Source organism: Ranitomeya imitator, chromosome 2, assembly GCF_032444005.1.
Source record: "Ranitomeya imitator isolate aRanImi1 chromosome 2, aRanImi1.pri, whole genome shotgun sequence".
Lineage (NCBI taxonomy): Eukaryota > Metazoa > Chordata > Amphibia > Anura > Dendrobatidae > Ranitomeya > Ranitomeya imitator.
Genome location: NC_091283.1, coordinates 21,174,321 through 21,318,499, shown reverse-complemented (window position 1 = coordinate 21,318,499; position 144,179 = coordinate 21,174,321). Strand labels below are relative to the sequence as shown.

General features: G+C 46.0%; 1 protein-coding gene across 1 annotated transcript; it reads right to left on the bottom strand.

Annotated features, from left to right (window-relative positions):
* Positions 1–82,983: 82,983 nt before the first annotated feature.
* On the bottom strand, positions 82,984–143,899 carry HDX (highly divergent homeobox). Its single transcript, XM_069746118.1, has 11 exons — positions 143,645–143,899; positions 142,880–142,989; positions 139,316–139,462; positions 135,808–136,914; positions 134,493–134,546; positions 125,858–126,004; positions 120,723–120,921; positions 106,954–107,036; positions 105,931–106,014; positions 84,916–85,038; positions 82,984–83,415 (listed from the first exon to the last, which is right to left on the bottom strand). Exons 2-11 carry the CDS (start codon positions 142,946–142,948, stop codon positions 83,290–83,292), a joined length of 2,139 nt encoding a protein of 712 aa, XP_069602219.1. The 5' UTR covers positions 142,949–142,989; positions 143,645–143,899; the 3' UTR covers positions 82,984–83,289.
* Positions 143,900–144,179: the final 280 nt, after the last annotated feature.

Sequence of the window (144,179 nt, the reverse complement as noted above, 5' to 3'; positions counted from 1 at the left end):
TCTACCTCTCTGGCCCAGATGTCACTTCTCTGCTCTCCAGAATTCCAGAGTGTCTATCAGTTATATCCTCTCGCTTCCTCAAACTCAATGTGGACAAAACCAAACTAATTATCTTTCCTCCATCTCACACACCTTCCCTGCCTGATCTATCTATCACAATAAATGAATTCAAACTTTTCCTCGTCCCGGTAATCCGCTGCCTCAGAGTACTCCTTGTCTCTGCCCTGTCCTTTAAACTGCACATCCAAGCTCTCGCCACCTCCTGTCGCCTCCAGCTCAAAAATATTTCCAGAATCCGTCCTTTCCTCAACCTTCACTCTACCAAAATTCTTGTGCATGTCCTAATCATCTGCCTCGACTATTGCAACATCCTCCTTTGTGGCCTACCCTCTTACACTCTTGCACCCCTCCAGTCCATCCTTAACTCTGCTGCCCGACTAATTAGTCTCTCCTCGCTACACTCCTGCTTCCCCTGTTTGCAAATCCCTTCACTGGCTCCCAATTTCCCAGCGTATCCAGTTTAAACTACTAACACTGACCGATATTTCCGAACTAATCTCTCAAAATCTTCCCTCAAGTAATCTCCGGTCCTCCCAAGACCTCCTCTCCACGCTTTTTCGCTCCTCACCCAATCGCCTCCAAGACTTCTTCTGAATATCCCCCATCATCTGGAATTCTGTGCCCCAAAATGTCCGGTTATCCACCACACTTGGATCCTTCAAATGGAACCTGAAAACCCATCTCTTCAAAGAAGCTTACAACCTGTATTGACTGTTATGACCTGTTGGTTAGGAGCACCCGGAATGACCTGATAATTAAACCTCATACAGGACGAGCTCTGGGATGTGGGAGCTCTGCTGACCGCAAGCCCTAATCCTATCACACACTAGAAATAGCCGTTGAGCGCTCCTGACCAGACCTAGGCGCCTCGTCACAGCCTAAGAACTATCTAGCCCTAGAGATAGAAAATAAAGCCTACCTTGCCTCAGAGAAATTCCCCAAAGGTAAAGGAAGCCCCCCACATATATTGACTGTGAGTAAAGATGAAAGTCACAAACGCAGAAATGAAACAGGTTTCAGCAAAGGGAGGCCAGACTTACTAAATAGACAGAGGATAAGAAAGGTAACTTTGCGATCAGCACAAAAACCTACAAAAGACCACGCAGAGTGTGCAAAAAAGACCTCCGCACCGACTCACGGTGCGGAGGGGCCACTCTGCATCCCAGAGCTTCCAGCTAGCAAGACAAAATCATGAAAACCAGCTGGACAAGAAAACAGTGAACAAATAAAGACTATCAGGCACTTAGCTTCTGCAGAAGAAGGTAGGTCACCAGAGAGATCCAGGAGCGAACTGAACAAATGCAAAAACATTGACAGCTGGCATGGAGTAACGATCAGAGAGGAGTTAAATAGAGCAGCCAACCAAAGGATAAACCACGTCACCTGTGCAAGGAACCTCAGAAGCAGCAGCTTCACTCATAGCCACCAGAGGGAGCCCATAGACAGAACTCGCCGAAGTACCATTCACGACCACAGGAGGGGTCACCGAACCCTCACCAGAGCCCCCAGGCCGATCAGGATGAGCCAAATGAAAGGCACGAACCAGATCGGCAGCATGAACATCAGAGGCAAAAACCCAGGAATTATCTTCCTGACCATAACCCTTCCACTTGACCAGGTACTGGAGTTTCCGTCTCGAAACACGAGAATCCAAAATCTTCTCCACCACATACTCCAACTCCCCCTCGACCAACACCGGGGCAGGAGGATCAACGGAGGGAACCATAGGCGTCACGTATCTCTGCAACAACGACCTATGGAACACATTATGGATGGCAAAAGAAGCTGGAAGGTCCAAACGAAATGACACAGGATTAAGAACTTCAGAAATCTTGTATGGCCCAATGAAAAGAGGCTTAAACTTAGGAGAGGAAACCTTCATAGGAACGTGACGAGATGACAACCAAACCAAATCCCCAACACGAAGTCGGGGACCAACACAACGCCGGCGGTTAGCGAAATGTTGAGCCTTCTCCTGGGACAATGTCAAATTGTCCACCACATGAGTCCAAATCTTCTGCAACCTGTCCACCACCGCATCCACACCAGGACAGTCCGAAGGCTCAACCTGCCCTGAAGAGAAACGAGGATGGAAACCAGAATTACAGAAAAAAGGAGAAACTAAAGTAGCCAAGCTGGCCCAATTATTAAGGGCGAATTCAGCCAAAGGCAAGAAGGACACCCAATCATCCTGATCAGCAGAAACAAAGCATCTCAGATATGTCTCCAAAGTCTGATTAGTTCGTTCGGTTTGGCCATTAGTCTGAGGATGGAAAGCCGAAGAAAAAGACAAATCAATGCCCATCTTAGCGCAAAAGGACCGCCAAAACCTCAAAACAAACTGGGAACCTCTGTCCGAGACGATGTTCTCCGGAATGCCATGCAAACGAACCACATGCTGGAAAAACAATGGCACCAAATCAGAGGAGGAAGGCAATTTAGACAAGGGTACCAAATGGACCATCTTAGAGAAGCGATCACAAACCACCCAAATGACCGACATCTTTTGAGAAACAGGGAGATCAGAAATAAAATCCATGGAAATATGCGTCCAGGGCCTCTTCGGGATCGGCAAGGGCAAAAGCAACCCACTGGCACGAGAACAGCAGGGTTTAGCCCGAGCACAAGTCCCACAGGACTGCACAAAAGAACGCACATCCCGTGACAAAGAAGGCCACCTAAAGGATCTAGCCACCAAATCTCTGGTACCAAAGATTCCAGGATGACCAGCCAACACTGAACAATGAATCTCAGAGATAACTCTACTAGTCCATCTATCAGGGACAAACAGTTTCTCCGTAGGACAACGGTCAGGTCTATCAGCCTGAAGCTTTTGCAGCACACGCCGCAAATCGGGGGAAATGGCAGACAAAATTACCCCTTTAAGAATACCCGCCGGCTCCGGAACACCCGGAGAGTCAGGCACAAAACTCCCTGACAGGGCGTCAGCCTTCACATTCTTAGATCCCGGAAGGTATGAAACCACAAAATCAAAACGGGAGAAAAAGAGCGACCATCGAGCCTGTCTAGGATTCAACCGTTTGGCAGACTCGAGATAAGTCAAATTCTTGTGATCCGTCAAGACCACCACACGATGTTTAGCTCCTTCAAGCCAATGTCGCCACTCCTCGAATGCCCACTTCATGGCCAAGAACTCCCGATTGCCCACATCATAATTGCGCTCAGCAGGCAAGAGTTTTCTAGAAAAGAAGGCACAGGGTTTCATCACCGAGCCATCAGAACTTCTTTGCGACAAAACAGCCCCTGCTCCAATTTCAGAAGCATCAACCTCAACCTGAAAAGGGAGCGAAACATCTGGCTGGCACTACATGGGCAGAAGCAAAACGACGCTTCAACTCCTGAAAAGCCTCTACAGCCGCAGAGGACCAATTGACCACATCAGCACCTTTCTTGGTCAAATCAGTCAACGGTTTAGCAATACTGGAAAAATTAGCGATGAAGCGATGATAAAAATTAGCAAAGCCCAGGAACTTCTGTAAGCTCTTCACAGATGTCGGCTGAGTCCAATCGTAAATGGCCTGAACTTTAACAGGGTCCATCTCGATAGTAGAAGGGGAAAAAATGAAACCTTCTGAACTCCAAAGAGACACTTTGACCCCTTCACAAACAAGGAATTCACACGAAGGACCTGGAACACCATTCTGACCTGCTTCACATGAGACTCCCAATCATCCGAAAAGACCAAAATGTCATCCAAATATACAATCATGAATCTATCCAGGTACTCTCGGAAGATGTCATGCATAAAGGACTGAAACACAGATGGAGCATTAGAAAGCCCAAATGGCATAACCAGGTACTCAAAATGGCCCTCGGGCGTATTAAATGCCGTTTTCCATTCATCACCCTGTTTAATTTGCACAAGATTATACGCACCACGAAGATCTATCTTGGTGAACCAACTAGCCCCCTTAATCCGAGCAAATAAATCAGACAGCAGCGGCAAAGGATACTGAAATTTGACTGTGATCTTATTAAGAAGGCGGTAATCAATACAAGGTCTCAAAGAGCCATCCTTCTTGGCCACAAAAAAGAACCCTGCTCCCAATGGTGACGACGACGGACGAATATGACCCTTCTCCAAGGATTCCTTTATATAACTCCGCATAGCGGCGTGCTCTGGCACAGATAAATTAAACAAACGGCCCTTAGGAAACTTACTACCAGGAATCAAATTAATAGCACAGTCGCAATCCCTATGAGGAGGTAGGGCACCAGATTTGGGCTCTTCAAATACATCCCGGTAATCTGATAAAAACTCAGGGACTTCAGAAGGAGTGGATGGCGAAATTGACAGCAATGGAACATCACCATGTACCCCCTGACAACCCCAGCTGGACACACATAGATTTCCAATCCAACACTGGATTATGGACCTGTAGCCATGGCAACCCCAAAATGACCACATCATGCAGATTATGCAACACCAAAAAGCGAATATCCTCCTGATGTGCAGGAGCCATGCACATGGTCAATTGAGTCCAGCACTGAGGCTTATTCTTGGCCAAAGGCGTAGCAACAATTCCCTATCTGTATGTCTTTGGAATGTGGGAGGAAACCGGAGTGCCCGGAGGAGGCCAGCTGTACTGTTATGACCTGGTGGTTAGGAGCAACAGGAATGACATGATAATTAAACCTCATACAGGACGAGCTCTGGGATGTGGGAGCTCTGCTGACCGCAAGCCCTAATCCTATCACACACACTAGAAATAGCCGTGGAGCGCTCCTGACCAGACCTAGGCGCCTCGTCACAGCCCAAGAACTATCTAGCCCTAGAGATAGAAAATAAAGCCTACCTTGCCTCAGAGAAATTCCCCAAAGGTAAAGGAAGCCCCCCACATATATTGACTGTGAGTAAAGATGAAAGTCACAAACGCAGAAATGAAACAGGTTTCAGCAAAGGGAGGCCAGACTTACTAAATAGACAGAGGATAAGAAAGGTAACTTTGCGATCAGCACAAAAACCTACAAAAGACCACGCAGAGTGTGCAAAAAACGGTGCGGAGGGGCCACTCTGCATCCCAGAGCTTCCAGTTAGCAAGACAAAATCATGAAAACCAGCTGGACAAGAAAACAGAGAACAAAATAAGACTATAAGGAACTTAGCTTCTGCAGGAGAAGGCAGGTCACCAGAGAGATCCAGGAGCGAACTGAACGAATGCAAAAACATTGACAGCTAGCATGGAGTAACGATCAGAGAGGAGTTAAATAGAGCAGCCAACCAAAGGATAAACCACGTCACCTGTGCAAGGAACCTCAAAAGCAGCAGCTTCACTCATAGCCACCAGAGGGAGCCCATAGACAGAACTCGCCGAAGTACCATTCACGACCACAGGAGGGAGTTCGACAACAGAATTCACAACAATTGACCACACGACCACCTCAACACCATTGGAGCTACTGCAACCCCCGACCTACTGTCTCCTTCCCCACAATCCTGTAGAATGTAACCTGCCCTTGCAGGGTCCTCTCCCCTCTATCAGTCTGTCATTGTTAGTTTTGTTTACTGTAAGTGATATTTGCATTTTGATGTAACCCCTTCTCATGTACAGCACCATGGATTTAATGGTGCTATATAAAAAAAATAATTTGTCACGAAAAATCACTGGGATTTGTTGAAGCGTTCCAGAGTTAATACCACGTAAAGTGAAACTGGTCAGCTTTCAAAAATTTGGCTCTGTCACTAAGGGGTTAAGATTAAGACGTCTGGCAGATTCTAGGTATAACAGATTTTTATCAGTAGTGACAGGGTGGACGGCATCCTCCAAAAAGTGACGCCACTCCTCAAATTATAACTTGATGGCCAAAAACTCTATTGCCTACATTATAGTTCCTGTTGGCCAATGATAATTTTTTAGAGAAGGAGGCACATGCATGCCACTTACCAGGGGAAAACCCTTAAGACAACACAGCCCCAACCCCCACCTCAGATGCATCAACCTCAACAATAAGTGGTTGGAAAACGTGTTGAATGAGTACAAGAGCATTGAAAAGGCATTTATTCAAAGAAGAATGACGGGTGCAGTTGGACCACCTCGAGAGGTCCGTACCTTTCTTTGTCATGTTAGGGAGGGGTTTGACAAAGAAGTTTTTGATACACTTTCGATAGTAGTTAGTAGACCACAAAAAGCATTGCAATGCTTTCAGATTTTCTCACAGATCAGCACAGACCTTATCAGGGTCCATCCGAAAACCTGCCACAGACATTAGAAAACCAATGAACCAAACCTCATGTTTTTGGCGAATGCACCTTTTTCTAATTTGGCATAAAGTTTTATCCTGCAAAACCTGTAACACCTGCTGGATGTGTACCTGATGTGACTTCAGATCAGGTGAGTACCAAAATTTTCGGACAATAAGACGCACCGGACCATAAGACGCACCCCAAATTTTGGTTTGGAAAATAGAAAAAAGATTTTTATAAGATGGGAGTCTGTCTTATTGTCTGAATTTAAGGTATCTCATCTGAGGGCCAGCGGTGGTAGAGCGGGATCACAGGAGGCATGGTCCCTTCCTATGGAAGCCGGCGGTGGCAGAATTGGGGCAATGCTGCAGTCACGGGGTATCCCAGCGTTGCGATGCTGCGGGGACGATGTCAGCGGTAAGGCAGAGCATGGAGCAGGGTCCCTTCCTCAGGATGCCGGAGGCAGAAATGTGGCGACGCTGTGGCCGGTGTCCAAAGCGAGCAGAGCCGAGTGCATCACCGGTTTCTCGGTGCCCATCTTCCCAAGACTGCGCATGCGCAGATTGAGATCTCAGTGGCCCTCAGCTTCAGAAAAATGGCCACCTTGATCTCAATCTGCGCATGTGGAGCCTCCAGCGGCCATTTTCCTGAAGCCGAGGGTCGCCGAGAGCTCAAGCCCACAGACTCAGGAAAAATGGAGCGCAAGAGGTCAGCCAAGATCTCAATCCACTCATGCGCCGCCTCCGGCGGCCCATGGCTTCAGGAAGATGGCTGCAGGGAAACCAACGGTGCACTCCGCACCGCCAACACCGAGACTGAGCATCGCCACACCTCTGCCGCCACCGGTTCCCCGAGGAAGGGATGCTGGTATGCCGCTGCCCCCCGTTAAGCCTGCGTTCCGACTATAAGATGTACCCCCCATTTTCCTCCCAATTTTTGGGGGATAAAAGTGCATCTTGTCCAAAAAATATGGTATATAAATATATCTCACGATACCATGACAAATCTACCTACAAGTTGATGGGAAATGTCAGTGACAAAATTATGGAAATCGGCGGAGGCATTAGTCAAACCAAACGTAATGACAAGTTTTTCATATTTCCCTTCAGGAGTGTTAAAGGCCGTCTTTCACTCATTCCCTTCCTTAATCCTAATCAGATTGTAGGCTCCTCTGAGGTCCATCTGAGGCTCCTCTGAGTACCATTTTTCTCCAGCAATCTGATTAAATAAGTCAAAAATGAGTGGGAGGCGATACCGGTCTCGGTTGATAATCCGATTTAACTTGTGAAAATCTAAACAGGGACACAGACCCATCTTTCTTTTTAACAAAGAACCCCCGCCACTAAGGGCAAAGTTGAGGATCTAATATGCCTCTTAGCAAGATTCTCAGAGATGTAATCCTTCATGATCTGCCTTTCAGAACCAGACAGATTGTATAATCTGGTCTTGGGTAATTTCTGAGAATACATCTACAAAAATCAGACCTAAGAGAGGGTATGGTTTTAGTGGAAACAGTAGAAATGATGGAACACAAGCAATTATTTTTGCAGAAATCTCTCCATTTGATTATTTCTCTATTGCCAGTCAACCAGATTATGCACAGTTAACCAGGGAAGGCCTAGCAAAATAGGAGTAGGGTGACCTTCCAAGATATAACAAGAAAGGAGCTCCCTGTGAAGAGCCCCTTCACATTATGCACTACCTGCATTAAATTTCGCTGACCGAAGAGTCAATTGCAAGTATGGGGACAGGCTTCCCCAGAGTACTACAGAGAAGATCTAGGTTCCGTACGACTCAAGCATCCACCATATTGGCTCCCGCCCAACTATCCAAGAGGATGGATATTTTCTCAGTTTTCATGCCAAAAACACTTCTGCGAGTAATAAAAACTGATACAAATGGGGAGGAGATATATACACCCAGGTTGATATCCTCCATACAATCTGGAGTTAGAAGTTTTCCGACGGCTTTTAATGTTTTGGTAGGACAAACCCCAATCAAATGCCCCTTTTGACCATAGAAAACAACCCCATTTTGCGGCAAACTACCAGAAACTCGTACTGAGAGGAGGCCACTCCTAATTGCATTGGTTCATCAGAGCACACAGGGAGTACCAGGGGAGCGGAATCACAACAGGTCTATCCCTGAGGTGTCTATCAATGCGTATGGCCAGAGCCATGGCGACCTCCAATGACTCCGGAGTTTCATAAAGTGCTAGTATGTCTTTTAGTCTTTCTGAGAGGCTCTAACAAATGTGACTCCTAAGAGTAGGATTGTTCCATCGGGTGAGCAAAATTCCCCTGCTGGCCGGTCTCCCTGCTGGAGCGTATGTAGCTTAGACTCAGCAAGGGAGATACAGTCCGGATCATCATACTCGAGGCCTAGAGTCTCAAAAGAACCATCAACCGACCGGAGACACAGTGAGTCTAACAGAAGTGATAAGGCCCAGGATTGAGGATTGCCTTGTAGGAGAGAAATAACAATCCCAACCCGTTTCTCCTCCCAGATGAATGGGGATGAAGCCTAAAATAAAGCTGCAGGATTCAGGGAGCACTACAAATTTATCCCATCCTCAGAAAACCTATCCAGGAGGGCCACCTTAGGTTCTGGTTTAGTCTAATTGCCCGCCAGACCAACAGTCTGCTCCTGTGAGACCACAGACTGCAGGTCTGACAGTTCAAGAGACAGACCCTGCAAGTGTTTCACAATAACTGCGACAGGATCCATAGCAAGATCCAAAAAGTGTGAGGCCGGTGAAAATGTCATGCTGTGACTGTGTTCAGTATAGAAGAGGGACCTTAAACTGGAGCTGGGACCCTAACTATCCCTGTCCCAGGGGTACTCTTACAGGTAGAGAGGCCTGAGTCTCCGACTTTACTATGCTCCTTTAAAAACCCAAATCTGTCCCCACTCCATGAGGCATGGGACCGAGATGAAAGATAAACCAGACACAAAGACAACATAGGAATATCAAAAAAATTTCATACAAAAGCACTATCCAACAATAGGGTGGAGGACAGAGACAGGGAGGAATAAACTAAATGGGAAAAGGGAACAGGAGATAAACACATGTACTACAGCAAACTACAGAACACCACAACTCCAAACTTCAAGTACTTAGTTTTAGCACACAGCACAGGAAGAGGAATCTTTCAAAGGCAGGGACTAAATGCCCAGAACCTGTATATATTAAGGAAGTAAAGGTTAAGTGATTACAGCTGAGAGTAAGCAAGCTGAATGTTCTCAGTCAGCATGGAAAGAGTCCTTAACCCGCTCAGCACCGAAGGAAAGGGAAATCCATTTAAATTAGGACTTGAATCACACCATCTCTAAAGAGGACTGCGATTCTTTACCCGAAGTGATGTCTAACTCCAAGTCTTCCAGGGGGACGTGACCCCATTGTGACGCCTCCTGGTTCTGTGTTACAGTGCTAACTACTGATGTCAGTCTGATGTCCTGCATAGCCTGCTGTCCAGATCCTTACTATTCCACATGCCTTACTGCCTATAGTGCTAACCCTCGGGGTCCTTGTGTCCACCCAGACATTTAACTACATGAATCTATCTTACCGGATGTACCTAGTACTGTTCACTAATGGAAATGCAGCCTTGATCAGAGAATATCAGCAATAAGATGATAAGTGGTGCAGCATGTGTGGGGGGTCACAGGGACTCTTCAATGGGCACCAAAATTTATGTTGGTGCAAAATTTTTCGCTGTCAGATAATCCAGCGGTAAGCATTGTTTCTTCTTGGAGCGACTGTCTGCCTGGTGGCCAGCAAGCTAAATGAGTAAGGCATCCAGCTGCTGCTTTGTCATCTCCAGCACTGCTTCCAGTACCTATGCAGAGCACGGCAGTCAAGATGAATTTGTCATCGTCTGCTGATTTCTAAAAAGGCAGTGACCCAGATTACAGAGGCTGAGTAAAATGGGATTGAGTCATGTGCATTGCACATTCTGCACTGTGCTCTCCCATGGATTCCTGCCTCTCCTCTCACTTGTAATTGTGTAAGATGAGAGCTGTCCGAATAAAAAAAAAAACAATCCTAACCATAAAAGCATCTGCATGTAAAAATAAATAAATAAAACACTAACATAATAATAAATTCTCTTTTTACAAAGCTTTTCCAGCCCTAAATTGGGCTAGAGTTAGGATTGTGTCTAGGGATGTTGTGACTATGGTTAGAGCTAGTGTAATTAAATAGCTCTTAAAAATAATACACTGCTCAAAAAATAAAGGGAACATTTAAACAACAGCATCTAACACCAAGTAAGGCTGCCGTCACACAAGCAGTATTTGTTCAGTATTTTACATCAGTATTTGTAAGCCAAAACCAGGAGAGGAAAAATATAATAGAAACATATGCACCACTTCTGCATTTATCACCCACTCCTGGGTTTGGCTTACAAATACTGATGTAAAATACTGACCAAATACTGCTAGTGTGACGGCAGCCTAAATCAAACTTCTGTGAAATCAAACTGTCCACTTAGGAAGCAAAACTGTTTGACAATCAATTTCACATGCTGTTGTGCAAATGGAATAGACAAAAGTTGGAAATTATTGGCAATTATCAAGACACCCTCAATAAAGGAGTGGTTCTGCAGGTGGGGACCACAGACCACATCTCAGTACCAATGCTTTCTGGCTGATGTTTTGGTTACTTTTGAATGTTGGTTGTGCTTTCACACTTGTGGTAGCATGAAACAGAATATAACCCACACAAGTGGATCAGGTAGAGCAGCTCATCCAGGATGGCACATCAATGTGAGCTGTGGCAAGAAGGTTTGCTGTGTGTAAGCGTAGTGTCCAGAGGCTGGAGGCGCTACCAGGAGACAGGCCAGTACACCAGGAGATGTGGAGGGGGCTGTAGGAGGGCAACAACCCAGCAGCAGGACCGCTATCTCAGCCTTTTTGCAAGGAGGAACAGGAGCAGCACTACCAGAGCCATGCAAAATGACGTCCAGCAGGCCACAAATGTGCATGTGTCTGCACAAATGGTTAGAAACCGACTCCATGAGGATGGTCTGAGTGCCGACATCTACAGATGGGGGTTGTGCTCACAGCCCAACACCATGCAGGATGCTTGGCATTTGCAACTGAACACCAGGATTGGCAAATTCGCCACTGGCGCCCTGTGCTCTTCACAGAAGAAAGCAGGTTCACACTGAGCACATGTGACAGAGTCTGGAGACGCCGTGGAGAGCGATCTGCCTGCAGCATCCTTCAGCATGATTGGTTTGTCAGTGGGGTTGGCCCTGGGTTCCTCCTAATGCAGGACAATGCCAGACCTCATGTGGCTGGAGTGTGTCAGCAGTTCCCGCAAGATGAAGGCATTGAAGCTATGGACTGGCCTGCCCGTTCCCCAGGCCTGAATCCGATTGAACACATCTGGGATATCATGTCTCGCTCCATCCACCAATGTCACGTTGCACCACAGACTGTCCAGGAGTTGGCGGATGCTTTAGTCCAGGTCTGGGAGGGGATCTCTCAGGAGACCATCCGCTGCCTCATCAGGCGCATGCCCAGGCGTTGTAGAGAGGTCATACAGGCACGTGGAGGCCACACACAACACAACATCATTTCTTTGTCTCGAGGCATTTCCACTGAAGTTGGATCAGCCTGTAATTTGATTTTCCACTTTGATTTTGAGTATCATTCCAAATCCAGACCTCCATGGGATATTAATTTTCATTTACATTGATCATTTTTATGTATTATTGTTCTCAACACAATGAATGAATAAAGATTTGCAACTGAACTATTTCAGTGATTTCTAGGATGTGGTATTTTAGTGTTCCCTTTATTTTTTTGAGCAGTGTATATTTACACATATTTGATACACATGTGTATATTTATACAACAATGTATATCTTTTTTATTTCCAAAATTTTAAATCAGATTTCAGAAAATAGGAAATACTTAGATGGTCAATAGGCAAACTAAAATTGAAAATTAGAATGACTCCCTAATATATTCACTCAGGGAATGAAGTGATGATACTGCACTTCGGCTTCTTAGAGATAATTCCACTTTTTTTCTTCCTTCTAGAAGGCATACATTTTTTTATTTTATGTCGACACAGCCATATAAAGGATTGTTCATTGCGGGGCAAGATGTACTTTTATATGACACCAATCATTTTACCATACAATGTACTGAAAAACGTGAAAGCAATTCAAAGTGGAGAGGAATTGGAAAAAAAAATGCAATTTCAGATTTGATTTTCAGATTTCAACATTCATTTTGCAGTAGAATTGTCATTTATTTCTATGGGTCAATACAGGTATGTTGATACCAAATTTCTAAATGTTTTTTTTTTATGTTTCACTTCTTAAAAGAAAAAATAAGTCCCCAGTTTTCTTTTATTCGGTTAATAAAGTTCTATGATGACTTGTTTTTTGTGAGAAGAGCAGCTGTTTTTATCATTAACATTTTGGAATCCATTTAACCCCTTCACAACCTTGGGAGTTTCCATTTTTGCGATTTCATTTTTTGCTCCCCTTCTTCCCAGGGACATACCTTTTTTATTTTTTCCCTCAATTTGGCCATGTGAGGGCTTGTTTTTTTTGTGGGACGAGTTGTGAATGACACCATTTATTTTGTCATATAGTGTATTGTAAAGTGGGGAAAAAATTCCAAGTGTGGTGAAATTGCAAAAAATAAAAGAAAAAAGTGCAATTTCACAATTTTTTTTAACCATTTTCACTAAATGCTAAAACAGACCTGCCACTATGATTCTTCGTGTCATTATGAGTTCACAGATGCCAAACATGTATAGGTTTTTTGTTTTTTTATTTAAGTGGTGAAAAAAAAAAAAGTTTGTAAAAAATAAAATGTTGCCATTTTCCGAGACCCCTATCCTCTCCATTTATTGGATTCTTGGGCTGGGTGAGGGCTTATTTTTTGCTTGCTGAGCTGACATTTTTATTGATACCCTTTTGGGGTAGATACAATGTTTTTATTACCTGTTATTGCATTTTATTTTAGTGTTGCAGTGACCCCCCAAAAAAACGTAAATCTGGTGTTTTTATTTTTTTTCTCGGTATGCTGTTTACCGATCTGATTAATTCTTTTTATATTTTGATAGATTGGGCATTTCTGAACTCGGCGAGACAAAATATATTTTTTTTTATTATTGTTTAATTTTAACCCCTTAATGACCGCCAATACGCCTTTTAACTGACCTTACATATAAGAGAATAGCCTCCCCATACAGGTGACAATCCAGCATCTGTCGGTTGTGCACTATAGCTGACAACTTTCTGCATCAGCCACGATCAGTGTTTGCACCGTCCAAATCTGTTTAACCCCTTAGATGCTGCTGTCAATAGTGACTACATCATTATAAATGGTTAACAGAGTGTGAGGGCTCCCTCTTTATCCCAATTGGTGCCCTCAGATCATGATTTTGTGGTCCTGATGTTTGCCATGGCAATTCATGACCAAATAGCGGCCTTACAATCTGCCGGCTGTTGTAACCTGTTCAGAAGTTAGCGGCATTTAGGTGGTAAAAATACACATTTTCATTTCTGTCATACCACTTTGCATTAATTCCTGTAAAGCACCTGAAGGGTTAATAAACTACCTGACAGCAGTTTTTGATGTGTCAGAGGGGGCTGTTTTTAAAATGGTATCACGTTTGGGGGTTTCCCAATATGAGACCCCTAAAGTCACTTCAAACATGGATAAGTCCCTAAAAAAATAAATTTAGTAAATTTCCTTGAAAAAATGAAAAATTGCTGCTACATTTTTAAACCTCCTAAAATGCTAACAAAATAAAATAACATTTTACAAATGGTGCTGATGTAAAGCCGACATGTGGGAAATGTTATTTATTAATGGTTTGCTGTGGTATGACCATCTGGATTAAAGGGATAATCATTCAAATTTTGAAAATTGCTAATTTTATAACATTTTTCTCAAATTTTTGATATTTTTTATAAATAAACACAAAACATATTGACCTAAATTTACCATTATCATAAAGTATAATGTGTCACGAAAAAACAATCTCAAAATCACTGGGATTTGTTGAAGCATTGCAGAGTTATTACCACATAAAGTGACACTGGTCAGATTTCAAAAATTTGGCTCCGTCACTAAGGGGTTAAATGGGGGTGATTTGAACTTTTATATTTTTTTTAATTCTAATATTTTTAAAAGAATTTTTTTTGCTTTTCATTTGCTTTAGTAGTGTCCCTAGAAGACTTGAAGCTGCGATCTTCTGATTGCTTGTGCTACATATAGCAGGGTTTCAGCCCTGCTGTATAGCAAAAATTGTCATCTATGAAACCTGGGGGGGGGAGGTGGCGCTCATAGCAGATCAACAATGACAACCACAGGGGTCTCCTAAAATCCTAAAAGGTTGGGCTACAAAAAAAACTTACAAGGAAAGAGAAGTAAGAACTAAGCCAAAAGAATAAAAATTGTACATATTTATTGGTATAATTAATTCAAAACAAATACATAAACACATAAAAAGTGAGGATAGTAAATAAAGAAAACTGCATCATATATACCCTGGTGAAGATATATGTAAATGTCGTATAGACTAGGGCTACTGATAAAGTGCTACTGCAGAGAAAAATATACTGTATATATCAAATATGCACACAAAATACTTCTGTTTGGCTTATCCAAATAAAAGAGAAGGAATGTATATTAGAAAATATTGTGAAACAATAAAAAGAAAGAACCTTGTACCATAAGGATGAGCAAAATGTAGTAAAAAAAAAAAAAGGAATAAAGTGCAGTGCATTCAATAGCCAGTACATTATATACTGATGAATACCGATAAATATAAAACATGATTCACAATATGAAATACTGATAAAGAGCTACTGCAGAAAAAAATATGATATAAATGTGTGCACAATGTGCCTACTTTCATCCTGTCTAGGTAGTATTAATAAATAATATCAAGTGATGGTTGGTTTATGTAGACTTCGCAAGGGCTGTGTATAGAAGATAAAGTGCAGTGCAAACAATGTTAAACACATTATATCTTGATGGTAAATAAATAAAAAGTAAACTGCAGTGAAATCAGTAGCAGGCGTATTTCCTCATGAGTAATGCTAATGAGTAGTGTTGAGCGATACCTTCCGATATCCAGAAGTATCGGTATTGGATTGGATCGGCCGATATCCAAAAAATATCGGATATCGCTGATACCGATACTCGATACCAATGCAAGTCAATGGGACCAAAATATCGGAATTAAAATAAACCCTTTCTTTCCTTGTAGGTTAATTATACATGAAGGAAAACAACTAAGAATAATGTAGGATGTATTGGGGGAGGTGGAGGAGACATTAACCCCTTTCTGTCATTGGACATACTATTCCATCCATGTGGGGTGGGCCCTAATTCCCAAGGACGGAATAGTATGTCCAGCGCACTCGCAGCTGACATCTGGCACCATGTGCCAGGAGCGGTCACGGACCGCCCCCGGCACATTAACCCCCGGCACACCGCGATCAAACATGATTGCGGTGTTCCGGCGGTATAGGGAAGCATCGCGCAGGGAGGGGGCTCCCTGCGGGCTTCCCTGAGACTCCCGGAGCCACGCAATGTAATCGTGTTGCTCCGAGGGTCTCTTACCTCCTCCCTGCAGCATGCCCTGATCCAAGATGGCCGCGGCATCCGGGTCCTGCAGGGAGGTGGCTTCACTGCTCAGAGCAGGCGCCGGGAAGCCAGGAGAAGTGCATGTCAGATCGCTGATCTGACACAGTGCATAGCAAAGTGTCAGATCAGCGATCTTACACTATAACATGATGTTAGTGTAAAAAATATATATATATTCACGTGTAAAAAAAATTCCCCCCCCCAAAAAAATATATTGTTCCTATAAATACATTTCTTTATCTAAATAATAAAAAACAATAAAAGTAAACATATTTAGTATCGCCACGTCCGTAACGACCCCACCTATAAAACTATCACTAGTTAACCCCTTCAGTGAACACCATAAAAAAAGAGGCAAAAAACAACGCTTTATTCTCATACCGCCAAACAAAAAGTGGAATAACACGCGATCAAAAAGACTGATATAAATAACCATGGTACCGCTGAAAACGTCATCTTGTTCCGCAAAAAACAAGCTGCCATACCGCATCATCAGCGAAAAAATAAAAAAGTTATAGTCCTCAGAATAAAGCGATGCAAAAATAATTATTTTTTCTATCGCTGTAATCGTACTGACCCGAAGAATAAAACTGCTTTATCAATTTTACCAAACGCGGAACGGCATAAACGCCTCCCCCAAAAGAAATTCATGAATAGCTGGTTTTTGGTCATTCTGCCTCACAAAAATCGGAATAAAAAGCGATAAAAAAATGTCACGTGCCCGAAAATGTTACCAATAAAAACGTCAACTTGTCCCGCAAAAAACAAGACCTCACAAGATTCTGTGGACTCAAATATGGAAAAATTATAGCTCTCAAAATGTGATAATGCAAAAAATATTTTTTGCAATAAAAAGCGTCTTTCAGTTTGTGACGGCTGCCAATCATAAAAATCTGCTAAAAAACCCGCTATAAAAGTAAATCAAACCCCCATTCATCATTAGTTAGGAAAAAATTTAAAAAATGTATTTATTTCCATTTTCTCATTAGGGTTAGGGCTAGGGTTAAGGCTACAGTTAGGGTTGGGGCTAAAGTTGGGGTTGGGGCTAAAGTTAGGGTTAGGGTTTGGATTACATTTATGGTTGGGAATAGGATTGGGATTAGGGTTAGGGGTGTGTCAGGGTTAGGGTTACCGTTGAGATTAGGGTTAGGGGTGTGTTTGGATTAGGGCTTCAGTTATAATTGGGGGTTTCCACTGTTTAGGCACATCAGGGCTCTCCGAACGCGACATGGCGTCCGATCTCAATTCCAGCCAATTCTACGTTGAAAAAGTAAAACAGTGCTCCTTCCCTTCCGAGCTCTCCCGTGTGCCCAAACAGGAGTTTACCCCAACATATGGGGTATCAGCGTACTCAGGACAAATAGGACAACAACTTTTGGGGTCCAATTTCTCCTGTTACCCTTGGGAAAATACAAAACTGGGGGCTAAAAAATAATTTTTGTGGGAAAAAAAAGATTCACAAATAAACGCAGGTAATATCAAAGAAATTTTTCCAATATCATGAAGTACAATATGTCACGAGAAAACAATGTCAGAATCACCGGGATCCGTTGAAGCTTTTAAGAGTTATAACCTCATAAAGGGACAGTGGTCAGAATTGTAAAAATTGGCCTGGTCATTAACGTGCAAACCACCCTTGGGGGTAAAGGGGTTAAAGGCATAGAGGTTTAGCCCAATCAAATGGAATAGCAGGAATTATTTTTTTTTTAAGACGTTCGGAGTTACAAAGATATTGACTATGTTAAGATTTTTGATATTTTGTCAGATATTTATTTTTCACTACTTCATGCTGTTCACCTTCCTTTTAACTTCTCCCACACTTTCTTTTTCATCATCTTCAGCAGCATCATCTTTTCCATCCACTTCTCATTCACCTTATTCATCTTCTTTGCCTTCTTCGTATGTTTTTTACATTCTTCATATTCTTTTTATTCAACTTATTATTCTTCATAATCAACTTCTTCATCTTCATATTCTTCTTCATCATATTCTTATTTGTGACAGCCAGGCCTTCCTGTAGTTGTTATCTATAAAAGTTTGAAGATTACACCTTCTGTTCTGCCTGTCACAAAAGATTTAAAACAGGATTTGTCCGCGTTCAGTTTGGCCTGCAGCAGCAGGTTTTTTCCAGGGGCACCACGAGGAGGAACAGACTCACCCCCATACACTGCTTAGTCTTCTGCTTATGAGTTATAATTTAGATAATATCTTTTGCTCTGATTTTTAGTCTTATGCTTAATGTTCTTCTGTTTTTTTGTTCTTTAGCTTCTTGTTCTTCTGCTTCTCGGTCTTCAGGGTTGTCATCTTTAGGGTCTTGAACTTGGAAATGTAGCAGAAGGTACAAGAGCAAAAGACCCTGCCGAGAACCAGCTGACGGTACTGGAACCCGGATGGCTAGCCGAAGGTACAAGAGCCAATGGAACAACCGAGGACCAGCTGACGTTACTGGAACCCGGTTACTAAGCAGGAGGTACCCGTGCTAGAAAGCACTACCAAGGACCACCTGATGTTGGTGGAACTCGGATACCCAGAAGGAGGCAACCAAGCCAAAGACTCTGCCCGGAACCAACTGATGGTACTGGAACCAGGATGGGGAGCAGAAAGTACAAGAGCAAAAGAAGAAACGGGGGAGATCCAGCTCCAGGAAAGAGAAATAGTCTCTGATAAAATCAAAAATAGCTTTATTGTCATGAAAAAAATTTTTAAAATGTGGACTCCAATGGCAAGTGGTATAACAAAGGAATCACATGGCAGCTCTCACTGCACTGAACGCGTTTTGAACACAGCTGTGTTCTTAGTCCTCAGTATGACTCCACTTGAAGACCAGCTGACGGTACTGGAACCAGGATGGGGAGCAGAAGGTACAAGTGCCAAAGACACTTCTGAGCAGCAACTGGCGGTGTTGGAGCCCAGGGACAGCAGGAGGAGCAGAGTGTAGGCCGAAGCCTGCACTCGAGGCAGTTTAATATCTGATGTGTCAGCATGGCGGTCGCAGGACACATTGCCGGATACTACACAGCTGGGGATCAGCAGACGTTACTGAAACCTAATAGCACGGCAGCTAGTGTTGACTGTGCAGACAGCACTTCCAGGCAGCAACTGGCGGTGTTAGAGCCCAGGGACAGCAGGAGGAGCAGAGTGTAGGCCAAAGTCTGCACTCGAGGCAGTTTAATAACTGATGTTGTGTCAGTGTGGCGGTCGCAGGACACATTGCCGGATACACAGCTGGGGATCAGCTGACGTTACTGAAACCCAATAACATGGCAGCTAGTGTTGACTGTGCAGACAGCACTTCCAGGCAGCAACTGGCGGTGTTGGAGCCCAGGTACAGAAGGAGCAGCAGAGTAGGCCGAAGCCTGCATGGGAGGCAGTTTAATGTCTGTTGGTGTGCCAGCGTGGAGGTTGCTGGACACGTTGCCGGATACACAGCAGGGGAGCAGCTGGCATTACTGAACCCCACTGACACATGAGCAAGTGTTTTTCTCTGCAGCCAGCACTTCCAGGCACCAATTGGCGGTGTTTGTGCCCAGGGAATCGAGGAGGAGCAGAGTGTAGGCCGAGGGCTGCACGGGAGGCAGTTTAATGTCTGTTGGTGTGCCAGCGTGGCGGTCGCTGGACACGTTACCGGATACACAGCAGGGGAGCAGCTGGCATTACTGAACTCCACTGACATGAGCGAGTGTTTTTCTCTGCAGCCAGCACTTCTGGGCACTGTAAGACTCATGTCGGTGTGGTAGTTGGGGGCAGGTATATCTCGCCCAGGTATTTGTCCTATGTGAATTAGGCCACTCAGTATCTTCAGGATGCTAATGGGTTAACAAGTGCAGGAATAAAGGATGACCAGCTGGGGGTTTCCAGCGTCAGCCTGGGGCACACAGATTGCCTGTCTGTGTGAGACAAACGTGAGTGAGAGCTGTGCTCAAGAATTGTGTGATGTTAGCTGGGTGGGAGAAGCCCCCCAGTTGTTGAGATAGCAACGTGTTGGTTTAGTTAGCGCCGGACAGGCTAGGATTTATTTTTATGTTTTGTTTTATCTATGTTGCTTTCACGTTAATAAATCTGACCTGAGGTCAGCCTGCTCAGAAAACCTGCTGTACGCCTCAGATTCAATGCACAAACCACGTGACCTTTGACCCCAGCAAAGGCGATCCCGGAGTGTTGTGTCACATTGTGGTGGAGATTGCGGGCATACCGTGGCACAGGTGACAGCATGGAAGACGTGGTGAAAGCCCTAGTACAGTCCACTGCCGTACAGCAGCAGGCCACTGCCGCACAGCACGAAGCTAATCGCTTGATGGCCGCACAGCTGAAGGAGTTAGTGGACATGACGGTTGCAGACCGCCAACTGCTCCAACAGGTGGCGCAGCGCCTGGTGAGCATGCCTGACGCTGACCCGGAAGCAGAGTCCAGAAGGATCCATGTGAGTCGATACTGGCAAAAGCTGACTGCAGAAGATGACGTCGAGGCATACCTGACAACGTTTGAGCGGACGGCATTGAGAGAGAAGTGGCCGAAGGCACGATGGGCCGATTTGATTGCCCCGTTTCTCTCCGGCGAGGCCCAAAAAGCTTACCATGATTTGGACCCGGAGGTCGCTCAGGACTTTGAGAAGCTGAAAGCTGAGATCCTGGCCCGGCTGGGTGTGACGACGGCTGTCCGGGCACAGAGGGTACATCAGTGGACATACCAGCAAGATAAACCGGCGCAGTCTCAGATGTTCGACCTGATCTACTTGACAAAGAAATGGCTGCAACCCGAGGTACTGACAATACCCGAAATAATCCAGCGGGTTGTCCTGGACAAGTACCTGAGAGTACTACCACCAGCGCTGAAAAGGTGGGTAAACCAAGGAAATCCCATGACAGCGGATCAACTTGTGGAGTTGGTCGAGCGTTATTCAGTGGCAGAAGGACTTCCCGACGACACCGCCAGCCCCCGGTCTGTGCCTCATCCTCGTGGAACCGGTAAGACTGTTCCAGGGACCACGGGTGAAGGAAAATCGCTTAAAACTGTGGTGGTGGAACCCGGGACTGCTCGCACTCCGAGAGTATTGGACGGTGGTCTCAGTAGGGGACCTGTTAGGTGTTTCCGCTGCCATGAGAAGGGCCATGTTTCTGCGAACTGTCCTGTTACCGCTGAACCCATGCAGTGCGACGTTATAGACTCTAAAAAACGCATGTCTTTGGTTACACGGCTAGTGAGTGTGAATGCGGGTCAAAATGATACAGCGAAACACCTGTGTGAATTATCTGTTGATGGGAAAAATGTTGTGGCATTACTAGACTCTGGAAGTGTGGTGACTGGTGAAAGCTAGTCTGGTGGCACTTCCATCTGGTCCGTCTGACAAGTTTCCTGTAACGTGTGTGCATGGTGACACCTGCTCGTACTTAACAGCGGTCATATGGATTTCCACTCCCTATGGGTCAGTGCAGCACAAAGTGGGACTCGTTCCCGCATTGTTACAGGATGTAATCCTGGGCAGGGATTTTCCCTATTTCTGGCAGTTGTGGGAGAATCAGTTGCTCCTTCACGGTAGCTGTACCCGTGAATCTTCTCCCATGCCATCTGGAGGTCCCGAGTCCCTAGAGGAGACCCCACAGGAAGATGTTGCTGGGGATGTTAGTGAATCTAACCTTCAGTACCCCTTCTCCGTCATGGCGGGGGAAACTGAGGAACCTCAGCGAGAGGCGGAGGCAGACAGCCATCCGGCACCCTGCCTGCCAGATCTGGGAGTCCAGTTGGATGACTTCCACAGCGAGCAAATGAAAGATCCTACCCTGACTCCAGCTAGGAAAAATGTAAAAATGATAGATGGGGTACCCGTAGAACCTGACACTAAGCTAGTGTACCCGTATATGGTTCTTGAAAATGATTTGCTCTACCAGGTAGAAAAAAAAGGGGAAGACACAGTGCAACGGTTAGTGGTACCCAAAACTTATCGGCGGAAGGTACTGGACTTGGCCCACGGACATATAATGGGGGGACATCTGGGGGTACAGAAAACCACAGAAAGGATATCGCATTGTTTTGTGTGGCCTGGAATACATAATGATGTGCGTAACTATTGGGAGTCCTGTCCAGAGTGCCAAATCTCGGCACCTAAAACTCAGTTCCGTAGCCCTTTGGTACCCCTTCCTATCATTGGAGTCCCTTTTGAGAAAATTGGAATGGATTTGGTTGGGCCCCTTCCCCGATCCGCACGTGGGCACCAACATATCCTCGTCATCGTGGACTATGCCACTCGTTACCCGGAACCATCCCTTTGCGTAACACAGCTACCAAGACGATCACCAAGGAATTGGTACAAGTGTTTAGTCGGGTGGGAATTCCAAAACAGATACTCACCGACCAGGGGACTCCCTTTATGTCGAGGGTAATGAAGGAGCTCTGCAGACTCTTACAAATAGACCCGTTGCGTACGTCTGTCTATCACCCTCAAACAGATGGCCTTGTTGAGTGGTTCAACAATACCTTAAAACAGATGCTCCGGAAGGCGATAGACAAAGATGGGAAGAACTGGGATTACTTGTTACCCTATTTGCTGTTTGCTATTAGGGAAGTTCCCCAGTCTTCCACAGGGTTTTCGCCTTTCGAACTGTTGTACGCCCGTCGTCCCCGGGGACTGTTGGACGTCGCAAAAGAAACCTGGGAAGGTCAAGTCACTCCCTTTAAAACGGTGATCGACCATGTAACACAAATTCAGGACCGTATTGCCGCTGTCATGCCCATTGTTAGGGACCATATGTTACAGGCCCAGGGAGCCCAGAGGCAAAGTTATGATAGAGGCGCTAAGGTCCGTACATTTGCATCCGGGGATAGGGTGTTGGTCCTAATCCCTACGGTGGATAGTAAATTTCTGGCGAAATGGCAGGGCCCATTTGAGGTCCTGGAAAGAGTTGGTGAAGTGAACTATAAAGTGTACCAGCCTGGTAAGAGAAAACCAGAACAGATTTATCATGTGAATCTGATAAAACCCTGGAAAGACCGCTCTGCCCTAATGGCGGATCTGCCCCGTCCGGTTTGTTCACCTACCGTATCGGTTGCCGAGACTCTCTCGGAACGACAAAAATCTGAGGTTAAGCAGTTTTTGTTACAGAACCGACAGTTTTTCTCGGGAAAACCTGGCCGGACTAAGCTAGTGAAACATGAGATTGTCACAGAGCCTGGTGTCACAGTTCATGTGAAGCCCTACCGGATTCCGGAAGCACGCCGTGAAGCCGTCTCCCGGGAAGTGATGGCAATGTTGGACTTAGGAGTCATTGAGGAGTCGCACAGCGCCTGGCCCAGTCCAATCGTGTTGATACCTAAACCGGATGGCTCCATACGGTTTTGTAATGACTTTAGGAAACAATGCGGTTTCTAAATTTGTTGCGTACCCTATGCCCTGGGTCGATGAGTTGATCGACCGGCTTGGTAAAGCCCGATACATTACGACCCTGGATTTAACAAAGGGGTACTGGCAGATCCCTCTGGCCGAGGCGGCCAGAGAGAAGACGGCATTTGCTACACCGGAAGGTCTGTTCCAGTATGTCTACATGCCGTTTGGACTTCACGGAGCTCCCGCAACGTACCAGAGATTGATGGATCGAGTCTTGAGGCCCCACAGACAGTACGCTTCTGCCTACCTGGATGACATCGTAATTTACAGCATGGACTGGGAAACTCACCTCCGGAAGGTACAAGCGGTGATTGATGACCTGCGAGTTGCAGGCTTAACGGCAAACCCCAAGAAATGTCACATCGGGCTTGAAGAAGCCCGATACTTGGGCTACGTGATTGGCAGAGGAGTGGTTAAACCCCAGATCGACAAAATACAGGCAATCCAGGGCTGGCCACAACCAGTGAACAAAAAACAAGTACAAGCTTTCCTGGGGATTGCCGGCTATTATCGCCGGTTCATACCCAATTTTGCAGCCATGGCTACCCCCTTGACGGATCTTACCAAAGGGAGGGGTTCCGTCATGGTAAAATGGACCTCAGCTGCTGAAGAGGCCTTCCACAGCCTGAAACGGGCTTTGTGCTCTCAGCCCGTACTAGTGACTCCTGATTTCAGCAGCGAGTTTGTGGTACAAACTGATGCCTCTGATACTGGTGTCGGAGCTGTACTTTCCCAGGTGAGGGACGGAGTCGAACACCTGGTCCTCTACCTCAGCCGGAAACTGAATGTACATGAGCAGAGGTATACAGTGGTTGAAAAAGAGTGCCTTGCCATTAAATGGGCTCTTGACTCCCTCAAGTATTACCTAGCCGGTAGGAAGTTTAGGCTGGTCACGGACCATGCCCCTCTCAAGTGGATGCACCGCCACAAGGACCGTAATAGTCGGGTAACCCAGTGGTTCCTTGCCCTGCAGGCTTACTATTTTACGGTGGAGCACCGACCTGGGGTGCAGATGGGGAACGCCGATGCCCTGTCCCGAGTGCACTGTTTCAAGAGTGTTCTTGCTCGACCGGAGTGGTCTGAGCAAGGGGGGGGGATATGTAAGACTCATGTCAGTGTGGTAGTTGGGGGCAGGTATATCTCGCCCAGGTATTTGTCCTATGTGAATTAGGCCACTCAGTATCTTTAGGATGCTAATGGGTTAACAAGTGCAGGAATAAAGGATGACCAGCTGGGGGTTTCCAGCGTCAGCCTGGGGCACACAGATTGCCTGTCTGTGTGAGACAAACGTGAGTGAGAGCTGTGCTCAAGAATTGTGTGATGTTAGCTGGGTGGGAGAAGCCCCCCAGTTGTTGAGATAGCAACGTGTTGGTTTAGTTAGCGCCGGACAGGCTAGGATTTATTTTTATGTTTTGTTTTATCTATGTTGCTTTCACGTTAATAAATCTGACCTGAGGTCAGCCTGCTCAGAAAACCTGCTGTACGCCTCAGATTCAATGCACAAACCACGTGACCTTTGACCCCAGCAAAGGCGATCCCGGAGTGTTGTGTCACAGCACCAACTGGTGGTGTTTGTGCCTAGGGAATCCAGGAGGAGCAGAGTGTAGGCCGAGGCCTGCACGGGAGGCAGTTTAATGTCTGTTGATGTGCCAGCGTGGCGGTCGCTGGACACGTTGCCGGATACACAGCAGGGGAGCAGCTGGTGTTACTGAACACCACTGACACATGAGCGAGTGTTTTTCTCTGTGAAGCCAGCACTTCCAGGCACCGACTGGCGGTGTTTGTGCCCAGGGAATCCAGGAGGAGCAGAGTGTAGGCCGAGGGCTGCACGGGAGGCAGTTTAATGTCTGTTGGTGTGCCGGCGTGGCGGTCGCTGGACACGTTACCTGATACACAGCAGGGGAGCAGCTGGCGTTACTGAACTCCACTGACATGAGCGAGTGTTTTTCTCTGCAGCCAGCACTTCCGGGCACCAACTGGTGGTGTTTGTGCCTAGGGAATCCAGGAGGAGCAGAGTGTAGGCCGAGGCCTGCACGGGAGGCAGTTTAATATCTGTTGGTGTGCAGACAGCATTTCCGGGCACCAACTGGCGGTGTTTGTGCCCAGGGAAAGCAGGAGGAGCAGACTTTAGTTATTGCCGCACGCACAGCAGGGAAACAGCTGACGTTACTGAACCCCAATCACAGGAGCGACTGTTGACTGTGCAGACAGCACTTCCGGGCACCAACTGGCGATGTTTGTGCCCAGGGAAAACAGAAGGAGCAGACTTTAGTTATTGCCGCACACACAGCAGGGGAACAGCTGACGTTACTGAACCCCAATAACAGGAGCAACTGTTGACTGTGCAGACAGCACTTCCGGGCACCAACTGGAGGTGTTTGTGCCCAGGGAAAGCAGGAGGAGCAGACTTTAGTTATTGCCGCACACACAGCAGGGGAGCAGCTGACGTTGCTGAACCCCACTAACACAGGAGCTAATGTTTTTCTCTCTGCAGACAGCACTTCCGAGCACCAACTGGCGGTGTTGGAGCCCAGGGTCAATCAGGGTGTAGGCCGAGGCCTAATTGGAGCAAGTTTAATATCTGAAGTAGTGTGAGTGTGGACGGAGCAGGAGAAATTGCCAGATACACAACAGGGGATCAGCTGACGTTACTGAAACCCAATAACACGGCACTGGATCATGTGTTGACTGCAGACTGCACTTCTGAGCAGCAACTGGCGGTGTTGGAGCCCAGGGATTACAGTTCAGGTGGTAGAAACATGAACACAATAGGAGACCTGGATACTGTTGCCAACCAAGTATTTAATCTGGAAGAGGAGTGGCAAACTCCTGCGAGATCCAGGCCTTGTTCATTTTCAGAAAAGTAAGCTGGTCAACATTATCGGAGGATAGTCGCATGCGACGGTCTGTTAGTACACCACCTGCGGCACTAAAGACGCGTTCCGATAATACACTAGCAGCAGGGCAAGCCAGCACCTCCAATGCATACTAGCTAAGCTCTGGCCATGTATCCAGCTTAGAGACCCAAAACTTGAAGGGGGAAGAGTCGTCTGGGAGTACACTGAGAGGGCAAGCCATGTAGTCTGTCACCATCTGACGGAAATTCTGCCTCCTGCTGACTGGAGCCGTCTGTGATGGTGTAGACATTTGTGGCGGGCACACAAAACTTTGCCACTGTTGGGCCACACTGGTCTTGTCTTGCCTTGTGCTGAGGCACTGGTTCTGCTCCCTCTTTGTGCAGAGCTTCCTCTACTGCCTTGACGCACAGAGCTGCTTTGTAAAGCACTAGCAGAACTCCTCTTTATTTTACTGAGAGAAGATGATGGACTGCACCAGTGTGTCTTGGTACTCCCGCATTTTACGCTCCCGGTTCAACGGTGTTATGAGGCTTTGAAAGTTGTCCCGGTAGCGAGGATCTAGGAGGGTGTACACCCAATAATCAGCCATGTTGAGAATGTGGGCGATGCGGCAGTCGTTTCTCAGGCACTGCAGCATGAAATCAACCATGTGCGGCAGACTGCCAACTGGCCAAGAAACACTGTCCCCTGCTTGAGGCGTGACCTCTGCCTGCTCAGCATCACCCCACCCTCGCACACTGACTACTGGAGAATTGTGTAACTCCCTCCTCTGGAGAGATGTCTTCCTCCTCCATTGACTCCTCCTCATCCTCCTCACAAAGTGTCCCCTGCCCAGGCCTTTGTGAAGAACCACGTCACGCAGACTGTCCAGAAGCAGATGGCATTTGTGACTCCTCATCCTCCACCTCTTCCACAACATCATCCCTTAGCGCTTGCAGTGTTCTTTCAATCAGGCAGATAAGGGGGACAGTCATGCTGACTAGTGCATCATCTGCACTCGCCATCCGTGTGGAATCATCAAAGGCACGCAAAACCTGGCAGGTGTCCTTCATAGTGGCCCACTCAGTGGTTGTGAAGTCTGAACGGCGCGCAGTGTGACTTCTTTGCGCCTGATGGAGCTGGTACTCCATTACTGCTGGCTGCTGCTCACACAGCCGCTCCAACATATGTAATGTTGAATTCCACCTGGTGGGTAGGTCACATACAGTATGATGCGATGTACCGGAAGGCGGAATCGGCGCTGCAGAGCTGCAGTGCGCGATCTTGCCATGCTAGAACGCCGCAAGTGAGCATACTCTAGGCGGACCTTGTGCAGTAGTGCATCAAGATCCGGATAGTCCCTCAAAAAACTCTGCACGACCAAGTTGAGCATATGTGCCAGACATGGGATGTGAGTGAGGTTGCCTAGGGCCAGAGCTGCCACCAGATTTCGGCCATTGTCACACACTACCATGCCTGGCTGGAGATTCGCTGGCACAAACCACACATTGCTCTCCTGCTTGATGGCATTCCAGAGCTCCTGCGCTGTGTGGCTTCGATTCCCCAAAGAAATTAATTTCAGTATGGCCTGTTGACATTTGGCCACGGCTGTGCTCATATTGGTCGTAACAGGTAAGCGTTCAAAGGTCAAGGTGAAGGTAGACCGTGACGGCTCCTGCAGCGATGATTCTGAGGAACTGGAGTATGAGGAGGAGGCAATGTGTACAGACTGGATTCCTGCACTCCTTGGAGTTGGCAGAACACGTACAGCGCCACTCACAAGATCTGTACCCGGCTCCACAACATTGACCCAATGGGCAGTGAGGGACAGGTATCGTCCCTGTCCATGGTGACTGGTCCACGCATCGGTGGTGAGGTGGACCTTGCTACTGACGGCGTCTAGTAGCGCATGTTTAATGTTTCCCTCCACATGCTTTTGCAGGGCAGGGACGGCTTGCCTGCTGAAATAAAAGCGGCTGGGCACGTTGTATTGTGGGACTGCCAATGCCATCAAGTTACGGAAGGTGTCAGTCTCCACCAGCCTGAATGACAGCATTTCAAGGGACAGCAGTTTTGCAATGCCAGCATTCAGAGCCTGTGCTCAGGGGTGGTTTGCCGAGAATGGCCGCCTTTTCTCCCATGCCTGTGCTACCAATGGCTGTAGAGTGGGCTGGGAGTGTGAGGATGACGGAACGTGGTGCTATGGGTGGAATTACACTGGGTCTCTGGACAACAGTGCCAGAGGTTCTTCCATGGCGATCCTGGGAGGAAGCTGAACCAGCTGTGTGTGAGCTGGAGGAAGAGGCAACAACACGAGCTGAAGAGGTGGTAGGTGCCGCTGTTGGTTGGCCCAGGCCTTCAGTGTGTTTTTGTAACTCCACCACGTGCTTGGTCCGCACATGTTTCCACATATTTGTGGTATTGAGATTGCTGACATTTTTCCCTCTTTCGACTTTCTGATGACACACCTTGCATTTGACTAAGCAAATGTCATCTGCAACTGTGTCAAAAAAGGACCAGGCAATGCAAGTCTTGGGAGCGCCCGTTTTGGCTTTTGGAAGAGGCATGCTCCTAATGGGTACCGAAGTGGAGGCTACAGGCACCACAGTCTTCCCTCTCCCTCTTTGGGCCGTTTGGAGAATCTCTTCCTCAGAGCTGCTCCCACTACCTTCCTGTACCTCACGCCATGATAGGTCAAGGACCTCATCATCCACACTACCCTCTTCCACCAACTGCTTCTCCTGGGTAGTCTCGGCAGCAAAGTACACACCTGAAAGTGGCACCTGAGTCTCATCAGATGCGTAGTGAGGTGTGCTGACCAGAGGCACTGACCCACCCGCCTCTTCAGATTCAGAGAGACAAAGCTGTTGGGCATCACTGCATACTGCCTCTTCAATTTCTCCAATGCTGCTTGGCTAGCCCCCTCTTTCCAAGCCAAGAGATTCAGAGAACAGAAGTAGAGATGGCTCCTGTCCTGGGCTCTCTGACTGCCTGGGCAATTTGGCAGGTGGTGAAGAGACAGATGGGTGCTCTCCAGTGCTCTGTGCCTGAGAGGATGTGGTACTAATTGAAGTTGATGCGTTAGCTGCCATCCATCCTACAACGGCTTCAATTTGTTCTTCCCGCAGCAGCGGGGTACGGCGATCTACAAAGCTGTGCATGAAGGACTGTTCCCTGCTGAGACTGGGTGATGATGAGTCACGGGTGCCCACAGCAGGCACAGAATCCCCACGTCCTCTCCCTGCTCCACGCCCACGTGCCTTACTCCCTGCCTTCTTCATCTTGGTAGACTGATAAAGATAGGCAGAAAAGTACTAAGGGCTTAGTGTGCTTATTCCTGAACAGCTCTTAACAGGTATAAGAAACACTAATTTTCAAAAGTGTGGACTAGACTTCTATATGAGCTAATGTGGCCTGCACAACTGTAAAGTGGTGTGTTTGGTGAACTGTATTAATTTTTTTTTTTTGCAGAACAGACTACAGAGTGAGCTGCACTCACACACAGACCGTGCAGACAGCCGTGAACGGCGCTGCAAGGCCAAAAAAAGCTCCTCTATGTACTCCTATATAGTGTTTTTCCACAATCTAGCAGGATACACATGGAAAGCCACTAATAGGATAAATTGGAACAAATGTGCAGCAGGCTGCACTAATTGAGAAACAGACAATGGAACGGTATGAGGCAGTGACGCACCCTGAGCTGACTACCACCAGCGGTGGCTGCAGACCAGACTACAGAGTGAGCTGCTCTCACACAGACACCTTGCAGACACCTGTGAACAGCGCTGCAAGGCAAAAACAAGGTTCTCACACAGCGGTTGCTAAATTAGCCTGGGTAAAGCACAATGAAGCAGATCGCTATCTCTAAACTGGCCATCAGTCAGAACACAGTATCCTGTCCCTAACTGAATTCACAGTCGAGTGAACCTAAAATGGCAGCAGCGACTTTTATAGTGCATCATGACATCATTTCAGCAGCCAATCATAGCCATGCCAGTAGTTACATGCCTAACATGCAGAACAGGATGTGCCCACACTTCTAATCATTCCTCATTGGCTGAATTCTGGCTGTTTGAATTATGGGAACTTCCGATTCTGGTATCCGATATACTGAAAGTATCGGAACTCGGTATCGGAATTCCGATACCGCAAATATCGGCTGATACCCGATACTTGCGGCATCGGAATGCTCACCACTACTAATGAGTATAGAGAGATGATTCTAATAAAGTCAAAATTAGTATTGGCGCAGCTGCAAGGGCATTTCACATTTTTGCTTCTTCAAATGGTGGAAGTAAGTCCGGGGTCTCCTGCAGAGAGCACAGCAGCAGCTGCATCATGATTCCTGTCCTGTGGATCAGATCAGTTGTCATGTGCCTGAAAACATGCAGGCTCAATGCCGGAGCCTGCATGAAACGCCAGGACATAATCTATGGTGTACCTATGCGTCATAGGTTGTGAAGAGATCAATATTTAGCTTTTGATAAATACTTTTTAGATACAAAAGTGGGTGCTGGTGCATTTATGCTGAATCATTTTATTTGTACTTTTTTATTGTTGTTTTCTAGTAGCCTTAATTTTTTTTTTTTAGATTTTCATTGGCTTATCCATATGGAGGCTTGTTTTTTTTGGGGGGGGGGGGAGGGATGAATTGTATTTATCAGAGGCACGATTTTTTTGATTTATCAACATTGAAATTGCTACACCAAGAAGGAAAAGTCATGGAATTTGAAAATCACAGGATGTATGACTTGTTATTGATCTGCAAATACTGATTTGTTCAGTCCGGAATATGAGCCATGTGCAGAAATCCCGGCACTTACAGTTTTTGCTGTTATCAATGAGATTGTTAATGGTCATATGAGGAAGGTTCAGCTGCTGAATACACATGGGCAACAAATAATCGAGTTCCGCTGCTTTCGGCTCTTTTGCAATTGGCAACCAATGACTTCCCAGATGTGCTTGAAGGGAGACATGTCCGGAGACGATGCAGCCATGGTAGCACATTTAGGCCACAAAAGCTGCTCACAGTGGCCTGATTTTGGCTTTCTAAAAACTGGCCACTGCAACGCGTTGGAGAAATTGCTGAACCACCAAATCATTGTATTTCCGACTAGAGGATCCGACTACTATGCAATTTCATCAGATCAGAATGGCACATTCTTCTAATCCAAATGGAAAAAAAAGCCACATTCCAAGCCAAAGGCATCAAATAGTGTTTACTCAAACCATCAGATGGCATTTGGCAGTAGGCTGCGAGACAGATATCCACCTACAAATGTCCTCATCTCTTGCCACCGCTCTTAAAGGCTATCATGGTGTGGAGCAAAACAGCAATGGCCCCTGGAATGAAGGTCGGTCCTCTTCAACGATGAGATCCTCTTTTGTATTGTGTGAAGTGATACCCAGAGATTAGTCTGAAGACCACGAGAGCGACGCCATGAAGTAGCCTTCACGAGAGAATGAGAAAGCCTCCCAAGAGCTGTTTATCAACACGACAGTCCCAGTATTGTAATCCTAACCCTAAATGTTCTATAATCGTCCGCAGTGTCTCCAGACTTGTCTCCCATGGAGCACATCTGGGACATCACTGATTGCAATACAGAAACACAAATTGAAAGACCAACAGCCATTTCGTGTGAGTACACACCGCCCCTATTAACCCCTTTCTGACCTCGGACGGGATAGTACGTCCGAGGTCTGAACCCCCGCTTTTATGCGGTTTCCATCGGTGAGCCCGCATCAAAGCCGGGACATGTCAGCTGTTTGAATCGCGATCCACCCGCCGCTATTAACTAGTTAAATGCCGCTGTCAAACCCTGACAGCGGCATTTAACTAGCGCTTCTGGCCATCGGGCCGGAAATGCGTGCATTGCTGACCCCCATCACGTGATCAGGGGGTCAGCGATGCGTCAGCATGACAACCAGAGGTCTATTGTTGATGCCAGATTGCTGTGAGCGCCACCCTGTAGTCGGCGCTCGTAGCAATGCAGTAATTCGGCTACATAGGAGCAATCTATGCATCGCTCCTATGTAGCAGAGCCGATCGAGTTGCGCCAGCTTCTAGCCTCCGCTGGAGGCTATTGACGCATGGCAAAAGTTAAAAAAAATGTTTTAAAAAATATGAAAAAAAATATGTAAAAGTTTAAATCACCTCCCCTTTGCCCCATTCAAAATAAAACAATAAAAAAATCAAACATACACATATTTGGTATCGCCGCATTCAGAATCTCCCCATCTATCAGTAAAAGAAAAGGATTAACCGGATCACCAAACGGCATAGCGAGAAAAAAATTCGAAATGCCAGAATTACGTTTTATTTGGTCGCCGCGACATTGCATTAAAATGCAATAACGGGCGATTAAAAGAACGTATGCACCAAAATGTTATTAAAAACGCCAGCTTGGCATGCAAAAATTAAGCACTGACCCGACCTGAGATCACGAAAAATGGAGACACTATGGGTATCGGAAAATGGCACAATTTTTTTTTTTTAGCAAAGTTTGGAATTTTTTTTACCACTTAAATAAAAAATAACCTAGACATGTTTGGTGTCTATGAACTCGTAATGACCTGGAGAATCAAGTGTGGGATTGCACTTTTTTTTGCAATTTCACCACACTAGAATTTTTTTTCCCGTTTTCTAGTACATGACATGCTAAAACAAATGATGTCGTTCAAAAGTACAACTTGTCCCACAAAAAAATAAGCCCTCACATGGCCATATTGACGGAAAAAAAAAAGATATGGCTCTGGGAAGGAGAGGAGCGAAAACGGAAAACTGAAAAAAAGCTGGGGTCATGAAGGGGTTAAAGAATAAAGATATGTTAAAAAAAAAAAAAGCACATAATTTGAATTACCCACTTTTCCTCATTAAAATAGAAATAGAAAAATAGTTCAGCAAATATTCAGTATTGCCACATTTGAAAAATTCTGCTCTATCAAAATATTAAATTATTTAATCCTAGAGTAAATGCTCTCATGAAAAAAAATATTGAAACCCCAAAGTCAACATTTTTTTTTAGGTCTCTTCAACATAGCAAAAAGCGCAATACAAAGCGATCAACACATCGCTGGTAAAAACTGGTGCCGATGAAAACTACAGATCAGCATGTAAAAAACCAAAGCACCACCAAGCTCAATCTACCACATAAAGTTAGGAATCACATAAAATGGTGACACAAACCAAATTTTTTTTTAATAAATTTGGATTTTTTTTCAGCACGTAAATAAAGAAAAAGGCCAAGTTTAGCTACTCCATAATTGTGCAGACCTGAAGAATCATGTTTACCAGGTCATTTTTACTGCTTGAAGAACACCATAAAAACAAAAAGCCATACAATGGCAGAGTTGCATTTTATTTTTCATGATTTCACCCAACTTGGAGTTCTTTCCTAATTTTTTTAGTACATTATGTAGGTAGATGAACGGTGTCAATCAAAATTATAGCTTATTCCACACACAAAAAAAACAAGTCCTCCTGAATATGTAGGTGAAAAAAGAGTTATTTGGAAGAAGACAAAAAAAAATAAAAAGCAAAAATGAAAATTTGCTAGGTCGAGAATGGATTAAACATGCAAAAATATCAAATATGTCATTTTTATTATTATTATCTAGATTATCCTATTTGCGTTGTGAGAAAAGAGGTGTGATTTGAACTTTTATATGTTTGTTTTTTTAATATTTTCTAAAAATATTTTTAACTGTGTTTTTTCTTTTTTTTTTTTTACATCTTTTCTTAGTCTCCCTTGGGAACTTGAACCTGCAATCACAGGGCATGGAAATGAGACTGCAATAAGAAGTCATCTGAATGCAGTCCGAAATTTCTACGGACTCGTTGATTTGCATGGCCGAGTGTGCCCGATCAAACTCAGTCATGCAGTGAATTTTTCCTCGGATAGACTATGGTCAAAAAGTCAGACATATGCAAGGTCCCATAGACCACCTTTTTTCCTAGTCACTGACTGCGATCCGATGTTTTGTGGGCTTGCACTCAGGCCAATAATACGGCCGTCTGCAGGAGACCATAGTCACAGCAAAGTAAAAGAAGTTTCAAAACTGATCGCACAATAAACAAACTACTTGTATCAAACCAAGGAAAAGGAGACAGCCGGAGAAGTCAAGCTTGTTGTGTCCTTAATCCAGCCAGAATGGATTGATTGATGTCCCTGAGGAAAGGTACCAACCTTCTGACATCCGGCCCTGTTGTCAGCTTCCGGTACATGCACGCAGTTTGCCAGTGAAGGCGAGAAAGGTTTGAGATGCCGTACTAGACCTGCAAGGACTTAAGTCAAACTTGATTTCTATGCAGGGTCAGACTAGCGTAGCAGGGTATCGGGAAAATCCCCAGTGGGCCCTCGCTGTGGACGAGAGAGATCAAGGAAAGACAAAGAAGAAAAGCAGCGTTTTTTAGGGGCACTGGCCCTTTAAAAGTGCAGGCAGAGTATGTGCAGGGGAGGACACACGCAGAGTTCATTATCATGATGAATGCTGATGTTGGGGCATACAACGTCACTGTCATGCGCCACCTGAGATAGGCGCACTCACGTCAGCCGCCGGCCTCTGCTAGGTTTCTGGCGATTTTAATGGACATTTGGGGGCCAGGATGGAAACATGGGGGCAAGAATGGATATAAGGAGGCAAGGTTGGACATATGGGGGCCAGGATGGATATTGAGGCCAGAATGGACAACAGACATATAGGAGCCAGGATGGACAAGGGACATATGGGGGCCAGGATGGACAAGGGACAAATGGGGCCAGGATGGACAAGGTCCATAGGGGGGCCAGGCTGGACATGGAACATAATGAGGCCAGACTGGATATGGAACATATGGAGGCCAGGCTGGGCAAGGTACATGTAGGGGCCAGGATGGACTAGGGACCCAAGATGGGGCAACATAGGGGCCCCGAATGAGGCACAATATTAAATATAGGGGGCCAGGATGAGGGACTTAACTACAGTGGCTTGCAAAAGTATTCGGCCCCCTGGAACTTTTCAGCCTTTTCCCACATATCATGCTTCAAACATAAAGATGCCAAATGTAATTTTTTTGGTGAAGAATCAACAACAAGTGGAACACAATTGTGAAGTTGAATGAAATTTATTAGTTATTAATTTTTGTGGAAATTCAAAAACTGAAAAGTGAGGAGTGCAATATTATTCAGCCCCTGTAACTTAATACTTTGTTGCGCCACCTTTTGCTGCGATTACAAGTCGCTTGGGGTATGTCTCTATCAGTTTTGTACATCGAGAGGCTCAAATTCTCGCCCATTCTACCTTGGCAAACAGCTCGAGCTCAGGGAGGTTTGATGGAGATCGTTTGTGAACAGCAGTTTTCAGCTCTTTCCACAGATTCTCGATTATTGAGGTCTGGACTCTGACTTGGCCATTCTAACACCTGGATACGTTTATTTGTGAACCATTCCATTGTAGATTTTGCTTTATGTTTGGGATCATTGTCTTGTTGGAAGACAAATCTCCATCCCAGTCTCAGGTCTTTTGCAGACTCCAACAGGTTTTCTTCAAGAATGGTCCTGTATTTGGCTCCATCCATCTTCCCATCAGTTTTAACCATCTTCCCTGTCCCGGCTGAAGAAAAGCAGGCCCAAAACATGATGCTGCCACCACCATGTTTGACGGTGGGGATGGTGTGTTAAGGGTGATGAGCTCCTTTATGCCAAACATATCGTTTGGCATTGTTGCCAAAAAGTTCGATTTTGGTTTTATGTGACCAGAGCACCTTCTTCCACATGGTGTGGTGTGTCTCCCAGGTGTCTTGTTGCAAAGTTTAAACAACACTTTTTTGTGGATATCTTTGAGAAATGGCTTTCTTCTTGCCACTCTTCCATAAAGGCCAGATTTGTGCAGTGTAGGACTGTGTTGTGAATTCTGTTGTTGGGCTCCCTCCTGTGGTCATGAATGGTACTTCGGCTGGTTCTGTCCATGGACTTTCTCTGGTGGCTGTGGGTGTTTCTGAGTTTCCTTCCTCAGGTGACGAGGTTAATTCGTTAGCTGGCTGCTCTATTTAACTCCACTTAGATCTTTGCTCCATGCCACCTGTCAATGTTCCAGTATTGGTCTAGTTCACTCCTGGATCGTTCTTGTGACCTGTCTTCCCAGCAGAAGCTAAGTGACTGCTTGTTTTTCTCTGGTTTGCTATTTTTCTGTCCAGCTTGCTATTTTGATTGTTGTCTTGCTTGCTGGAAGCTCTGGGACGCAGAGGGAGCGCCTCCGCACCGTGAGTCGGTGCAGAGGGTCTTTTTGCGCCCTCTGCGTGGTCTTTTTGTAGGTTTTTGTGCTGACCGCAAAGCTACCTTTCCTGTTGTGAATTCTGTGGCTGAGTTCACTTCTGTGGTCACAAGTGGTATTGCAGTCTCTGGGCTTCCTCCCTCAGGTGTTTTGGTGAGCTCGTTGGCTGCCTTGCTATTTAGCTCCACCTGAGTCTGTCTTCCTTGCTCCTTGTCAATGTTCCAGTGTTGGATCTGAGCTACTGCATCTTTCCTTGGGCCTGCTGCTCTGCTAGATAAGTGCTTCTAGTTTGTTTTCTGTTTTTTTCTGTCCAGCTTGCTATTGTCTTTTGCTGGAAGCTCTGAGAAGCAGAGGGGTGCACCGCCGTGCTGTTAGTTCGGCACGGTGGGTCTTTTTGCCCCTTTGCGTGGTTTTCGTTTTAGGGTTTTTTGTAGACTGCATAGTTCTCTTTGCTATCCTCGCTCTGTCTAGAATATCGGGCCTCACTTTGCTGAATCTATTTCATTCCTACGTTTGTCTTTTCATCTTGCTAACAGTCATTATATGTGGGGGGCTGCCTATTCCTTTGGGGTATTTCTCTGAGGTAAGTCAGGCTTGTATTTCTATCTTCAGGCTAGTCAGCTCCTCAGGCAGTGCCGAGTTGCATAGGTAGTTGTTAGGCGCAATCCACTGCTGCTTATAGTTGTGTGAGGATAGATCAGGTACTGCAGTCTACAGAGATTCCACGTCTCAGAGCTCGTCCTATTGTTTTTGGTTATTGCCAGATCTCTGTATGTGCGCTGATTACTGCACGCTGTGTTGCCTGATTGCCAGCCATAACAGTACAAGGAGCCGACCCAATGATTCCCAATAGAGGGAAAAAAGAAATCCTGACATCATTTTTTTTTCTTAGCTCTGTCTTCAGTCTTTTTTTTCCCCTAGACATTAGAGTGCTTCAGGACACAGCTGTGGACATGGATATTCAGGCTCTGTGCTCCTCAATGGATAATCTCGTTGTAAATGTACAAAAGATTCAAGATACTATTGATCAGAAATCGATGCTAGAACCAAGAATTCCGATTCCTGATTTGTTTTTTGGTGACAGAACTAAGTTCCTGAGCTTCAGAAATAATTGTAAGCTATTTTTGGCCTTGAAACCTCATTCTTCTGGTAATCCTATTCAACAGGTTTTGATTATTATTTCTTTTTTGCGCGGCGACCCACAGGACTGGGCGTTTTCTCTTGCACCAGGAGATTCTGCATTGAGTAATGTTGATGCATTTTTCCTGGCGCTCGGATTGCTTTACGATGAGCCTAATTCAGTGGATCAGGCTGAGAAAAATCTGCTGGCTTTATGCCAGGGTCAGGATGATGTAGAAGTATATTGTCAGAAATTTAGGAAATGGTCAGTACTTACTCTGTGGAATGAATCTGCACTAGCGGCTTTGTTCAGAAAGGGTCTCTCTGAAGCTCTTAAGGATGTAATGGTGGGATTTCCTATGCCTGCTGGTTTGAATGAGTCTATGTCCTTGGCCATTCAGATCGGTCGTCGCTTGCGCGAGCGTAAATCTGTGCACCATCTGGCGGTACTGCCTGAGAGTAAACCTGAGCCTATGCAGTGCGACAGGACTATGACTAAAGTAGAACGGCAAGAACACAGACGTCTGAACAGACTGTGTTTCTATTGTGGTGATTCTACTCATGCTATTTCTAATTGTCCTAAACGCACTAGGTGGTTCGATAGCTCTGCCGTTATTGGTACTGTACAGTCCAAATTCCTTTTGTCCATTACCTTAATGTGCTCTTTGTCATCGTATTCTGTCATGGCGTTTGTGGATTCAGGCGCTGCCCTGAATCTGATGGATTTGGATTATGCTAAACATTGTGGATTTTTCTTGGAGCCTTTGCGGTGTCCTATTCCGTTGAGAGGAATTGATGCTACACCTTTGGCCAAGAATAAGCCTCAGTACTGGGCCCAGCTGACCATGTGCATGGCTCCTGCACATCAGGAAGTTATTCGCTTTCTGGTACTGCATAATTTGCATGATGTGGTCGTGTTGGGGTTGCCATGGCTACAAACCCATAATCCAGTATTGGATTGGAACTCTATGTCGGTAACCAGCTGGGGTTGTCAGGGAGTACATGGTGATGTTCCATTTTTGTCTATTTCGTCATCTATTCCTTCTGACATCCCAGAGTTCTTGTCGGACTTTCAGGATGTATTTGAAGAGTCCAAGTCTGATGCCCTACCTCCGCATAGGAATTGTGATTGTGCTATCGATTTGATTCCTGGTAGTAAATTCCCTAAGGGTCGTTTATTTAATTTGTCCGTACCTGAACACACCGCTATGCGCAGTTATGTGAAGGAGTCCCTGGAGAAGGGACATATTCGCCCATCGTCGTCACCATTGGGAGCAGGGTTCTTTTTTGTAGCCAAGAAGGATGGTTCGCTAAGACCGTGTATTGATTACCGCCTTCTTAATAAGATCACTGTTAAGTTTCAGTATCCCTTGCCATTGATTTCTGACTTGTTTGCTCGGATTAAGGGGGCTAGTTGGTTTACTAAGATTGATCTTCGTGGTGCGTATAATCTGGTGAGAATCAGGCAGGGAGATGAATGGAAAACGGCATTTAATACGCCCGAGGGTCATTTTGAGTATCTGGTGATGCCGTTCGGACTTGCCAATGCTCCATCTGTTTTTCAGTCTTTTATGCATGACATTTTCCGTGAGTATCTGGATAAATTCTTGATTGTTTACTTGGATGACATTTTGATCTTCTCAGATGATTGGGAGTCTCATGTGAAGCAAGTCAGAATGGTTTTCCAGGTACTGCGTGCTAATTCCTTGTTCGTGAAGGGATCAAAGTGTCTCTTCGGTGTGCAGAAAGTTTCATTTTTGGGGTTCATCTTTTCCCCTTCTACTATCAAGATGGATCCGGTTAAGGTTCAGGCCATCCAGGATTGGACTCAGCCGACATCTCTAAAAAGTCTGCAGAAATTCCTGGGCTTTGCTAATTTTTATCGTCGCTTCATCTGTAATTTTTCTAGCATTGCCAGACCATTGACCGATTTGACCAAGAAGGGTGCTGATTTGGTTAATTGGTCTTCTGCTGCCGTGGAAGCTTTTCAGGAGTTGAAGCGTCGTTTTTGCTGTGCCCCTGTGTTGTGTCAACCTGATGTTTCTCTTCCGTTCCAGGTCGAGGTTGATGCTTCTGAGATTGGTGCAGGGGCGGTTTTGTCACAGAGAGGTTCTGGTTGCTCAGTGTTCAAACCATGTGCTTTCTTTTCCAGGAAATTTTCTGCTGCTGAGCGTAATTATGATGTGGGCAACCGAGAGTTGCTGGCCATGAAGTGGGCATTCGAGGAGTGGCGTCATTGGCTTGAGGGTGCTAAGCATCGCGTGGTGGTATTGACTGATCATAAGAACTTGACTTATCTCGAGTCTGCCAAGCGCTTGAATCCTAGACAGGCCCGTTGGTCGTTATTTTTTGCTCGTTTTGATTTTGTGATTTCATACCTTCCGGGCTCTAAAAATGTGAAGGCGGATGCTCTGTCTAGGAGTTTTGTGCCCGACTCTCCGGGGTTATCTGAGCCGGCGAGTATCCTCAAGGAAGGAGTCATTGTGTCTGCCATCTCCCCTGATTTGCGGAGAGTGTTGCAGAAATTTCAGGCTAATAAACCTGATCGTTGTCCGGCCGAGAAACTGTTCGTCCCTGATAGGTGGACTAGTAAAGTTATCTCTGAACTTCATTGTTCGGTGCTGGCCGGTCATCCAGGAATCTTTGGTACCAGGGAGTTGGTTGCTAGATCCTTCTGGTGGCCATCTCTGTCACGGGATGTGCGTGCTTTTGTGCAGTCCTGTGGAATTTGTGCTAGGGCTAAGCCCTGCTGTTCACGTGCCAGTGGGTTGCTTTTGCCCTTGCCGGTCCCGAAGAGGCCTTGGCACATATTTCGATGGATTTCATTTCTGACCTTCCCGTTTCTCAAAAAATGTCGGTCATTTGGGTGGTCTGTGATCGCTTTTCTAAAATGGTCCATCTGGTGCCCTTGGTTAAATTGCCTTCCTCCTCTGATTTGGTGCCTTTGTTCTTCCAGCATGTGGTTCGTTTACATGGCATTCCTGAGAATATTGTTTCTGACAGAGGTTCCCAGTTTGTTTCGAGGTTCTGGCGAGCCTTTTGTGGTAGGATGGGCATTGACCTATCTTTCTCCTCGGCCTTCCATCCTCAGACTAATGGCCAGACCGAACGAACCAATCAGACCTTGGAAACATATCTGAGATGTTTTGTTTCCGCTGACCAGGATGATTGGGTGTCATTTTTGCCGTTGGCTGAGTTCGCCCTTAATAATCGGGCCAGCTCGGCTACCTTGGTCTCTCCATTTTTCTGCAATTCTGGGTTCCATCCTCGTTTCTCTTCAGGACAGGTTGAGTCTTCGGACTGTCCTGGTGTGGATTCTGTGGTGGACAGGTTGCAGCAGATCTGGACTCAGGTAGTGGACAATTTGACCTTGTCCCAGGAGAAGGCTCAGCTTTTCGCTAATCGCAGACGCCGTGTGGGACCCCGACTTCGTGTTGGGGATTTGGTTTGGTTATCTTCTCGTCATATTCCTATGAAGGTTTCCTCTCCTAAATTTAAACCTCGTTTTATTGGTCCGTATAGGATTTCTGAGATTCTCAATCCGGTGTCTTTTCGTTTGACCCTCCCAGACTCCTTTTCCATACATAATGTATTCCATAGGTCGTTGTTGAGGAGATACGTGGCACCTATGGTTCCATCTGTGGAGCCTCCTGCCCCTGTTTTGGTGGAGGGGGAATTGGAGTATATTGTGGAGAAGATTTTGGATTCTCGTGTCTCTAGACGGAAACTCCAGTATCTGGTCAAATGGAAGGGTTATGCTCAGGAAGATAATTCCTGGGTTTTTGCCTCTGATGTCCATGCCCCAGATCTTGTTCGTGCCTTTCATGTGGCTCATCCTGGTCGGCCTGGGGGTTCTGGTGAGGGTTCGGTGACCCCTCCTCAAGGGGGGGGTACTGTTGTGAATTCTGTGGCTGAGTTCACTTCTGTGGTCACAAGTGGTATTGCAGTCTCTGGGCTTCCTCCCTCAGGTGTTTTGGTGAGCTCGTTGGCTGCCTTGCTATTTAGCTCCACCTGAGTCTGTCTTCCTTGCTCCTTGTCAATGTTCCAGTGTTGGATCTGAGCTACTGCATCTTTCCTTGGGCCTGCTGCTCTGCTAGATAAGTGCTTCTAGTTTGTTTTCTGTTTTTTTCTGTCCAGCTTGCTATTGTCTTTTGCTGGAAGCTCTGAGAAGCAGAGGGGTGCACCGCCGTGCTGTTAGTTCGGCACGGTGGGTCTTTTTGCCCCTTTGCGTGGTTTTCGTTTTAGGGTTTTTTGTAGACTGCATAGTTCTCTTTGCTATCCTCGCTCTGTCTAGAATATCGGGCCTCGCTTTGCTGAATCTATTTCATTCCTACGTTTGTCTTTTCATCTTGCTAACAGTCATTATATGTGGGGGGCTGCCTATTCCTTTGGGGTATTTCTCTGAGGTAAGTCAGGCTTGTATTTCTATCTTCAGGCTAGTCAGCTCCTCAGGCAGTGCCGAGTTGCATAGGTAGTTGTTAGGCGCAATCCACTGCTGCTTATAGTTGTGTGAGGATAGATCAGGTACTGCAGTCTACAGAGATTCCACGTCTCAGAGCTCGTCCTATTGTTTTTGGTTATTGCCAGATCTCTGTATGTGCGCTGATTACTGCACGCTGTGTTGCCTGATTGCCAGCCATAACACTTTCCTATCCTCAGTCTGTTCAGTAAGTCGGGCCTCACTTTGCTAAATCTATTTCATCTCTGTGTTTGTATTTTCATCTTTACTCACAGTCATTATATGTGGGGGGCTGCCTTTTCCTTTGGGGAATTTCTCTGAGGCAAGGTAGGCTTTATTTTCTATCTCTAGGGCTAGCTAGTTCCTTAGGCTGTGCCGAGTTGCATAGGGAGCGTTAGGAGCAATCCACGGCTGTTTCTAGTGTGGTTGATAGGATTAGGGATTGCGGTCAGCAGAGTTCCCACGTCCCAGAGCTCGTCCTTTATTATCAGTAACTATCAGGTCATTCCGTGTGCTCTTAACCACCAGGTCCATTATTGTCCTGACCACCAGGTCATAACAGGACTGATTGTTGTCCTATGGACAGACTGTCCCACCTCAGCTGTAGATCTCCGCAGTTCATCCAGAGTGATCATGAGCCTCTTGGCTGCATCTCTGATCCGTCTTCTCCTTGTTTGAGATGAAAGTTTAGAGGGACGGCCGGGTCTTGGTAGATTTGCAGTGGTATGATACTCCTTCCATTCAATATGATCGCTTGCACAGTGCTCTTTGGGATGTTTAAAGTTTTGGAAATCATTTTGTATCCAAATCCAGCTTTAAACTTCTCCACAACAGTATCACGGACTGGCCTGTTGTGTTTCTTGGTCTTCATGATGTTCTCTGTGCTTCAAACAGAACCCTGAGACTATCACAGAGCAGGTGCATTTATACAGAGACTTGATTACACACAGGTGGATTATATTTATCATCATTAGGCATTTGGGACAACATTGGATCATTCAGAGATCCACAATGAACTTCTGGAGTCAGTTTGCTGCACTGAAAGTAAAGGGGCTGAATAATATTGCACGCCCCACTTTTCAGTTTTTGAATTTCCACACAAATTTAAAAGAACCAATAAATTTCGTTCAACTTCACAATTGTGTCCCACTTGTTGATTCTTCACCATAAATTTACATTTGGTATCTTTATGTTTGAAGCATGATATATGGGAAAAGGTTGAAAAGTTCCAGGGAGCCGAATACTTTCGCAAGGCACTGTACTGTATGGGGCCAGAATGAGGAACATTCTATATTAGTCTATGGTGCCAAGTGGACGGACAAAATTACTGTAGGGGCTAATTAGAGACATTATTACTGCTGCAATATAATTTACTTTTTTAGGAAACCATTTTCCATGGGGGAAACAAAAGGGGGTCCTGTTACTGCCCAGGGCAGCACTGTGTCGCCGGTTTTCTTCATGTGGCGTAGTGTATAATTCAGGAAATAAGTGGAGAATGTGTTCTAGAAGCGATCCGCTATTGATGACTGTGTGTTGTATTCTGCAGAGATGAGTCCTGGCTGGGAGAAGTGATGGCAGTCTCTGCTGGACGTCATCAGCCGGACTTGGGGTTGGGGCGCTCGTCGTGCACTGGATGGCGGTTGCCAGAAGCTGCATCTGCTGCCGTTGCTCCTGCTGGTTCTGCTGTAACAACTACCTGTTGGTCTCTTGCTGCTGCGACTGGACCAGGTGTTTCAGCAGGTCCTCCGTTTTGTCTGGCAATGCTTGCTGGCTTGCTACAGACTTAACCCTGGACATTCAGTCCTTCCTGTAGCAGTCGCACGTGTCTGCTGGGGGTGCTGCCCGCACGTCTAGCACCAGTTGTAGGGGTTGTACTCACTCGGCTACCATGGGAGGAAAACAGGAGGCACGTTCCTTTAAAAGTTCATGTGGGGTTTATTCTTTCATAAACCCCAGAAGCAAAAACAGAAAAACAAACAGCTTTTAGATTAGGCAAAGAAAAAATACAAAATTATTATTATTATTTATTGTTATAGCGCCATTTATTCCATGACGCTTTACATAATAAAAACAAGTACAATAATCTTAAACAATACAAGTCCCGCCTGGTACAGGAGGAGAGAGGACCCTGCCCGCGAAGGCTCACAATCTACAAGGGATGGGTGAGAATACAGTAGGTGAGGGTAGAGCTGGTCATGCAGCGGTTTGGTCGATCGGTGGTTACTGCAGGTTGTAGGCTTGTCGGAAGAGGTGGGTCTTCAGGTTCTTTTTGAAGGTTTCGATGGTAGGCGAGAGTCTGATGTGTTGTGGTAGAGGGTTCCAAAGTAGGGGTGATACGCGAGAGAAATCTTGTATACGATTGTGAGAAGAGGAGATAAGAGGGGAGTAGAGATGGAGATCTTGTGAGGATCGGAGGTTGCGGGTAGGTAAGTACCGGGAGACGAGGTCACAGATGTATGGAGGACACAGGTTGTGGATGGCTTTGTACGTCATGGTTAGGGTTTTGTAGTGGAGTCTCTGGGCAATGGGGAGCCAGTGAAGGGATTGACAGAGGGGAGAGGCCGGGGAATAGCGGGGGGATAGGTGGATTAGTCGGGCAGCAGAGTTTAGAATAGATTGGAGGGGTGCGAGAGTGTTAGAGGGGAGGCCACAGAGCAGGAGGTTGCAGTAGTCAAGGCGAGAGATGATGAGGGCATGGACTAGGGTTTTTGCAGATTCTTGGTTGAGGAATGAACGGATTCGTGAAATATTTTTGAGTTGAAAGCGGCAGGAAGTGCAAAGGGCTTGGATATGTGGTTTGAAGGAGAGATCAGCGTCAAGGATTACCCCGAGGCAGCGAGCTTGTGGGACTGGGGAGAGTGGGCAGCCATTTACTGTAATGGATAGGTTCGTTGGGGGGGTCGCGTGAGATGGGGGAAAGATGATGAATTCTGTTTTGTCCATGTTAAGTTTTAGAAATCTAGCGGAGAAGAAGGATGAAATAGCAGACAGACATTGAGGGATTCTGGTTAGAAGGGAGGTGATATCTGGTCCAGAGATGTAGATCTGTGTGTCATCAGCATAGAGGTGATACTGAAAACCGTGAGATTCTATGAGCTGTCCCGGGCCAAAGGTGTAAATGGAGAAGAGCAAGGGCCCAAGAACTGAACCTTGTGGGACTCCGACAGATAAGGGGCGAGGTGAGGAGGTGGTGTGTGAGTGGGAGACGCTGAATGTCCTGTCTGTTAGGTATGATGAGATCCAGGATAGGGCCAAGTCTGTGATGCCAAGGGATGAGAGGGTCTGTAATAATAGGGAATGGTCCACTGTGTCAAAGGCAGCCGACAGGTCGAGGAGGAGGAGGATAGAGTAGTGTCGCTTGCTCTTCGCGGTTAAGAGGTCATTGGTGACTTTAGTTAGGGCAGTTTCGGTGGAATGGTGTGACCGGAAGCCAGATTGTAGGTGGTCAAAGAGGGAGCAAGAAGAGAGATGGGTGGACAGTTCAAGGTAAATGTGTTGTTCCAGTAGTTTTGAGGCATAGGGGAGAAGTGATATAGGGCAATAGGTAGATACAGAGGATGGGTCAAGAGAGGGCTTTTTGAGGATAGGTGTGATGGAGGCATGCTTAAAGCTTGAGGGGAAAACACCAGTTGTTAGTGATAGGTTGAAGAGATGGGTTAGGGTTGGGATGAAGACTGTGGTGAGGTTTGGGATGAGGTGGGATGGGAGTGGGTCAAGTGCACAGGTGGTGAGATGCGATCTTGAGAGTAGAGTGGAAAATGTCCACAGCAGGGCTCTGCTCCGTCAGGCCTGTGGGCACACAGGCTGGGGTACGGTCCAATATTCATGTTCGGTCTGGAGCCACACACACCGGAGGCCTTCTCTCTCCCAACACATAGACCATGTGCCAAACAACAGCCCCCATTATATAGGCTGTAACTACACCTGGAGGTGAGGAATGTGGGTAGCCAGACCCGCCCATCACTCATAGCTACCTGCAACCCGGTCCCAGGTGCAACAAACGAACCTCTCAGTGCTTTCATGCACTAGAGAAAATACTCCGGGTTACATCACAGAGAGCAGCCATCTCTGGGACACATACCTCCCATCGACTACTCGGCCATTAGCCTCTTTACAATAGTGATTCAAATATATTGTGCCAAGTGCTGCTCATATAGGAGGGTAGTGGCCCACTCTTGCACAGGGGCCCACCAGAGGATTCTCCTGCGGGCCAGTCCAAGTCTGACTGTGAGACAGAATCTTAAAAAAAAATCCAGAAAATCACATTCTAGGATTTTTACATAATTATTTTGTACTAGCTGAAGAGCTCGGCGTTGCCCGGGCATAGTAACTAACTGTGCTTAGTTATAACAAATTATAATGATTATCCTCCATCCCATAGTCCCATGCCCATATACCCATCATACATATCTTCCATCTCATAGTCCCATGCCCATATACCCATCATACATAACCTCCATCCCATAGTCATGTGCCCATATATGCATCATACACATCTTCCATCTCATAGTCCCATGCCCATATACCCATCATACATATCCTCCATTCCATAGTCCCATGCCCATATACCCATCATACATATCCTCCATCCCATAGTCCCATGCCCATATACCCATCATACTTATCCTCCATCTCATAGTCCCATGCCCATATACCCATCATACTTATCTTCAATCTCAGTCCCGTGCCCATATACTCATCATACATATCCTCCATCCCATAGTCCTGTGCCCATATACCCATCATACATATCTTCCATCCCATAGTCCCATGCCCACATACCCATCATACATATCTCCCATCCCATGCCCATATACCCATCATACACATCCTCCATCCCATAGTCCCATGCCTATATACCCATCATATACATCTTCCATCCCATAGTCCCATGCCTATATACCCATCATACACATCCTCCATCCCATAGTCCCATGCCCATATTCCCATCATACATATCCTCCATCCCATAGTCCCGTGCCCATATACCCATCACACATCCTCCATCCTATAGTCCTGTGCCCATATACCCATCACACATCCTCCATCCCATATTCCCGTGGCCATATTCCCATCATACATATCCTCCATTTCATAGTCCCGTGCCAATATTCCCTTCATACATATCCTCCATCCCATAGTCCTGTGCCCATATACCCATCACACATCCTCCATCCCATAGTCCTGTGCCCATATACCCATCACACATCATCCCATAGTTCCGTGCCCATGTACCCATTATGACATCATCTTTGCCATGGCAACTATTCTGACATAGTCGCCATGGAAACCTATGACATCATCGTCACCATGGCAACCATTATGACATAACCGTCACCATTGCAACCTATTATGACATTATCGTTGCCATTGCAACCATCTATATATATAATTGTCTAAGGGTTTTTCCGTCTGTCTGTCTGTCCTGGAAATCCCGCGTCTCTGATTAGTCGAGGCTGCCAGGCCTCGACCAATCAGAGACCGGCACAGCATCGACGTAGAAATCCCGCGTCTCTGATTGGTCGAGGCCTGGCGGCCTCGACCAATCAGCAACGGGCACAGCGACGATGATGTCATAAAGGACGTAGACATCTCACGTTTCTGATTCAGCGACGGGCACAGTATCGACGTAGATGTCATAATGGTTGCCATGGCGACGATGATGTCATAAAGGTTGCCTCAACCAATCAGTGACGGGCACAGTCTGCCGCGAATTCTGGAATCATCATTGTCCATATACTACGGGGACATGCATATTCTAGAATACCCGATGCGTTAGAATCCGGCCACAATCTAGTCTATATATATAATTGTCTAAGGGTTTTTCCGTCTGTCTGTCCTGGAAATCCCGCGTCTCTGATTGGTCGAGGCCGCCAGGCCTCGACCAATCAGAGACCAGCACAGCATCGACGTAGAAATCCCGCGTCTCTGATTGGTCAAGGCCGCTAGGCCTCGACCAATCAGCAATGGGCACAGCGACGATGATGTCATAAAGAACGTAGACATCCCGCATCTCTGATTGGTCGAGGCCGCTAGGCCTCGACCAATCAGCAACGGGCACAGCGACGATGATGTCATAAAGAACGTAGACATCCCGCGTCTCTGATTCAGCAACGGGCACAGCGATGATGATGTCATAATGGTTGCCATGGCGACGATGATGTCATAAAGGTTGCCTCGACCAATCAGCGACGGGCACAGTCTGCCGCGAATTCTGGAATCATCATTGTCCATATACTACGGGGACATGCATATTCTAGAATACCCGATGCGTTAGAATCGGGCCACAATCTAGTTATGACATAATCATCACCATTGCAACCTATTTTGACATCATTGTCGTCATGACAACCATTATGACATCATCGTCACCATGGCAACCATTATGACATCATCGTCGATACACACATACATACACACATACACTTGTTTTTATATATATATATAGAAGATTTTATTACATGAAATAAGTATTTGATACAATAGGAAAACAGATCTTAATATTTGTGCAGAAACCTTTGTTTGCACTTACAGAGGTCAGACGTTTCCTGTAGCTCTTGACCAGGTTTGGACACACTGCAGCAGGGATTTTGGCCCCCTCCTCCTTACAGATCTTTTAGGTTTCGGGGCTGTCACTGGGCAACATTAATAATAATAATAATCTTTATTTTTATATAGCGCTAACATATTCCGCAGCGCTTTACAGTTTGCACACATTATCATCACTGTCCCCGTTTGGGCTCACAATCTAGAATTCCTATCAGTATGTCTTTGGAATGTGGGAGGAAACCGGAGTGCCCGGAGGAAACCCACGCAAACACGGAGAGAACATACAAACTCTTTGTAGATGTTGTCCTGGGTGGGATTAGAACCCAGGACCCGAGCGCTGCAAGGCTGCTGTGCTAACCACTGCGCCACCGTGCTGCCCACATTGAGTTTCAGCTCCCTCCAAAGATTTTCTATTGGGTTCAGGTCTGAAGACCGGCTAGGCCACCCCAGGACTGTGAAATGCTTCTTACTGAGCCACTCCTTAGATGCCCTGGCTGTGTGTTTCGGGTCATTGTCATGCTGGAAGACCCAGCCACGACCCATCTTGAATGCTCTTATTGAGGGAAGGAGGTTGTTGGCCAAAATCTCGTGATACATGACCCCATTCAATACGGTGCAGCCGTCATGTCCTCTTTGCAGAAAAGCACCCCAAAGTATGATGTTTCCTCCACCATGCTTCACGGTTGAGACGGTGAAGCATGGTCCCATGAGTTGTTCTTATCCTTCTTCCTCCAAACATGGCGAGTGAAGTTGATATAAAAAAATTCTATTTTGGTCTCATCTGACCTTCTTCCATGCCTCCTCTGGATCATCCAGATGGTCATTGGCGAACTTCAAACGTGCCTGGACATGTGCTAGTGTGAGCAGGGGGACCTTGTGTGCCCTGCAGGATTTTAATCCCTAATGGCGCAGTGTGTTAACAGTAATGTTTGAGGACTGTGGTCCCAGTTCTCTTCAGGTCACTGATCAGGTCCTGCTGTGTACTTCTGGGATGATTTATGACCTTTCTTAGAATCATCCTTACCCCATGAGGCGAGAGAGTGCATGGAGATCAAGGAAGATTAACAGTCATCTTGTGTTAAAAGACATCCCAGTTGCCACTCCATTTTAAAATGTGGATTAAAGTGTCCTGTTGGGGATAAAGGTTTCCAATTCTTCCAATCAGTGCGGTTTACAATGGTTATTATTAATATTTATTTATATAGCACCATTGATTCCATGGTGCTATACATGAGAAGGGGTTACATACAAATTACACACATCACTTACAGTAAACAAAACTAACAATGACAGACTGATACAGAAGGAAGAGGACCCTGCCCTTGCGGGCTTACATTCTACAGGATGGTGGGGAAGGAGACAGTAGGTCGGGGGTTGCAGTAGCTCTGATGGTGTTGAGGTGGCCGTGTGGTCATTACAGGCTGTAGCTTTCTTTGAAGAGGTGGGTTTTCAGGTTCTATTTGAAGGATCCAAATGTGGTTGATAACGGGATGTGTTGGGGCACAGAATTCGAGAGGATGGGGGATATTCGGGAGAAGTCGTGGAGGCGATTGGGTGAGTAGCGAATAAGCGTGGAGGAGAAGAGGAGGTGGTCTTGGGAGGATCGGAGATCACGTGAGGGAAGATATTGAGAGATTAGTTTGGAAATATATATATGGAGGAGAAAGGTTATGGATGGCTTTGTAGGTCAGTGTTAGTAGTTTAACCCCTTAGCGACCGCCGATACGCCTTTTAACGGCGGCCGCTAAGGGTACTTAAACCACAGCGCCGTTAATTAACGGCGCTGTGGAAAAAGTCCATAGCGCCCCCCAGAGGCCGATTTTCTCCAGGGTCTCGGCTGCCGAGGGTAGCCGAGACCCCAGAGAACATGATTCGGGGGGTTTTTAACCCACCCCGCATTTGCGATCGCCGGTAATTAACCGTTTACCGGCGATCGCAAAAAAAAAAAAAAGCGATCTCTTTTTAATTTCTCTGTCCTCCGATGTGATCGCACATCGGAGGACAGAGAAAAGGGGTCCCAGGTGGCCCCCCAATACTCACCTAGCTCCCCCGATGCTCCTCGTGTCTCCCGGTGGGCGCCGCCATCTTCAAAATGGCGGGCGCATGCGCAGTGCGCCCGCCGGCCGGCCCCTGTTTTGCGATCGCCGGTAATTAACTGTTTACCGGCGACCGCAAAAAAAAAAAAAAGTAAAGTGTAATTCTCTGTCCTCTGATGTGATCAGAGGACAGAGAAATAGGGGGATTCGGGGACCCTAGCATACTCACCTAGGTCCCTGGATCCTCTTGCTGCTCCTCCTAGCCGCCGGCAGCAGAACATGGCGGACGCATGCCCAGTGCGCCCGCCATCTGTCTCCATCTGCCGGCCGGCAGGAGAACAGCAGTTGGGGCTAAAATTAGGGTTAGGGGTAGGGTTAGGTTAGGGGTAGGGTTAGGTTAGGGGTAGGGGTAGGGTTAGGGGTAGAGTTAGGGTTAGGGGTAGGGTTAGGGTAGGGGTAGGGTTAGGGGTAGGTTAGGGTTAGGTTAGGGGTAGGGTTAGGTTAGGGGTAGGGTTAGGTTAGGGGTAGGGCTAGGGTTGGGGCTAAATTTAGGGTTAGGGCTGGGGCTAAATTTAGGGTTGGGGCTAAATTTAGGGTTAGGGTTGGGGCTAAACTTAGGGTTAGGCTTCTTTCACACTTACGTCGGTACGGGGCCGTCGCAATGCGTCGGCCCGACATACCGACGCACGTTGTGAAAATTGTGCACAACGTGGGCAGCAGCTGTAGTTTTTCAACACATCCGCTGCCCAATCTATGTCCTGGGGAGGAGGGGGCGGAGTTACGGCCACGCATGCGCGGTCAGAAATGGCGGATGCGACGTACAAAAAAACGTTTCATTGAACTTTTTTTGTGCCGACGCTCCGCCAAAACACAACTGATCCAGTGCACGACGGACGCGACGTGTGGCCATCCGTCACGATCCGTCGGCAATACAAGTCTATGGGCAAAAAACGCATCCTGCGGGCACATTTGCAGGATCCGTTTCTTGTCCAAAACGACGGATTGCGACGGAATGCCAAACGACGCAAGTGTGAAAGTAGCCCTAGGGTTAGGGTTGGGGCTAAAGTTAGGGCTAGGGTTGGGGCTAAAGTTAGGGTTAGAGCTGGGATTAGGGTTAGGGTTTGGATTAGGGTTCGTATTAGGGTTAGGGTTTGGATTAGGGTTGGCATTAGGGTTACGCTTGGGATTAGGGTTAGGTTTGGGATTAGGGTTAAGGTTAGGGTTGTGATTAGGGGTGTATTGGGATTAGGGTTAGGTTTGAGGTTAGGGTTGAGATTAGGATTAGGGGTGTGTTGGATTTAGGGTTTTGATTAGGGTTATGGTTAGGGTTGACATTAGGGTTGTTTTGGGGTAAGGGTTGTGATTATGGTTAGGGTTAGTGATTAGGATTATGGATGAGGTTGGGATTAGGGTTAGGGGTGTGTTGGGGTTAGGGTTGGAGCTAGAATTGGGGGGTTTCCACTGTTTAGGTACATCAGGGGGTCTCCAAATACGACAGCCAATTTTGCGCTCAAAAAGTCAAATGGTGCTCCCTCCCTTCTGAGCTCTGCCGTGCGCCCAAACAGTGGGTTACCCCCACATATGGGGCATCAGCGTACTCGGGATAAATTGGACAACAACTTCTGGGGTCCAATTTCTCTTGTTACCCTTGTGAAAATAAAAACTTGGGGGCTACAAAATCTTTTTTGTGAAAAAAATAATATTTTTTATTTTCACGACTCTGCATTCTAAACTTCTGTGAAGCACTTGGGCATTCAAAGTTCTCAACACACATCTAGATAAGTTCCTTGGGGGGTCTAGTTTCCAAAATGGGGTCACTTGTGGGGGGTTACTACAGTTTAGGTACATCAGGGGCTCTGCAATCGCAACATAATGCCCACAGACCATTCTATCAAAGTCTGCATTCCAAAAAGGCGCTCCTTCCCTTCCGAGCTCTGCCGTGCGCCCAAACAGTGGTTTACCCCCACATATGGCGCATCAGCGTACTCGGGATAAATTGGACAACAACTATTGCAGTCCAATTTCTCCTGTTACCCTTGTGAAAATAAAAACTTGGCTACAATATCTTTTTTGTGGAAAAAAATAATATTTTTTATTTTCACGACTCTGCATTCTAAACTTCTGTGAAGCACTTGGGCATTCAAAGTTCTCACCACACATCTAGATAAGTTCCTTGGGGGGTCTAGTTTCCAAAATGGGGTCACTTGTGGAGGGTTTCTACTGGTTAGGTACATCAGGGGCTCTGCAAACGCAACATAATACCCGCAGACCATTCTATCAAAGTCTGCATTCCAAAACGGCGCTCCTTCCTTCCGAGCTCTGCCGTGCGCCCAAACAGTGGTTTACCCCCACATATGGGGTACCAGCATACTCAGGACAAATTGGACAACAACTTTTGGGGTCCAATTTCTCTTGTTACCCTTGTGAAAATAAAAATTTGGTGGCTAAAAAATCTTTTTTGTGGAAAAAAAAAATATTTTTTATTTTCACGGCTCTGCATTATAAACTTCTGTGAAGCACTTGGGCATTCAAGGTTCTCACCACACATCTAGATAAGTTCCATGGGGGGTCTAGTTTCCAAAATGGGGTCACTTGTGGGGGATTTCTACTGTTTAGGCACATCAGGGGCTCTCCAAACGCGACATGGCGTCCGATCTCAATTCCAGCCAATTCTACATTGAAAAAGTAAAACGGCACTCTTTCTCTTCCAAGCTCTGCGGTGCGCCCAAACAGTGGTTTACCCCCACATATTGGGTATCGACGTACTCAGAAGAAATTGCACAACAACTTTAGTGGTCTAATTTCTCCTGTTACCCTTGTGAAAATAAAAATTTGTGGGCAAAAAGATCATTTTTGTAGAAAAAATGCAATTTTTTTTTTCACGGCTCTACGTTATAAACTTCTGTGAAGCACATGGGGGTTCAAAGTGCTCGCCACACATCTAGATAAGTTCCTTAAGGGGTCTAGTTTCCAAAATGGTGTCACTTGTGGGGGGTTTCCACTGTTTAGGCACATCAGGGGCTCTCCAAACGCGACATGGCGTCCAATCTCAATTCCAGCCAATTCTACATTGAAAAAGTAAAACGGCACTCCTTCTCTTCCAAGCTCTGCGGTGCGCCCTAACAGTTGTTTACCCCCACATATTGGGTATCAGCGTACTCAGGAGAAATTGCTCAACAACTTTTGTGGTCTAATTTCTCCTGTTACCCTTGTGAAAATAAGAATTTGTGGGCGAAAAGATCATTTTTGTGTAAACAAAAGCGATTTTTTATTTTCACGGCTCTACGTTATAAACTTCTGTGAAGCACTTGGGGGTTCAAAGTACTCACCACACATCTAGATAAGTTCCTTAAGGGGTCTAGTTTCCAAAATGGTGTCACTTGTGGGGAGTTTCCACTGTTTAGGTACATCAGGGGCTCTCTAAATGTGACATGGTGTCCGATCTCAATTCCAGCCAATTCTGCATTGAAAAAGTCAAACGGCGCTCCTTCACTTCTAAGTTCTGCGGTGCGCCCTAACAGTGGTTTACCCCCACATATGGGGTATTGGCGTATTCAGGAGAAATTGCATAACAAAATTTATGGTTACATTTCTGTTTTTACACTTGTGAAAATAAAAAAAATGGTTCTGAATTAAGATGTTTGCAAAAAAAAGTTAAATGTTCATTTTTTCCTTCCACATTGTTTCAGTTCCTGTGAAGCACGTAAAGGGTTAATAAACTTCTTGAATGTGGTTTTGAGAACCTTGAGGGGTGTAGTTTTTAGAATGGTGTCACACTTCATTATTTTCTATCATATAGACCCCTCAAAATGACTTCAAATGTGATGTGGTCCCTAAAAAAAATGGTGTTGTAAAAATGAGAAATTGCTGGTCAACTTTTAACCCTTATAACTCCCTAACAAAAAAAAATTTTGTTTCCAAAATTGTGCTGATGTAAAGTAGACATGTGGGAAATGTTATTTATTAACTATTTTTCATGACATATCTCTCTGATTTAAGGGCATAAAAATACAAAGTTTGAAAATTGCAAAATTTTAAAAATTTTCGCCATATTTCCGTTTTTTTCATAAATAATCGCAAGTAATATCGAAGAAATGTTACCACTAACATGAAGTACAATATGTCACGAAAAAACATTCTCAGAATCAGCGGGATCCGTTGAAGCGTTCCAGAGTTATAACCTCATAAAGTGACAGTGGTCAGAATTGCAAAAATTGGCTCGGTCATTAAGTACCAAATTGGCTCTGTCACTAAGGGGTTAAACTGGATACGCTGGGAAACTGGGAGCCAGTGAAGGGATTTGTAAAGAGGGGAAGTGGGAGTGTAGCGAAGAGAGAGATTAATTAGTTGGGCAGCAGAGTTAAGGATGGACTGGAGGGGTGCGAGAGTGTTAGCAGGGAGGCCACAGAGGAGGATGTTGCAGTAGTCAAGGCGGGAGATGATTAGGGCATGCACAAGCATTTTGGTAGAGTGAGGGTTGAGGAAGGGATGGATTCTGGAAATATTTTTGAGCTGGAGGCGACAGGTGTCACGGCGCCTCTACGCGCCACCGCATCTGCCGCCACTCCTGCCACTCACCTTTCTGTTCGCTGACATACTTACCCGACCCGGAACGCTCCTGCGTTGTGCGCGTGCCTTCCAGTCTCTACTTCTCCAGTCTCGCCGCCGGTCCCTGGCTCGCGTCGGGTGCGCGTGCGCACTCCTCTCTCAAACTCCTATGCATGCGCACTTCCTTCCTCTGCTCTGCAGACGCTCCGTTCCTCCTCTCTATGACTCTGGAGGATGTCGACCTGGAAGTTCTGCAGCACTCGGTCTATTTAAGGTATCTCCTTCCTCTGCTCCGTGCCTGATTGTCATTTGTCCTCACTTGACCCAGGTCCCTCTGTGCTTTGTTCTCTCCAGTGCGATACTCTGTCCGTCTTGTGTCTACGCCTTATCCTGTCAGTCCTGGGCATCTGCCATATCCTGCTTGTTCAGTGTCTCCGCCATACCCTGTCCGTTCTGTGTCTTCGCCATATCTTGTATGTCCTGGGCGTTCGCCATATCCTGCTTGTCCAGTGTCTCCGCCATATCCTGCTTGTCCTGTGCTTCCTCCATATCCAGTCTGTCCGCCATATCCTGCCGGTTCTGTGTCTCCGCCATACCCTGGGTGTCCGCCATATCCAGTCCACTCTGTGTTTCAGTCACTGCCACTCTATCCTGTGTCTCCGCCTTAGCCACTTCCGCGTCTTTCCTCTCCTACTTCCTGTTCCCCGGTATCAGCTTCTGCGGCAATAGTCTGCCTTGGGCCTGCCCCTAACGCTCCCTGTATTGGGGCTGGTCCACCAGGCCAGCTCACCCTTGGGAGGTTCGTTGTCGTGGTTCTGCGGGTTCACTTTTAGGAGATCCAAAAGATCTGACAACAGGAGGTGGCGAGAGCTTGGATCTGCCCATGGATCCTTGATAACTTGTTTTAACCAACGAACCCTTTAATGCAAACTATCATAATTTTACATCTCCGTTATGGTGGCGCACAGTAGGAGGAGATGCCTGTGTTTTATAGTCGATGCTCCGTGGGGATAATGGCTAACAGGTATTTGCATATAGTTGTCGGGCGGGCCCCTATGGTCAATTCCACCTATTGGCCCTAGACACCCCAATCCGATGCAATGCTTCTATGTCTAGTGTCTCCATATTGACTTTGCACATGGCACAAGCTGTTTTAAAGTTATTTTTAGCAAAATTAATAGAATATTCTGAAATAAAAAAATAATCTTTAATAACAGAATCAAATAATTGAAGACCTTGGAGAAGAGTGATGCCGTGACCAGTGATTGGCTGTATTGCGGACAGGACCAACGAGCACCTGTGAAGGATCGCTGATAGCAAGTATCATCATTACCGTTAATATTTATAAAACAGTTTCAAAGGAATCCCTAGGAAACCCTTTACATTACTGCAGGGTAAGATATGGATTAACGTTTGTCCTGGCACCAGTAAACGTTGTTGCCTTCTGATCTGGTTATAGCACCATGGCAGAGAGTTCGTTTTGTTCTCTGCCAAATGCGGAGACGTGAGTCAACACCGACTAAATCATCCGTGCTGGAAATAGAAGGTGACTAATTCTAGCAAGAATTAATATTGATCTATTAAAAACCACAAACCTTAACTCCAAAGAAGTAGCTGAAGCGGCTGCGGAATATTTGTCCGCTCCTGTGTATAATTAAACAGGCGGGAAAGTTTATTGTATTGCTCTATGTCTCTATAAACTTCTGCTCGCTTCCCCTCCATGTAATAGGAGAATAGCAGTAATACATTTTATTGGTCATTTTTACAATGTATCAAGCTGGAGAAACATTTACACTATTTACTGCGTGCTTAACCCTTTCATGTACAGGTCCTTCTCAAAAAATTAGCATATAGTGTTAAATTTCATTATTTACCATAATGTAATGATTACAATTAAACTTTCATATATTATAGATTCATTATTCACCAACTGAAATTTGTCAGGTCTTTTATTGTTTTAATACTGATGATTTTGGCATACAACTCCTGATAACCCAAAAAACCTGTCTCAATAAATTAGCATATTTCACCCATCCAATCAAATAAAAGTGTTTTTTAATAACAAACAAAAAAACCAACAAATAATAATGTTCAGTTATGCACTCAATACTTGGTCGGGAATCCTTTGGCAGAAATGACTGCTTCAATGCGGCGTGGCATGGAGGCAATCAGCCTGTGACACTGCTGAGATGTTATGGAGGCCCAGGATGCTTCAATAGCGGCCTTAAGCTCATCCAGAGTGTTGGGTCTTGCGTCTCTCAACTTTCTCTTCACAATATCCCACAGATTCTCTATGGGGTTCAGGTCAGGAGAGTTGGCAGGCCAATTGAGCACAGTAATACCATGGTCAGTAAACCATTTACCAGTGGTTTTGGCACTGTGAGCAGGTGCCAGGTCGTGCTGAAAAATGAAATCTTCATCTCCATAAAGCATTTCAGCCGATGGAAGCATGAAGTGCTCCAAAATCTCCTGATAGCTAGCTGCATTGACCCTGCCCTTGATGAAACACAGTGGACCAACACCAGCAGCTGACATGGCACCCCACACCATCACTGACTGTGGGTACTTGACACTGGACTTCAGGCATTTTGGCATTTCCTTCTCCCCAGTCTTCCTCCAGACTCTGGCACCTTGATTTCCGAATGACATGCAAAATTTGCTTTCATCAGAAAAAAGTACTTGGGACCACTTAGCAACAGTCCAGTGCTGCTTCTCTGTAGCCCAGGTCAGGCGCCTCTGCCGCTGTTTATGGTTCAAAAGTGGCTTTACCTGGGGAATGCGGCACCTGTAGCCCATTTCCTGCACACGCCTGTGCACGGTGGCTCTGGATGTTTCCACACCAGACTCAGTCCACTGCTTCCTCAGGTTCCCCAAGGTCTGGAATCGGTCCTTCTCCACAATCTTCCTCAGGGTCCGGTCTCCTCTTCTCGTTGTACAGCGTTTTCTGCCACATTGTTTCCTTCCAACAGACTTACCATTGAGGTGCCTTGATACAGCACTCTGGGAACAGCCTATTTGTTGAGAAATTTCTTTCTGGGTCTTACCCTCTTGCTTGAGGGTGTCAATGATGGCCTTCTTGACATCTGTCAGGTCGCTAGTCTTACCCATGATGGGGGTGTAATGACCAGAGGTCCGAATAAGATCCAGTGAGTCACAAACCAAGACCAAGGCAGAAATCTCCAACGGTATTTACTCAAAGGCAAATTAATCAAGGTAATATGGAGAATATTAAGGCAGATGCACCCCAAAGATACACTAATTCAGCAGCAGCTGAAATCACTGTGCCACTCAAAGGTCTCCTGAGAACTGTGTACTACAACAGACTAGTAAGAAATTTACCTAACAGGCAACTAAAAACAGGAACAAGTGTAAATTGAATGTAGTGTTATTAAGGGAGCCCCTGGAATGGCACACTGAGTATAACTTACACAACTCTAATATAAGATACACCTCTAAAGTAACAATTTAACACTCTGAGCAGAGATACCCGGGTATCTATAACTATGGTACCGTATCCTGAGATGGATTTCCTCTCAGGCAGGAATCCGCAGAGGCTGTAGCCAGTTCATATCTTCAGCGCCAATAAGTTACAGCAAGCTCCTCTTGTCTTGTCGGCCGATGCCGAGCTCAAACGCCGGGGACTTAGTTAGTGGTCTCACGATGTAGTCTCTGCTTCTGTAGCTCCTAGGAATGGTTCCACGACAATCCGTCCGTCTCTGTATCAGCAGTCTGTCCAGACTTGTTCCTCCACTCAATGCACAGGGAATCCACAGACTTCCAAATTCGTACTGGGTTCTTAGCAAAGTCTCCGTCTTTTCTTAGATAAAGGGTTAGCTCCTCTCCAGGAAACGTTAGCAACACAAGTCTCTCACAGAGTTAAACAAAAGGTTAGCTCTTCTCCAGGGGAACGTTAGCAACAAAAAGTCTCTCAAAAGCTTATTTTTCTCCAAAAACACTTGCAGTAAATCCACACAGTCTCTTTTTAAGATCTCACAGCAGCTTCTCCTTTTCTTCCCGCCTTTTCTCTCTCAGCTCTCACTTCCTACTTTCACTTTACACTCGAGACACTAGACCCCACCCCGCAGCACACATTGTCTCTGGGAGGTCTGTCCTCTGCTGCAACAGGCAAAAACCACAGGGTCCTAGTGCCCTCTCAGTGGGACTACAGTTCACCCTCTTACATGCCACCCCACTAGAGGTTGGCGTCCTCGACATACCTTCCCACTCAAATTCATCTTGAGCATATCGCTGAGGCGGTATTCCTGCCGTAGATCGTGTAGTTCTCCTGAGTCCTACATCAACAGGTGCGACCTTAGAGGGAGCTAGAGTCTCTTCCGTGGTCGTGTTAGTGGGCGTAAGTGGAGTTGTCTCCTCCTGCGGCTCGATGTCCTGTGATACAGCGTCAGGACCAAGCAGTTGACCTGATGCACTCTCCTCAACAACATCCTCCATATCCCCAACATTCTCATCACCCGAGGCCAGATCGGTCACAGGGGGCAAATAAGCAGGCGCAGGAGTAAGCACACCATCAAACTCAAGATCATTCAGAGCTTCCGCCCCTTGGAACATGGCCTTTGGCTCTAGGGGGGTAGGCGCCAAATCTTCAAACCAGCACCGTTGTAACATGTTACGATGCAAATTACGGGTTGGCCCCCCTGTCCCCACCGGTTCGACCTCGTACACTGGAATCTCAGGGTTCACCTGTTTTTTTTATCAGATACGGTATCGCCTCCCATCGGTCACTCAGCTTTCCTGACCGTCGTTTTGTCCTCACCAACACTCTGTCCCCCGGAGAGAACAGCTCTGTTTGTACAGGTTGCGTGTCCTTATGAACCACCTGTCGAAGGCGGTCGCCCACCACCTGATGCACCACCCTCAACCGCCGCCGATGCTCTCGTACCCACTCGGATGCAGTCCGAAGGGGGGCGGAGGAGGGATCTGGCATGTTCAAATCCTCAATGTCTCGGCCAGGTCTACCAAACATCAACATGTGTGGTGAGTAACCAGTAGTACTGTGCACCCTGTTATTGTAAGCCCACATCAATTCGGGGAGATACTCAGGCCAGCATGTCTGTTGCTGACTCTCTAAGGACCTCAACATTTGCAACAGGGTCCGATTAAAACGCTCACACGCCCCGTTACCCTGAGGGTGGTAAGGCGTTGTTCTCGACTGCTCGATACCATAGAGCTGGTGCAACTCTTTCATCAGCGTCCCCTGAAAGCAGGCCCCTTGATCTGAATGTATTCTCTGCGGACACCCGAACACTTGGAAGAAATGTCGGCACACTGCCTCAGCCGCCGACTTGGCCGTCTGATCTCTTGTCGGCACCGCTACAGCATACTTGGTAAAGTGATCTGTCATCACCAGGCAATAGGAGTACCCTGACGTAGAGTACCCTATGAACACGTAGTCAATCATGAGTAGCTCCAGTGGAGCTGAAGTCTTAATAGACTGTGTGGGAGCCCGCTGCTCAGGGCTTTTGTTGAGCCCACAAATTCGGCACTGCCGACACGCGTCGGCCACCATCCCTCCCAACTCAGGGCAGTAGAGGACTCGCTGCAACCACTGAAGTGTCTTTTCACTTCCAAAATGGGCCCCCTTCTCATGCGCCTCACGAGCGACCACTGGCCCCATCCCCACAGGAATTATCAGTTGGTACCGATGCTGCAGCTCCGATGGCAGGTACACCTTACGATACAAATGACCTTGCTCCACACACAATTTATCCCATTGTCGAAGGAGTTTCATTCCTTCCATGGACAACTGAGCCTTGTCCTCTGCACTGGGCCAGGCCTTGTTTTGTACCCAACGGCGCACAAGTGCAATGTCCGGACACTCATCCTGGACTCTTGTCCAATCTGAGGGTGTTTTACCCAGGACCAGGGCATCCCGGTGGCCACCCCACTTGAGTGTACCACACTTTGGAAGATAGGTATCTGCCCCAAAGCTGGAGTTTCAGTATCCTCAAGTTGTTCGTCAACATCTTCCCCGGATGACCCAAGGGGCACCCTTGACAATGCATCTGCATTGCCGTTCTCTCGACCAGAGCGAAATTTAATGCGGTAATTGAACTTGGCCAGTCTGGCGACCCACCGCTGCTCCAACGCCCCCAGTTTTGCATTCTCTAAGTGAGCTAGCGGGTTGTTATCTGTCATGACTAGCACCTCAGCCCCTGTTAGATACTCGGCGAAGCGTTCTGTCATTGCCCACACCAGGGCCAGCAATTCCAGCCGGAATGAGCTGTAGTTAGCCGGATTTCGCTCGGAGTCTCTTAAAGATCTGCTGCCATAAGAAATCACTCGTTCTCGGCCGTCCTGCACCTGTGCTAGTACTGCCCCCAACCCATGAAGACTACCATCGGTATACAACAAAAAAGGGGTGTCAAACCGGGCGTAGGCCAGCAATGGGGCACTCGTTAGGGCGGTTTTCACTCCATCAAATGCCTTTTTCTGTAGGGGCCCCCATGGAATGGGGCGATTTCGAGGACCCAGCGCTGTCCCTCTCAAAAGTTCATTCAAGGGACTCACCACTTGTGAGAATTTAGGCACAAACCGCCGATAGTATCCTGCTAGGCCCAGGAAGGCCCGCACTTCTCGCAGGTCACAAGGAGGTGGCCACTCTTGTACCGCCTTAATCTTACTGGCTAAAGGTAGTACCCCGTCCGGGGTCACCAGATGCCCCAAATATTCAATCTGGTTTCGTAACAGTTGACATTTTTTTGGCTTTATTTTCAGGCCGTAGCTCTTGAGCCGCCGGAGAACTTGACGCAGCTTCTCCAGATGATCTTCAAATGAGGTTCCGAACACCACAATGTCGTCTAGATATATCATGACTGATTCAAAATTTAGATCGCCCAAGCAATGTTCCATCAGGCGTTGGAAGGTTCCTGGGGCGGTAGCGAGGCCAAAGGGCATCCGGTTGAACTCAAAGAGCCCCATTGGCAAGACAAACGCCGTCTTGGCCCGATCTTTTTCAGCCATTGGGACCTGCCAGTACCCGCTTGCCAAATCCAACGTTGAGAAATACTTGGCCCGACCCAGGGCCGACAGGGATTCTTCAATACGGGGTAAAGGATATGCGTCCCGTACGGTGTGGGCATTCAATTTCCGATAGTCCACACAAAATCGGAGTGTCCCATCCTTCTTGCGGACCAAGACTACAGGGGCCGCCCAGGGACTCCGGCTCTCTCGGATCACTTGGTTGTCCAGCATACTGGCCACCATGCTCTTCACCTCTTGATAGAGCGCCGGAGGAATTTGACGATATCTTTCTCTAATGGGTGGAGTATCCCCCGTTGGAATCTCATGCTCAATCGTCTGGGTACACCCGAAGTCCTCTCCATGTCGGGAAAATGTCTCTTGATGTTCCAACAAAACTCTCTCCAACTGCTCCAACTGCACGGGGGTCAGCTTCTCCCGATCCACTCCCATCTGCTCCATGATCACATGAACATTCCATTCCTCCGTAGGAGGTTCAGTCCGGCCTACCTCGACCGCGAATGTCCAGGATGACTGTTGGTCTGGTCGCAATTCGAACCCTGCATTTTCCGGCACCTTCTCTGCCGGCACGAACAGTTCAGCCAGTATGGTCCCAGCGGGAATTGCAACAGCTTCATCTAAAACATTGATGCATCGGACCGGCACTCGTCCATTCTTCACAATCGCCAAAGACCGGGCCACATGTACCTTGGCAAATGAGGAACCCTCTCGGGCGGGCTCAAGTAGCACTTCAAGCCCATTCAATCTCTGTGCAGCTCCCACAGGCAGCATTAAGAGTTCCTCTTGTCTGGGTCCCAGCAGGATTGGGGCCCTCGAAGTCACTCGGACCGGCCCACCCGGCCACCTGGGACCGCACTTTTCAGCAAGTCGCAACTCAGCACTAGACGGTGTAGAATTCTCTGTGTGGGTCGGTGTCTTGTCGCACGGGCCCAGTATCGGGGTCCTTCACTGGCATACATCTGGTGATTCAAATCTCGCAGCACGTTCATTCCGAGCGTCACTTCCATCCCTCTTCTAGGGGGGTGATCCACCAGTACTACCCCTTTCTGCCCCAGCTCTTGACCAAACATTTTTAGTTGCATCCACACGATCCCTTTGACTGACAATTGACCATTATTTGCGGCGGTCAGTCGTATCACTCGGCCATCTTCTGGAATCACTAGTCGACTGAAGTATCTCTCATATACTTCTAGAGGCATTATAGTACATTCGGATCCCGTGTCAACCAAGCACCTCATCTTCCGCCCTTCAAACTCTGCTTCTATCACTGGACTACATGCAAACAAATCTTGTTCATTCCGTCGAGGGCTTTGTGTGGGTGGGGCCGCTGCTGCTTGCCCTCTCATGGCAGCGGCCGGAAGTTTAAAGCCGGCGACGGGGTTTCTGGGGCTGTAAGCGCCCGGCAGTAACGCGAGATGTGTCCCTGGCGGCCACACTTCCAGCAGGTGATTGTTCCTCGTGGGCGAGGGCTTGACTCATTCTGATAGGACGACCTGGCCATTTGCGGGGTCACCGTTCCAGGGGGTGGGGCAGGAGGTTCCCGTGAGGTGGTAGAGGCGGGATCAACTGTCAGTTGAGACAATTTCAGCTTCAACTCCTTCACCTCAGCACGCAAAGCTTGTACCACGCTTACAAGCCCCTCTCCCCCCGACCCTGATGACACACCTTCCTCCAGCTGGGCACTGTTCACTGACCCCTCGGGAACATAGGCTGATTTCTCTTCCCTTTCCACTGCAGCTCGGTAAATCTGCCAGAAAGATAACTCTGGTGCAACCCGGGCCATTTCCAACAGCTTGTCCCGGAGAAGTCTATGGGCTAAACCGGTGATGAATTGGTCCCGGAGCAAGCGGTCTACCTCCCGGAACGCCCCCATGGCCCCCGGGTCTAGTCGCTGCATCTCATTCAACATCTCTTGTAAAATATTAGAGTACTGCATCAGGGACTCACACTCTCTCTGGGGACGATTAAAGAATAGGGACCGAAGCTGGGCCACACGCACTCGGCCCCCCAAACTCCCCTCTAACAGTTCCAAAATCTTTTCTAATGTATCCCTCTCTGATTCTGGGCGTACCATCACCATACGCCTAATATCACCCTCCAGTGCATTTAATGCCAGCTCAGCGCGTAACGCGGGGGTCAAATTACACATGCGCAGAATACTCCGGATTCTCTCAGCCCAATCTTGCAACGCCATATTGCGCCCTTCGTATTTTGGCATGTGCTGAAGTAAAGCTCCTACAGGCACATACCCTTCCGGAGTCGCAGCGGCTGCCAGGGGAACCCCAACCCCCGAGGAGGATGTGGATACAGCGGGGTCATTTCCACCCTCGTCCATGACAAACACTGGATCCTGCCGACTACGCCAAAAATGTAATGACCAGAGGTCCGAATAAGATCCAGTGAGTCACAAACCAAGACCAAGGCAGAAATCTCCAACGGTATTTACTCAAAGGCAAATTAATCAAGGTAATATGGAGAATATTAAGGCAGATGCACCCCAAAGATACACTAATTCAGCAGCAGCTGAAATCACTGTGCCACTCAAAGGTCTCCTGAGAACTGTGTACTACAACAGACTAGTAAGAAATTTACCTAACAGGCAACTAAAAACAGGAACAAGTGTAAATTGAATGTAGTGTTATTAAGGGAGCCCCTGGAATGGCACACTGAGTATAACTTACACAACTCTAATATAAGATACACCTCTAAAGTAACAATTTAACACTCTGAGCAGAGATACCCGGGTATCTATAACTATGGTACCGTATCCTGAGATGGATTTCCTCTCAGGCAGGAATCCGCAGAGGCTGTAGCCAGTTCATATCTTCAGCGCCAATAAGTTACAGCAAGCTCCTCTTGTCTTGTCGGCTGATGCCGAGCCCAAACGCCGGGGACTTAGTTAGTGGTCTCACGATGTAGTCTCTGCTTCTGTAGCTCCTAGGAATGGTTCCACGACAATCCGTCCGTCTCTGTATCAGCAGTCTGTCCAGACTTGTTCCTCCACTCAATGCACAGGGAATCCACAGACTTCCAAATTCGTACTGGGTTCTTAGCAAAGTCTCCGTCTTTTCTTAGATAAAGGGTTAGCTCCTCTCCAGGAAACGTTAGCAACACAAGTCTCTCACAGAGTTAAACAAAAGGTTAGCTCTTCTCCAGGGGAACGTTAGCAACAAAAAGTCTCTCAAAAGCTTCTTTTCCTCCAAAAACACTTGCAGTAAATCCACACAGTCTCTTTTTAAGATCTCACAGCAGCTTCTCCTTTTCTTCCCGCCTTTTCTCTCTCAGCTCTCACTTCCTACTTTCACTTTACACTCGAGACACTAGACCCCACCCCGCAGCACACATTGTCTCTGGGAGGTCTGTCCTCTGCTGCAACAGGCAAAAACCACAGGGTCCTAGTGCCATCTCAGTGGGACTACAGTTCACCCTCTTACAGGGGTTTTGAGTAATGAACCAGGCAGGGAGTTTATAAAAGCCTCAGGTATCTTTTGCATGCGTTTAGCGTTAATTAGTTGATTCAGAAGATTAGGGTAATAGGTCGTTTAGAGAACCTTTTCTTGATATGCTAATTTATTGAGACAGGTTTTTTGGGTTATCAGGAGTTGTATGCCAAAATCATCAGTATTAAAACAATAAAAGACCTGACAAATTTCAGTTGGTGGATAATGAATCTATAATATATGAAAGTTTAATTGTAATCATTACATTATGGTAAATAATGAAATTTAACACTATATGCTAATTTTTTCAGAAGGACCTGTAAATATAGATCTTTGGTGTGGTTGTTTTTTGGTGCTTTTCCCTAAAATCAACATATGGAGTAGAATTTGGAAAATTAGATACAAAAAAGTGAATATTTTCCTACACATTGAAGTTGCAATAGCAGGACGCTACAATATTACAGAATTGCTGTCGCCCTCCACTTAGCCCTAGGCCCTTTAAGGGTATGTGCACACGTCAGGATTTTTAGCGTTTTTTTTGCGGAATTTCGCCATAAAAACGCTATAAATCCGGTAAAAAAAAGCTAACATTATGCATCCTATCTTTTAGAATGCATTCCACATTTTTTGTGCATATGTTAGCGTTTTTTTTCCGCAAAAAAAAAAAACGCATACCGCAAAAAATCCGGACATGCTCTATCTTTTTCCGGATTTTCTGCGGATTTCCTATCAAAAAGGACATTCCGGAAAATTTAAAAAAAAAAAAAAACGCTAAAAATCCGCAAAGAAAATGCGCAAATTCCGCGAGAAATCCGCGTGAAAAATGCACGCGGATTTCTGGCAGAATTCTCAGGATTTTGCCAGGAAAAAATCCTGACGTGCGCACATACCCTAAGAGATTAAATCTTACAGCTCTGCTATTGTGATCAGTGGGTCTGTATTGATTCTCCGCCCATTATCTACAGAATTAAAGTCAACAATGAGAGCTTCTCCTAAAGTGCTACACTTATATTAAATGTAGTATCCACTATATTTTATAATGTATCTTTTTGGAATATGAGCTTATTTCTGATACAAACCTTTCCATTCCTGTGCCTCATGGAGGCTTTGAAATTGTGGATGCTGATTGCCGCCACTAGGAGGTGCTCACGGGCACAAGTAAACTATCCTGTATGCAGTGAGCTCCCCCTAGTGGAGACTGCAGGAAACTGCTGTTAATGATAATGAGTTGTGGCAGGGCCCACTCTTGCCATTGCAGTTTCATAGATCACCATCAGGCAATAAACCTTTATGTAATGGTGAAAGTTTTCTTTCTCAGACAGCAGAACTAACATTATAGAAGGGTAAAGATATCAGAAGAACCCTCATAATAGAAGGAAGGGATGACATAAGAACCATAATAGAACAAAACGCTAATCTGAAAACTCCACTCCAGCACTGGGGACTAGTGGACATTTTTTGCTTTAATTTACATAATTTTTGGCATAAATGATGATGTATTTGTGGGGACCACTTGACCCCACCCCTCCTGGTCAAGCACCACCCACTTTTCAAAAAGTTGTCAGCTGGACGACACTATCACAAAATGCCAAAAGATGCAAAATGTTTGTGCAACTGCTTGATGAGTCGGCCTTTAGGTGTTTTCCTTCCTTTACTAGTAGCAGAGACAACAGGGAATGCAGATGATTCTGGCTCTACAGGTAGTGAGCGTGGATCTTTCTCTACCATAATTAGGTGTAGGCCTTTGTCTCTACAGGAAGTGTAGGCGGCTCATTATCTCTTTACAAGACGGCGTGGTGGGTCTGTCTCTACAGGAAGTGGGTGTGGTCTTGTCTACAGGAAGTGGGTGTTGTCTTGTCTCTCCACAGGAAGTGGGTGTGGTCTTGTCTCTACAGGAAGTGGGTGTGGTCTTGTCTCTAAAGGAAGTGGCTGTTTTGTCTCTCTACAGGAAGTGGGTGTGGTCTTGTCTCTAAAGGAAGTGGCTGTTTTGTCTCTACAGGAAGTGGGTGTGGTCTTGTCTCTAAAGGAAGTGGCTGTTTTGTCTCTACAGGAAGTGGGTGTCTTGTCTCTACAGAAAGTGCGTGTGGTCTTGGCTCTACAGGAAGTGGGTGTGGTCTTGTCTCTACAGGAAGTGGGTGTGGGCTTGTCTCTACAGGAAGTGGGTGCAGTCTTGTCTCTCTACAGGAAGTGGGTGTGGTCTTTTCTCTCTACAGGAAGTGGGTGTGGGCTTGTCTCTACAGGAAGTGGGTGTGGTCTTGTCTCTCTACAGGAAGTGGGTGTGGTCTTGTCTCTACAGGAAGTGTGTGTGGTCTTTGCTCTACAGGAAGTGGGTGTGGTCTTTTCTCTCTACAGGAAGTGGGTGTGGTCTTGTATCTGCAGGAAGTGGGTGTGGTCTTGTCTCTACAGGAAGTGCGTGTAGTCTTGTCTCTCTACAGGAAGTGCTTGTGGTCTTTGCTCTACAGGAAGTGGGTGTGGTCTTTTTTCTCTACAGGAAGTGGGTGTGGTCTTGTCTCTACAGGAAGTGGGTGTGGTCTTGCCTCTACAGGAAGTGTAGATGCAACAAAGAATATTCTGAGGGTCCATGCTTTCATTTTATACTGATTTATTACACAAACACTCTAATCATGCAGCGGATCAGTATGTTGCATCTTGAAACAAATGTTGTCAATGATTTCTTTTATATTGCGTCTGTGTTTAGGATCCACTGCAAGTATTAATAAAGAGAAGCAAAATACTTATCAGATATCGGAGTATTAATGTCTTTCTCCGCCGAACTCCACAACTCAAAAACTCCAAAAAGGAAGCCATGTGTCAGGTCAGCGATAACATAAGATATACATGTGAGTAGGAAGTGGCCCCGGATCACTGCGTCTCACACATTCCCCTACAAAAAGACAGAAGATGACGCTGTGGAGATGACCATATGCTGCGAAATCTGTTGCTGTCAGGAAATATTGATATTTAACACTGTCATTTGCAAATAATTTTTTTTTTTTCAAATGAAACACGAGATACAGATATTGCAGTCCTGGGGGAATGTTGAGGAGCTAGCAAAGGCCTGCTTGTAGGATGGGGGTGGGATGAGGCTTAGTGTGTGATATAGGGGGGATATCACCTAGCGATTGCCTCAGGTGCCAAACCTTACAGGGTAACAAAGTTTCACCCCATCTCGCTATATACGGTTTCTTCTTAGAGCACTACAGTGAGTTTTCTCCTGGTACCTGTAATGTATAAGAATTAGATCTGTCTCTTTAAGAAAGCGAGGGCGGGAGTTGAGAGGAGTTTCAGTTTCAGTTCTGACCTGAGGAGGAAATCTTATGCTGATGTTATGTTGTGTGCTGGAGGAAATGAGAAGAATAAACTACAGTTAAAACTTACTCTCTCTTAAATTCCTTACACCGTGTGGACATTACAACTGGCGACGAGGATGGGATTGAATCACCTGCTACTGTGAGTACTGACCCCTGCTTTACTGCTTCACACGCCAGCGCCACTGAGAGACTCCGTCATGGCTGAATACTTGCACATGTTCCCACAGTTTGATATGACTGATGTCACTAATCTCTCTCATAACTGGAGAAAATGGTTAAATCGATTTGAGAATTTCCTGGAAGCAATAGATATAAAAGAGGAGAACAGAAAAAAAGCCGTGTTCCTGCATTGTGCGGGCACAGGAGTCTATGACATATACAGCACATTACCAGCAGCGGAGACAGACACGTACAGCAAATGCTCCAAAGCTCTCACTGACTACTTCAACCCTAAACAAAACATCAGATATGAAAGATACAAGTTCAGGATTGCTAAGCAGCTTCCAGAAGAATCCATAGACACCTATGTCACTCGGCTAAAAGAACTAGCACATGGGTGTGCATTTACTGACGTAGATGATGAAATCCTAACTCAAGTAATTGTCACCTGCTCGTCTAATACCATAAGGCGTAAAGCTCTGCAGCAGGATCTCTCTCTGCATGATTTACTCAAGATGGCCCGTGCTATAGACATAGCAGATCATCAGGCAACTGCAATGGAGAGTGGGGATAATTTACATGTGCATAATCTCAAACATAACAGTGCACAAGGCAAGCAGGCCCCGCAACAGAAGAAATGTTATAGATGTGGACATGATTTCCCTCACCACATGAACAAATGTCCAGCTATAGGACAAACTTGCAGTAAATGTGGAAAAGGGAACCATTTTGCAGTTGTCTGCAAATCAGCGCCCAACAAGTCTCCTCTGCCAATGACAAAGCCTGCAAATATAAAAATGGTAAATCAGGATATAGAAGAAATGTCTGTGGCTGAGAACTATGTGTTCACGACGTCTGCCACTGGCTCAGTGCAGTCTCCATGTATTACACTCACCATCTGCAACACGGATATCACCTTTACAATAGATACAGGAGCTTCGGTGGATATCATAGACAGCAATACTTATGAACAGTTGAAAACAAAGCCAGCCTTACAGCAAGTGCATACTAAAATCTTCCCATATGGATCTAAAACACCTCTAGTTACAATGGGACAGTTTGATGCTGAACTTAGCTATAAAGAAAATAGGCAGAAAACCACTTTTCACACATTACAAGGATCCGGAGGCTGTCTTCTCAGCTATCACACTGCCTTGAAGCTAGGACTCATCCAGATTGTTCATACCATAACCGACCCTGCGGACCTGGATGTACAAGCCATGGTGAATAGTTTTCCCTCCCTATTTAGTGGATTAGGAAAATTAAAGGACTCTCAAGTGCATCTTCATGTGGATGACAGTGTCCGTCCAGTAGCCCAGGCTCACAGGCGTATTCCATTTCACCTGAGAAAGAAGGTAGAAAAGGAACTCCAATTACTCATGGATGATGATGTCATTGAAACTGTTTCTGGTCCCACTCCGTGGGTCTCTCCACTTGTGGTAGTTCCAAAACCAAAGACTCCAGAGCAGGTAAGACTGTGTGTTGACATGCGCCTGCCCAACACTGCTATTCAAAGGGAAAGACACATCTCACCCACAATTGATGACATTATTAATTTATTAAATGGAGCAACTGTTTTTTCAAAGCTCGACCTCAATAAGGGCTATCATCAATTAGAATTGAGTCCAGAATCCAGATACTTTTCAACATTTTCCACCCATGTGGGTCTCAGAAGATACAAAAGATTGACGTTTGGGGTCTGCTCAGCAGCAGAAATTTTTCAAGATACGATAAGGAGTGTCATTCAACATATTCCAAATGCCTTTAATTACAGTGATGACATACTGGTTTTTGGGAAAACTCAAGCTGAACATAATCGTGCTCTATATGCTATCTTTGAATGTCTGCTCTCTGCTGGACTCACTTTAAACAAAGAAAAATGCGAATTTGATAAAAATTCATTGGAGTTCTATGGTCACATTTTCTCGGCGGAAGGAGTACGACCTGATCCCAAGAAAGTGGAATCCATCAGAGCAGCTTCAATTCCACAGGATGCCAGTGAAGTGCGCTCTTTTCTTGGAATGGCAAGTTACTGTGCTAGATATATTCCAAATTTTTCGACAATCAGCACTCCATTAAGGGAACTTACAAAACAAAATTGCGTTTTTCAATGGTCCCAAGACTGTCAGGCCTCTTTTGAAACAATCAAAAAGGAACTCTGCTCAACAACCACCATGGCCTATTTTGATCCAGCTCTTCGAACCGAACTGATTGTGGATGCTAGTCCCGTGGGACTGGGTGCAATTTTAGCACAATACAAGGATGACAATCAAAGTCCCCACATCATTTCTTATGCAAGTAAAAGCTTAACAAGCACTGAAAGAAAGTATTCACAACCTGAAAAAGAAAGCTTGGCAGTCGTCTGGGGATGTGAACACTTTCACTTATTTCTCTATGGCGCTCCCTTCACCATTGTCACAGATCATCAAGCTCTCCTTACAATTTTTGGAAATCCCCGAGCTAAAATGCCAGCACGGATTGAACGATGGGGTCTACGTCTACAGGACTATAATTACAAAATTGTTCACAAACCTGGAAAATACAGCAATCCGGCTGATTATCTCTCAAGACATCCCACGAATGATGATTTACCTGTGCATTCCTCCATTGAAGAATACATCCACTTTGTTGCAGCTCACGCTGTGCCAAAAGCACTTTCTGTTGATCAGTTTGTGAATACGACAACAAGTGACAAGACACTCTGTGCCTTAATACAAATTATCCAAAATAGAAGGTGGCATGAAATTCAAAAGAAAAAATTTCCTGAAGATGGGATTGATCTGAAAGAGTTAAAACTATTTTCAAATGTACGTGAGGAATTATCAGTCACTGAAGATCAACTCATCCTTCGTGGTACCAAACTGGTTGTACCTAAGGCCTTGCGCAACCTAGTCATACAGATAGCACACGAAGGTCATCTAGGAATTGTTGGCACAAAAAAGTTACTCAGAGAAAAAGTGTGGTTCCCAAATATGGATAAATTGGTGGAAGAGAAGATTGGACATTGCTCCACTTGTCAATTAATTACTCCATCATCAACTCTAGAGCCATTACAAATGTCTCCGTTACCCACTGCTGTATGGGAGGAAGTGGCAGTCGACATATATGGACCATTACCAAATGGCCAATACATTCTAGTAACAATTGATGAATATTCTAGATACCCTGTCATTTCATTCATCTCTTCAACGTCTGCTAATAGTGTCATACCAGAACTGGACGACATATTCTCTGCATATGGCATTCCAAGAGTGGTCAAAACAGATAATGGACCTCCATTCAATGGACATGTGTTTGCACAGTTTTCTGAATACTTGGGGTTCGGCCACAGAAAAATCACACCTTGCTGGCCGCAAGCTAATGGAATCGTAGAACGTTTCATGCGCACCATGGGGAAACGAATCAAGGCAGCTAGCCTGGAGCACACCCCACTGAAACAGTCACTATACAAATTCCTGCGCAATTACCGCAACATGCCACATTCCACCACTAATGCTGCGCCATCTCATCTAATGTTCAGCAGAACTCTTCGTACACGGATCCCTGATGTGACCAGTCATCCCTTACCAAATGACTCTTCAGTGCGATCAACGGATTTCTTTAACAAGCAAGCCATGAAACATTATGCAGACAGAAGGCGACGGGCACAGCCATGTGCCATCAAAAGAGGTGATATGGTTGTTGTGCGTCAAAAATCAACCAACAAAACCTCACCTGTATATAGTCCTGCAAAATATAATGTTACTGAGAGAAAAGGCAGTATGGTCACGGCTGAGCGAGACGGACACTCCATCACTCGAAATTCCTCACATTTTAAAATCATACCGCAGAACAATGGTAATGAACTCCCACCAGTGGAAGATTTGATACCCGACGGTGGAGAGGACCAACAAGAGGTGACTGATCCGTCAGCATTGGACACCCCCAATGAACGCAGACATTACCCTACACGGGAAAGAAGGGCTCCATCGAGACTTATTGAAGAGATATAGTTTAAAAAAAAGGGGAATAAGACAATACAGACATATGGTTTTTCTTGGACATTTTCGTGTTGTTACATTGTCAATATTTGTTTTAGGTTGTTAATATATGTATATATAAAAAAAAAAAAAAAAGGGGATGATGTAATGTATAAGAATTAGATCTGTCTCTTTAAGAAAGCGAGGGCGGGAGTTGAGAGGAGTTTCAGTTTCAGTTCTGACCTGAGGAGGAAATGTTATGCTGCTGTTATGCTGTGTGCTGGAGGAAATGAGAAGAATAAACTACAGTTAAAGCTTACTCTCTCTTAAATTCCTTACACCGTGTGGATATTACAGTACCGTCTATGCAGAGCGCAGCATTAAGCATGAGTTTGTCATCAGTGACTGCCCTCTGCATAGGTAGCGACCGAGATGACAAAGTTCTCAGTCTAATGAAGTGAGCTGTCGTCTCTGTAGCTGACTAAGCAGAGCGCAACAGATGATGAAAACCTCATCTCGCCTGCTGCGCTCTGCATAAGCAACGATCAAGACGGAATATTAGCAGCCGCTGAATGAAGCCAATAGTCATGTGAGCTATATCTGATGTAATAAAGCTGTGTTCATTTATCACTTCGACCTCTGTTTTTGTTTTTACACTTTTTCTAACCCTAACTAGGGTTAGGAATAGCATGACTGTTAGATTTAGGATTAGCACTAGGTTTGAGGATAGGATTAGGGCTACTGTAATAAAATAGTTATATAAGAAATGTAAGTAAAAAAATATAACGTAGTATACATTTTATTACAATTATATGTGATTTCCAGAAAAAAATAGAGGGTAAAAGGGAAATGATAATGACATCAGTATTTATTTTTTTATTACAGTACATGTGCTTGGGGAATACGGGGTTGAATACTGGACTGGTTAAAAGGACTCCTGGAGAGCCATCAATCCACGGGTTAGGGGGCAAAAGGTAACCGATGCTACATCACCGAGGGGTCGTTTAGTCTTCTGTAAGTAAATCATTGTATATGGAGAAGTTCTGCAATGTTCTAATGTACTTTGTGTTTCAATTTCTTACCATTGTCTAGACAATTGCTTGCTGTCAATGACTATAAACATACCTGTTTAAATCTAGTTTTGCACAGCTGAAGGTCTGTTACAAAGTAGCAGCCGTCAAAACTCTTAAGGTACCGTCACATTTAGCGACGCTGCAGCGATCTAGACAACGATCCCAATCGCTGCAGCGTCGCTGTGTGGTCGCTGGAGAGCTGTCACACAGACAGCTCTCCAGCGACCAACTATGCGAAGTCCCCTGGTAACCAGGGTAAACATTGGGTTACTAAGCGCAGGGCCGCGCTTAGTAACCCGATGTTTACCCTGGTTACCAGCGTAAACGTAAAAAAAAACACTACATACTTACATTCCGGTGTCTGTCCCCCGGCGCTGTGCTTCTCTGCACTGACTGTGAGCGCCAGCCGGAAAGCACAGCGGTGACGTCAGACACCGGAATGTAAGTATGTAGTGTTTGTTTTTTTTTTACGTTTACGCTAGTAACCAGGGTAAACATCAGGTTACTTTGCACGGCCCTGCGCTTAGTAACCCGATGTTTACCCTGGTTACCAGTGTAGACATCGCTGAATCGGCGTCACACACGCCTATTCAGCGATGTCTGCGGGAGATCCAGCGACGAAATAAAGTTCTGGACTTTCTGCTCCGACCAACGATGGCACAGCAGGATCCTGATCGCTGCTGCGTGTCAAACTTAACGATATCGCTAGCCAGGACGCTGCAACGTCACGGATCGCTAGCGATATCGTTTAGTGTGAAGGTACCTTTAACCCCTTAGTGACCGAGCCAAATTTTTGAAATCTGACCAGTGTCACTTTATGTGGTAATAACTCTGCAACGCTTCAACAAATCCCAGTGATTTTGAGATTGTTTTTTCATGACACATTATACTTTATGATAATGGTAAATTTTGTTCAACATTTTTTGTGTTTATTTATAAAAAATATCAAAAATTTGAGAAAAATGTTAAAAAATTAGCAATTTTCTAAATTTGAATGATTATCCCTTTAATCCAGATAGTCATACAACAGCAAACCATTAATAAATAACATTTCCCACATTCTGCTTTACATCAGCACCATTTGTAAAATGTTATTTTATTTTGTTAGCATTTTAGGAGGTTTAAAAATGTAGCAGCAATTTTTCATTTTTTCAAAGAAATTTACAAAATTTCTTTTTTTAGGGACTTATCCATGTTTGAAGTGACTTTAGGGGTCCCATATATTGGGAAACCCACAAACGTGATACCATTTTAAAAACAGCACCCCCTAACATATTGAAAACTGCTGTCAGGTAGTTTATTAACCCTTCAGGTGCTTTACAGGAATTAATGCAAAGTGGTATGACAGAAATGAAAATGTGTATTTTTACCACCTAAGTGTTGCTAACTTCTAAACAGATTACTACAGCCGTCAGACTCTAAGGCCACTATTTGGTCATGAATTGCCATCGCAAACACCAGGACCACAAAATCATGATCTGAGGGCACCAATTGTGACAAAGAAGAAGCCCCCACACTCTGTTAACCATTTATAATGATGTAGTCACTATTGACAGCAGCATCTAAGGGGTTAAACAGATTTAGATGGTGCAAATACTGATCGTGGCTGGTACAGCAAGTTGTCAGCTATAGTGTACAACCGACAGATGCTGGATTGTCATCTGTATGGGGAGGCTATTCTCTTATATCTCAGGTCAGTTAAAAGACGTATTGGCGGTCATTAAGGGGTTAAGAGATAAATATAGCCAGACAAAAAAAATCTCTCCTCTTTCCTTGGCTACAGGTTGATACATTATGTCCGCACTGATACACCAGAGGAAACTTTAGGACAGGAGAGATACTTCTTCTTAGATGTTGATCTCACCGAGTATTGTGTGGACTGATACTTTGTAACTAGTGATGAGAGAACGCTCTGGGATAAGGTGTTACCTGAGCATCCTCGTGTGTTAATGGAATATTTTCGGCGTGATCGAATACTATGTTCGAATCCCTGCAGCTGCATGTCTCGAGGATGTTCGGCAGATGATAGGCAATCCCTGCATGTGTTGCGCCTATCGAATAGCCATGAGACATGCAGCTGCGGGGAGCATTTGAGCGCGCCAAAAACACTATTCGCAGACGAGCATGGCGGATAACACCTTATCTGAGCATGTTCGCGGATAACTAATTGTAACAAACACTCAGCTGTGTGAAGAGGACAGGTATCTCTGTAGTCATTGACATCAAGCAGAGATAAGTCTAGGGCAGTGGTATCAAGGGAAACAAAATGAAACAACTGGTGGGTGATGGGAATCTCCGGTCTGATTGAATGTTTCGTATCTTGGGTTTTACTCCTGAAATGATTGAGATTTCATTCAATATCCAGGAATTCTCTAAATGTTTCCTACACAAAATAAAAGAATGATGGCAGCTACACATCGTCCAGATGTGAATCCTGCTGAGACTCGCACATCTTCTCTCTAACACATGAAAAGGTTTGGGGGAGTCACACTCTTTTCTCAAGCAATTCAGTAAGGGGACATGGCCCCCCAAAATGTCACGTCTGTCTTGGTGCCAGATAGCAGTGAGTAAAGGTCTATTTCCTCTGCGCGATTATGGGGAATGGAACATGATAACTGTTCAGTCAATACACAATCAGCTTTTACGCTACTGATCAGTGATCATCAACCAGTGTAAATGCACGAAATAAATCATTTCACGCGACGAACAATCCTTTTGCTCATGTGTCAGGTCTTGGCAGCTTGTTTAGACAGGCCATTTATGAACACTCAACCCCGATAGTCATCCAGGCTGCGCTCATACATTGCACAGACCAATGTTTTCAAAGGACCCAATAAGTGTTGCTGTGACTTTTGAAAATTGTCGTAAGATGGTGCAATGGAAAAATCACAATTGCACACAATGTGTGAACACATCCTAAGATTTGTGGTCACCAACAGCACAGAGACAAGCCTCAAAACTTCTGGAACAAGGTAATTTGGAGTGATGAGACCAAAACTGAACTTTTTGGCCACAACCATAAACGTTACTTTTGAAGAGAGGTCAACAAGGCCTATAGTGAAAGGAACACCATTCCTACTGTAAAGCATGGAGGTGGATCGCTGATGTTTTGAGGATGTGTGAGCTACAAAGGCACAGAAAACTTGGTCAAAGTTGAAGGAAAGATGAATGCAGCGCGTTATCAGCAAATACTGGAGGCAAATTTGCACTCATCAGCCCGAAAGCTGCGCATGGGACGTATTTGGACGTTTCAACATGACAACGATCCAAAACACAAGGCCAAGTCGACCTGTCATTGGCTACAGCAGAACAAAGTGAAGGTTTTACAGTGGCCATCTCAGTCTCCTGACCTCAATATCATTGAGCCACTCTGGGGAGATCTCAAGCGCGCAGTTCATGCAAGACAGCCCAGGAATTTATAGGAACTGGAGGTGTTTTGCTAAGAAGAGTGGGCAGCTTTACCATCTGAGAAAATAAAGAACCTCATCTACAACTACCACAAAAGACTTCAAGCTGTCATTGATGTTGTAAGGGGCAATACATGGTATTAAGAAATGGGGTATGAACTTTTGATCAGGGTCATTTGGATGTTTTACATAGTAACATAGTAACATAGTTAGTAAAGCCGAAAAAAGACATTTGTCCATCCAGTTCAGCCTATATTCCATCATAATAAATCCCCAGATCTACGTCCTTCTACAGAACCTAATAATTGTATGATACAATATTGTTCTGCTCCAGGAAGACATCCAGGTCTCTCTTGAACCCCTCGACTGAGTTCGCCATCACCACCTTCTCAGGCAAGCAATTCCAGATTCTCACTGCCCTAACAGTAAAGAATCCTCTTCTATGTTGGTGGAAAAACCTTCTCTCCTCCAGACGCAAAGAATGCCCCCTTGTGCCCGTCACCTTCCTTGTTTTGGGTTGTCATAGCCATGAGTGTTGAAAAAGGTTTGGTGTTAGTCCTTGAAAAAAGGCCAAGAAAGCAAAAATTCTGCCGGGGTATGTAAACTTTTGAGCACAACCGTATCTGCGCCTTTAGTTGTTATTTTCAATGCATCCTTATTGTTTTTGGGACTTAGGGCCCAATTCATCATGGCAATTCCGCTAGATGTTAGGCATGAATACCTCTCAATTTGCACCTTTTTTCATGTTGTCTTTTGTGATTTAGTTTTCTTCTTTTTATGCCAAATGTGGCTTTTCCAGATGTTTCTGACGGATTCAAGAAATGCAACTTTAACCCCTTCCCGACCCATGACGCCACGTAGGCGTCATGAAATTCGGTGCCAATCCGACCCATGATGCCTATGTGGCGTCATGGAAAGATCGCGTCCCTGCAGATCGGGTGAAAGGGTTAACTCCCATTTCACCCGATCTGCAGGGACAGGGAGAGTGGTAGTTTAGCCCAGGGGGGGGTGGCTTCACCCCCCCCTCCCTGTGGCTACGATCGCCCTGATTGGCTGTTGAAAGTGAAACTGCCAATCAGAGCGATTTGTAATATTTCACCTATTATAACTGGTGAAATATTACAATCCAGCCATGGCCGATGCTGCAATATCATCGGCCATGGCTGGAAACACTAATGTGCCCCCACCCCACCGATCGCCCCCCCAGCCCTCCGATCTGTCCGGTACACTGCTCCAGCTCCCCTCCGTCCTGTGCTCCAATCACCCCCCCGTGCTCCGTTCCACCCCCCCGTGCTCCGTTCCACCCCCCCGTGCTCCGTTACACCCCCCCGTGCTCCGTTACACCCCCCCGTGCTCCGTTACACCCCCCCGTGCTCCGTTCCACCCCCCTGTGCTCCGTTCAACCTCCCCCGTGCTCCGTTCCACCCCCCCATGCTCCGATCCACCCCCCATGCTCCGATCCCCCCCCCCCCCCTGCCCCCCCCCCCCCGTGCTCCCCCCCCCACCCCATCATACTTACCGATCCTGCCGGGGTCCGTACGTCTTCTCCCTGGGCGCCGCCATCTTCCAAAATGGCGGGCGCATGCGCAGTGCGCCCGCCGAATCTGCCGGCCGGCAGATTCGTTCCAAAGTTCATTTTGATCACTGAGATATAATCTATCACAGTGATCAAAATAAAAAAAATAATAAATGACCCCCCCCCCCCCTTTGTCACCCCCATAGGTAGGAACAATAAAAAAATAAAGAATTTTTTTTTCCCACTAATGTTAGAATAGGGTTAGGGGTAGGGTTAGGTGCAGGGGTAGGGTTAGGGGTAGGGTTTCAGTATGTGCACACGTATTCTGGTCCTCTGCGGATTTTTCCGCTGCGGATTTGATAAATCCGCAGTGCTAAACCGCTGCGGATTTACCGCGTTTTTTCTGCGCATTTCACTGCGGTTTTACAACTGCGATTTTCTATTGGAGCAGTTGTAAAACCGCTACGGAATCCGCAGAAAGTGACATGCTGCGGAATGTAAACCGCTGCGTTTCCGTGCAGTTTTTCTGCAGCATGTGTACAGCGGTTTTTGTTTCCCATAGGTTTACATTGAACTGTAAACTCATGGGAAACTGCTGCGGATCCGCAGCGTTTTCCGCAGCGTGTGCACATACCTTTAGAATTAGGCTATGTGCACACGGTGCGGATTTGGCTGCGGATCCGCAGCGGATTGGCCGCTGCGGATTCGCAGCAGTGTTCCATCAGGTTTACAGTTCCATGTAAACCTATGGAAAACCAAATCCGCTGTGCCCATGGTACGGAAACGCTGCGTTGTATTTTCCGCAGCATGTCAATTCTTTGTGTGGATTCCGCAGCGTTTTACACCTGTTCCTCAATAGGAATCCGCAGGTGAAATCCACACAAAAAACACTGGAAATCCGTGGAAAATCCGCAGGTAAAACGCAGTGCCTTTTACCCGCGGATTTTTAAAAAATGATGCTGAAAAATCTCACACGAATCCACAACGTGGGCACATAGCCTTAGGGTTAGGGTTGGAATTAGGGTTATGGCTACAGTTGGATTAGGGTTAGGGGTGTGGGGGGGTTAGGGTTGTGGTTAGGGGTGTGTTGGGGTTAGGGTTGTGATTAGGGTTATGGCTACAGTTGGGATTAGAGTTAGGGGTGTGTTGGGGTTAGTGTTGGAGGTAGAATTGAGGGGTTTCCACTGTTTAGGCACATCAGGGGTCTCCAAACGCAACATGGCGCCACCATTGATTCCAGCCAATCTTGTATTCAAAAAGTCAAATGGTGCTCCCTCACTTCCGAGCCCAGACGTGCGCCCAAACAGTGGTTAACCCCCACATATGGGGTACCAGCATACTCAGGATAAACTGGGCAACAACTATTGGGGTCCAATTTCTCCTGCTACCCTTGTGAAAATAAAAAATTGCTTGCTAAAACATCATTTTTGAGGAAAGAAAAATGATTTTTTATTTTCACGGCTCTGCGTTGTAAACGTCTGTGAAGCACTTGGGGGTTCAAAGTGCTCACCACATATCTAGATAAGTTCCTTGGGGGGTCTAGTTTCTAAAATGGGGTCACTTGTGGGGGGTTTCTACTGTTTAGGCACACCAGGGGCTCTGCAAACGCAACGTGACGCCTGCAGACCATTCCATCAAAGTCTGCATTTCAAAAGTCACTACTTCCCTTCTGAGCCCCGACGTGTGCCTAAACAGTGGTTTACCCCCACACATGGGGTATCAGCGTACTCAGGAGAAACTGGACAACAACTTTTGGGGTCCAATTTCTCCTGTAACCCTTGGGAAAATAAAAAATTCTGGGCTAAATAATTATTTTTGAGGAAAGAAAACGTATTTATTATTTTAACGGCTCTGCATTATAAACTTCTATGAAGCACTTGGGGGTTCAAAGTGCTCACCACACATCTAGATAAGTTCCTTTCGGGGTCTAGTTTCCAAAATGGGGTCACTTGTGGGGGGTTTCTACTGTTTAGCCACATCACGGGCTTTGCAAACGCAACGTGACGCCCGCAGAGCATTCCATCAAAGTCTGCATTTCAAAACGTCACTACTTCAATTCCGAGCCCCGGCATGTGCCCAAACAGTAGTTTACCCCCACATATGGGGTATCACCGTACTCAGGAGAAACTGGACAACAAATATTGGGGTCAAATTTCTCCTGTTACCCTTGGGAAAATTAAAAAATTCTGGGCTAAATAATTATTTTTGAGGAAAGAAAACGTATTTATTATTTTCACGTCTCTGCATTATAAACTTCTGTGAAGCACTTGGGGGTTCAAAGTCCTCACCACACATCTAGATTAGTTCCTTTGGGGGTCTAGTTTCCAAAATGGGGTCATTTGTGGGGGATCTCCAATGTTTAGGCACACAGGGGCTCTCCAAACGTGACATGGTGTCCGCTAATGATTGGAGCTAATTTTCCATTTAAAAAGCCAAATGGCGTGCCTTCCCTTCCGAGCCCTGCCGTGCGCCCAAACAGTGGTTTACCCCCACATATGGGGTATCAGCGTACTCAGGACAAACTGGACAACAACATTTGGGGTCCAATTTCTCCTATTACCCTTGGCAAAATAGGAAATTCCAGGCTAAAAAATCATTTTTGAGGAAAGAAAAATTATTTTTTATTTTCATGGCTCTGCGTTATAAACTTCTGTGAAGCACCAGGGGGTTTAAAACGTGACATGTGACATGGTGTCCGCTAAAGAGTGGAGCCAATTTTTCATTCAAAAAGTCAAATGGCCCTCCTTCCCTTCCAAGCCCTGCCGTGTGCCCAAACAGTGGTTTACCCCCACATATGAGGTATCAGCGTACTCAGGACAAATTGGACAACAACTTTCGTGGTTCAGTTTCTCCTTTTACCATTGGGAAAATAAAAAAATTGTTGCTAAAAGATAATTTTTGTGACTAAAAAGTTAAATGTTCATTTTTTCCTTCCATGTTGCTTCTGCTGCTGTGAAGCACGTGAAGGGTTAATAAACTTCTTGAATGTGGTTTTGTGCACCTTGATGGGTGCAGTTTTTAGAATGGTGTCACTTTTGGGTATTTTCAGCCATATAGACCCCTCAAACTGACTTCAAATGTGAGGTGGTCCCTAAAAAAATGGTTTTGTAAATTTCGTTGTAAAAATGAGAAATCGCTGGTCAAATTTTAACCCTTATAACTTCCTAGCAAAAAAAAATTTTGTTTCCAAAATTGTGCTGATGTAAAGTATACATGTGGGAAATGTTATTTATTAACTAATTTGTGTCACATAACTCTCTGGTTTAACAGAATAAAAATTCAAAATGTGAAAATTGCGAAATTTTCAAAATTTTCGCCAAATTTCCGTTTTTATCACAAATAAACGCAGAATTTATTGACCTAAATTTACCACTAACATGAAGCCCAATATGTCACGGAAAAACAATCTCAGAACCGCTAGGATCCGTTGAAGCGTTCCTGAGTTATTACCTCATAAAGGGACACTGGTCAGAATTGCAAAAAACGGCCAGGTCTTTAAGGTCAAAATAGGCTGGGTCATGAAGGGGTTAAAACAAGAATGTAAGTGCAGCTCTACTCAGAGAGATTAAATGTGCACCAGATAAAGTGTCAAATTCTTTGACATTTTGTAAATCACAGGAATTTGTTTTTTATAAATGTGGCGTAAAAAACAAAAGCAAAAAACATTAGTCAAAAATGAAAAAGTGTCTTAGGAAACCCCGCAAATAATGGATCGGGCCCTTAGTTCATATAAGAACATGAGCACCTGACAAATCTTACCTGTGCAGTGCAGGGAGAACGCTATAAAAAGATGATGATGCATAACACATAATTGCTAGCGTGGGAAAACAGTTGTCATGGAGAAAACAGACACAAACTGCAACAATGTAGAAACCAGAATCTCAAGGATTTGGATTACAGTGATGTCTGACTTTTAGGGGGGGATGCTGCCTTTTTATGTAGGAATCTAAGTGTGAGAAGTATCAGCAGGTAACTCCAGAGATTTGCTGACACTTCTTTCAGAAAACAGATACAAGTAAAGGAATGGACAGAAGACAAAGACACCACAGCTGATACTTAATGTAAATTTTTGGATTATTGGGAAAAATGTTCTTAAAAGGGACAAATACATTCAAAAACTTTTCATCGTGATCACTGATTGGATAAATGATTCCAGTGATCCCAGATCCGCCTGTAGATCTACAGACGCGTTTCCTCAATGCGATATGTTTATTTCCTCTGTGATTATATTTCCATGATGCAAAATAGATTCTATTTCCACTTGATGAAAATAAGTTAGGGATTTTTTTTTTTTTTTTAGAAATTTTTTTATTTTTGTAAAATCCATCAGTTCTTATGTTTCTGGAGTCTCGGCGTTCACACGCTGTCTGGGTTGTTCTTCTCAGACATGGAGGAAATGCTGTATGAGGTATCGTCCAGATCGGGAGACGTGTGGCTGTAATCCATTTCTTCCAGTTCTAGAGGAGGCTCCGTGACCAAAATCTGCATTAATAAAGAAAAAGAAGCAAGATCTCAAATTTTAGAATATTCAGGAATAGTCGCATTGGATTGTAACAAATATCCTCATATCATGAATGATGTAAAAATTACTACAAAAAAATTCCCGCAGCTCTGGAGTATAAAACAAGACGTAATTCAGGATCAGTAAGGCTACGTTCAGACTAGCGTTGTGCTAGTGTGCGTCGGGTTAGCGTCGGGCGACGCACGCGTCATGCGTCCCTATGTTTAACATGGGGGACGCATGCGTTTTTGTTTGTTGCGTTGTGCGACGCATGCGTCTTTTTTGCCGCAAGCGTCGGACCAAGAAAACGCAACAAGTTGCATTTTTCTTGCGTCCGATTTTCGGCAAAAAATGACGCACGCGTCGCAAAACGCAGCGTTTTTGCGTGCGTTTTGCCGCGTTTTTGCGTGCGTCGTGCGTTGCGTCTAATGTAATGTATGTACACAGTGACTGCACCAGCAGAATAGTGAGTGCAGCTCTGGGGTATAATACAGGATGTAACTCAGGATTAGTAATGTAATGTATGTACACAGTGACTGCACCAGCAGAATAGTGAGTGCAGCTCTGGAGTATAATACAGGATGTAACTCCGGATCAGTAATGTAATGTATGTACACAGTGACTGCACCAGCAGAATAGTGAGTGCAGCTCTGGGGTATAATACAGGATGTAACTCAGGATAAGTAATGTAATGTATGTACACAGTGACTGCACCAGCAGAATAGTGAGTGCAGCTCTGGAGTATAATACAGGATGTAACTCAGGATCAGTAATGTAATGTATGTACACAGTGACTGCACCAGCAGAATAGTGAGTGCAGCTCTGGGGTATAATACAGGATGTAACTCAGGATTAGTAATGTAATGTATGTACACAGTGACTGCACCAGCAGAATAGTGAGTGCAGCTCTGGAGTATAATACAGGATGTAACTCAGGATCAGTAATGTAATGTATGTACACAGTGACTGCACCAGCAGAATAGTGAGTGCAGCTCTGGAGTATAATACAGGATGTAACTCAGGATCAGTAATGTATGTACACAGTGACTGCACCAGCAGAATAGCGAGTGCAGCTCTGGAGTATAATACAGGATGTAACCCAGGATCAGTAATGTAATGTATGTACACAGTGACTGCACCAGCAGAATAGTGAGTGCAGCTCTGGAGTATAATACAGGAGGTAACTCAGGATCAGTAATGTATGTACACAGTGACTGCACCAGCAGAATAGTGAGTGCAGCTCTGGGGTATAATACAGGATGTAACTCAGGATCAGTAATGTAATGTATGTACACAGTGACTGCACCAGCAGAATAGTGAGTGCAGCTCTGGGGTATAATACAGGATGTAACGCAATATACGTTACATGATTTATCCTCTACTGATCCTAACAGTCTGACAAACTCTTACTTTTGGGAAATCATTGCCGCACCGAGCAGTGTCAGGAGCTGAGATACAGGTATCTTAGGATATGTCCCTACCTGTTGTTTTTCCCGGTCGTTTGATCTGACGGCACATATCAGGGTTCTGGTGAAGGCCTGCAGCTCCGCATACTGCTGCTTGTATCTTTCCAGCTCGCCCTCCATGTATCTCACTTCTTCATTCTGCATTGAAAGAGGAGACTGAGTAAACTGCACCATAACCAGACAGATCATTGTAACTTAGCACACAACCAGAACGTAAATAAGCTTTTTTGTCAAAATTACAAAAGCCGCAATGAAAGATCCAACTACTAATAAACATGTAGGAAAGCCTTCTTTATAAATACTTTCAAAGTGATTCAACACGGCTGAGCCTCTGCAGGTTCATCTCATTCTGTGATTCCCCATAACAGAATTACCACTTGGTGAAGTTCATCACACATTCACATGGATTTCAGAGGTGTCCATGATAAACATGTGGCCAGAAACTATCAGACCCCCAAAATCATCAATTTCTCACCATTTGTTATTAAATCTACAGGTGTTTCTCACAAAAATAGAATATCATCAATAATTTTATTTAGGTCAGTTTTTCAATACAAAAATTGAACCTCATATCATATATAGAGTCATTACACACAGAGTGATCTATTTCACGTGTTTATTTCTGTTAATGTTGGTGATTATGGCTTACAGCCAATGAAAATCCAAAAGTCATTATCTCAGTAAATTAGAATAATTAATTAAAAAAACCTGTAAAGGCTCCTAAGTGTTTATAAAGGTCCCTTAGTCTGTTTCAGTAGCTCCACAATCATGGGGAAGACTGCCGACCTGACAGATGTCCAGAAGGCGTCATTGACACAAGGAAGGGAAGCCACAATAGGTCATTGGTAAAGAAGCCGGCTGTTCACACAGTGCTGGATCAAAGAATATTAATGGAAAGTGGAAGGAAAAAGTGTGGTAGAAAAAGCTGCACAAGCAACCGGGATAACCGCAGCCTGGAAAGGATTGTTAAGAAAAGGCCATTCAGTAATGTGGGGGAGATTCACAAGGAGCGGACTGCTGCTGGAGTCATTGCTTCACCACACACAGACGTCTCCAGGACATGGGCTACAAGTGTCACATTCCTTGTGTCCGGACACTCATGACCAATAGACAACGCCAGAAGCGTCTTACCTGGGCCAAGGAGAAGAACTGGACTGTTGTCAGTGGTCCAAGGTGTTGTTCTCAGATGAAAGTAAATTTTGCATTTCATTTGGAAATAGAAGGTCCCAGAGTCTGGAGGAAGAGTGGAGAGGCCACAATCCAAGCTGCTGGAGGTCTAGTGTGAAGTCTCCACAATCAGTGATGGTTTGGGAGCCATGTCATCTGCTGGTGTAGGTCCACTGGGTTTTATCAAGACCAAAGTCAGCGCAGCCGTCTACCAGGACATTGTAGAGCACTTCATGCTTCCCTCTGCCAACAAGCTTTCTGGAGATGGAAATGTCATTCTCCAGCAGGACTTGGTCCCTGTCCACATGGCCAAAAGTACCAATACCTGGTGTAAAAACAACAGTATCACTGGGCTTGATTGGCAGCAAACTTGCCTGACCTTAACCCCATGGAGAATCTATGGAGTATTGTCAAGAGGAAGATGAGAGACACCAGACCCAACAATGCAGGCGAGCTGAAGGCTGCTATCAAAGCAACCTGGGCTTCCATAGCCCCTCAGCAGCGCCACAGGCTGATCGCCTCCATGCCACGCCGCATTGGTGCAGTAATTGAAGCCAAAGGAGCCGCGACCAAGTATTGAGTGCATTTACTGAACATACATTTCAGTAGGACAACATTTCGGATTTTAAAATAATTTTTCAAGTTGGAGTTATAAAGTATTCTAATTTACTGAGATAATGACTTTTGGGTTTTCATTGGCTGTAAGCCATAATCATCAACATTAACAGAAATAAACACATGAAATAGATCACTCTGTGTGTAATGACTCTATAGAATATACGAGTTTCACTTTTTGTATGGAAGAACTGAAAAAAAATAACTTTTTGATGATATTCTAATTTTGTGAGAAGCCCCTGTATTTTTGTAAAACAGTGATATGTTTCAGTGCTGTCACCTAGTGGCCAAACAGCATACATTACAGACTCTACTGGAGAATCATCTCGCTTTACAGTCTGCAATGAAATTGCATGTTATTTCCTTATTATTTCCTGTTAGGTTGTTGGAGGTAAGGGAGGGTCCACAAAATTCTTCTAACTAGTAGAGCAGCGGCTGCTGCACAGAGTAGAGAGCAGCTGCAGAGTAGAGAGCAGCTGCTGCACAAGGTAGAGAGCGGATGATGCTTCTGCGCAGAGTAGAGTGCAGTTGCTGCTGCACAGAGTAGAGAGCTGCAGCTGCACAGAGTAGAGAGCTGCACAGAGTAGAGAGCAGCTGCTGCACAGTAGAGAGAAGCTGCTGCACAGAGTAGAGAGCTGCACAGAGTAGAGAGCAGCTGCTGCACAGTAGAGAGAAGCTGCTGCACAGAGTAGAGAGCAGCTGCTGCACAGTAGAGAGAAGCTGCTGCACAGAGTAGAGAGCAGCTGCTGCACGGTAGAGAGAAGCTGCTGCACAGAGTAGAGAGCAGCTGCTGCACAGTAGAGATAAGCTGCTGCACAGAGTAGAGAGCAGCTGCTGCACAGTAGAGAGAAGCTGCACAGAGTAGAGAGCTGCACAGAGTAGAGAGCAGCTGCTGCACAGTAGAGAGAAGCTGCTGCACAGAGTAGAGAGCAGCTGCTGCACAGTAGAGATAAGCTGCTGCACAGAGTAGAGAGCAGCTGCTGCACAGTAGAGAGAAGCTGCTGCACAGAGTAGAGAGCTGCACAGAGTAGAGAGCAGCTGCTGCACAGTAGAGAGAAGCTGCTGCACAGAATAGAGAGCTGTTGCTGTACAGATCTGGGTGGATGTCATGCAGGCAACAATCACACTAAGCATTTGATCAGCAGTTTCCCTTGGTCCTGTAGTGCACGCTCCATCATCCCTGTGATCTCTATAACTGAAAGCTACACAACTTAAAGGAAAGAATCAGTTTCCCTTTAACTCTACTGATTTGTATTAACACCAAAAAATAATAATAAAGCCACAAAGTAAAATAAATGCTTTCTTTTAATAATATTAAAAACATGTATAAATAAAAAACAGTGAGCACCACAAACAACCAACAATAGGTGGGACACCTGGACTGAACAAAAACATACAGTGTGTGTATATGACTCAAGGCAGTAACAAGAGTCATAGCAAACACTCTATATATGAGAGTATGAGCAGGGGCAAAACATGCCTAATGTAGATAAATTGAACAACAGTAATCCCAAAAGGAGTATATACCATATGTGCAACAAATAGCTATGACCCAAATGTTCAGCAAAAGTGATTGGCATAAACCCCATACTTAACAGAGTCACATACCTTACCTAATTGGCAATAGCAGTCCAGGCACCCACCACACCCGACGAACGTTTTGCATGATGCTTTTGTCCCTGCTCATACTCTCATATACACAGTGTTGTCTTTATTACTCTTGTTACTGCCTGGAGTCATATTATTATTATTACTAGATGGTGGCCCGATTCTAATGCATCGGGTATTCTAGAATATGCATGCCCACGTAGTATATTGCACTGCCCACGTAGTATATTGCCTAGCCACGTAGTATATTGCCCAGTCACATAATATATTGCCCAGCCACGTAGTATATTGCCCAGTCACGTAGTATATTGCCCAGTCACGTAGTGTATTGCCCAGTCACGTAGTATATTTCCCAGCCACGTAGTATATTGCCCAGCCACGTAGTATATTGCCCAGCCACGTAGTATATTTCCCAGCCACGTAGTATATTGCCCAGCCACGTAGTATATTGCCCAGCCACGTAGTATATTGCCCAGTCACGTAGTATATTGCACAGCCACATAGTATATTGCACAGCCACATAGTATATTGCACAGCCACGTAGTATATTGCCCAGTTACGTAGTATATTGCCAAGTGACGTAATATACAGCACAGAGCCACGTAGTATATTGGCCAGTAACGTAGTATATTGCCGAGTGACGTAGTAAACAGCACAGAGCCACGTAGTATATTGCCCAGCGACGTAGTATATTGCCCAGGCAGGTTTGTCACAGGTGAAAAAATAAACATATACTCACCTTTCCGAAGGCCCCTTGTAGTCCACGGCAGCTTCCGATCCCAGGGTTGGTATGGGCGCAGGACCTGTGATGACGTCGCGGTCACATGACCGTGACATCATGGCAGGTCCTTCTGCCATACCATCTTTGCCACCGGAAACTGCAGCGGAAGATGGCTGCCGGCGGGAGCGGCTCAGCGGACTACGGAGGGTGAGTATAGCAGGTTTTTTTTTTTTATTATTATTTTTAACATTACATTTTTTACTATTGATGCCGCATAGGCAGCGTCAATAGTAAAAAGTTGGGGACACACAGGGTTAATAGCGGCGGTAACGGAGTGCATTACCCGCGGCATAACGCGGTCCCTTACTGCCGGCATTAACCCTGTGTTAACGGTGACCGGAGGGGAGTATGCGGGCGACAGGCACTGACTGCGGGGAGTAGGGGGCGGTCATTTTTTTCTGGACTGTGCCCGTCGCTGATTGGTCCCGGCAGCCATGACAGGCAGCTGGCGAGACCAATCAGCGAATGAATAATCGTGACAGAAGGACAGACAGACAGACGGAAGTGACCCTTAGACAATTATATAGTAGATTATTTCTATAGCACCATTAATTCCATGGTGCTCTACATGAGACGGGGTTCCATCAAAATACACATATCACTTGCAGTAAACAAACTAACAATGACAGACTGGTACAGAAAGGCGAGGACCCTTGTGGGCTTACATTCTACAGGATTGTGGGGAAGGAGACAGTAGGTCGGCGGTTGCAGTAGCTCCGATGGTGATGAGGTGGCCGTGTGGTCATTACAGGCTGTAGCTTTCTTTGAAGAGGTGGGTTTTCAGGTTCCGTTTGAAGGATCCAAATGTGGTTGATAACCGGACGTGTTGGGGCACAGAATTCCAGAGGATGGGGGATATTCGGGAGAAGTCTTGGAGGCGATTGTGTGAGGAGCGAAAAAGCGTGGAGGAGAGGAGGTCTTGGGAGGACCGGAGATTACGTGAGGGAAGATATTGAGAGATTAGTGTGGAAACATACGGAGGAGACCGGTTATGGATGGCTTTGTAGGTCAGTGTTAGTAATTTAAACTGGATACGCTGGGAAATTGGGAGCCAGTGAAGGGATTTGTAAAGAGGGGAAGTGGGAGTGTAGCGAGGAGAGAGATTAATTAGTCAGGCAGCAGAGTTAAGGTACCGTCACACTAGACGATATCGCTAGCGATCCGTGACGTTGCAGCGTCCTCGCTAGCGATATCGTCCAGTGTGACAGGCAGCAGCGATCAGGCCCCTGCTGTGATATCGCTGGTCGGGGCAGAAAGGCCAGGACTTTATTTTGTCGCTGGATCTCCCGCTGACATCGCTGAATCGGCGTGTGTGACGCCGATTCAGCGATGTCTTCGCTGGTAACCAGGGTAAACATCGGGTTACTAAGCGCAGGGCCGCGCTTAGTAACCCGATGTTTACCCTGGTTACCATCGTTAAAGTAAAAAAAACAACCACTACACACTTACCTACCACTGTCTGTCCTCGGCGCTCTGCTTCTCTGTTCTGGCTGTGAGCGCCGGGCAGCCGGAAAGCAGAGCGGTGACGTCACCGCTCTGCTTTCCGGCCGCTGTGCTCACAGCCAGAGCAGAGAAGCACAGCGCCGGGGACAGACAGCGGTAGGCAAGTATGTAGCGTTTGTTTTTTTTACTTTAACGATGGTAACCAGGATAAACATCGGGTTACTAAGTGCGGCCCTGCACTTAGTAACCCAATGTTTACCCTGGTTACCGGCATCGTTGGTCGCTGGAGAGCTGTCTGTGTGACAGATCTCCAGCGACGCTGCAGCGATCCGGATTGTTGTCGGTATCGCTGCAGCGTCGCTTAGTGTGACGGTACCTTTAAGGACGGACTGGAGGGGTGCGAGAGTGTTAGCAGGGAGGCCACAGAGGAGGATGTTGCAGTAGTCGAGGTGGGAGATGATTAGGGCATGCACAAGCATTTTGGAAGAGTGAGAGTTGATGAAAGGACGGATTCTGGAAATATTTATGAGCTGGAGGCGACACGAGGTGGTGAGAGCTTGGATGTGCGGTTTGAAGGACATGGCAGAGTCAAGAGTTACTCCGAGGCAGCGGATTACCGGGACAGGGGAAAGTGTGATTTCATTTATTGTGATTTCATTTATTGTGATAGATAGATCAGGTAGGGAAGATATACGAGATGGAGGAAAGATAATTAGTTCAGATTTGTCCATATTGAGCGGAGGAGGAGGATATAGCTGATATGGCTTTGCACTGACGAGGGGCAGTAACCCAAAACACAGTGTCTGCAAATTGAGATTCTGGTTTGGCTTTTATCTTAAGTCATGTGACAAGGCTCGTTAAAGGGTCGACATTGACTATTAGGATTGGTACTTTCAATAAGTGGCACTAGAGTACTAGTCCTCTTCCTCTCTGAAGAGACAATTTGGATATGGCTGATAGACACTCTGGGATTCTGGAGAGCAGAGAGGTGACATCTGGGCCAGAGAAGTAGATCTGAGTGTCATCGGCATATAGATGATACTGAAAGCCATAGGACCTTATGAGTTGTTCCAGGCCGAGTGTATAGATTGAGAAGAGTAAGGGTCCTAGGGCAGAGCCTTGAGGGACTCCAACAGAGAGGGGGCGAGATGAAGAGGTAGTGTGGGAGTAGGAAACGCTAAATGTGTGGTTGGTAAGGTATGAGGAGATCCAGGACAGGGTGAGGTCTTTGACACCAAAGGAAGAGAGGATCTGTAGTAGGAGGCAGTGGTCAACTGTGTGGAAGGCAGAGAACAGGTCTAGAAGGAGGAGTATAGAGAATTTTCTGCTAGCTTTGGCTGTAAGTCGTTCGTAAGTTTGGTCAGGGCAGTCTCAGTGGAATGGTGGGGACAGAAGCCAGATTGTAGGTTGTCGAAGAGAGAGTTAGATACAAAGTGAAAGGAAAGTTCAGCGTGGACGTGCTGCTCAAGGAGTTTGGAAGCAAATGGGAGCAGTGATATTGGGCGATAGCTGGACATAGCGCTAGGGGTCAAGGGATGGCTTTTTGAGGATAGGTGTAATTGTGGCATGTTTGAAAGCAGAGGGGAAGGTACCAGAAGTTAGTGATAGGTTGAAGAGATGGTTAGGGATAGGATTAGTGTGGTGGTGAGGTTGGGGAGGTCAAGTGCATAAGTGGTGAGGTATGATTTGGAGAGAAGATGAGCAAGCTGTCCTTCAGTGATTTTGGAGAGGGAAGTTATGGGGTTTGGACATTGGTCTGGCATACAAAGGGGTTGTGGTGGTCGGACGACGAAAATTTACCTTGTTTGGTCGATCTTATTTTTGAAGTGTGTGGTAAAGTCCTCAGCAGAGATTAAGGAAGTTGGAGGGCAGTGGTGGGCAGAGGAGGGAGTTAAAGGTGTTGAACAACCGTTTGGGGTTGTGGGATAAGGAAGATCCGAGGGTTGTGAAGTAGGCCTGTTTAGCAGAGGTGAGAGCTGATTTGAATGCCAGTGTTGCCTGTTTGAGTGCAGTGAAATCATCTTGCGCGTGCGTTTTCTTCCATCGCCGTTCTGCGATTCTGGACTCTTGCCGGAGCTTTTTAGTGATGTTATTGTGCCAGGGTTGTCTATTGATTCGTCGCACTCTGCTATGCATGACAGGGGCAACCGAGTCGCTGATGCGAGAGTGGCATTGTAGAAGGCAGTGGCAGTGTGTGTCGTGGAGTGAAGCTATGGAGGACAGTGGTAGGATAGAGTCAGAGAGTGTGTGGGTGTCTAGGTGTGCGAGGTTTCTGTGTGGGTGTGCATGGTGCTGGACATGGGTGACCGGTGAGGAGGACAGGGATGAGAAAGTGACCAGATGGTGGTAGGATAGAGGGGAAGTTGTGCAGTTAGAAAGGGAGTAGAGACGGGTGAATACCAGGTCTAATGTATGTCCGTCTGTGTGGGTGGGTGGTCATATACACACACTGTTTTTTTTGTTCAGTCCAGGTGTCCCACCTATTGTTTGTTTGTCGTGCTCACTGGTTTTTATTTATACATGTTTCAATATTATTAAAATAAAGCATTTATTTTACTTTGTGGCTTTATAATTATTTTTTGGTGTTATTATTATTATTTATTATTATTATAGCGCCATTTATTCCATGGCGCTTTACATGTGAGGAGGGGTATACATAATAAAACAATTACAATAATCTTAAACAATACAAGTCACGAAGGGTCCAGGAGGAGTGAGGACCCTGCCCGCAAAGACTCACAATCTACAAGGGATGGGTGAGGATACAGTAGGCGAGGGTAGAGCTGGTCGTGCAGCGGTTTGGTCGATGGGTGGTTACTGTGTTATATACAGTCATGGTCAAAAGTATTGACACCCCTGCAATTCTGTCAGATAATACTCAGTTTCTTCCTGATTGCAAACACAAATTCTTTGATATTATTGTCTTCATTTAATTTGTCTTAAATGAAAAAAAACACAAAAGAGAATGAAGCAAAAAGCAAAACATTGATCATTTTACACAAAACAACAAAAATGGGCCAGACAAAAGTATTGGCACCCTCAGCCTAATACTTAGTTGCACAACCTTTAGCCAAAATAACTGCGACCAACCGCTTCCGGTAACCATCAATGAGTTTCTTACAATGCTCTGCTGGAATCTTAGACCATTCTTCTTTGGCAAACTGCTCCAGGTCCCTGATATTTGAAGGCTGCCTTCTCCAAACTGCCATTTTTAGATCTCTCCACAGGTGTTCTATGGGATTCAGGTCTGGACTCATTGCTGGCCACCTTAGAAGTCTCCAGTGCTTTCTCTCAAACTATTTTCTAGTGCTTTTTGAAGTGTGTTTTGGGTCATTGTCCTGCTGGAAGACCCATGACCTCTGAGGGAGACCCGGCTTTCTCACACTGGGCCCTACATTATGCTGCTAAATTTGTTGGTAGTCTTCAGACTTCATAATGCCATGCACACGGTCAAGCAGTCCAGTGCCAGAGGCAGCAAAGCAACCCCAAAACATCAGGGAACCTCCGCCATGTTTGACTGTAGGGACCGTGTTCTTTTCTTAGAATGCCTCTTTTTTTCTCCTGTAAACTCTATGTTGATGCCTTTGCCCAAAAAGCTCTACTTTTGTCTCATCTGACCAGAGAACATTCTTCCAAAACGTTTTAGGCTTTTTCAGGTAAGTTTTGGCAAACTCCAGCCTGGCTTTTTTATGTCTCGGGGTAAGAAGTGGGGTCTTCCTGGGTCTCCTACCATACAGTCCCTTTTCATTCAGATGCCGACGGATAGTACGGGTTGACACTGTTGTACCCTCGGACTGCAGGGCAGCTTGAACTTGTTTGGATGTTAGTCGAGGTTCTTTATCCAACATCCGCACAATCTTGCGTTGAAATGTCTTGTCCATTTTTCTTTTCCGTCCACATCTAGGGAGGTTAGCCACAGTGCCATGGGCTTTACACTTCTTGATGACACTGCGCACGGTAGACACAGGAACATTCAGGTCTTTGGAGACGGACTTGTAGCCTTGAGATTGCTCATGCTTCCTCACAATTTGGTTTCTCAAGTCCTCAGACAGTTCTTTGGTCTTCTTTCTTTTCTCCATGCTCAATGTTGTACACACAAGGACACAGCACAGAGGTTGAGTCAACTTTAATCCATGTCAACTGGCTGCAAGTGTGATTTAGTTATTGCCAACACCTGTTAGGTGCCACAGGTAAGTTACAGGTGCTGCTAATTACACAAATTAGAGAAGCATCACATGATTTTTCGAACAGTGCCAATACTTTTGTCCACCCCCTTTTTTATGTTTGGTGTGGAATTATATCCAATTTGGCTTTAGGACAATTCTTTTTGTGTTTTTTCATTTAAGAGAAATTAAATGAAGATAATAATACCAAATAATTTGTGTTTGCAATCATTTTCAGGAAGAAAATTAGTATTATCTGATAGAATTGCAGGGGTGTCAATACTTTTGGCCATGACTGTATATATATTGGATTCTTAACATTACAGGTATACCCTCTACAGATTTGGTAAAGAACAAATGTAATTAATGCTGCAAAATAGAGATTGGACTGAAAATCTCAGATTTTGATTCAGTAAATTATCATATTTAATTGTTTACAATAAAAATATCCAGAAGAAACCTTATCTCAATTTACACTTCATTCACCAGAGGTGTAATATGGTAATAAAAACCATCTGAGGAGCACACTGAGTTTGGTTTAGGAGTTCTGCACCAAAAATAACCTGGAAAAATCACTTTAGAGTCTCCACTTATTCATTTGAAATGCAAAACCACTGTACTGTTCTGAATTGCAATGTCTTCAGAACTTTTGGGTTTTGAAAAAAAAACATCTGATGGGATAAAATAAAGTTTTTGTAACTTGTTCAAAGTGGCTCCTGATGACAAACCCTTCATACCAGGATCCGTGTTACAAAATACTTCAAAAACTAACACCCCACCTCAGGAAACAAAAACTCTTACAAAACCGCACCAAAGGAGGAAACTTTACCGAGGCGGCTTTCCGAAGTAAACCTGTTATTTTTTACCTCATCATAAAAACTCCATGTGCACGTGCCAGAATGGAGAGCCGTGACACATGTGCAGCCCAGTGCAAGACGGCAGGGAGGTGGCAGGCGGCGATACACACCGCACCCAATACTAGGCTTATTACAGCACTGGAACCACGAAGGACCAGACTCACAATGACATTCACAAGTCTACAGGCAGTAAATCAGACACAAATAATAGGACTCCAAGTGAAAATTACGGATTCGGCTAATTAATATCTTTTTTTTAATGACATTTTTTACATATAAGGAATATACAATTATTTTATTAGTAATTATATTCTTGTACATACAGTTGTGGCCAAAAATATTGACACCCCTGCAATTCTGTCAGATAATACTCAGTTTCTTCCTGAAAATGATTGCAAACACAAATTCTTTGGTATTATCTTCATTTAATTTGTCTTAAATGAAAAAAAACACAAAAGAGAATGAAGCAAAAACCAAAACATTGATCATTTCACGCAAAACTCCAAAAATGGGACAGACAAAAGTATTGGCACCCTCAGCCTAATACTTGGTTGCACAACCTTTAGCCAAAATAACTGCGACCAACCGCTTCCGGTAACCATCAATGAGTTTCTTGCAATGCTCTGCTGGAATCTTAGACCATTCTTCTTTGGCAAACTGCTCCAGGTCCTGATATTTGAAGGCTGCCTTCTCCAAACTGCCATTTTTAGATCTCTCCACAGGTGTTCTATGGGATTCAGGTCTGGACTCATTGCTGGCCACCTTAGAAGTCTCCATTGCTTTCTTTCAAACCATTTTCTAGTGCTTTTTGAAGTGTTTTGGGTCATTGTCCTGCTGGAAGACCCATGACCTCTGAGGGAGACCCGGCTTTCTCACACTGGACCCTACATTATGCAGCAAAATTTGTTGGTAGACTTCAGACTTCATAATGCCATGCACACGGTCAAGCAGTCCAGAGGCAGCAAAGCAACCCCAAAACATCAGGGAACCTCCGCCATGTTTAACTGTAGGGACCGTGTTCTTTTCTTTGAATGCCTCTTTTTTTCTCCTGTAAACTCTATGTTGATGCCTTTGCCCAAAAAGCTCTACTTTTGTCTCATCTGACCAGAGAACATTCTTCCAAAACGTTTTAGGCTTTTTCAGGTAAGTTTTGGCAAACTCCAGCCTGGCTTTTTTATGTCTCGGGGTAAGAAGTGGGGTCTTCCTAAGTCCTTTTCATTCAGACGCCGACAGATAGTACCGGTTGACACTGTTGTACCCTCGGACTGCAGGGCAGTTTGAACTTGTTTGGATGTTAGTCGAGGTTCTTTATCCAACATCCGCACAATCTTGCGTTGAAATCTCTTGTCCATTTTTCTTTTCCGTCCACATCTAGGGAGGTTAGCCACAGTGCCAGGGGCTTTACACTTCTTGATGACACTGCGCACGGTAGACACAGGAACATTCAGGTCTTTGGAGATGGACTTGCCGCCTTGAGATTGCTCATGCTTCCCCACAATTTGGTTTCTCAAGTCCTCAGACAGTTCTTTGGTCTTCTTTCTTTTCTCCGTGCTCAATGTGGTACACACAAGGACACAGGACAGAGGTTGAGTCAACTTTAATCCATGTCAACTGGCTGCAAGTGTGATTTAGTTATTGCCAACACCTGTTAGGTGCCACAGGTAAGTTACAGGTGCTGTTAATTACACGAATTAGAGAAGCATCACATAATTTTTTCGAACAGTGCCAATACTTTTGTCCACCCCCTTTTTTATGTTTGGTGTGGAATTATATCCAATTTGGCTTTAGGACAATTCTTTTTGTGTTTTTTCATTTAAGACAAATTAAATGAAGATAATAATAACAACGAATTTGTGTTTGAAATCATTTTCAGGAAGAAACTGAGTATTATCTGACAGAATTGCAGGGGTGTCAATACTTTTGGAATCAAAATCAGCGACGGCCACAGTCCGATTAGTCCCTCCCTACTCCCCGCAGTCACGGCTCACACAGGGTTAATGCCGGCGGTAACAGTCCGCATTATGCCGCGGGTAACTCACTCCGTTACCGCCGCTATTAACCCTGTGTGTCCAAGTTTTTACTATTGATGCGGCCTATGCAGCGCCAATAGTAAAAGGATCAAATGTTAAAATAAATTTAAAAAAATAAAAAATCATTATATACTCACCTTCCGCCGCCTTTCCCGCTCCTCGCGACGCTCCGGTAACCGCTCCATGCAAGCGGCAGGTTCCGGTGGCAAGGATGGTATGCGACAAGGACCTGCCATGAAGTCACGGTCATGTGACCGTGACGTCATCACGGGTCCTGCGCTACCAACGCTGGGATCGGAAGCTGCCGAGTGCACCGCACACAGGCGACATGACTACAAGGGCTTCCTCGGAAGGTGAGTATATGTTTATTTTTTAACCTGTGACATACGTGGCTGGGCAATATACTACGTGACTGGGCAATATACTACGTGGCTCTGTGCTGTATACTACGTCGCTGTGCAATATACTACGTGGCTCTGTGCTGTATACTGGGCAATATACTATGTGGCTGGGCAATATACTACGTGGCTGGGCAATATACTACGTCACTGGGCAATATACTACGTAGCTGGGCAATATACTACGTAGCTGGGCAATATACTACGTGGGCATGCATATTCTAGAATACCCGATGCGTTAGAATCCGGCCACCATCTAGTAGTAGTTATATTCTTGTACATAGGGGGCAGTATTATAGTAGTTATATTCTTGTACATAGGAGCAGTATTATAGTAGTTATATTCTTGTACATAGGGGGCAGTAGTATAGTAGTTATATTCTTGTACACAGGAGCAGTATTATAGTAGTTATATTCTTGTACATAGGAGCAGTATTATAGTAGTTATATTCTTGTACATAGGGGTAGTATTATAGTAGTTATATTCTTGTACATAGGGGCAGTATTATAGTAGTTATATTCTGGTACATAGGGACAGTATTATAGTAGTTATATTCTTGTACATAGGAGCAGTATTATAGTAGTTATATTCTTGTACATAGGAGCAGTATTATATTAGTTATATTCTTGTACATAGGGGCAGTATTATAGTAGTTATATTCTTGTACATAGGGGCAGTATTATAGTAGTTATATTCTTGTACATAGGGGCAGTATTATAGTAGTTATATTCTTGTACACAGGAGGAGTATTATAGTAGTTATATTCTTGTACATAGGGGCAGTATTATAGTAGTTATATTCTTGTACACAGGAGCAGTATTATAGTAGTTATATACTAGTACATAGGGGCAGTATTATAGTAGTTATATTCTTGTACATAGAGGTCAGTATTATAGTAGTTATATTCTTGTACATAGGGGGCAGTATTATAGTAGTTATATTCTTGTACATAGGGAGCAGTATTATAGTAGTTATATTCTTGTACATAGGGGCAGTATTATAGTAGTTATATTCTTGTACACAGGAGCAGTATTATAGTAGTTATATACTAGTACATAGGGGCAGTATTATAGTAGTTATATTCTTGTACATAGGGGGCAGTATTATAGTAGTTATATTCTTGTACATAGGGAGCAGTATTATAGTAGTTATATTCTTGTACATAGGGGGCAGTATTATGGTAGTTATATTTATGTACATAGGGAGCAGTATTATAGTAGTTATATTCTTGTACATAGGGGCAGTATTATAGTAATTGTAGTATATTCTTGTACATAGGAGGCAGTACTATAGTAGTATCTTCTTTCCCCAGTTCCTATTGGAGGCGTGCATGGCTTCACGAAGGTTTATTGAGGAATTATCTATGGATTGGCGTTTTTCTTTGATAGTTTTATGATGGATCAGGAGCAGATAACAAGCGTCCAGGGTCATATATGCGATGGATCGTGTACAGATTTTATGTTTCTGTCTTCATTGATATCTGGACCTGTAATGACTCACTGTGGGGGTCGCTGACATATCACGATGAGGGTCCGGGCACACATGGTGACATTACAGAAGAGATTTCACCAACCCGTCAGCAGCCTGGCAGCACAAATCTCTCGCTGCTGTTACCATGGCATCCATTTCACTTGGTTTAACAAAGAATGAAAACAGATTCTCCCCAAACGCTCATTATGTAGTCATTTCATCAAAGCAGCGTCCAGCAGCCCAGGAACGCCGCACCTCGCCCAAACCCACATCCAGCTACCAGAAGATCACCGCAGAATTAAGTCTTGTCCTCTAAAGTCCGAACAGACAGTTTTGCAGAATAAAGACTTTCAGAAAATAGCAAAAAGAGCTGGGGACGGTCAATATTTACAAACGATTGGAGGACTCGGATTTATCGCGGGTGTTTAGATTTAGCTGGAAAACGAAGAGCAAAGATGACAATAGACCTGCCATTGGAGGCGACATCTTGTGATTTGACATTGGCTGGACGGCCAGGTTTAGGAAGACTTCTGGTGGTCCCAAACTTCTTCCAGTTAAGGATTATGGAGGCCACTGTGTTCTTAGGAACCTTGAGTCCTGCAGAAATTCTGTTGTAACCTTGGCCAGATCTGTGCCTTGCCACAATTCTGTCTCTGAGCTCCTTGGCCAGTTCCTTTGGCCTCATGATTCTCATTTGGTCTGACATGCACTGTGAGCTGTGAGGTCTTATACAAACAGGTGTGCGCCGCTCCAAATCAAGTCCTATCAGTTTAATTACACACAACCGGACTCTAATGAAGGAGTAGAACCATCTCAGGGAGGATCACAAGGAAATGGACAGCATGGGACTTAAATGTGAGTGTCTGAACCAAGGGTCTGAAGACTTATGACCATGTGATATTTCAGTTTTTCTTTTTTAATAAATTTGCTAAAATTTCTACATTTCTGTTTTTTTCAGTCAAGATGGGGTGCAGAGTGCACATTAATGAGGAAAAAATGAACTTTTCTGAATTTACCAAACGGCTGCAATGAAACAAAAAGTGAAACATTTATAGGGGTCTGAATACTTTCCGTTCCCTGTGTATGTCCGTGTGTCCATTTTTGGATTGTTACTACATACATTTTGTATCCGTTCTGGATGTATGATATTCATACGCTTTTCTTTAATATATCAAACCACAGAAGTAAACCAATAAGAAGGATATTTGAAGAAAAATCTGTTGACCAGATTGAATGTTTTTGGGAGATACACGTCATGGAGATGATCATTTTGTCTCCACTGATTTATTCTGCATTTTTCACCCTGATGTCTGAATCCAATGGTGTTTGCTACAATATTTTTGTTTTTGGAATCTGACTTTCTAATGTTTCAGATTCCAAAACGGTTAGTCTGAATAGGACTGAAAAATTGGTTTTGTGACGAAGCCTTTAAAAGGAGAGCCCCACTTTTTAATGGCAAGTAATAAAGTGTCATGGTATGATATGAACCCACATGTGCCACACTAATGGGTTTAGCGGAACTCCTGCATGACAATATAGAACATGAGCAGCAAGTCATTCCTATTACCAGCCTCTCCGTCCCCTCAGTGGGAAAATATAGTGATGGTGGCGCCATTTGTGCAAGAAAACTCCTTTTCCATAAATTGTAGTCATCTAAGTTTAGACTAACTTGAAGACTGAACTGTGCACCTCCTATAGCGGACTGTGCCCACATTGGTTCTAAAGCACAAGATGCAATCATTGTGTTCCCTAAGGCGTTTTGTTAATATCATTCAGGATGTCTTTTGCGACCGCTTTGCTGGCAGCAATTTCTTAAAATTCAATATACAGTGGCTTACAAAAGTATTCAACCCCCTTGGGATTTTGTGATTTGCTACCACACACTCTGGAATTTCACAGATTTTTTTGCGGCTTTGCATCAGTTCCTGTAAAGAACATGCCAACAACTGATTAACTTTTTCTTCACTTGAGTGTGCATAACTATTCACCCCCTTAAAATCAGTACTTTGTAGAGTCTCCTTTTGCGGCAATTACAATTGCAAGTCACTTGGATAAGTCGGTATTAGCTTTCCACATCTTGCCACTGAGATTTTTGCCCATTCCTCAAGGCGAAACTGCTCCAGCTCTTTCAAGTTAGATGTTTCCTCTGGTCTGGGCTTTGACTAGGTCTCTCTAAAACTTTTTGATGTTTGCCCTTACAGCGCTTGAGTGCTGCTTTAGTAGTATGCTTTGGGTCATTGTCTTGTTGGAAGGTGAACCTCCGTCCCAGTCAGAAATCACTGACAGTCTGAAACAGGTTTTGCTCAAGAATATCCCTGTATTTCGCACCATCCATCTTCCTCTCCGTTCAGACCAATTTTCCTTTCCCTGCTGCGGAAAAACATCCCCACATCATGATGCTGCCACCACCATGTTTCACTGTGGGAATTGTGTTCTTGGGGTGATGAGCTGTGCTGGTTTGGCACCAGACATAGCGGTTACCTTGGTGGCTAAAAAGTTAAATTTTGTTCTCATCTGCCCACAGCCCCTTCCTCCATACATTTGGGGAGTCTCCCACATGGCTTTTGGCAAACTCAAAACAACTCTTACAATTTTTGTGTGTAAGTAAAGGCTTTTCTCTTCCATAAAGGCCGCCTCTATTGAGTGTACGGCTTATTGTGGTCATATGGACAGATACTCCAGTCTCTGCTTGGGAACTATGCAGCTCCTTGAGGGTTACCTTTGGTTTCTGTGCGGCCTCTCTGATTAATGTCCTCCTTGCCCGGGCTGAGAGTCTTGGTGGACGCACTCTCTTGGCAGGTTTGTTGTGGGACCGTGTTCTTTCCATTTGATGATGATGGATTTGATGGTGCTCCAGGGGATCATCAAAGATTGGGAGATTTTTTTGTAATACTACCCTGACTTGTAGTTCTCAACAACTTTGTCCCGGACTGGTTTGTAGATCTCTTTGGTCTTCATGGTGTTTGGAGATCTCTTTGGTCTTTGTGGTGGTGTTTGGCGATCTCTTTGGTCTTCGTTGTGGTGTTTGGAGATCTCCTTGGTCTTCATGGTGGTGTTTGGAGATCTCCTTGGTCTTCATGGTGGTGTTTGGAGATCTCTTTGGTCTTCATGGTGGTGTTTGGAGATCTCTCTGGTCTTCATGGTGGTGTTTGGAGATCTCCTTGGTCTTCTTGGTTAGTGGTGACTCTTGTTAATAGTGTTGCAGCCTCTGTGGCCTTTCAGAGAAGGTAAAGTGTACAGTATATACAGACACAATGTGACACATAGATTGCACACAGGGGGACGTACTGTCACTAAGCATGGACTTATGAAGGGATTTGCTGGCACCAGAAATTTTTAGGGGCTTTATTGCAATAAGGGTGCATACATATGCACATGACAATTTTTAGTTATTTGATCCCATAAATTTAAGCCTATATTTTTCTCACTTCACTAACTTAGACTATTTAGTGCTGATGAATCACACTCAACTTGTATTACAAAAATAGTTGCCTTTTGTCCTGCAGCCCATCCCAGCCTTGTGCAGGTTATTGTGACTAAATCACTGGTAAAATTTTGTCCCTGGTGTCCTTAGACAGCTCTTTGGTTTTGGCCAAGGTGGAGAGGTTAGAGTGTGATCGAGTGTGTGGACAGTTGCAATTAATACAGGTATTGGGTGCAGAATAGGAGGCTTCTTACAGAAAACGAACAGGGTGAGAAAAGAATTCTTGCTTGTTGGCCTGTGATCAAATACTTATTTCATGCAATAAAATGCAATTTAATTATGTAACAATCTTACAATATGACTTCTTTTTTTTTAGATTCTGTCTCTCACAGGTGAAGTATATCTACGATAAAAATGACAGACCTCTCCATTCTTTGTAGGAGGGAAAACTTGCAAAATCGGCAGTGTATCAAATACTTATTTTCCCCATTGTACCTGACAAAGCTGCCATGTATACATACCCTTGGAGACCCCAGTAGTGAGCAGATGCACTGGTTACAATATAACATCCACTCTGTTTTACACTCTAAACACCTCCAGAGCTGCTTTCTAGTCACCAGTGCATTGTGGGAGTTTAGGTGACCAGCTGTTCGGTCACATGTCAGACAGTGGCGCTAATGCCTGTTTCCAAAAGCAGCAATCAGGACTGTGCTTGCAGATCCGGATGTGTTTGGAGAATAAAATGTGCATCGGTACACATTAAGCAAAGCAAAATATCATCATTACTCTCCGCTTTACACAGAGATGTTGTAAAAACAGAATTACACCTTAATTAAAGTCTTAAAAGCGGCAGAGGAAATCGTAAATATAAACCTCGTTACTGTATCCTAATCCCATAATCTCAGCTATAAAATCACAAGTAGTAAAGTCTTTCCGAGAATCCTCCTTCCACGTCTCAGGCTGCCTGCAGGGATTCCGGGCTGTAGAGTGATTTAGGTGGGGATTGATGGCGGTCGGCAGTAACGCGGCCGGGCCACTGTTATTTACCGTCCTGTCCATGTGATATTAACAGGCGGGTGATGTGACCTTCAGAGAAGCAGGTAATACCGGGTTACAGTCTTCTACCTCATATTTATACTGGTGAAAGCAAGGCGGCCAGGAGGTGACACTTTTCACGCGATGCGACTTGGCAGCTCTTCCTTTGTTACATATTTATATCTAATTTAATATATTAAAACCAAACAAAAAATGCAGAAAAAAAAAAAATCCCAGCACACCCCCCCACCACCACCACCACCACAAACCCCTACATTTAAAACTGAGAAAATAAAAGGAACCTTCTGTATGTGTCTCAGGAGCTCAGCCATTTCTCCCTCCTTCTTGTTTCTGGCTGTAACACAACTGTCTGCAGCAGAAGCCTCTCCCCTCTGTCCAGTCTGCAGCAAGAACCTATGCCTTCTGTCCAGTCCGCAGCAGGAGCCTCCCCCTCTGTCCAGTCTGCAGCAGCAGCCTCCCCCTCTGTCCAGTCTGCAGCAGGAGCCTTCCCCCTCTCTCTCCAGTCTGCAGCAGGAGCCTCCCCTCTCTGTCCAGTCTGCAGCAGGAGCCTCCCCTCTCTGTCCAGTCTGCAGCAGGAGCCTCCCCTCTCTGTCCAGTCTGCAGCAGGAGCCTCCCCCTCTCTGTCCAGTCTGCAGCAGGAGCCTCCCCCTCTCTGTCCAGTCTGCAGCAGGAGCCTCCCCCTCTCTGTCCAGTCTGCAGCAGGAGCCTCCCCCTCTCTGTCCAGTCTGCAGCAGGAGCCTCCCCCTCTCTGTCCAGTCTGCAGCAGGAGCCTCCCCCTCTCTGTCCAGTCTGCAGCAGGAGCCTCCCCCTCTCTGTCCAGTCTGCAGCAGGAGCCTCCCCCTCTCTGTCCAGTCTGCAGCAGGAGATTATCTCCCATTCATTTGTATCAGTCACATCTAGGTTTTAACCTTCTTGTAAAGTAACAATAACAAATAAGAAGAAATTCACAACTGAGATATAAAAATCAACAACACGGCATCATAGTATTTGATAATATACGGTAAGAACTAATTAGATTTATACACAAGCTCCCTGCAAAAAATAAATATGCAACGGAGCCATGGAGCTGAAATATTCCTCACTGCACCAGGAAGAAAATAGTGAGAAATTACATTTAATCATATCTAGAAATATAGAAGAGCAGCAAAGTAATATAAAGAGTCACAAATGTGGAATCCCACGTAAGAGGAATACCTATGGATTTTGTTATAATAACACACGGAGGAGCCGTGGACTCAGCGTCACCGATGTTCCCGACCACTCTTCACTGGTCTTGTGTATGGCCAATGTGCCCGAGAGGAGCCACAGCAGCACACGGGCCCCCGCAGCATCACACGGGGCCCCGCAGCCGCTCGCCACCCAGCAGCATCACTCGGGGCCCCGCAGCCGCTCGCCACCCAGCAGCATCCCACGGGGCCCCGCAGCCGTTCGCCACCCAGCAGCATCACACGGGGCCCCGCAGCCGCTCGCCACCCAGCAGCATCACACGGGGCCCCGCAGCCGCTCGCCACCCAGCAGCATCACACGGGGCCACGCAGCCGCTCGCCACCCAGCAGCATCACACGGGGCCCCGCAGCCGCTCGCCACCCAGCAGCATCACACGGGGCCACGCAGCCGCTCGCCACCCAGCAGCATCACACGGGGCCCCGCAGCCGCTCGCCTCCCAGCAGCATCACACGGGGCCCCGCAGCCGCTCGCCACCCAGCAGCATCACACGGGGCCCCGCAGCCGCTCGCCACCCAGCAGCATCACACGGGGCCCCGCAGCCGCTCGCCACCCAGCAGCATCACATGGGGCCCCGCAGCCGGTCGCCACCATGCAGCATCACATGGGGCCCTGCAGTCGGTCGCCACCCAGCAACATCACACGGGGCCCTCCAGCCGGTTGCCACTCTGATTATCCTCATGGGATGAGCCCTGTCACGGTACCGGCGCCATCCACAGGACATGGCGTATTCTACTGGTTTTCTGTTTTGTGATTCTAGTTTTATGAAAGCAATAAACAAAACCCACCGATACCTTATAATCCAGGAGCGAGCGCATCTGCTCTATATCAAACGTGCCCAAGGTGTCGCTCATCTCCTCCTCCGGAGCTTCCACTTTCTGAAAAACACAGAAGGATATCAGGTAAAATCAGTGATCGATGCCAAACAAGGTGGATGTTCAGCTCCGGCAGCAATTAAGCTCTGATCAGTGACTGCAGCTTATTGGCATTGTGTATGGAAGAGTCTGAAGACCACCACCTCCTATCGCATCAGAGGCTGCTGCTCTGCATACTCCCCATGCTTTACACTGCAGCTCTGCTTGTTCAGATTGCCTGCTGTATAAAAGCACCATCTCCAGGCGCACACATTTCTCCCCCCATACACTGCACAGGTCGGAATCCATCTGACAACCCACTCATAAGCCGTCACGCTGCTGCTAGGCAGGTAGATGTAGCTCCACTAGATGGCAATAGAGTGGAAGGAGGACTGCAAACAGCAGAAGCAGACCTGCAGCGCAGCCACGAGGTCACCACTAGGTGGCAGCGGAAACAGTAAAACAAGCCGGGTCAATACTAGTCTGTAGCGCATTACCAAAGGGAATAACCAAGCACAGAGTCAGAAACAAGCCAAATAAGTCAATACCGGTCATGAGCAGATATGCCAAAGACAAGAGACAAAACAGCAGGTCAGAGTCCAAGCCAAGTCAGGTACCAAGGAATCCAAACACGAAAGGGGAACACAGAGTCGGGACGGGAAGAGGGAAATATACAGACACGAGTTCAGTCAGCAAAAGCAGCAGGACGAATCAGGGTACGTAGAGTCAGCTACACACGCCGTAGGCAGAAACTATAACTGACACCGCCAGCAGGATGCAGTGGAGAGAAATAGCGACCTAAACCAGAACGAGGCAGGGAAAAGTTAACCCTTGACATGATCAGACTGGGAACGAGAGACAAGATACAAAACCCGGCCTGGATCATGACATAAGCCTCCTTGCTGTGGTCATGCAGTGGGGGAGCGGATTACTCTGAACTTGTGAGGTTTCTGCGGTACTCACCACATTGTGTGGCAGCACCATGTCCGAACTGTCTTCCTTGATGCTCAGGTCCTCGTTGCGCCCCATCTCATGCACATCGTCGGCTGCAGGACAAGAACAACATGTCTTATTTTCAGGATATTCGGATACACTGACGTTTTAAGGAATCTCAACTTGTCCCCGTGTATCTGGCCGCCTCTCCATCGCTCCATGAAGCAGTTATTACACATCACTGCACCTGAAATCTCCATTGTCTGCCCACATAAGTGTCTGACACCCTTGTTCAGTCATTTCTCTTTACATGTGCACATGAGTTGTCAGAAAAATGCAGTTATGTGACAGTTGGACTTGACACATAGCAAATAAACAGAGAAAGCCTTATATTATTGTGGAAGGTGATGAAGGCTTCTTTTTATATCAAAATCCAGAGCAGAATGAGAGGTTGAAACGATTGCTGCCACCTGCCTGCTGTCTGACACCATCCTGCCTGCTGACTGACTCCACCCTGCCTGCTGACTGACTCCACCCCGCCTGCTGACTGACTCCACCCCGCCTGCTGACTGACTCCACCCCGCCTGCTGACTGACTCCACCCTGCCCGCTGACACTCCACCCTGCCTGCTGACTGACTCCACCCTGCCTGCTGACTGACTCCACCCTGCCTGCTGACTGACTCCACCTTTCTTACTTAGTGTATCATTTGTAACATGTTATGACCCCAGCAGAGGGTTTGTTACAATGTCTTGGTATAGCACACACAGGATTGCCTGCACACATTGTAACAAATCGTCAGCTGTGTGGTACTATATATTTACATGGGATTGGTAACATTCTTTTAGAGTTTTACAGTATCATTTTCTCTTTTCTCTACTAATGTGACGGAGGACTTGGTAGTTATGAATATTGTTGTTGTCGCCTTTCAGATAGAATTTATGCTAATGTTTTTTTTTTTTCTAAAGCATCCTGCAGCTTCTACAGAAAAGACCACAAGACGCTGCTGTAAACTGCAAGAAACAAAGTGGCAGGAGAAGGATAATGAGCAGAAGCTGGAGCAGATGGCGCTGCAAAAAGGTGTGGTATGTAGCCAGGACAGAATGATAGGAGTTATAGTTGGAGGCAGAAGTAAAATATAACATGCCAGTCCCCTGGAGTGTACAGTATACGCCCTGCGTGCTTTCAGTTCAGTGGAACGACCGAGGCATGAAGCACAAAGTACCTCTCATCTCAGCAATATCTTCACTTCTAGTGTAAGTTGGCAGCTTATAAATCTACAGTTACATTTTCTCATCTCTCAGCATTTCTAAGATTTCTGCTTGCAGTCAGTGAATAGAAGCATTAAAGGTTGTGAGACAATCTTGGCGTTATATTTCTTACAACTGAAGGTTTTGTTACAATTAGATCCAGTCTAGACAATCATCTGCAAGCCAAATATATCGGGACAAAACGGTCATGTCCGGATTGCTACCTTCTATCTTCAGTCCAGAACTTGTATCAGTTGTGATAGATCGGCTCACGCGGGTGTACAGCGAGGTAGACCCGGAAACACTGTTGCTTTAGGAATGTCATTGGTTTATTAGATGCGCCACAAACCAAGGTGAAGCACAAAGTAAACACGGCTCTCTGGGCAAAACAAAATGGCAGCACAAAGCACAGTCCTTGTATTAGCGGGAGTCCGCTCAGGATTAGCAAGACCCATGGTTCAGGTTAAGCCCCAGTCCACATTTGCATTTTGCAGTGAGAAATAAGTATTTGATCCCTCTGGTAAACAAGACTTAATACTTGATGGCAAAACCCTTGTTGGCAAGCACAGCAGTCAGAGGTTTTTTGTAGCTGATGATGAGGTTTGCGCACATGTCTGGAAGGATTTTGGTCCACTCCTCTTTGCAGATCATCTCTAAATCATTAAGATTTTGAGGTTGTCGCTTGGCAACTCGGAGCTTCATCTCCCTCCATATGTTTTCTATGGGATTAGGGTCTGGAGACTGGCTAGGCCACTCTATGACCTTAATGTGCTTCTTTTTGAGCGGCTCCTTTGTTGCCTTGGCTGTATAATTTGGGTTATTGTCTTGCTGGAAGACCCAGCCATGACCCATTTTTAATGTCCTGGCAGAGGGAAGGAGGATGTCACTCAGGATTTTACAGTACATGGCTCCATCCATTCTCCCACTGATGAGGTGGAGTAATCCTGTGCCTTTAGCAGAGACACATCTCCAAAACATAATGTTTCCACCTCCATGCTTCACAGTGGGGATGGTGTTCTTTGGGTCATAGGCAGCATTTCTCTTCCTCCAAACACGGCGAATTGAGTTAATGCCAAAGAGCTAAATTTTTGGCTCATCTGACCGCAGCACCTTCTCCCAATCACTCACAGAATCGTCCAGGTGTTCATTGGCTAGCTTCAGACGGGCCTGCACATGAGCCTTCTTGAGCAGGGGGACCTTGCGGGCACTGGAGGATTTTACATCTTTACGGCGTAATGTGTTACCAATGGTTTTCTTGGTGACTGTGGTCCCAGCTGCCTTGAGATAATTAACAAGTTCCCCCCGTGTAGTTTTAGGCTGATCTCTCATCTTCCTCATGATCAAGGATACCCCACGAGGTGAGATTTTGCATGCTGCTCCAGATCGATGTTGATTGACAGTCATTTTGTATGTCTTCCATTTTTGCACCAACGATTGTCTCCTTCTCACCCGGCGTCTTACTTATGGTTTTGTAGCCCATTCCAGCTTTGTGCAGGTCTATGATCTTGTCCCTGACATCCTTGTAAAGGTCTTTGTTCTTGCCCATGTTGTAGAGGTTAGAATCTGACTGATTGAGTCTGTGGACAGGATTCTTTTATAAAGGTGACTATGTAAGACAGTTGTAACGAGTTGATTAGGAGCGTCTAACTGGTCTGTAGGAGACAGAACTCTTAATGGTTGGTAGGGGATCAAATATTTACAATGGGGGAAAAAAGTATTTAGTCAGCCACCAATTGTGCAAGTTTTCCCACTTAAAAAGATGAGAGCGGCCTGTAATTGACATCATAGGTAGACCACAACTATGGGAGACAAAATGAGAAATCAAATCCAGAAAATCTCCTTGTCTGATTTGGCAAGATATATTATGGTGGAAAATAAGTATTTGGTTACCTAAAAACCAAATTCCAACTTTATTAAGCCAATATAAAAACAACGGTGGACATATGCTCTACATGTGCATATCAGGACACGAGCGATGCGTTTCGATCCTACATGTATCCTATATGTAGAGCATATGTCCACCGTTGTTTTTATATTGGCTTAATAAAGTTGGAATTTGGATTTTACTATTTGGAGCTGGAACGATTTTTCTTTTCTTCAAGAGATGACCGCGTGGATCAGCGTTGGGTTCCGTGCTCCTGCGGTGGCTACTTGGTGAGCTGGCTTTTTTTCTTCTTTGCTATTACCTAAAAACCATGCAAGATTTGTGGCTGTCACAGACCTGTAACTTCTTCTTTAAGATGCTCCTCTTTCCTCTACTCATTACCTGTAGTAATGGCTCCTGTGTGAACTTGTTAGCAGTATAAAAGACACCTGTGCACACCCTCAAACAGTCACACTCCAAACTCCACTGTGGTGAAGACCAAAGAGCTGTCGAAGGACACCACAAACAAAGTTGTAGCCCTTCACCAGCCTGGGAAGACTGAATCTGCAATAGGCAAGCAGCTTGGTGTGATAAAATCAACTGTGGGAGCAATAATAAGAAAATGGAAGACATACAAGACCACTGATGGTCTCCCTCAATCTGGGGCTCCACGCAAGATCTCACCCTGTGGGGTCAAAAGGATCACAAGAACGGTGAGCAAAAAAACCCAGAACCACACGGGGGGACCTAGTGAATGACCTGCATAGAGCTAGGACCACCGTAACAAAGGCTACTACCAGTAACACACTACGCCGCCAAGGACTCAGATCCTGCAGTGCCAGATGTGTCCCCCTGCTTAAGCCAGTACATGTCCTGGCCCGTCTGAAGTTTGCTGGAGAGTGTTTGGATTATCCAGAAGAGTATTGGAAGAATGTCATATGGTCTGATGAAACCAAAGTAGAACTGTTTGGTAGAAACAAAACTCGTTGTGTTTGGAGGAGACAGAATGCTAAGTTGCATCCAAAGAACACCATACCTACTGTGAAGCATGGGGGTGGCAACATCATGCTTTGAGGCAGTTTCTCTACAAAGGGACCAGGATGACTGATTCATGTACATGAAAAAATGAATGGGGCCATGAATCGTGAGATTTAGAGTGCAACCCTCCTTCCATCAGCAAGGGCACTGAAGATGAAACGTGGTTGGGTCTTTCAGCATGATAATGATCCCAAGCACACTGCCAGGGCAACGAAGGAGTGGCTTCTTAAGAAGCATATGAAGGTCCTGGAGTGGCCTAGCCAGTTGTTATGAACTGGTGATTCAGAACCACAATGGACCTAGTGGTTGAGAGCACACAAAGTGACCTGATAGTTACTATAACATAAGACGAGCTCTGAGACGTGGGAACTCTGCTGACCGCAATCCATAATCCTATCATACCATACTAGAGGTAGCCGTGGAGCGCTCCTGACCAGACCTAGGCGCCTCGGGCACAGCCAGAGAAACTAGCTAGCCCGGAAGATAGGAAAATAAGCCTACCTTGCCTCAGAGAAATTCCCCAAAGGAAAAGGCAGCCCCCCACATATAATGACTGAGTAAAGATGAAAATACAAACATAGAGATAAAATAGATTTTAGCAAAGTGAGGCCCGACTTACTGAATAGACCGAGGATAGGAAAGATAGCTTTGCGGTCAGCACAAAAACCTACAAACAACCACGCAGAGGGCGCAAAAAGACCCTCCGCACCGACTAACGGTACGGAGGTGCTCCCTCTGCGTCTCAGAGCTTCCAGCAAGCAAGAAAAACCAATATAGCAAGCTGGACAGAAAATATAGCAAACAAAAGTAACACAAGCAAAACTTAGCTTATGCAGGGCAGACAGGCCACAAGAACGATCCAGGAGAAAGCAAGACCAATACTGGAACATTGACTGGAGGCCAGGAACAAAGAACTAGGTGGAGTTAAATAGAGCAGCACCTAACGACTTAACCTCGTCACCTGAGGAAGGAAACTCAGAAGCCGCAGCCCCACTCACATCCACCAGAGGAAGCTCATAGACAGAACCAGCCGAAGTACCACTCATGACCACAGGAGGGAGCTTGACCACAGAATTCACAACAGCCAGTCTCCAGATCTCAACCCCATAGAAAACCTTTGGAGGGAGTTGAAAGTCCGTGTTGCCCGGCGACAAGCCCAAAACATCACTGCTCTAGAGGAGATCTGCATGGAGGAATGGGCCAACATACCACCAACAGTGTGTGCCAACCTTGTGAAGACTTCATTGCCAACAAAGCATATATAACAAAATATGAAGATGAACTTTTGTTAATGACCAAATACTTATTTTCCTCCATAATTTGCAAAATAAATCTTGCCAAATTAGACAAGGTGATTTTCTGGATTTGTTTTCCGATTTTGACTCTCATAGTTGTGTTCTACCTAAAATGTCAATTACAGGCCTCTGTCATCTTTTTAAGTGGGAAAACTTGCACAATTGGTGGCTGACTAAAGACTTTTTTTCTCCCACTGTATTATTCACTGTAAAATGCAAATAAATTTATATAATTTATACAATGTGATTTTCTGGATTTTATTTTTGATATTCTATCTCTCAATGTTAAAAATTAACCTATCCTTAAAATTATAGACTGTTCATGTCTTTGCCACAGGGCAAACTTACAAAATCAGTAAGGGATCAAATACTTATTTCCTTCACTGTATTAGCGGGGGATCAGCCCATTCAGGGTTAGCAAGACCCAAAGTTCCTCTATTAGCAAAACACAGACACTTCCCTGAAATGTTCCCCTCCAGACATTAACACTGATGCCTTTGGAGGCCAGCTACTTAAGCCCCAGACCACACCCTAGGGTGGAAATAAGGTGGGCATCCTCCCACCCGCTCTATGGATGTCCACCATTATACAAATTAGCTGTAACCCCTCACTGTACTTAGTGTGCTGGAAGAAAACCTCTGGGTTTTATATCACTGACGACATTAGGCGCAGTGAAACATGTCTCTCCTCCAGCACTTTGTCACATATTCCCCCTTCTGCTCAAAGCCGGGTGGTTTGGGACCTTCACTAGCTAAGCAAGAGAGTCTGGACAGAGCATCTGCGTTTGTTTGCAACTTACGTAACCTGTGCTAGATATGAAAACTAAAAAGTCCTGGAGCGCTAAAAACCATCTAGTCAACCGGGTATTCTTCCCCTTTCTTTCCCTCATCCAGCTCAGGGGCGCATGATCTGAGACCAGCCTGAATTTTCTGCCTACCAGGTAGTATCTCAGGGTGTCGATTGCCCACTTGATGGCCAAGCACTCTTGTTCTAGTTCTCACAGGAGAAGGATTGGGGACAAACATCCAGTCATGTACCTATCTTCTGGGAAAACAGAACTCACACCCAGACGTCGGAGGTGTCCTTCTGGAGCATGAACTCCTTAGTGAAATCCGATGCGACCAAGCTCGTCTGTCTGCACAGGGTGAGCTTCAACTCCTGGAATGCCATCTCAGACGACCAGTTGACCAATGGCGACTTTGTGCCCTGAGAAGATCAGTCAGGGGGGCGGCTATCATGGCAAAATTCAGGATAAATCACCGATAGTACTCCACAATTCCCAAAAATAGAAATGCCCTGACCGGCTTTTTGGAGACTGGTTGTGGCCACTATTGTATTGCCTTCACCATGTCTACTTGCGGCCTTATCTCGCCCCTCCCAACAATGTAGCCTCATTATTTTGCCTCTTCTTTTCCCCGAGCGCACTTCTTTGGGTTTATGGTAAACCCTGCCTTGCTCAGTGCATCCAGTACCTCCTGGACCTTCTGCAGGTGACTTTTTGCGAGGGGCTAGGATCCGGTCCATGGCCCTTTAGAAGGTAGCTGGGGCTCCTTGTAGTCCATATGGCATTCTGGGATACTGGAAGCAGCCATTAGGTGTAGAGAAGGCAGTCTTCTTCTTGGCACTTGGGGACAAGAGAATTTGCCAGTATCCTATTGTTATGTCCTGAGTGGTGAACTGGTTGGCCCTAGCCTCTCAATGAGCTTATCGACGCGGGACATCGGATACGTGTCAAACTTGGACACCTCATTTAGTTTTTTGTAGTTGTTACAGAAGCGCCACTCTCCATCCGGCTTTCGCACAAGGACAATTGTGCTGGACCAGCAGCGCTTTGACTTCTTCAGGCTCAACATTCCCCTTACCCCTTTGGAGATCACCTTGCGGTGAGCTTCGGGAATCCAATATGGCTCTTGGTTCACTCTCACATGCGGTCCAGTCAGTGTTTCGTGCTCCACAACCTGCGCACAACCTGGAAACTCCGTAAACGGGTCCCGTTTTCGCTGAAGCAGCTCACGGCACTGTTGTTCCTGGGCCGGTGACAGTGTTTCTGCCATTGTGACATCCTCGACCCTAGCTTCAGTACTGGCTCCCAGGCATGTAGCTTCCACCGGTTGCCTGTCTTGTCATAGTTTGAGCAGGTTGATACACGTGGTACGGCTTCCTTGGTTGGTGGAGGTTGTAGTTGACATCACTCAACTTTTTGACCACCTTGTGTGGCCCTTGCCACGTGGCCAGAAACTTACTTTCCATTGTGGGGATCAACACCAACACTCAGTCTCATTCTTGCCGACCAGTTGTAGACCCTTGCTTTGGCCTCTTGTGTTTGATGAAGGCTTTTTCTTGACAATCAGCATCACTGTTGCGATCCTGTCCTGCATTTGGGCCACCTCCGCTTCCCAAGTCTCCTTTGCAATGTCCAGAAGTCCTCGAGGGTGCCGGCCATATAGCAGCTCAAACGGTGAGAACTCTGTGGAGGCCTGTAGAACTTCTCTAATGAAGAACAGTAGGTATGGTAGCGAGTAATCCCAGTCTCGGTCATCGTTCTCCACGACCTACTTCAGCATTGATTTCAAGGTCTTAATGAACCTCCCCACCAGGCAGTCCATCTGCGGATGGAACAACAATGTCAAAAGTTGGCTAATCTGGAGGGCCTTCTACCACTCCCTATTTACCTTGGACATGATCGGTGTCCCTTGGTCCTTCAGGATCTCCTTCGGAAGGCTCGTCCGGGAGAAAATATGAACCAGCGCTATACTACTGGCGGAGGAGTTTCTCAATAGCACTAACTCTGGGTACCGTGTTGCACAGTCCATTACCACCAGGATGTATTGATTACCCCTGGCGAACTTAACTAAAGGCCCGACCAGGTCCATGGCAATCTGATCAAATGGGAGTAATATGGACAACGGCACTTGGGGACTGTGGAAATATGAATCGGGAGTAGTTAGCTGACAGTTAGGGCAGGATCGGCAGAAATTAACAATGTCTCGGTGACACCCAGGCCAGTAGAACCTCTGAAGAACCCTCTCTTGAGTTTTGTCTACTCCCAAATGCCCAATTAGGACATGAAAATGGGCCAGATCTAATATCCTATGGTTATAGGGACATGGCACTAACAACTTCTCTATCACTTCCTTTCTCAGCTTAGTGACCCAATAGAGCAGTTCTTCTTTTAAAGTGAAATATAAAAACCTGGTGTCGGCCCCGGCTCTTGAGCAACCCCAGTCACATTGTCAGACACATTTTGTAAAGTAAGATCCTGCATTTGGGCAGTCCTGAAATTCCCCCCAGAAGCCCCCAACTCACTATGACATCAATGCCTCCCTGTAACATCACTGCTTCTCCCATAACTCCACCTTACCTCTCACTATGACATCACTGCCTCACTATGACATCATTAGCTTCTCCCATCACTCCACCTTACCTCTCACTATGACATCACTGCCTCACTGTGACATCACTAGCTTCTCCCATAACCACCTTACCTCTCACTAGGACATCACTGCCTCACTGTGACATCACTAGCTTCTCCCATAACTCCACCTTACCTCTGTGACATCACTGCCTCACTGTGACATCACTAGCTTCTCCCATAACTCCACCTTACCTCTCACTGTGACATCACTGCCTCACTGTGACATCACTGCTTCTCCCATAACTCCACCTTACCTCTCACTATGACATCACTGCCTCATTGTGACATCACAGCTTTTCCCATAACTCCACCTTACCTCTCACTATGACATCACTGCCTCATTGTGATATCACTAGCTTCTCCCATAACTCCACCTTACCTCTCACTAGGACATCACTGCATCACTGTGACATCAGTAACTTCTCCCATAACTCCACCTTACCTCTCACTATGACATCACTGCCTCACTGTGACATCACTGCTTCTCCCATAACTCCACCTTTCCTCTGACTGTGACATCACTGCCTCACTGTGACATCACTAGCTTCTCTCATAACTCCACCTTACCTCTCACTAGGACATCACTGCCTCACTGTGACATCATTAGCTTCTCCCATAACTCCACCTTACCTCTCACTGTGACATCACTGCTTCTCCCATAACTCCACCTTACCTCTCACTGACATCACTGCCTCACTGTGACATCACGGCTTCTCCCATAACTCCACCTTACCTCTCACTATGACATCACGGCCTCATTGTGACATCACTAACTTCTCCCATAACTCCACCTTACCTCTCACTAGGACATCACTGCCTCACTGTGAAATCACGGCTTCTCCCATAACTCCACCTTACCCCTCACTGTGACATCACTGCCTCACTGTGACATCACTAGCTTCTCTCATAACTCCACCTTACCTCTCACTATGACATCACTGCCTCACTGTGACATCACTGCTTCTCCCATAACTCCACCTTTCCTCTGACTATGACATCACTGCCTCACTGTGACATCACTAGCTTCTCTCATAACTCCACCTTACCTCTCACTGTGACATCACTGCTTCTCCCATAACTCCACCTTACCTCTCACTGACATCACTGCCTCACTGTGACATCACTAACTTCTCCCATAACTCCACCTTACCTCTCACTATGACATCACTGCCTCACTGTGACATCACTAACTTCTCCCATAACTCCATCTTACCTCTCACTATGACATCACTGCCTCACTGTGACATCACTCCTTCTCCCATAACTCCACCTTACCTCTCACTATGACATCACTGCCTCACTGTGACATCACTAACTTCTCCCATAACTCCATCTTACCTCTCACTATGACATCACTGCCTCACTGTGACATCACTGCTTCTCCCATAACTCCACCTTACCTCTCACTATGACATCACTGCCTCACTGTGACATCACTGCTTCTCCCATAACTCCACCTTACCTCTCACTATGACATCACTGCCTCACTGTGACATCACTAGCTTCTCCCATAACTCCACCTTACCCCTCACTGTGACATCACTGCTTCTCCCATAACTCCACCTTACCTCTCACTATGACATCACTGCCTCACTGTGACATCACTGCTTCTCCCATAACTCCACCTTACCTCTCACTATGACATCACTGCCTCACTGTGACATCACTAGCTTCTCCCATAACTCCACCTTACCCCTCACTGTGACATCACTGCTTCTCCCATAACTCCACCTTACCTCTCACTATGACATCACTGCCTCACTGTGACATCACTGCTTCTCCCATAACTCCATCTTACCTCTCACTAGGACGTGACTTACTTTATAACGAGATCTTGTAAAGCCATTAACCAACCTGTGTATAATAAGGTGTATACACCTCCGACATGTATACTCCGTAGGTGGATATTTCCCCGGCGGTAGAGGGCAGTCATCTGTACATGTATAACCGTACATAACCGTAGCATGCATCAGATTAATGCCAGTCTATGTCTATGGAGCTGCCTGTGGTAGTTTATGTCGGGGTAAAGGGTGAGAATTACGTGGCTGTTCCAGGATTCTGGCAGCAGCTTCTCTCCAGCCCCACAAACCTTTGTAAAGATGGAACTTTGAATCTGGACTTGTGAAGTTTTTAGGAGAGAAAGCATCCACCTTGTGAGTCCGCTTGTATCTGGAACAACTTTTCTGCAGGCTGTAAAGTGAGACACTTTATCTGGGATCGACCTGCAGTGCAGCTATTGGGCCACTAGATGTCAGCACCACTGGAAATGGCAAAATTGCTGAATTTCTTAAGATGTGAAAAAGAAGAAATTAAGGAAAAAAAGTAACAAAAACCCTCGCACTGCTGTAATAGTGGGGACAAAGCAAAACCGACATGGCGGCGCCTGCGTCTCCTTCCTAACCCTTCCCTTGCAGTGTGTGCTTCACATATCAATCTGACAACATTCACAATTGATTTTTGGGCAAAGGGTCCAAAAAAAAAAAAAGCATCCATCACTCATTCCCCCGAGTACCGGCAAATTCAATCAGCTGCTGGACGGCGGACAGAATAATCTGCGCTGCGTAATGAAGAGCGCTCATGTAAGCGAACACGGGAGACATCTGTCATTTTAATTAGTAACGAGTAAGTGATCCGGGCCGCGCCTGATTTCCCTGTATAATAATCACAGCGCGGAGACGGCCGCCATGGTGCCAACATCGCTGTGGGCGCAGGTGAGAGCGCTGGCGTCCGGCCGCACGAGATACCAGCCTACGGTACACGCACCACGCACTGCCGGACTAAGACATTAGAAGACGTCAGGGTCGGCTCCGATGTCGGCCAAGCAACAAACATCAGCATCTCTGCTTACTGCCAATGAATGGGGATCACCCTTCTCTTCATAGTCAGAGGCCAAAAACCCGTCCTGACCCAATGCTTCTCCCTGCTGACAGACAATCCTAGGAGCTGAATAGCAGCAGGGCGCATCTCCGGTGCTGATGGCTCGTTACAATGTTTCAGCGCAAAATATTTATCTCATAGAGAATTGTCTTTACTCGATATAATTCCAACAAATCGGGGGATTAATGAACAGAGCTGGGGGGCTTCATGTACAGGCGTCTGCATTATGTCAATTCTTCCAGCATTTTTGTTGCAAATTTCACCCATGCAAAAAATCTGCACCAAAATCACATGCAAAAAAAAAAAAAAAAAAAGCTTGTATCATACATTGCAGAAATGATGCAGAAATGTCTGCACCAAATACTTAACGTGTGCACAGCAATGGTTTAACTCTCGGAAAGCTGTGAACTATTACAATAAGTAATGGCTGCTGGGCTTTGTCCTTCTTGCTCACTCAGGGGGGACACGACCATTGTCAGCGGTGACCAACCTGTCAAGACGCCCCAAATATAGAGGGACTGAGAGGCGGCATGTGTGAGAGGGGGATCAGTAGGGTCCGCAGGACTTATTTTAATATATTTGTCAGATTCGAAATTTCTTTTTGATAATTCCGAATTCCTTTAAAACAATAATTAAATTTATTAGTAAATTTTAGTCCTTTTTGTTGTACAAAGATTAAAAGGAGTTTTCCACCTCTGTATGTAGAAAAGTATTTTTAATTACAATTATATTCATGTAAGTAACAATTATATATACTTTATTTATTAAATGCATGTAACTGGGGCATAAATATTTTTTGCAATAAGTTTTTTTTTTTTTTAAATGTTACACCGCTTGGCTTTTACATGTTCTCTGCTATCCGGAACATTCAGCTCTGATGTTATCATACATCAGCAGGACGCATGTAGTCGGCCAATATATGTACCTGTGTATTGATGGACACTGCTCAGCTGGCCTCCTTTGTGTCTGTGCTCTGTGGTTTCAGGCACCTTTTTACATTTTATTGTTAATATCTGTGTGAATTTTAACTTTGGTTGAAATAAAGCGTCTTTTAATTTTGCAATTTGTAAACACTTTTTGATCCTTATGCTGTATCCTTGCTATGGGATCAGTATGTTTATGAAACATTGAACGTAGCAAAATTTCCATGTTGAGGTCACACGTGACGATGTATAGACGGAGGGTTTGACCACAGCCCTAGACATAACAGGTGCATAATAAAGTGTGAACGCAGGTCTGGATGTGACTGGAGTATAGTAAAGTGTGAATGCAGCTCTGGATGTGACTGCAGTATAGTAAAGTGTGAACACAGCTCTGGATGTGACTGGAGTATAATAAAGTGTGAATGCAGCTCTGGATGTGACAGGAGTAATAATAAAGTGTGAACGCAGCTGTGGATGTGACTGGAGTATAGTAAAGTGTGAACGCAGCTCTGAATGTAACTGGAGTATAATAAAGCGTGAACACAGCTCTGGATGTGACTGGAGTATAATAAAGCATGAACGCAGCTCTGAATGTGACTGGAGTATAATAAAGCATGAATGCAGCTCTGGATGTGACTGGAGTATAGTAGTGTGTGAACGCAGCTCTGGATGTGACTGGAGTATAGTAAAGTGTGAACACAGCTCTGAATGTGACTGGAGTATAATAAAGTATGAATGCAGCTTTGGATGTGACTGGAGTATAGTAGAGTGTGAACGCAGCTCTGAATGTGACTGGAGTATAATAAAGCATGAACGTAGCTTTGGATGTGACTGGAGTATAATAAAGCATGAATGCAGCTCTGAATGTGACTGGAGTATAATAAAGCATGAACGCAGCTTTGGATGTGACTGGAGTATAATAAAGCATGAACGCAGCTCTGAATGTGACTGGAGTATAATAAAGCATGAACACAGCTCTGGATGTGACTGGAGTATAGTAAAGCGTGAATGCAGCTCTGGATGTGACTGGAGTATAATAAAGTGTGAACGCAGCTCTGGATGTGACTATAGTAGTCCATCACGCACATGAGCTGCGTGCCGCCATTGTGTTGAGTATTTCGGCGTCCAGACTTCTTACCTTGAGAACTTTCTTCAGAAAGGCAGATAGACACTTCATCGTGCCGGTCGTTTTCTTCCACCACCCCGGCCACTGGATCCTCCGACGGCGTCAAGGAGGCAGATTCCAGCTGTTCAGGGAAGGTGGCGGGACCCCCGCGGGGAGGGGGGACCTCGATGCCCATTAATCGATATTTCCTTCTTCTATTCCCGATCCACGTCTGCAGAGATAAGACACCAACGTGACCCCGAGAGAACGGACAGACGTCCTGCTGCGCTTCCTACAGAGGCGGCTTTATAATTACCGTATACTGTGTCAGTATCAGAGGTGCAACCGGCGACAATGTGGGAGACAAATAACGGCGCAACATTCACTGCGTACAACCCTATCCAGACAATGGCCGCTGCTGGCACATACACCGTGCCATACAAGTGTGCCATGGTCCCAGTGCAGACGCTTCATCTCCTGTAGTCACATGTGAAGATCAGTGGCGGCTCCGCTGATCTGTGCCCCCTCCTCCACTGATCTGCACCCCCCTCCGCTGATCTGTGCCCCCTCCTCCGCTGATCTGCGCCCCCTCCTCCGCTGATTTGCACCCCCCTCCGATGATCTGCGCCCCCCCGCTGATCTGCGCCCCCTCACGCTGATCTCCACACCCCCCCTCCGCCAATCTGCGCCCCCTCACCTGCAGCCAGCACTATATTTAGCAGCACAGACACGATGAGTAAGTGGTTTACCAGGACGGTTATTTATTATACAAGACCAAAAATCTATTTCAGGCCTCGCTGGCCGGAGCCTCATACAATATTAACGGCTTTTCTTGGAGCAAAAAAAAAAAAAAAAAAAAAAATCACGTTCAGCTTTAAATCTGCTTTATGTTCCCCAGAGTTTACCGCAGCCTCATAAGCAATTCCTGCTGTAACGTTCCCTGCGTCCAGAGTCCTCAGCCGGGAAATCTGCAGCCTGGACATTTACTGATAACTCCAACTATATATTTACATTCTACAAAAAACAGAGCGGCTTTATCTGTGCCATATAGCAGAGCCGACTCGGTGCTGAGCGACCCAAAAACAATGTACGTAAGCCCGAACAATGTCTGATACATTAGGATAAGCATCATATATACAGTCATGGCCAAAAGTGTGGGCACCCTTAGAATTGTTACAGAAATTTAAGTATTTCTTCCAGGACATTATTGCAATTACGCTTGTTTTCTTGAACATATGTTGTAAACATGTATATAAGAATACAACGACTACAATACTGCCCCCCATGTGTAAGAATATAACTACTATAGTACTGCTCCTGTGTACAAGAATATAACTACTATAATACTGCCCCTATATAAAAGAATATAACTACTATAATACTGCCCCTATGTACAAGAATATAACTCCTATAATACTGCTCCTATGTACAAGAATATAACTACTATAATACTGCCCCCTATATACAAGAATATAACTACTATAATACTGCTCCTATGTACAAGAATACAGGTCCTTCTCAAAAAATTAGCATATAGTGTTAAATTTCATTATTTACCATAATGTAATGATTACAATTAAACTTTCATATATTATAGATTCATTATCCACCAACTGAAATTTGTCAGGTCTTTTATTGTTTTAATACTGATGATTTTGGCATACAACTCCTGATAACCCAAAAAACCTGTCTCAATAAATTAGCATATCAAGAAAAGGTTCTCTAAACGACCTATTACCCTAATCTTCTGAATCAACTAATTAACTCTAAACACATGCAAAAGATACCTGAGGCTTTTATAAACTCCCTGCCTGGTTCATTACTCAAAACCCCCATCATGGGTAAGACTAGCGACCTGACAGATGTCAAGAAGGCCATCATTGACACCCTCAAGCAAGAGGGTAAGACCCAGAAAGAAATTTCTCAACAAATAGGCTGTTCCCAGAGTGCTGTATCAAGGCACCTCAATGGTAAGTCTGTTGGAAGGAAACAATGTGGCAGAAAACGCTGTACAACGAGAAGAGGAGACCGGACCCTGAGGAAGATTGTGGAGAAGGACCGATTCCAGACCTTGGGGAACCTGAGGAAGCAGTGGACTGAGTCTGGTGTGGAAACATCCAGAGCCACCGTGCACAGGCGTGTGCAGGAAATGGGCTACAGGTGCCGCATTCCCCAGGTAAAGCCACTTTTGAACCATAAACAGCGGCAGAGGCGCCTGACCTGGGCTACAGAGAAGCAGCACTGGACTGTTGCTAAGTGGTCCCAAGTACTTTTTTCTGATGAAAGCAAATTTTGCATGTCATTCGGAAATCAAGGTGCCAGAGTCTGGAGGAAGACTGGGGAGAAGGAAATGACAAAATGCCTGAAGTCCAGTGTCAAGTACCCACAGTCAGTGATGGTGTGGGGTGCCATGTCAGCTGCTGGTGTTGGTCCACTGTGTTTCATCAAGGGCAGGGTCAATGCAGCTAGCTATCAGGAGATTTTGGAGCACTTCATGCTTCCATCGGCTGAAATGCTTTATGGAGATGAAGATTTCATTTTTCAGCACGACCTGGCACCTGCTCACAGTGCCAAAACCACTGGTAAATGGTTTACTGACCATGGTATTACTGTGCTCAATTGGCCTGCCAACTCTCCTGACCTGAACCCCATAGAGAATCTGTGGGATATTGTGAAGAGAAAGTTGAGAGACGCAAGACCCAACACTCTGGATGAGCTTAAGGCCGCTATTGAAGCATCCTGGGCCTCCATAACATCTCAGCAGTGTCACAGGCTGATTGCCTCCATGCCACGCCGCATTGAAGCAGTCATTTCTGCCAAAGGATTCCCAACCAAGTATTGAGTGCATAACTGAACATTATTATTTGATGGTTTTTTTGTTTGTTATTAAAAAACACTTTTATTTGATTGGATGGGTGAAATATGCTAATTTATTGAGACAGGTTTTTTGGGTTATCAGGAGTTGTATGCCAAAATCATCAGTATTAAAACAATAAAAGACCTGACAAATTTCAGTTGGTGGATAATGAATCTATAATATATGAAAGTTTAATTGTAATCATTACATTATGGTAAATAATGAAATTTAACACTATATGCTAATTTTTTGAGAAGGACCTGTATAACTACTATAATACTGCTCCTATGTACAAGAATATAACTGCTATAATACTGCCCCCTATATACAAGAATATAACTACTATAATACTGCCCCTATGTACAAGAATATAACTACTATAATACTGCTCCTATGTACAAGAATATAACTACTATAATACTGCTCCTATGTACAAGAATATAACTGCTATAATACTGCCCCCTATATACAAGAATATAACTACTATAATACTGCTCCTATGTACAAGAATATAACTACTATAATACTGCTCCTATGTACAAGAATATAACTACTATAATACTGCCCCCTATATACAAGATTATAACTACTATAATACTGCCCCTATGTACAAGAATATAACTACTATAATACTGCTCCTATGTACAAGAATATAACTACTATAATACTGCCCCCTATATACAAGAATATAACTACTATAATACTGCCCCCTATGTACAAGAATATAACTACTATAATACTGCCCCTATGTAGAAGAATATAACTACTATAATACTGCCCCTATGTACAAGAATATAACTTCTATAATACTGTCCCTATGTACAAGAATATAACTACTATAATACTGCCCCCTATGTATAAGAATATAACTACTATAATACTGCCCCTATGTATAAGAATATAACTTCTATAATACTGCCCCTATGTACAAGAATATAACTACTATAATACTGCCCCCTATGTATAAGAATATAACTACTATAATACTGCCCCTATGTATAAGAATATAACTACTATAATACTGCTCCTATGTACAAGAATATAACTACTATAATACTGCCCCTATGTATAAGAATATAACTTCTATAATACTGCCCCTATGTACAAGAATATAACTACTATAATACTGCTCCTATGTATAAGAATATAACTACTATAATACTGCTCCTATGTACAAGAATATAACTACTATAATACTGCCCCTATGTACAAGAATATAACTACTATAATACTGCTCCTATATACAAGAATATAACTACTATAATACTGCCCCTATGTACCAGAATATAACTACTATAATACTGCTCCTATGTACAGGAATATAACTACTATAATACTGCCCCTATGTACAAGAATATAACTACTATAATACTGCCCCTATGTACAAGAATATAACTACTATAATACTGCCCCTATGTACAAGAATATAACTACTATAATACTGCTCCTATGTACAGGAATATAACTACTATAATACTGCTCCTATGTACAAGAACATAACTACTATAATACTGCTCCTATGTACAAGAATATAACTACTATAATACTGCTCCTATGTACAAGAATATAACTACTATAATACTGCTCCTATGTACAGGAATATAACTACTATAATACTGCTCCTATGTACAAGAATATAACTACTATAATACTGCTCCTATGTACAGGAATATAACTACTATAATACTGCCCCTATGTACAAGAATATAACTACTATAATACTGCTCCTATGTACAAGAATATAACTACTATAATACTGCTCCTATGTACAAGAATATAACTACTATAATACTGCTCCTATGTACAGGAATATAACTACTATAATACTGCTCCTATGTACAAGAATATAACTACTATAATACTGCTCCTATGTACAAGAATATAACTACTATAATACTGCTCCTATGTACAAGAATATAACTACTATAATACTGCTCCTATGTACAAGAATATAACTACTATAATACTGCTCCTATGTACAGGAATATAACTACTATAATACTGCTCCTATGTACAAGAATATAACTACTATAATACTGCTCCTATGTACAGGAATATAACTACTATAATACTACCCCTATGTACAAGAATATAACTACTATAATACTGCTCCTATGTACAGGAATATAACTGCTATAATACTGCTCCTATGTACAGGAATATAACTACTATAATACTGCTCCTATGTACAGGAATATAACTACTATAATACTGCCATATGGGTAAGAATTTGGTTTGCTTCAGTGAGCGGAGTGTAATACGTTGCATGTATGAGAGTGATATGACGATACGCTGCGTCTCAATCACTTACCCTTACTATTTCACAGTCCACATTCAGGTCGGAGGCCACGGCTTCGATCTTCTCCCGGCACACAGACCCCAGACTCGTCATCCCATGGTCCCAGTACTTCTTCAGCTGAGCGAGGTCGTGGTCACTGAACTGAGTGCGGTCTTGGAGCTGAGGAAACAGTAGGAGCTCCCATTACAATGTTGTGCAAATTAATTGGGACCAAGCAAAAAAAAAAAAAAAAAACACATTTTTGAATATTTAATAATAAAATGTTAGAATGCACTGTTTATCATGCGTTCTTTGGTTGTACACTCCATTTTGCCAAGACGTCTTTTCACAACGCTCCACAAATTTTCTATAGGATTTAAGTCTGGTGAATTGCCGGGCCGGTCCAGAACTTTTACTTTATTTTCTTCCAGGAATTTCTTCACACACTTGGAATTGTGGCAGGGAGACAAATCTTGTTGGAATGTCCCTTCAAATTTACGCATGAATGGCACAATAAAACGTCTATGTATTTGGATGAATTCATCAGATCATCAACGGGAAATAAGCTCCCTGTACCATCACCTGTAAAAAAAAGCCCCAAAAGATCTGTTTTTGAGGATGTTTTACAGTTTGTTGAATATGATCAGCTCGCAACGGTTCACTTGCTCTGTACCCTTGAACAAAAAGATGAGTTTCATCGCTGAAAACTTACCTTTTTCCACCGGCTAGTTGACCAAGATTTATATTTCTTTGCCCATGCGAGTGGTTTTGCCTTCGTTGGCGATGTCAGCAGTGGTTTCTTTAGTGGCTTTGTTGCCCTCCGACCAACTTCCAGAAGCCTGCGCCGTACAGTCGAATCGCTAATATCGACACCTGCAGCGAACAAGTCTCTTTGCAGGTCTTTACTTGTTTTTCTTGGATTCATTTTACTATTTCTGATAAGCGTTTTATCAGTTCTTGGTGTCGTTTTCCTTTTTCTTCCACATTTCCCTTTTCGTTTTGGAGAAAATGATCCAGTTTCGTTGTGTGTGCGAATTATTCGTGAAACGGTAGATTTTCCAATACCGACGGTGGAAGCGATTTCTCTTACAGTCAGACTTGTACGTTCGTTAAGGGTAATAATTGTAGACCTCTGCCGTGGAGTAACATCCATTTTACCAGGCACGAGTCACACAGAGAGAATAAGTACAGTAAACCAGTCCTCACAGAAACAAGCTCCCCACCGAGGGGGCTGGATAAGACCAGTCCAACCACATTTTGTTAAAACTGGTTTGAATCACTCACTGGTAACCAACTTACGATTTTACTTAAAAAATGCTTTTTCCCAATTAATTTGCGCAGGACTTGTACAAGATGAGTGAGATGTTTTATGTTCTAGACTTCATCATCCTCCTTTTCCTTCTGGTCACGGATCAGATTTCCATCAGACAAACGTAACTTTTTTTGCATACAGCAACATTGTAACAGAGCATGTGATATTATGTATCCAGCGTACGCAATCCTCTCTGTGCTGAGCAGTCTGGTGTATTTTACTTATGTTACATTGTAGCAAATCCCCAGCTGTCAGTAGTAATCAACCTGAGCAGATTGGTCAGCATCTGAATGTAAAAGCAACAATGTCTCCATCTTGAAAGATGTGAAGGAGTAAAACACAAAGCGCCATCGCACGATGAAGGCTTCTCGCTGACCCGCATCATCTCCGTTCACGTGAGCTCGGACAATAGATGCGTCGCTGCGTTCCCTGACTTTCGGCGTTTCTGCTGGATTTCCTCGCTCATCCCACACTCAGCAGAACGTCTGGCAGGGAAATAAGAGATCAGCGGCTGATTGTTCCTGGATAATACGCCGGAGCAGCGGGACGCGTTCTTATGTAGTGGAGGAGCGAGCGGCGGCACAGTGGAAAGTGCGAGCTCGTCTACAACCTGAGACTAATCTGCCTAATCAATGTTTTGCCTCCTGTCGCAGTATTTTCCCTTCTCCTCAGTTATTTACACGGATCAGCGGCACTTGAAAGGCAGAAATTAAGTCAGGCGGCTTCCTGGGCACAGCGCGCCCGCGTCTACCATTGCATTTCGCTCCAGCACAAAACACCTGGAGAAATCGACCCCGGAAACTTGCACCGACGGAATCTGCGTCTACAGCATGCAGAATATTCGCTGCATAAAATACATCTTTCCTTCTCTTAAATAATAATAATCTTTATTTTTATATAGCGCTAACATATTCCGCAGCGCTTTACAGTTTTGCACACATTATCACTGTCCCCGTTGGGGCTCACAATCTAAATTCCCTATCAGTATGTCTTTGGAGTGTGGGAGGAAGCCGGAGAACCCAGAGGAAACCCACACAAACACGGAGAGAACATACAAACTCTTTGCAGATGTTGTCCTTGGCGGGGTTTGAACCCAGGACCCCAGCGCTGCAAGGATGCTGTGCTAACCACTTCGCCACCGTGCTGCCCCATAGCACCGCTCCTCATTTCTATCTTGGCGCACTTTCCGCCACAGCTACGTCGTGTGCAGTAGTGAAGGGCGCGCGTTCGCCGTGTTCCTGGTGTAGAGCATCGGACCCCCATCTAATATGTGCCATGTGTAACACAGGGGTGCACGGCTCCAGGATAAAGCTGCCGCCACTAATACAATATGGCCCCATTTTGCCACGTTTCGCCAGCTCATTTCCAGGTTATTATTCACACTACGGGGAGATTCTGGCACAGATTTCGTATCCGCGCGGTTCCTTCTGCTGTAAAATTGTTATTGTAACTAACTATAAATCCAATATTCCCCTCCACACATTTCCTGAGCTCTGATGCAAATATTGGTCATGTGTCTGACAATGTAGGGGACAAACGCAGCAGACGTGGGCAAGTCCACAGGCAGCCACTACTTCTAGGAAGACACTTTTTGCGCCTCTGATACAGGAATGGCAGAAGTCGCACATCTGATTTCCATAGTCCTGCTGAGCGGCCAGGAGGCGGAGATACTCGGACGCCGCACACACGCGACGCAGGGTAGGAGCGCCAAGCATCGCACTTACAACTGTATCGGCATCCTGGAGACCAGGGATAGGGCCCAAACAAAGGGCCACAGAGACCTGGGAGAGGGCCCAGACACCGGGTCACACAGAACAGGGATAGGACCCTGACACCGGGCCACAGAGACCAGGGATAGGACCCAGCCACCGAGCCCAGGGATAGCACCCTGACACCGGGCCACAGAGAACAGGGATAGGACCCTGACACCGGGCCACAGAGACCAGGGATAGGACCCAGACACCGAGCCACAGAGACCGGGGATAGGACCCAGACACCGAGCCACAGAGACCAGGGATAGGACCCAGACACCGAGCCACAGAGACCAGGGATAGGATCCAGACACCGAGCCACAGAGACCAGGGATAGGACCCAGAACCCGAGCCACAGAGACCAGGGATAGGACCCAGACCCCGAGCCACAGAGACCAGGGATAGGACCCAGACACCGAGCCACAGAGACCAGGGATAGGACCCAGACACCGAGCCACAGAGACCAGGGATAGGGCCCAGACACCGAGCCACAGAGACCAGGGATAGGACCCAGACACCAAGCCACAGAGACCAGGGATAGGACCCAGACACCGAGCCACAGAGACAAGGGATAGGACCCAGACACCGAGCCACAGAGAACAGGGATAGGACCCTGACACCGGGCCACAGATAGGACCCAGACACCGGGCCACAGAGACCAGGGATAGGACCCCGACACCGGGCCACAGAGACCAGGGAGAGGGCCCAGACACAGAGACCAGGGATAGGACCCAGACACCGAGCCACAGAGACCAGGGATAGGACCCTGACACCGGGCCACAGACACCAGGGAGAGGGCCCAGACACCGGGCCACAGAGACCAGGGATAGGACCCAGACACAGAGACCAGGGAGAGGGCCCAGACACCGAGCCACAGAGACAAGGGATAGGACCCAGACACCGAGCCACAGAGACAAGGGATAGGACCCAGACACCGAGCCACAGAGAACATAGTAACATAGTAACATAGTTAGTAAGGCCGAAAAAAGACATTTGTCCATCCAGTTCAGCCTATATTCCATCATAATAAATACCCAGATCTACGTCCTTCTACAGAACCTAATAATTGTATGATACAATATTGTTCTGCTCCAGGAAGACATCCAGGCCTCTCTTGAACCCCTCGACTGAGTTCGCCATCACCACCTCCTCAGGCAAGCAATTCCAGATTCTCACTGCCCTAACAGTAAAGAATCCTCTTCTATGTTGGTGGAAAAACCTTCTCTCCTCCAGACGCAAAGAATGCCCCCTTGTGCCCGTCACCTTCCTTGGTATAAACAGATCCTCAGCGAGATATTTGTATTGTCCCCTTATATACTTATACATGGTTATTAGATCGCCCCTCAGTCGTCTTTTTTCTAGACTAAATAATCCTAATTTCGCTAATCTATCTGGGTATTGTAGTTCTCCCATCCCCTTTATTAATTTTGTTGCCCTCCTTTGTACTCTCTCTAGTTCCATTATATCCTTCCTGAGCACCGGTGCCCAAAACTGGACACAGTACTCCATGTGCGGTCTAACTAGGGATTTGTACAGAGGCAGTATAATGCTCTCATCATGTGTATCCAGACCTCTTTTAATGCACCCCATGATCCTGTTTGCCTTGGCAGCTGCTGCCTGGCACTGGCTGCTCCAGGTAAGTTTATCATTAACTAGGATCCCCAAGTCCTTCTCCCTGTCAGATTTACCCAGTGGTTTCCCGTTCAGTGTGTAATGGTGATATTGATTCCCTCTTCCCATGTGTATAACCTTACATTTATCATTGTTAAACCTCATCTGCCACCTTTCAGCCCAAGTTTCCAACTTATTCAGATCCATCTGTAGCAGAATACTATCTTCTCTTGTATTAACTGCTTTACATAGTTTTGTATCATCTGCAAATATCGATATTTTACTGTGTAAACCTTCTACCAGATCATTAATGAATATGTTGAAGAGAACAGGTCCCAATACTGACCCCTGCGGTACCCCACTGGTCACAGCAACCCAGTTAGAGACTATACCATTTATAACCACCCTCTGCTTTCTATCACTAAGCCAGTTACTAACCCATTTACACACATTTTCCCCCAGACCAAGCATTCTCATTTTGTGTACCAACCTCTTGTGCGGCACGGTATCAAACGCTTTGGAAAAATCGAGATATACCACGTCCAATGACTCACCGTGGTCCAGCCTATAGCTTACCTCTTCATAAAAACTGATTAGATTGGTTTGACAGGAGCGATTTCTCATAAACCCATGCTGATATGGAGTTAAACAGTTATTCTCATTGAGATAATCCAGAATAACATCCCTCAGAAACCCTTCAAATATTTTACCAACAATAGAGGTTGGACTTACTGGCCTATAATTTCCAGGTTCACTTTTAGAGCCCTTTTTGAACATTGGCACCACATTTGCTATGCGCCAATCCTGCGGAACAGACCCTGTCGCTATAGAGTCACTAAAAATAAGAAATAATGGTTTATCTATTACATTACTTAGTTCTCTTAGTACTCGTGGGTGTATGCCATCCGGACCCGGAGATTTATCTATTTTAATCTTATTTAGCCGGTTTCGCACCTCTTCTTGGGTTAGATTGGTGACCCTTAATATTGGGTTTTCATTGTTTCTTGGGATTTCACCTAGCATTTCATTTTCCACCGTGAATACCGTGGAGAAGAAGGTGTTTAATATGTTAGCTTTTTCCTCGTCATCTACAACCATTCTTTCCTCACTATTTTTTAAGGGGCCTACATTTTCAGTTTTTATTCTTTTACTATTGATATAGTTGAAGAACAGTTTGGGATTAGTTTTACTCTCCTTAGCAATGTGCTTCTCTGTTTCCTTTTTGGCACCGAGCCACAGAGATCAGGGATAGGACCCTGACACCGAGCCACAGAGACAAGGGATAGGACCCTGACACCGGGCCACAGAGACCAGGGAGAGGGCCCAGACACCGGGCCACAGAGACCAGGGATAGGACCCAGACACCGGGCCACAGAGACCAGGGATAGGACCCTGACACCGGGCCACAGAGACCAGGGAGAGGGCCCAGACACAGAGACCAGGGATAGGACCAAGACACCGGGCCACAGACACCAGGGAGAGGGCCCAGACACCGGGCCACAGAGACCAGGGATAGGACCAAGACACTGAGACCAGGGAGAGGGCCCAGACACCGGGCCACAGAGACCAGGGAGAGGGCCCAGACACTGAGACCAGGGATAGGACCCTGACACCGGGCCACAGAGACCAGGGATAGGACCCAGACACCGGGCCACAGAGACCAGGGATAGGACCCTGACACCGGGCCACAGAGATCAGGGATAGGACCCTGACACCGGGCCACAGAGACCAGGGATAGGACCCTGACACCGGGCCACAGAGATCAGGGATAGGACCCTGACACCGAGCCACAGAGATCAGGGATAGGACCCTGACACCGAGCCACAGAGACAAGGGATAGGACCCAGACATCGAGCCACAGAGACCAGGGATAAGGCCCAGACACAGAGAGCAGGGATAGGGCCCAGACACCGGGCCACAGAGACCAGGGAGAGGGCCCAGACACCGGGCCACAGAGACCAGGGAGAGGGCCCAGACACAGAGAGAAGGGATAGGGCCCAGACACCGAGCCACAGAGAACAGGGATAGGGCCCAGACACAGATACCAGGGATAGGACCCAGAAACCGGGTCACAGAGACCAGGGATAGGGCCCTGACACCGGGCCACAGAGACCAGGGATAGGACCCTGACACAGGTTCACAGAGATCAGGGATAGGACCCTGACACCGGGCCACAGAGATCAGTGATAGGACCCTGACACCGGGACACAGAGATCAGGGATAGGACCCTGACACCGGGACACAGAGATCAGGGATAGGACCCTGACACCGGGACACAGAGACCAGGGAGAGGGCCCAGACCCCGGGCTACAGAGACCAGGGATAGGGCCCAGACACTGAGAGCAGGGATAGGGCCCAGACACCGGGCCACAGAGACCAGGGATAGGACCCAGACACCAGGCCACAGAGACCAGGGATAGGATCCAGACACAGGTTCACAGAGATCAGGGATAGGACCCTGACACCGGGCCACAGAGAACAGGGATAGGACCCAGACACCAGGCCACAGAGACAAGGGATAGGATCCAGACACCGAGCCACAGAGACCAGGGAGAGGGCTCAGAGACCGAGGAATAAGGCCCAGACACAGAGAGCAGAGATAGGGCCCAGACACCGGGCCACAGAGACCAGGGAGAGGACCCAGACACAGAGAGCAGGGTTAGGGCCCAGACACCGGGACACAGAGACCAGGGATAGGGCCCAGACACAGAGAGCAGGGATAGGACCCTGACACCGGGCCACAGACACTAGGGATAGGGCCCAGCCACAGAGAGCAGGGATAGGACCCAGACACCGGGCCACAGAGACCAGGGATAGGGCCCAGCCACAGAGAGCAGGGATAGGACCCAGACACCAGGCCACAGAGACCAGGGATAGGGCCCAGACACCGAGCCACAGAGACCAGGGATAGGACCCTGACACCGGGCCACAGAGACCAGGGATAGGACCCAGACACCGGGCCACAGAGACCAGGGATAGGACCCAGACACCGGGCCACAGAGACCAGGGATAGGACCCTGACACCGAGCCACAGAGACCAGGGATAGGACCCTGACACCGGGCCACAGAGACCAGGGATAGGACCCTGACACCGAGCCACAGAGACCAGGGATAGGACCCAGACACCGGGCCACAGAGACCAGGGATAGGACCCTGACACCGGGCCACAGAGACCAGGGATAGGACCCAGACACCAGGCCACAGAGACCAGGGATAGCACCCAGACACCGGGCCACAGAGACCAGGGATAGGACCCTGACACCGGGCCACAGAGACCAGGGATAGGACCCTGACACCGGGCCACAGAGACCAGGGATAGGACCCAGACACCAGGCCACAGAGACCAGGGATAGGGCCTAGACACCGGGCCACAGAGAACAGAGATAGCACCCTGACACCGGGCCACAGAGACCAGGGAGAGGGCCCAGACACCGGGCCACTGAGACCAGGGAGAAGGCAAAGACACAGAGACCAGAATAGAGACGAGACACAGAGACCAGGGATAGTACCCAGACACCGGGCCACAGAGAACAGGGATAGTACCTAGACACCCAGCCACACAGACCAGGGAGAGGGCACAAAACTCCAGTACACAGCAGCCCAGATACGTCGCATTCAGCTGATTACAGTCGACACAAACCTTCAGTTCTTAAAAGAAACCTGTAGCAATGAACATTTAGCGAAAGCTTTTGTATAATGTGTATTTTATGTGAATAAATGTTTATGCTGAGCTTAGGAGTCCAGTGGGCGGTCCTCATCAGTGATTGGCAGCCATCTCCTTGCAGTCACATACAGAAGGCTGTCAATCATGTATTAGGACCGCCCACTGGACTCCTAAGAATAGCATGCTGCCTGCAGAGCAGACCCATATGCGGTGTGACTTTCCCCCTACATCTCGGCTTTCCTGCTTCCTCCAGGGTCGCTACGTCTCTTATTAGCACGCGGCTGTGATCTGTTCATTATTTGGGGAAATCTCTGAGATAAACTCACTCACTGTTCTTTTCCGCGAGCACTCTGTAATCCAAGGCACGGTGAGGTTTCCTGATATCTGCGGGGAGAAAGAGGCAAGTTACAACCTCCAGACATGGACGACGCTACATACAGGACAATCAGAAGTCCAATATTCCTCTCCTAAAATACTCTGTGCTGCTGTGATGACCTTCCTCATGTCAGTGTGCAGCTCTCAGTCTATGACCTCCCACGGGGTCAGCTAACTCATCTCTGGAAATACTCTGTGCTGCTGCAGACCCCATAGTGCCGCTGTATAACCAGCTGGTCTGTGACCCCACACAGGATTAGCATTTATTTCCGGACATACTCTGTGCTGCTGAGGAACCCTGCTCCTTGCACTATGTAACTGGCGACCACTCACTTTTCTTTCCACCTCTTACATCATGTCATGTCCACCACAAGACCAGTGCACCCCTCTCCTGAAATACTCTGTACAGCATGCAGGACTCGGAGCTGCGGGCAGAAAGCTGCAGGAGTACGGTGGTCTGAGAGCAGAGATTGAAAGTTACATTACGGACAGAGCGGGGTCCACAGCAGCACAGAGAATTTCAGGAATGAGGGTACATGATCCTTTGGGAAGTTGTAGACTCAAAGTTACATGGTGAAAGAAGCTGGGTCTCCCTGCAGCGCAGAGTATTTCAGCAGGGGAATGTGCAGGTCTTATAGGAGTCACCAGAGTGTTACATAGTGGAAGGAAGAGTCCCCAGCAGGCAGCACAAAGTATTTCAGCGGGAGAGTACTGATCTTATGAAAGGTCATAGAGTTACATAATGGATAGAGGTGGATCCCTGCAGCACAAAGTATTTCAGCAGAGGAATGTGCAGGTCCTATAGGAGTCACCAGACAGGGTTACATAACGGTAGGAAGAGTCCATAGCAGGCAGCACAGAGTATTTCAGCAGAGGAATGTGCAGGTCTTATAGGAGTCACCAGACAGGGTTACATAACGGTAGGAAGAGTCCATAGCAGGCAGCACAGAGTATTTCAGCAGAGGAATGTGCAGGTCTTATAGGAGTCACCAGACAGGGTTACATAACGGTAGGAAGAGTCCATAGCAGGCAGCACAGAGTATTTCAGGAGAGGTTTGTACTCAGGTCACAGAGAGTTATATAAACACTCACTGACGTCAGCACAATATTCTCCTTTAATACTCTGTGCTGCTGTGGATTTTTTTTTTTTTTTAAATAATCAAAAACTGAAGACCAAACTAAAACCCTCGTCACCACCTCAAAAGGGTCTGCACCGCGCCCATGGCAGCATACCGTCAGTCCCATTGCGTTCTGGCTCCAGGCCCTTTACCTGGTAGTTGTTTGGGGTGGGCATCATCCCTCCGGGCTGAGCGGCTATGCTGTAGTGTCGGTGCAGGCTGCTCCGCGCGGCGTTGTGCCCGGGGTATTGTGTGCTGCTTGTGTTGTGTGCTGAGGTATTCGGGGGCATGTAGTAGTCACTGCTGTGATACATTGTATTCTCGGCTGGCTCTCTCGTGTTGGGTTGGTGGATTTTGGCACATCCTGTCCGTACAGGGACCGGCGACAGCGCTGACTTTTCGCGCGGTGAACTGTTGCTTTCCCTGAACCTTGAGCAGAGTTGGTTCTGAGCCCCCATGGACGCCAGTTCTTCCTCGCGGGCGTATTCGTCATTGACGTCACCTGTCTCCATAGCTATGGAGAAGCAGTTACTCTCTGGCGGACGTGGTCTCTCCTCTAGTCCTGCACTCAGCGTTCTGGAGGAATGCTCGCCAGGCGCTAAGGAAAACACTTCCCGGATCTCCAGGTTACTCAGACCACAGGCCGAGTCCCTGGGCCGCTGCCCGGTGGACAAGTGAGGGATGGGGCTCACATTTGGCTGCTCGGGCTTGTGCAAGCGCTGCCCCCCACGAGCCTCTGCTACATTTTTAACTGACCAAGTCATTGTCTTTTGAGGGGCAATTCTCTCGATCATCTGACTAGAGCCCCCAAAGTTTCTCTTGGCAGAATACATGGAGTTGGTTGGATTTGCCACATTTTGTGGACGAGGCAACATCACAGTCTTTTCTGCAGTCGGCTGCATTAGGGCTTTGACCACAGGAGTCGGTCGCTGCAACGGAGCCTGCAGCTTGTGATACTCCGCCTCAGTCCTCACTGGCGCCCTCTGCAGGGTGGGCTTCTTGAGATCAGGCTTAGGGCTGGTGGTCTGAGCGGTGGTCCCTGCTCTAGAAGAGCTATTTGGACTGTACACACAAGTCATCATGAGGTCCCCTCCAGAGGAAGTCCTGGGGGGCGGCAGACTACGGGGGATGTTTGGTACAGTTCTCACAGTTGCCTCTTGGGGATGTGATGGTGAATTAGACACGGAGCCCTGTAACTGTCCTCCAGTCTCCACGTAATTCTTACTGCTCAGCTTCCTCCGCTTGTTACCCACCCAGGTCTGGAAATAAAGGAAATGGGACGGTTATGTGATAACACAAGAGAGATACAAAATAGTCACCAAACTATGGAAACATTAGTGATGGCGCCGCAGTGCGCTGTGGAAATATGCAAATACATTACTGATCCTGAGTTACATCCTGTATTATACCCAAGAGCTGCACTCACTATTCTGCTGGTGCAGTCACTGTGTACATACATTACATTACTGATCCTGAGTTATATCCTGTATTATACCCCAGAGCTGCACTCACTATTCTGCTGGTGCAGTCACTGTGTACATACATTACATTACTGATCCTGAGTTACATCCTGTATTATACTCCAGAGCTGCACTCACTATTCTGCTGGTGCAGTCCCTGTGTACATACATTACATTACTGATCCTGAGTTACAGCCTGTATTATACTTCAGAGCTGCACTCACTATTCTGCTGGTGCAGTCACTGTGTACATACATTACATTACTGATCCTGAGTTACATCTTGTATTATACTCCAGAGCTGCACTCACTATTCTGCTGGTGCAGTCACTGTGTACATACATTATTGATCCTGAGTTACATCCTGTATTATACTCCAGAGCTGCACTCTCTATTCTGCTGGTGCAGTCACTGTGTACATACATTACTGATCCTGAGTTACCTCCTGTATTATACTCCAGAGCTGCACTCACTATTCTGCTGGTGCAGTCACTGTGTACATACATTACTGATCCTGAGTTACATCCTGTATTATACTCCAGAGCTGCACTCACTATTCTGCTGGTGCAGTCCCTGTGTACATACATTACAATGCTGATCCTGAGTTACAGCCTGTATTATACTCCAGAGCTGCACTCACTATTCTACTGGTGCAGTCACTGTGTACATACATTACTGATCCTGAGTTACCTCCTGTATTATACTCCAGAGCTGCACTCACTATTCTGCTGGTGCAGTCACTGTGTACATACATTACTGATCCTGAGTTACATCCTGTATTATACTCCAGAGCTGCACTCACTATTCTACTGGTGCAGTCACTGTGTACATACATTACTGATCCTGAGTTACATCCTGTATTATACTCCAGAGCTGCACTCACTATTCTGCTGGTGCAGTCACTGTGTACATACATTACATTACTGATCCTGAGTTACATCCTGTATTATACTCCAGAGCTGCACTCACTATTCTGCTGGTGCAGTCCCTGTGTACATACATTACTGATCCTGAGTTACAGCCTGTATTATACTTCAGAGCTGCACTCACTATTCTACTGGTGCAGTCACTGTGTACATACATTACTGATCCTGAGTTACCTCCTGTATTATACCCCAGAGCTGCGCTCACTATTCTGCTGGTGCAGTCACTGTGTACATACATTACATTACATTACTGATCCTGAGTTACCTCCTGTATTATACCCCAGAGCTGCGCTCACTATTCTACTGGTGCAGTCACTGTGTACATACATTACATTACTGATCCTGAGTTACATCCTGTATTATACTCCAGAGCTGCACTCACTATTCTGCTGGTGCAGTCACTGTGTACATACATTACTTATCCTGTATTATACCCCAGAGCTGCACTCACTGCTCTGCTGGTTGTATTGTAAACAGTCAGTATGTTTACAACCATGCACTCTTCTATAAGATTTCTTGAGCTTGTGTAATGTAAAGTTGACAGTTTGTACATTTATCTAATGTAGAAGTAACAGACATTTGCTAAAGTGCAAATATTTTCTGCATGCTCCATGCCTTAATGTTGACGTGAGGAATGCTGGGATATTACAGCTCTGAAGCCGTACTGCTGTGCAGTATATTGTAGGCTGATTTCTATTTACACAGAGTCTGAACTGAAAGCTTAAATAAATAATTGGTCACAATATTAACTTATAATAATGTCACATTTATACACAAGAAATAAACCAAAGAAATGACAATATGCAGAATCCAGTTCTATTACATTGGTGCCAAATGTCAGCAGAAAGTTTCAGAGCGACGTAACGGCACAACATCCTCCCTGGCCATAAATAGGAGGTGGAGAGAGTCAGTCCTGGCTCCGGGATACCACTAACAAATGTACAGCCCAGGAAAGCGTAGGAGCTAAGGGCGGGGAACAGACCCTATAGATATAGGGGACAACCAATGTCAATATGTTCCAATATTCAGCTGCAGAGGATTTGTTACAGTTGCACCAGTATTTACATTACACTGTTCTGCACAGATACATAGTAACACACCATCAGGTCAGAAAAGGTTTCCCCTCACAAAGGATGGTCTACAATGGATACAATTGTAACAAACCCTCAGCTATGAAAAGTATTAGGTCAGGATATATACAAATATTTCCATTCATTGACAGCAAACAAAGAGCTTATATTTGTATCTACCGGATACAAATATCCAGCCACTTACCCTGACCACACTGAAGTCCAGCTTTGTCTCCTGTGCACACTGTAATATCAGCTGGAAGCAGCTTTTGCTCTGGTTCGTCATACCCTTTTCATAATATCGCTGCAGTGTCCTCTGCTGCTCCGCACTGAACACGGAGCGCAGGTTCATCTGTAACAGGAATACAGGAAACTAATGGACCAGCAAATCTGCAGCGGAAAATCCCCCCCAAACCGGCAGCTGAACGTCACACAGTAAAGTCCAATAATTCTAAAAAGTTGGACAGAACTAGAAAAACATAGCAAAAATAGCGCCACGCTGGTGCATAGGTTATATGTGGAATTGCAGCTCATCGCCGTGCACTTCAATAATGCAGTGTCAGACACAACCATGGGCAGCTGTGGCAGTGTTCCTTGGGCCAGATTCACATTGCATTTTAGCCACGTCGGTGGCTCCTTCAGGGCTTCTATCTGACGACATGAAAAATGGGATTTGGGTGGATCTGCCAATGAGGCCATTGACTTTAGAGAAGCAGATGGAGTCACTTTCTGCGCCGTATAACCTCATTTTTTATATCTGCTTTGCTGAGGAACAAAAACCCAGTCCATCACATTTATGTTGCGCACCTCAAAGAGACGGACACTGCCGAAGATGAGAAGCCCTAACGGGGCCGCTGCGATCCGGTCATATGTCACACGGCCACAAATAGACCAAAGTTGCACCAAAATGCTGCGATTTTTTGCCAAATAATTTGTGTCAATAAAAGGACACGACAGCAAAGCATGAACATAAGCTTAATGTTAACAAGCTCTATAGAACTCTGCTCTGCACCCTCACCTAGATGTTATCTGATTTTTTTCCCCAGGAGGGGGGGGAAGGGATTTTTACACATATGTTCTTTACAAGTTGTGTAGAGAAGAAGCCTATGGGACAATGGAAAGATAAAATGCCCCGGACCCCAATGTGCAGACAAAAGAGTCATGTCCATCTAAAATGCAACAAAGTATCTAATCAATAACGCCGGCAGTTTCCGGAGGCACAGATCGTTGTGTTTTGGTGACTGCAGTAAACATGTGTGCAAATAAAAAAAAAACAATACTGGAAAATACATCCATGGTAAATTCAGCAAAATGGAGGATTTTGTTTTTCAAGACATTTTCCCATCGGCTTCTGTAACATATTTAACAACGTCTGCAAAAAAAATGACTTTTTTTTCTTTTTAAATACAGTAAAAGTTCTAATGTAGCCCAAACATTAACGAAAATGAACCACTGAAATCGATTGTTCATTTTCGCCCGATGCCCGAATGACAAACGTTCATTATGGTTCAGAAATGAGAATGAGAAGCGCTGGCTGCAACAATTGTAAAAAAAAAAAAAACAAACAGTTTATACAGTGTAAGGCTCCATTCACACACGCGTATCACTCGTCTGTGCGCTCTGTCTCCTTCTCACACATGCACCATCAGTTTCCGATCTTGTCCTATCTGTTTTGCGGATAAGTCGGCCATTGAGGGGACTCTCAGCACAGACTGATCTGACGATGCATCATGGCAGCCGATCACTTCTGTGCACCTCCCCCCTGCGGGCTTTCCCTTTATCCCCCTCTTTGATTGACAGCTCTGATCTGATGATGCATCATGGCGGCCGATCACTTCTGTACACCTCCCTCTGCTGACTTTCCCTTTATCCCCCTCTTTGATTGACAGCTCTGATCTGATGATGCATCATGGCGGCCGATCACTTCTGTACACCTCCCCCTGCTGGCCTTTCCCTTTATCCCCCTCTTTGATTGACAGCTCTGATCCGATGATGCATCATGGCGGCCGATCACTTCTGTGCACCTCCCCCCTGCTGACTTTTCCCTTTATCCCCCTCTTTGATTGACAGCTCTGATCTGAGGATGCATCATGGCGGCCAATCACTTCTGTGCACCTCCCCCTGCTGACTTTCCCTTTATCCCCCATTGATTGACAGCTCTGATCTGAGGATGCATCATGGCGGCCGATCACTTCTGTACACCTCCCCCTGCTGACTTTCCCTTTATCCCCTCTTTGATTGACAGCTCTGATCTGAGGATGCATCATGGCGGCCGATCACTTCTGTACACCTCCCCCTGCTGACTTTCCCTTTATCCCCCTCTTTGATTGACAGCTCTGATCTGAGGATGCATCATGGCGGCTGATCACTTCTGTACACCTCCCCCTGCTGACTTTCCCTTTATCCCCCTCTTTGATTGACAGCTCTGATCTGAGGATGCATCATGGCGGCCGAACACTTCTGTACACCTCCCCCTGCTGACTTTCCCTTTATCTCCCTCTTTGATTGACAGCTCTGATCTGACGATGCATCATGGCGGCCGATCACTTCTGTACACCTCCCCCCTGCTGACTTTTCCCTTTATCCCCCTCTTTGATTGACAGCTCTGATCTGAGGATGCATCATGGCGGCCAATCACTTCTGTGCACCTCCCCCTGCTGACTTTTCCCTTTATCCCCCTCTTTGATTGACAGCTCTGATCTGACGATGCATCATGGCGGCCAATCACTTCTGTGCACCTCCCCCTGCTGGCTTTCCCTTTATCCCCCTTTGATTGACAGCTCTGATCTGATGATGCATCATGGCGGCCGATCACTCCTGTGCACCTCCCCCTGCTGACTTTCCCTTTATCCCCCTCTTTGATTGACAGCTCTGATCTGATGATGCATCATGGCGGCCGATCACTACTGTGCACCTCCCCCCTGCTGACTTTTCCCTTTATCCCCCTCTTTGATTGACAGCTCTGATCTGACGATGCATCATGGCGGCCGATCACTTCTGTGCACCTCCCCCTGCTGGCTTTTCCCTTTATCCCCCTCTTTGATTGACAGCTCTGATCTGACGATGCATCATGGCGGCCGATCACTTCTGTGCACCTCCCCCCTGCTGACTTTTCCTTTATCCCCCTCTTTGATTGACAGCTCTGATCTGACGATGCATCATGGCGGCCGATCACTTCTGTGCACCTCCCCCCTGCTGACTTTTCCCTTTATCCCCCTCTTTGATAGACAGCTCTGATCTGACGATGCATCATGGCGGCCGATCACTTCTGTGCACCTCCCCCTGCTGGCTTTTCCCTTTATCCCCCTCTTTGATTGACAGCTCTGATCTGACGATGCATCATGGCGGCCGATCACTTCTGTGCACCTCCCCCCTGCTGACTTTTCCTTTATCCCCCTCTTTGATTGACAGCTCTGATCTGACGATGCATCATGGTGGCCGATCACTTCTGTGCACCTCCCCCTGCTGACTTTCCCTTTATCCCCCTCTTTGATTGACAGCTCTGATCTGAGGATGCATCATGGTGGCCGATCACTTCTGTGCACCTCCCCCTGCTGACTTTCCCTTTATCCCCCTCTTTGATTGACAGCTCTGGCTTCATAGAGCCATAGGAGGGTGGAGAAAGATGGAAGCGAGCGGTGGGCAGGTGCGGTGACATGGCGGTGGCGGCGGCTGTGATGAATGCAGACATGAGCCAGCGCTTCCGTGGCGCTAGTGACCCCGGAGGACCCCCAGTCTGAGCCCATCCAATCACACTGCGGGGTCCCACCTCGGGCTGATACCCCTGAGAGCCGGTGGAGGTGACTTCCCCAACGTTCGGGGCCACAGCTCCCTCCATCCTACGCTCCGCTCAGGTCTCCTCTGGGAATTTCTGCCGCACTGATGAAGAAGAACAAAAAAAACGTCAGTTAATAAAGTGATAGATGTGGAAGGAGAGAAGGAAAAGAAAGAAGGAGCCACTATTCATATATATGTGTGACGTCACTGCAGTATGTGCAGGTTTTTATATTCATGACGTCACTGGTCTACACAAAGTACCGTGTACATGACGTCACCCATGTAGATATGTAAATAGCCGAACCGTGACGTCACATCCGTCCCACCCCCTCCCCCCGGTAATGACGTGCGCAGCCCCTGTGACTGGATACATTGTATCAGCGGCGGGTCACGTGCTCCGGATACTTTGTATCAGAGCGGCCGGAGACAGGTGCAGCGCTGGAGAGGAGGCGCGCTGTGCGCATGCGCTGGCAGGGGGAGGGGAGGCAGGACGCCGCTCCCCCCACACTAAGGCCGGGGAGGGGGGGGCGGATGAATTCTTATTAACCCCTGCGCTACTGGACAGCCGCAGGACGTGCAAACGGCAGCGCAGGGGCTACAGAAACCCCGTGCACCAAGCTCTGCCGGTATACAATGTGGAGGAGGGGGCGTGCGCGACCGCAGAAGTTCCCCAGGTCCGCGCGTCCGCTGCCCCCACGGTCCCCGCTCCGGCCTGCGGTCCCCGCTCACCTCCCGGGGCTCCGCGGCCTCCACCTACCTCCCCCCGCCGCCGGGATCCCCAGGCCGGGCCGGGTCCGCGCTGCTCCGGCTCCAGACAATGAAATCAGCACGTCCGATCATCAATTCTCATCATGATTGTGACGTCACGGCAGACAGCGGCCAATGGGAGGCCGAGATCAGGGGCTGACATGGGGGGGATGGTGATCTGTGAATAATGAGCGCCGCACGGCGACCCTGCCCCGGAGACCCCCAGAGCCCGGCCCTGCGAGGAGGGGGCGAACGTGTCTGCGGCGGGCTGTGACGTCACTGCTGGGGAGATACACGGCCGAGGATACACTGCCAGGGGGCCTGCAGTGACGTCACCACTGGGGGGATACAGGGGCTGGGGGCGCCAGATGGGGGGATTATACACTTATATCTCACTGGGACCCCCGAGTGCTGCGTACAAGGGACATTATACAACTCTAGGACTCAGCTGTGTACTGTCCTGAGACCGAACCTCTATATACCGTATATACGGCCTGTAGTGACATCACTACTGGATATATACTATATACAGCCTGTAGTGACAT

What these genes read in the sequence shown, in the direction of transcription:
- HDX (XM_069746118.1), bottom strand. Translation starts at nt 142,948, where the DNA reads ATGGAGGGAGCTGTGGCCCCGAACGTTGGGGAAGTCACCTCCACCGGC. An exon ending in CTCAGGGGTATCAGCCCGAG is followed by an intron (nt 139,463 to 142,879) that starts GTGGGACCCCGC and finishes TTCCTGTTACAG; the next exon opens with ATGAACCTGCGCTCCGTGTT. An exon ending in GCTCGCTCCTGGATTATAAG is followed by an intron (nt 85,039 to 105,930) that starts GTATCGGTGGGT and finishes CTTTCAATGCAG; the next exon opens with AATGAAGAAGTGAGATACAT.